The 142554-nt window shown below is 34.7% G+C and overlaps 12 protein-coding genes across 13 annotated transcripts; 6 read left to right on the top strand and 6 right to left on the bottom strand.

Annotated features, from left to right (window-relative positions):
• Window positions 1–5897: 5897 nt before the first annotated feature.
• LOC140751067 (uncharacterized) lies at window positions 5898–9494 on the top strand. Its single transcript, XM_073084898.1, has 3 exons — window positions 5898–5960; window positions 7875–8004; window positions 9208–9494. The coding sequence occupies exons 1-3, from the start codon at window positions 5943–5945 to the stop codon at window positions 9384–9386; spliced, it is 327 nt and encodes a 108-aa protein (XP_072940999.1). The 5' UTR covers window positions 5898–5942; the 3' UTR covers window positions 9387–9494.
• A 16903-nt stretch (window positions 9495–26397) lies between these two features.
• On the top strand, window positions 26398–33658 carry Cpr66D (Cuticular protein 66D). Its single transcript, XM_073084462.1, has 5 exons — window positions 26398–26559; window positions 30418–30543; window positions 30925–31059; window positions 32926–33105; window positions 33370–33658. The coding sequence occupies exons 1-5, from the start codon at window positions 26479–26481 to the stop codon at window positions 33541–33543; spliced, it is 696 nt and encodes a 231-aa protein (XP_072940563.1). The 5' UTR covers window positions 26398–26478; the 3' UTR covers window positions 33544–33658.
• Window positions 33659–34757: 1099 nt separating this feature from the next.
• LOC140751126 (uncharacterized) lies at window positions 34758–54633 on the bottom strand. Its single transcript, XM_073084991.1, has 5 exons — window positions 54411–54633; window positions 48325–48437; window positions 42907–43067; window positions 38068–38254; window positions 34758–36475 (listed from the first exon to the last, which is right to left on the bottom strand). The coding sequence occupies exons 1-5, from the start codon at window positions 54444–54446 to the stop codon at window positions 36322–36324; spliced, it is 651 nt and encodes a 216-aa protein (XP_072941092.1). The 5' UTR covers window positions 54447–54633; the 3' UTR covers window positions 34758–36321.
• Window positions 44887–46828, bottom strand: LOC140750780 (KRAB-A domain-containing protein 2-like). Its single transcript, XM_073084496.1, has one exon. The coding sequence runs from the start codon at window positions 46431–46433 to the stop codon at window positions 45045–45047; it is 1389 nt and encodes a 462-aa protein (XP_072940597.1). The 5' UTR covers window positions 46434–46828; the 3' UTR covers window positions 44887–45044.
• Window positions 54634–54654: 21 nt separating the features above from the next.
• Window positions 54655–66822, top strand: MTF-1 (Metal response element-binding Transcription Factor-1). Of its 2 annotated transcripts, none has more exons than XM_073084988.1 (6): window positions 54655–55064; window positions 57681–57847; window positions 58249–58399; window positions 61390–61521; window positions 61897–62059; window positions 62989–66822. In XM_073084988.1, exons 1-6 carry the CDS (start codon window positions 54805–54807, stop codon window positions 64477–64479), a joined length of 2364 nt encoding a protein of 787 aa, XP_072941089.1. In that variant the 5' UTR covers window positions 54655–54804; the 3' UTR covers window positions 64480–66822. The 2 variants fall into 2 exon arrangements, with proteins under 2 accessions (XP_072941089.1, XP_072941091.1); XM_073084990.1 differs by lacking the exon at window positions 54655–55064 and adding an exon at window positions 55104–55359.
• A 1679-nt stretch (window positions 66823–68501) lies between these two features.
• LOC140751127 (protein anon-73B1) lies at window positions 68502–71158 on the bottom strand. Its single transcript, XM_073084992.1, has 2 exons — window positions 70847–71158; window positions 68502–70369 (listed from the first exon to the last, which is right to left on the bottom strand). The coding sequence occupies exons 1-2, from the start codon at window positions 70991–70993 to the stop codon at window positions 70268–70270; spliced, it is 249 nt and encodes an 82-aa protein (XP_072941093.1). The 5' UTR covers window positions 70994–71158; the 3' UTR covers window positions 68502–70267.
• A 1027-nt stretch (window positions 71159–72185) lies between these two features.
• LOC140750816 (antichymotrypsin-2) lies at window positions 72186–77301 on the top strand. Its single transcript, XM_073084542.1, has 7 exons — window positions 72186–72314; window positions 72802–72945; window positions 73621–73824; window positions 74361–74459; window positions 74922–75053; window positions 75510–75722; window positions 77089–77301. Exons 1-7 carry the CDS (start codon window positions 72186–72188, stop codon window positions 77299–77301), a joined length of 1134 nt encoding a protein of 377 aa, XP_072940643.1.
• A 2249-nt stretch (window positions 77302–79550) lies between these two features.
• LOC140750761 (netrin receptor UNC5C) lies at window positions 79551–91441 on the top strand. Its single transcript, XM_073084471.1, has 13 exons — window positions 79551–79900; window positions 81430–81821; window positions 82116–82326; window positions 82764–82963; window positions 84532–84610; window positions 84947–85138; window positions 85390–85446; window positions 85671–85832; window positions 86113–86244; window positions 86319–86487; window positions 87375–87484; window positions 87916–88173; window positions 89098–91441. Exons 1-13 carry the CDS (start codon window positions 79819–79821, stop codon window positions 90264–90266), a joined length of 3213 nt encoding a protein of 1070 aa, XP_072940572.1. The 5' UTR covers window positions 79551–79818; the 3' UTR covers window positions 90267–91441.
• A 2233-nt stretch (window positions 91442–93674) lies between these two features.
• On the top strand, window positions 93675–96040 carry LOC140750815 (acyl-CoA Delta(11) desaturase-like). The gene is made up of 4 exons (XM_073084541.1): window positions 93675–93855; window positions 93976–94150; window positions 94718–94879; window positions 95311–96040. Exons 1-4 carry the CDS (start codon window positions 93675–93677, stop codon window positions 95744–95746), a joined length of 954 nt encoding a protein of 317 aa, XP_072940642.1. The 3' UTR covers window positions 95747–96040.
• An 8914-nt stretch (window positions 96041–104954) lies between these two features.
• Window positions 104955–107765, bottom strand: LOC140750651 (acyl-CoA Delta(11) desaturase-like). The gene is made up of 4 exons (XM_073084321.1): window positions 107552–107765; window positions 107067–107241; window positions 106292–106453; window positions 104955–105721 (listed from the first exon to the last, which is right to left on the bottom strand). The coding sequence occupies exons 1-4, from the start codon at window positions 107727–107729 to the stop codon at window positions 105286–105288; spliced, it is 951 nt and encodes a 316-aa protein (XP_072940422.1). The 5' UTR covers window positions 107730–107765; the 3' UTR covers window positions 104955–105285.
• Window positions 107766–114324: 6559 nt separating this feature from the next.
• On the bottom strand, window positions 114325–117151 carry LOC140750639 (acyl-CoA Delta(11) desaturase-like). Its single transcript, XM_073084307.1, has 4 exons — window positions 116922–117151; window positions 116437–116611; window positions 115662–115823; window positions 114325–115091 (listed from the first exon to the last, which is right to left on the bottom strand). The coding sequence occupies exons 1-4, from the start codon at window positions 117097–117099 to the stop codon at window positions 114656–114658; spliced, it is 951 nt and encodes a 316-aa protein (XP_072940408.1). The 5' UTR covers window positions 117100–117151; the 3' UTR covers window positions 114325–114655.
• Window positions 117152–123700: 6549 nt separating this feature from the next.
• Window positions 123701–130431, bottom strand: LOC140750980 (acyl-CoA Delta(11) desaturase-like). The gene is made up of 6 exons (XM_073084755.1): window positions 130243–130431; window positions 129821–130088; window positions 126255–126498; window positions 125769–125943; window positions 125040–125201; window positions 123701–124468 (listed from the first exon to the last, which is right to left on the bottom strand). Exons 3-6 carry the CDS (start codon window positions 126430–126432, stop codon window positions 124033–124035), a joined length of 951 nt encoding a protein of 316 aa, XP_072940856.1. The 5' UTR covers window positions 126433–126498; window positions 129821–130088; window positions 130243–130431; the 3' UTR covers window positions 123701–124032.
• Between the last annotated feature and the right edge of the window lie 12123 nt (window positions 130432–142554).

Genomic DNA, 142554 nt, shown 5'->3' with positions numbered 1-142554 from the left:
ACACCGATTGAAAACAAATGGAGCGGTGCGGACTAAACGGTATCGTAGACTAATCACGGATCGGAAGCGGCCCGTGTAATGACAGTTTATGTAATGTGACGTAATAAGACGTATATTTGAATGTCTGGTCTCTGTCTCTTTTAATGTCTCTTTTAATGACAAGGCGCTGTTAGGTTGTTTAAAAGTGGTAGAACTCTTGTTGTTCGACTCCGGCGGTACCACTGCCACACCTATTTCTGCCTATTAACAGTAGTGTTCAACGCTGCTGTCTTGTCGTTTGAGAGGTGTGGTAGGAGAGACATAATTTTTCGAGAATTTTCAGCTTAGTCCTCAGGGGTAGCGGCGTTTGTAATGTCAACCATGGGTATCATCAGGTGGACTGCTTGCTCGTCTGCTACTCTAGTATTATAAAAAAAAGGTAGAAATTGTGGTAAGGCTACCTACACGAGGTGTGCTAACTCCCCTTAGGTGGCAGCAATGCACCTATGGTCAACCGCAAGTAGAAATACTTTTGTACGGTTTTAGACTAATAACATCGCAGAACACAGACATTTGATTAATTATATTTCAGAGCTGGTTATTTCGGCAATGTTAGATGGATTGCCTGCTAGTCTCCTACTTGAATTTCTTCGAAAATCCGCATGTAAGAACTTTAACATAGAGTTTTTTCAACAAGATACAGCTGTATTCTGCTCCAGTGTAAATGTGTTTATTGTTTTCTTTTTGGGAAATATTTCTAACTTATATTGGAAATAGTAAATGAGATCCAGTTTAAATGTCAGTTGCATGTAGCGCCTCTGTTGGATCTTTAGCAAAAGAACATGTTTTTAAAAATGTTAACGGAGCTCGAGATGCCCTTAACAGGATTTCTTTTGAACACTGATGGTAAATGGTCATGTCATCCATAAACATTTGTCGATCACTGTATTGATTCACGTAAATTGATTTAAATTGGAGGTACATTCCAATAAATTATGTGTTAAACAATACGTTCATTTTAATAAATCAATGTACTACCATTGTGATTGACAATGAGAGATAGTACGGTTGAACGCAAACATCCGGAGGTTGAAACGGAAGGTACCTAAGGCTGCTTTCACACAGGCTACGGTATAAATTAAGCCAGAACAGACAATAAACTCTTGTGAAATGTACTCAGTCAGCGTGAAAGTATGTCAGCTGGTACAGTCAGGGCCAAAAGTTTAATTGTTACAAAAAGTTTAAGCACTAAACAGGCTATCAATACGCAAATTGCGTACTAGATTTTGTTTTTAGAATAATAGACGTATTTTAAATTGGTAATGGAATCAGCAGACTTTACAATTTGTAATGAAACAAAAACAGAGATGTCGACATCATCTATTATAATCACGCAGCTCTAAATAAATTCTTTTTTTTTTAATGTTTACTTCAAATATAGGTACATATTACCTGAAACTCCTTGAGAAATGAATGAGAGCGCTCTAAATCATGTAGTATTTTAGTACATCTTATGAAATATTCTAAATAAACTAACGAAGATTGAGAGATATAGATTGTAGATATACATGAAAAAATAGGCATGTCGAATGCCAATAGGTAAACCAAGATGATCTAAGGTATAAGTACCTATCTATATTTTAATGCATGCGCAAGCCACACCTTACCACTATTTTAGTTCCTAAAAATGATATTGTGCAGTACGCACGAAGCTCCCAACAGGTCATGACTCAGCAACCATATAGTGGTCTACATATTACTAACTCTGTACAATATTCCCTTTTGTGCGTAAGTGTACCTTCATTTCCTTAATATCCACGTGGACGATTACAATCACGATACCAATAACAAAAATACGACGCAATTTGTTAGAGAAAGGCAAGTGCGAGCTCGTACTATTGTAATTAAAATGTGTTTTATTTCTGCTCGACTGTACCTCACCCGCCTTTCTTTATAGACTTGGACTGTCTAATATTTTATACTGTATCGAAGTCTAATCTGAAGTTGCCTTGTTTTAGACTTGAACTTTATACTGGCGGTTTTCTAGTTATGTAGAATTTAACTGTAAAGTATTAAAGTTTACTGACAATTACTGGTCTATAGAAGCGAATATTTCCTTCCTCTAAACTTACTTTTCTGTAACTTTTGTTTAACTCTGGTATAAGTATGATCTATTCGACAATTTCGTTTCGACAATTTAAAAGAGCTTTGAACCTTTTGTTTTTACTTTAATCCACCAACCACTTTATGGAGAACTCACAGATTTTCGGGCGAGTTTCCTTCGCAGTTAAGTTAACTTTAATAAATGAATTTAATTCTAATACACTAATTACTTTTAAAACCTGTAAGGAACTGAAACATACGAACAGGCACACATATTTTATTTCCATCCGTCAATCTCAACACAATAATGTCAAATATTTTTTTAATGAAATCAAAATAAAGTAATAAAATTAATACGTTGTTTTATTTGCATATTAATAATAACAAAACTAATATAGTACTAACAATACTTAGCTTATTGCATAATGCATACATTTAAAACATAACGTACACAACTATAAATAGTAGACAGATCACTATTGCAATACAATTAAATACTAAATCAAATTCATTTTGAATTCGGCTAATAAAACAAAGCGTAAGTCATGACCCAGTTGTATTTGAAGCCAGTCACGTTATAGAAATGATATAAGCACTGGCTGATACGAACGAGGTCAATGTCTCTAGGCGTTAAGCTTTTGGCGTTATAAATTCAACGTTATTATAAATCTGACGTTATAAATCCAACGTTATAAATAAATGAATAATGCAGTGGTAGAAAATCGGCGGCTCGATCGGGGGTCTGAGGATCGAATTAGGCTCTGATTTTTCTCTCTGAGACGTCTGATTTTTCAAATTTTGTGCATACTTATTGCAAATTAAATAACACTTGCTTAGAGAATTAAATGAAAACATCGTGAGGAAACCTGGACGCTGTATGCCTGACAGTTTTAAGAAAAATCTCAACGGTGCGTGTGCAAATTTACCAAACAGCACTTGGCCAGCATGGTGCACTATGGCCCAAATATGTTTTATTCAAAGAAGAGACAAGTACTCAGAATATTGTTATGTTAATTTTAGTTGTAATTTTTTGCATAGTTGCTTCTTTATAGGCAAGTTTTAACCTTAAATCTTTACTTTATAACCGTACTACTTAATATTTATGTAATTTGGAAATATAGAAATTTAATTGGACTATCACATATTTTTTCAGTAAGAATCTCTGAAGCTAATGTCATGAAACCTACATGTCCATTTATAAATAACTTAATAAATGGTATAACTTTTTAAAATATATAAATTAAAAATTGCATGCAATATTTGCAATAACGCATTGTGTTCATTTCAGTAGTTCACAAAACGAGTTAAGGTCAATTCCCACTGTAGGCACTAATTTTATCATTGGACATAAGAAACCTGATTGTTTGAATTCGGTAAATGTGAGATATTCTTTTTTTTGTTTACGAGGGGGAAACCTTGAAAAGGTATACGACGCCATAGGGAGCATTTTACCGCAGTAAACTCTTACTCTAGCCCGCAACCCCCTTTTAGTCACCTCTTATGACAGACCTGGATACTATAGACCTATTCTGCTCCCAGGGCTACAGGGACAAATCAAATTTAAGATATACACTGGCATGCCCTTCAACTCTATCGACTTGAGGAATTTAAACATATGAGGTGTCATTGGATTCCTCTAAATTATGTTAGAAACTATGGGCTATATTTTTTTAGCAAGGCTTTTCATCGTTAAAGTAATTGCTAGTTATCAAAATACCAAACTTTTTATGAAACATTCTTCACAAATTATTATTCATTGTTTAAATATTATTCTTATTATATATTTCTTAAGTTCATAAAGTAATAAACGGATTTGGGAGACTACGAGAGTTTACTTCTAACCAGAGAAATGCCTCGGTAAAGATAACAAAAACCGCATGCGCATATTTGCGTGACTGTGCACGGCTATAAATAGTATTTACAACGATGTCTAAACTAATAATCATGTTAAGCAGAAAATTCAACTTTTTAACACTTAAAATATCTTACACTTTAGATCGCAACCAAAGCTTATCTCGATCTTTGAGATTGAACCACATTGAGTACAGACCCTTATTTTGTTTAAACACTGTTACTATCCCAAATATTGAAACTTAAATTACTTATTATGTCGCAACGATACTTTAAAAGCGACGTAAATTAAGTTTTATTATCAAGTGGCAGATAAAATGAGAAATGTGGAAAGATTGAGTAAGAAATTGCACTAATTTCAAGAATATACAATTTAAGTGTGTTACCACTGTAATGCCTTATTCAGGTAAATTATGAAGTAAGATGCTGCGTGTTTTTAAGATAACAAATCTCAAACTAAAAAGGTTATTTTTGAAAGTGTAGTTTCAATCTACATGAAAAATATGTTAATATTTAAAGGTTTGTTGTGTTTATTTCCAAAAAAGTTATAGATCTATGTTCTTTGTCTGCTTGAGTTTAATACCGATTATTATGTACCTACTTTTGTTTTTCTTTTTTGGCGTACTAGCAGACCAGCATAGGCAACTGTAATCACCTCCAAACAACTATAGATTTCTACCCCTGAGGACTAAGCTGGAATGCTTGAAACCATGTCTCCCTTACCACAACCTTCCAATCACACCAGCTCTTAACATTGCTGTTATTGTGCAGTAATAGGTGTGGCGGTGGTGCCGCCGGAGTTGAAAACAGATGGTTCTACCACTTAAACCTTTTCATCTTAACGTCTGCCTTACCACATACTTTAAATTCGACTTGCTCTTAACAATATTATTTATAAATTAAAAATAACCGTATGTACCGTATGACCCCAGCGCAGCCAAAAAAGTAAAATAGTTCTACCACCTTTTATATAATAGGTACAATACTAAACTACTACCTAATATTAAGTACCGTGATCTAGATCGATTGAAAATGTAAACAAACTGAAATACCTTAAGCACAAGAACAGAATAAACAATAAAGTAGGTGGCATTTTAAAGGTCGCGAAGTAAACTTCGTTTTATTTTATTATTATTATGCGATCTTTATTAATCTTACTGAAGGTCTGTTATGTTTTAAATGTTACAAGGTGGCTGAAACAATCTCTAAGTTATCAGATTGATTACTACTACCTAATTTTAGCCCACTATCTAACCTTTCGTAGTAATCAGAGATCTAAGAAGTTGAATTTAGAGCAAAGACATTCCTTTTTAGTAGCGACAGATAGGGCATGAGGTAGAAAAATGTCCCCCACGAGTTATTTTGAAGTTGGTAGGACCCTCTGTGGTTCGCTACACCTATTTCAGCTATTGTACCTAAGGGAAACGTACTTATCCGAAGTACTTCAACTAGATCTTAAAAAGTTGCATACATCTGAGGCCGATCTCAGGTAGAAACCAAATCTTGTCTGGATTGACTACAGTACCTACCCACGGTCGGCAGTATCCATTTACGATCTTGTGGACTTTTGCTTCTATACTACAAAGGTAAAGAGTTTTATTAAAAAAGAAAACCTCGTCTTCTTAAAAATAGTAGTAGTGATAGGCTACGTCACTTCCCCAAATTTACATATATGGCTCCTCATATGTTAAAATCCGTCTAGCCATTAGGGTTGCAGGGCATGCCAAAGAATAAGACATACATTACCCTCCCTAGTCAGGTAAAAAAGACTTTAAACTTTGTGCTTTAGCAAACTTTTTCTAGGACTAAGTACCTACTTGTAAACTTATTTTTTAGTACATCCCGCATATCTAACCCAAACGGAAGAGTCTATTGTGTCGTATCATCTGAACCGAATCTACGCGGCGAAGCGTAAAATCGCCGAGTAGAAAGTGCTTAAAAACGTTTTCTTTGTAGCTTATAAAGCCAGATTGACATCGTGCGGGCTATTGGTGTCGCGAAAAACCGATATGGATTGCCACGCTTTGGTAAGTGTATTTTAAATTAGGTAAATAAATATTAATGTTCTGTCACGGCGGCTTGCGATGCTGTGGTCTAGTGTGTATGTATGCTTATGGTAAAAGTTGACAACTATTAATAAGAGTATAGAATTCGGTACAGCCTAATAAATATTGCCCGTATAAATATTAGTATGTAATACTTACCTACTTACCCCCACTTTGTATATCTCAATTACTCAATAGTCATACTCAAATTGTAATTGTAATTAGTAATTTTGCAAATCGTAGCTATTACTTAAAAGTATTATTTAAATTTAATTATTATGCATTAGGTTATTGGTATAAAATATATTCCATAACATGTCTGAAGATCATACCTAAATGCACATTTAAAAATAAAATTAACATGTCTAAGAGTAATTATCTAAATTATAATCAAGGTTAATATTACGAATAGCGATTCACGCCCGTTATTAATACTCTATCTATCTAAATTTTGCAACCATCGATCGAAATTTGACAATTTCTAGTATGAAAGAATTGTCAAGTATTGATCTTTGGTAAACTAAGCATTTGATACCTACATGGATTATTAACATGGGGCGTATGAAGAAAATGTCAAATTTCGATCTTTGTTACACAAAACAAAGGATTGATTATAAATAAAGGACGTTAGTTCACGAAATGAAATGGAAAAAACCCGGTCAAACCCGTAGCGAAGTCTAAGAAATATTTCCTATCTACCAACCTTTAGGTAGTCGGAATGCAGTTAGCTATCTAGACATTGCTGGAATCTATGTACCTTACCTATCGGGAATTTTACCAACGCATTCACACACGTTTAAAATGATTAAGTGCTACATTTACGAGTAAAGTTGGAAAATGTCATTGAATGTAACTAAATAAAATAAAGCATCTATTGGAAAGGTTCTTAGTTATGTTTTACAAAAAATCAGTTTTTGAAATTATTGCTGTTCTCTATTTAGCTAGAATAAGTCCTTTTCCTCTCTTCATCATAGTTGTGTATATTTTTGATATCTTTAACATTATCGTGAGATTTGTTTTAAATTTTTTAAACCATTAATGAGGCCATTATTAATTTATTTCATTAACATGTAGGACTCAACATGTCTTTTTAATGTAATATGTTCAGCAAAAATTAAGCAAATCAAGCTTTACGTAAATAAAAACAATTAAAATCTTATGGGCAACTAATTGTAATACATCATAATCATACGGTCCATTACTCCTTAGTGCTAAGCATAATAGATCATTGATCTGCAACTCTTATTAAATTATATAACAGATTTACATAACCGAAGTGTATCAAATAGGCACAAGTAACAAACGGTAGTTATAATTTTTCATTCCATTATACAACATCTTGGGCAAGTTAATCAGGTAAACTGGTTTTAATTGATATGTGTTGACATAAATTTATTTTCTCTGTTCAGAACGACTTTTTATGTATGAGTAAGTGACTTATAATACTTTATTGGTCTGTAGTAAAACACAAATATGATTTTAGGGATAGTCTTAGAAACGGCTGGACCGATTTTGATGAGATTCACTCAAAAATAATGAGAATTTACGAAGAGTGATTTTATATGTTGAATTTCAGAGTTTACAGGCTTCTTCGGAATGAAAAATAATTTATTTCTCGATAGAAATTAAATTCTTAACATAATATTGCACGCCAAGGAATAAATGTAGAGTATGAATTTGGAGTTCGCTTTGAAAACACTTAAAGTACCAATTTATATTTATTCCTTAGTTCTTTTGATTCTCCTCTTCTACCTCTATCTCTTTCTTTTCATTATTTTAACTTTTCATAATCATAATTAACAATGTTATTTACACATTTTCTTTCGTTTTCCCTCTCCTACTTTTGACCAATTTAATTATTTTTATAGTCACAACTACATTTTGCTTTCCTTACAGATAATTCTAGCATGCACACTACTGACGGTGTCAGCGTGGTCTGGCCCATTCTACCCAGTGCACAGAGCACGCCACCCGCCACTAAGAGTCACCAGATACGCACCTGACCCTCGTCATCATAGGATACCAAGTAAGTCTTTTTTTCAACAGATATCTTTACTAATATACAATATTTTATGCGTAAAAATATTGTATACTTTACCCCGAAGTAACTAAACAACAGTCAGGTTCTAATTTATCAGAAAAATAATCTTAACCCAACCAAACCTAACCTTCATGTGTCAACAACACATAACTGACCCACTGCTAGGTACGGGTCTCCTCTCAGAATGAAAAGGATCAGGCCATAGTCCACCGCGCTATTACGTATGCGGCCAAGTGCGTATTAGTAGACTTCACATTTCTTTGAGAATTTTTAAGATCTCTAAGGTATGCAGGTTTTCTCGCGATGTTTTCGAGGTGCGTGCCTGAGTATTGCCTGATTTACTAAATGTAATATCGGTAATTTAAACAATCAATAACTCAAATAATAATTCGGATAGCTTAACTTAACCTTAAAATAGTTACATACCAATTTAGTTTTGTTTTTGTGGGTGGTGTATTGTATTCCTTTGTATGTAAATGTGGTAATAAATGTCATTAACATTAGGTAGTTACATAAGGTTAAATTGTCACTGCTTCCCATGGGCATGTGAGAAATTCATAGGAAATAACACTTAAGAGTCGTATCTAAAATGTATCATAAGTATGTGCGTGTATGTTACTAAAGTTTAATTTAGAGCCTTTTATATTGGTTAAAGAATCCACTTTTAAAACCCAGAGTTCGACAACCTACTTACGTCCGGTCTTTCTATCGAAGGGTCCTAGGTTCGGATTCCAGGTACGCAACTCAAATTTTTCACTTGCTCTAACAGCGTAAAAAGAGTTATTAAGCATGTGTGAAGTCTATTAAAACTCTGAGAGAAGACCCGTGTCCACGATTAGGACAGAAACAGGGAGACAGACTTTTCCGAGGCGTTCCAGCTTAGTCCTCTGGGGTAGCGGCGCATCTGTGGCCGACCTCAGGTAGGAATATCTTATCTTATCTGGGGTTGATTACAGATGTCCACGGGCGGCAGTAGCCACTTACCATCAGGTGGACTGCATGCTCGTCTGCTACTCTTACATTATAAAAAATAATAATAATAATAATAAAAAGAAACGGATTGACGAAGAAGAGTCTACAGAATCGAATATCGAACGATTTGGAATCTATCCAAACGTTGTGTGTATGTGGTCCTCATAAATGTAATGAGAATTGAAAGACATTTAAACTAACTCTTACCTTGTCTAGTTCCAGTGAGAGAAGAAGAGCCCAAGTGGCAGCGGCCGAAGCGCGATCACGAGGACTACGATGACCACGCGAAGGACGCGAGTGGAGTCACCGGCCCCGTCCACACATTCGTCAAGACAGACAAGAACGCAAACTACAAGTGGGGAGTCCGACACCACGTCGGCAACAAGTACGCCTAGCGATGTGTTCAAGAACTACTGCTTTGTTATTTATTTAGTTGGTATCCTAGAGTTTATTGTTTTCTTAGTTGGTAATTAGGATTTAAGGGAATAAAAAGTACAAATGTTTGCTGTTTTTTTTATTGAATACTTCAGAAGTCCACGTCACGGGAAGTAAGTTGCTGTGTTATAATTTGAAAGACAGTCCGAGGCAAATTACGAGGTATTGTAACGTAATCATCAGCGGCATCAAGGCATCTGTGGTTCCTCTACTAGTATTCCTAAATTATTAATTGGAGTTGATTATTATAGATGTCCCTGGCCACAGGGACCAGTAACATCAGGAGCACTAGATAGTCGTTTGCTGTTCACTTATGTACTAATTACTTATTTAAAAAAAACCGACTGGTTAAAAGTATAGTCCAGTACTACTAGTACTCCTCGTAGTCAAAAAATATTCTATTGGTGTTCCAAAAATATTTGCTTAAGCACCAATATTATTCATTAATCAATATTATTCATTATTCTGAAGTCACGTAAAATTGTATTAGGTATTATTTTTGGTTGAAAGTAGGTACCTAAGTAAGGAAAAATATAAATAATAATAAGATTCTTTCCTCTTAACCTAGAAAATGTCTGGTAACATTATATAACTAACAGTCGCCAAAATAATGTTCAGAGACGTCAAAATTTAATTTCGCAATATCTTATGTCATTCGTTACTTACGTATATTTTAATAAACTCCGGAAAAGATATATAATTATAGTTAAAATAATCGTTCAACATTTCCGTATTAGTAATTGGATTAAACAGTGCATATCTGATAAAGATTATGTCTTCCGTTTTTCAATATACTGAACGTAATCATTTACAATCTTAATACCCCAGAAACATGTACTAATCCCAATCTCAAGTGATTGTAATGTCGTCATCGTCAATCCATTATTGTCCCACTGCTGGGCACGGGTCTCCTCTCAGACTGAGAGGAGTTAAACCGAAGTCCACTGCCCTGGCCAAGTGCGAATTGGTAGTCTTCATACGCCGTCGAGATCTTATTATTTTAGAACTCTCATGTGTGTTTAGCATGGTGTTTAAGTATTGTTACGATGTTATCCTTCACCGGTTAATCAAATGAAAATTAATTTCTAATACACACAGGTTTTTGAAAATCAGGGAAAACCAAAGGTACCTCCCGAAACAGAGCCGAGAGGCTGAGTTCCTAACCACTAGGCTATTACTGCATTGCAATTATACAAAATGTATTTTAGATCGTTAGAGACTTCCACTGCATACAAATAAACCGTCTACAATCCTTCAAATTTAACACTAATTGGTCGTATATAAAATGTTCACGTAAAGAAAAAATCTCTCTTATTAGCCTATCACGTAACTCGGGGTGAGGTAAGCGGTAAAAATGCAGTAAATATGTAGTTACTTTAGTTGCACAGTTATTATTTGATAGCTTGATAACGTAGCATGTTAGATAATACATAAAATTGCAAGCGAATGAAAAATATTTGCTAAAATAAACGTGAAATGAAAAGGTATTTTATTTTCAACTATGCTTGATGGAAACTTCCTATGGCAAATAAAAGGTAATATAAATGACTTTCACACAATATCTGTACGTGGTAGAGCCCTTGTGTTTCCACAACGGAGGTTCCACCGCCACAAATATTTATGCCTTATAACAGCTGTATTAAGCGCTGCTATATTATGGTTTGAAGGGTATATAGTAAGGAACTTACATGAGGCATTCCAATTTAGTCCTCATGAGTTTGCATCTGTAGCAAATCTTATTTAGGAATCTAATCTTATCTGCGCATGGACGGCAATATATACTATCAGATGAACTGTATGCTCGCTTCCTAAAGATATAATAAAAAAACTTTTCTCGATCAGCGATTTTAATTTCATAAGCCACTAGACATGGTCCATGTATAAAGTCCATACTCCTAACAATATCGTACAAACAACAATACCAAACACACATAAATCTTTCCATCCATATGACAACGCACCTCCCTCTCACTCTTGCGAAATAACGTGTCGGTCGCAGTGACCATATGACATAATTATAACATAATAAACTGGCTCTATTGACTTATCAATGTGAACCAGATGTGACATAACTTAACGCAATAAATTGGCCTAAGAAAGCAATTAAGTGTAACGTGTTAGAAAATATCCGACAGAGTGAAATGTCTCGTCAAGTTGTCATCGAGTTTTCTATCAACATTAACTGGACCTGTGTAGTGGTTCAGCAAATAAATTATCATCTGATTAAACGGTGAAGGAAAACTTCGTGAGGAAACTTGCACGCCTGTGAGTCCGAAACAAGTTCCCAAAGATGTGTGAAGTCTACCAATTCCAATTTGATCAGCGCGGTGGACTATGGCCAAAATCCCGCCCATTCTGCGTAGAGACCCGCGCCCAGCAGTGGTACAGTAATGAGTTGACCAGCAAACTGAGAACTATACATTTTCTTATAGATCTTATTTTAAAAAGTGCTAGAGTCAGTATTACTTGACTGTGAGGTGATCTTTAAGCCCATTTCTAGGATGAAGCAGTTCTACGTTAAGGTGAAAGGATGTGGATGGTGTTTGACATACATATAAGGCGATTATCTTAGTCCTAGGCGTGGCAATGCACTTACCTATAATCGGCTTCAAGTAGAACTTGTTCTGGTGTTGGTCACAGGTGTCCATTGGCTGTAACCACTTATCAGCAGGGGTAAATAACCTTTACTACTCCAATTTAATTAAAAACAACGTATGATACCTATATAGCTAAAACATCAATCGTAGAAAAAAATGTAAAAGTCGTGAGAAAAAATCTTGAAACGATAATAATGTAGGTATTAACCATGTTCATGTTAAATATAACAGCAGCGTTAAGTACTACTATGTTCTTGTTTGAAGAGCATTCCTACTTAGGTTAGCAACAAATCTGTCATTGATCTTAGGTGGAAACCCAATCCTAATTGAAATTTAATCCGCTATCAGATAGATCACAGATGGCCTTGGGCGGCAGTGACTTACTATCAGACTGAGACTATGGACTGCATATCCGTTTGATATTTAGATTTCATAAAATCCTGAGCAATATTATAAATGAGAAAGTAATTTTTTGTTTGTTTGATTGCTTGTTTGCTACGCCTTCATGCCTTAATTACATAACCGCAATTACCTAAGTACAAGTTTGTCAAGGAATTCTGTACACAAGTTGTTAGGGGTTCCGAAAAGCATATATCCCTAAAAGAAGTATCATTCCCGAAAGAGATATAAATCCTCTGACCGCGAGTAAAAACAATTATATTAATTAAATACGTAAACATAATGTAAGTATATCTTATATATAAAATTCTCGTGTCACAATGTTACTTACCGTACTCCAAACTTTATATGCATATTCAGTAGGTCTGATAATCGGCTACCATCTATTTTCATATCCCTAAGTGATAAGGGTTGTTCACCCTTAATATTTTTTTATTTATATGGCAACACAACGTTTGCCGGCCAACTAGTTTTATATAATATGCTTTGTTAATATGTAAATTATATTTTTTGTACATTCCAAAATATAATAAGTATATTTTATTCTCCGTAGTTACTTCTAACAAAAAATGGCGTAACTTTATCAGTGCACGCATTTCACACACGTAGCATACGAGTCGCATGCAGCATGTATACAAGCATGCTTGCATAATGCAATTGACATTCAACCGAATCGTACTGCATGCGAAATGCAGTTACATAAATTACCAAAAGGCAAAGATTTGGGCATAATATCAGGCCAAGGGCGAAACCTTTCTGTGTTTATGCAATCTAAAACAAATTCGAAATTCAAGGTTTAATTTAGAACTTAAAATTTAGACTAAAATTAAAAAAAAGTTTCAGTGAAATGGATATAATGATATACTTATCACTTATCCGTATAGTATATAGCACGCTACTCTACCAGTGGAGCGTAAAGTAGAGAGTAGAGAGAGAAGGTAGAGTATTATGCTTAACGAGCTATTGCCCGCGGCTTCGCTCGCGTTACGAAGTAATATTATTAACTAAGAAGATTTATCCAAACTTTCACCCCCTATTTTATCCCCTTGGGAGTACATAACATCTACTTGCATGCCACATTTCAGCCCGATCCGTCCAGTGGTTTGGGCTGTGCGTTGACAGATCACTATGTCAGTCAGCCACCTTTGAGTTATATATATTTAGATGCATATCTCCATGAAAAAATAAACGAGACATTAATAGAGACCCTTTAATTCAGGGACACATTACAAAGGATATGTCAAAGAAAATTAGGACCCGATTTGAAAAATGAATATGATGAAAAATGACTCTCTAATTATGGTATTGAGGTACATTAACATTACATCTTTAACGTGTCAATATCCAAAATTTAAATTAATGAAGAGAATGTAATCTGGGTCTAGTGACAGTGAAATTGTTATTTGGATTTAGTGACAGTGAAAATGTTAGTGTAGGATATAAAATCATGAAAGTGTATCTAAATTTACAAATATAAAGCAAATAGAAAGTGCTTTGAGATGAAATTCATTTTGCTCAAATGTTATTATCTGTGACAATCTGTGTTTGAGGAACGCGATCAACCTCAGTTACGATTAAGTTTTTTGAATATTAAATAAATTTATGTAAAATAATATGTAGCAAGTATTCAAGCAATGTTTATGGAGCTTACATCGTATTTCATGCAAGCCTTATCCAGGAATCTTGGATTCACTCAGAAAATAGAGACTTGGCTTTTTACAATATTTTACAAATACAAGTAATCTGTTATCTATTCTTCTCAACGATTTTTATTACCCATATGTAGAGATTTTTTCTTACTTATATTTTGCACGACTCATGATGCGAAGCATCAGAGAGTGCTTTACGATCGAAAAAATTTTTTCGCTTCATTTTGGCGGCTATTTTTATTATTATAGCCTTGATAGTTCACGGAATCAAGATATTTTGCATACTATTGTCGAGATAATTTAATGGAGATTAATTCCATACTTTTTAAAAATTGATTTACTGCAATAGAATTGGAAAAAAACACCAAAATAGGTCAAAAAATTTTCCTGTCCGTCATGTGTGAAACCTGAGAACACTGTAACTTGTGAAAAAATCCATCATTTGAGTTAATTTTTTTTTTTTTAATTCTAATCGACGATTGTAGGTCACTGAATGCGAATGATTAATTAATTCAGTGTCGTTTAATTGCAATTAATAAAAAACGAAAACTACAAGACTGTTATATCTATAGATATTATGTACATTTATTCCACCAGGGGCGCTTGTGCAGTACCTTCTTTCTACTACAGCTGTTTTTTCGGCAATTAATTTTGAACGACTTAAGTTTTTTTTTTCTTTTATATTTCATAATTAAATGAGCATTATGAGTCGTGCACTTTTGGATTTTCCAAACTTTATTAATCTTTTTGATGTTAGAAGAAAGTGTTACTATCCTAATGTATCGTATATACCTATTAGTAGTGACTATTTTCATTAACTGAGCGCCCAATCTTGGATTTTAAAGCTGTCCTGCCCTTTTGGCCACTAATAATTGGTAGTTTTAGCGATTACCTAATAGTTAATGACACTCAAAATTGCTGTCAAACTGCACAGCGACAATTCAGCAGCTTTTTAATAATTAGTAGCTTGGCATATCATACCCATACGCATAAGAAATAGACAGTCGACAAATAGGTATTTCGAAAAACATCACATATCAGTGAAACAGGCGACTACTCAGTAGCTTAAGCGGCAAAATAGTTGCCTAACATAATAATCGATATACGACAGTAGCCAATGAGCGGTCAGCAGGCTTGATAATAAAGAACCTAATTGAGATTTTTAACGATTAAGTAAGTGATTTCTGTGTCATACTATCAGTCGAAACCGGCACCTGTTATCGTGTAGAATTTCGTTAGAACCTAACCTATAAGATACTATATTAAAAAGTGACCCAACCTGAATAGGCACATAGTTTGTGAAGAAATGTACCTGATAAATAACTTACTTTCAAATATCCTTACCTAAGTTGTTCACATATAACTTAGGGCGCTACCACATTAATATGACCTTTTTTTTGACTCCGGGATCTCCAAATGAACTCAAGCGGCGTCCTCTTAGCGCGTTGAGCTCCTCCCAAGTGAGCATGATGCTCGCCACACCGTCTGCTGTGCACGACAGTATGCGACCACACATACCGCCGTCCTTCCCGGGATCTCTGGCTGGGCGCAAGCCCGGTAGCCCTCTTTTGGTAGCCTCTTACGACAGGCAGGGGATACCATAGCCCTGTTCTGGTCCCGGATCTACTGGGACAAGACCTGTATGACCTACGATTTTAAAATTGCCATATCTTCGTGCGTCGTATAATCTGGTAACGGTTGATCAACAAGTTGCTCTACATATCTACTGACGGAACATATTTTGGGAACGACACTGATATATTGTGCAATTAAATCGAATAGTTAGTTCGAATTCTAAATATTCAATTCACATATTGTTTGGCGATGTCTGCTCGCATTTAAAATAGTATAGTTTAAAATAGATTGTGTTAGTGTGGAAGCACCCTTATATACCAAATCGGTAAGCTAAAGGCTATGTAAAGTTACGTAAGGTAAACAAAAAATAGAATTTTGTTTCACTAAACCGGTTATACTATTTGCGACAGGTCAAATGTAAAGAAAGGAAATTAGATTTCGTTGAGCATTTTTAATTGAGATAACTTAACTTACGTTCGTTATTTAAGGGAATCCGTGTTTTGTCTTTTTTTTATAATATAGGAGTAGCAGACAAGCATGCAGTCCACCTGATGGTAAGTGGCTACTGCCGCCCGTGGACAACTGTAATCAACCCCAGATAGGATTAGATATTCCTACCTGAGGTCGGCCACAGATGCGCCGCTACCCCTGAGGACTAAGCTGGAACGCCTCGGAAAAGTCTGTCTCCTTTACCACACCCTTCAAAACGGAACACAGCAGCGCCTAACACTACTGTTTTTAGGTAGAAATAGGTGTGGCGGTGGTGCCACCGGAGTCGAACCACAAAGGGTTCTACCACCTTCAAACTTGTCTACCATAGATCGAAGTTTGACAATTTCTACCTGAGTTAAAAGTTATCAAATTTCATTTAGGAAACTTGACTTAAGTTCCTTATTTAGGTAATTCGTGTTTTTTCTACCAAAGATACAAGTTTGACAATTTCTGCCCAACTAAAAATATCAAATTTTAATATTTGTTAGACAAACATTGGATAGATTGATTATTACGAGCGTAAGTCTAAATGAAGTCAAAAACTGTAATTGAGCCTATCTTTGCCCAACAAAAAGGTTTATGTAAAGATACATAAAATAAGTATTACATTTTTAATATATCACTGGTAAAGATGCATACGCAAACTTTGTTATACTAGACATATTCCCTAGACCCTAAACTAATAGTAAAAAGTTTAAATACTTCGTTCAAAAATGTAGTTAGATTTCAAACAGGCTTTCTTCCAAGTAAACCCATGGAACATACATTAAGGATGTAATAAAAACAGTAAGGTGTTCTATATTTCGAAGTTTTCTACTTGTAGGATTCAGAAAATAGGTGTGGGTTGAAAGTTGCATAACAAACAATACACAGACATGATACAATGTGTAGGACAAGACAGCGTGGTTGGCTACATAGTGAATTTATTGCTTCCTGACTGTTATTAAGAAAGCAATATTGTTCTAAGATATACTTACTACTTAGGTGCTAAAGTTAATTAGGTATAGAATAAACGGGTTAAGAGTAGCTGAGATTTTTATCTTTTTTGTGTAGGTATCTCTGGTGGTTCAAAAGGTACTATAGATTTGAAAAACATTTTTTTTTAAATAGAGGAGTAGCAGACTAGCATGCAGTCCACCTGATGGTAAGTGGCTACTGCTGCCCATGGCTATCTGTATTAAGCCTCAGATAAGATTAAATATTCCTACCTGGGGTCGGCCACAGAAGCACCGTTACCCCTTAAGATTTAGCTGGTACGCCTCGGCAAAGTATGTCTCCCTTACCACACCCTTCAAACCAGGACACAAAACACATAAAATGTACGGCGTAAGTTACTGATAAGATGAAGGTCTAGTTTTGCAATTACATCAATTTTAAATTGCATACCAAAAATCGCATATTTTGTATCAGGATCTATTTTATTATGGTTTATAGTTGATGTTGCAACCCAACTATTACTGACATGAACTCCGCAGAAATCGACACGAAATATCGACCTCCAATCGCGAGTCTTTATAGTTCACAATTACTGATTCTGTGCATCATTACAGCTAAAACGAATAGACGTATCGATCTAACGACGATCAAACGAAATGTTCATAAGGTGGTATCAAACTGTGGCGACTTCCCGTACTCAAGAGATGGCGCTACGAGTATTCTGAATCACGTTATCGAAGTTCGAAACATCTTGTACTTATACAAGTTTCGAACTGGGGCTGTCAGAGCACGGCACTTCCCCGGGCTTGATTACCTAGCCCGTAGAGAGATTTCCTTTTGCTTAAAAACTATCGACAGTATGGTTCGATCGGAGAGGTAAAATAGGTAAAAGGGCGAAGATGATAGATGACTGACAATAAGAGGCGTCTACCTTAGTTCCCAAGAGACCGTTAGTCATCTACACCCTGTCTTACAAAAATCACCATACAAATGCAAGTGAATCTCTAGTGGTTTTATATGTATGAAATTTTAAGGAAATAAAAAAATGTATCACGTGATTAGCTGATAAGATCAAATGCCTGCATTTAAATTACAGCAATTTAAAACCGCATACGAAAAAGCGCATATTTCGGCTCAGGTTCTATTCTGTTACCGTCTATAGCTGATGTTGCAACCCAACAATTACGAACATGAACTCCGCTGAATTCAACACGAAATATCGACCTCAAATCGCGAGTCTTTATAGTTCACAATTGCTGATTCTGTGCATAATTACAGCTAATTATTCATCTCCATTGCAAGACATGTTAGTGTTGGTAGATATTTCCAAACTTTACAAGGTCTTACTTATTGTTTAAAGATAGTATGTTAATGAGTTTTATCCTACTCATTTTGTATAAGCAACTAACAATTCAACAATACAATACAAACAATTGTTATAAAACAAAAAGCTGTCTGCTTTAAATATATGGCTATGGTTACTCTCAACTTAGGCATGTCCAACGACACCTCATATGTCATTCGTGAAGCCGGTAAGGCCTTTTTTTTTTCTCGAGGGGGAAACCTTCAAAAGGTACCCGACGACGTGGGAGCGACGCCGGGTTATGTGGGTTTTTTACCGCACTAAAACGCCCCCGGTGGCCGTCCTCAACGCTTGTTGGAGAACTCCGGGATCTCCAACAGAACACAACCGGAGCCTTCCAAGCGCGATGCCCAACGGGCTCTACCCTGGGGGAGCAGTTTTCGCTCCTCCCACACCATGTAGTGTTTACGACGGTATGCGACCACACATACCGCCGTCCTTCCCGGGGTCGCTTGCTGGACGGTTCGAGCTCCCACTCTTGCCGTCCGCAACCCCGGAAGCCCCCTTTTAGTCGCCTCCTACGACAGGCAGGGGATACCGTAGCCCTATTCTAGTTCCGGAACTACAGGGACAGAAGCCGATAAGGCCTGGCGTGCCATGATATGAGACATGTATGTCTTTTTTTTATAATATAGGAGTAGCAGACGAGCATGCTGTCCACCTGATGGTAAGTGGCTACTGCCGCCCATGGACATCTGTAATCAACCCCAGATGGAATTAGACATTTCTACCTGAGATCGGCCACAGATGCGCCGCTACCCCTGAGGACCACAAAGGGTTTCAAACCTTCAAATGTCTGTATTAATCCTCGAAAATATTACTCTCAGCTGGTGAAATATGTTTAAGTTAAAAAGAAAAAAGTAGTGTCTTAAAAATAGATATACGTACTTACAATTGAAAGATAAGAAAGACCCATACTCATACACAAAATTGGAAGAAAAATTTAATTTCATCGTTTTAACTTATGTCTGAATTGCATCGTACTTCACTATATGGCGAACTAGGTATGACGACCACGCTAATGAATACAATATTTATATTAAATAACTAACGCTCATAAAATAACTTGATCCTTACAACGTACAACAAATATTAGGTCATTACGCCCTTTGAGAATTACATTATATCACTAACGAAAGTACAATAAAAATTAAATCTTAATCTCAATTTAATTTAAGGATGATTGAATTAATGCAAAAAACGCATTACATAACAATAACTTTTTCAAACTCTACCACTCTGTATTCTACTTTACAGATTGACATTCAAGAAGAAAAATTAGAATGGTCCAATTGAACACAAATGGTCTTACCTGCCTTCGACAGATATCAATCAACGTAGAATACATAAAAAATTTTTAACAAAAAATACAACCGACTTCTATGTCACTACAAAGTAAAAAATAATTCAAATAAATGTTGGTTTAGTACATATTTCTGAAGTCGGCGCTCATATTAGATACGCTGTTGACATCGTTATCCAACGAAATATATTGATACGCTCATATTAGATACGCTGTTGACATCGTTATCCAACGAAATATATTGAGCGCCGACTTCAGAAATATGTACTAAACCAACATTTATTTGAATTATTTTTTACTTTGTAGTGACATAGAAGTCGGTTGTATTTTTTGTTAAAAAATTTTTTTCACCCTTTTTAGTGATGACATAATAACATTTATATTAATACAATATAAAATTGTATAAACGAGATCACGAATTAAGGTAAGGTCTGAATTTACATTGATTGGAACCGCCCGCTCGCAGGGCGCTGCCGCGCCCTGCTCGCTTAGTTTTATATTGTCTTATATGTTCCAACCTAACCTAACTAAATAGTCAATGATGAACTGGCTTTGCAATTTCATTAGAACCTACAGCAAATATCTTCAAACACAACTCAATTATTCCCATTGGTTGAGGAGTTACATATTTTGTCTCCGAGCCACATTATCAGATCCTCAAATAGTCAATGATAAACTGGCCTCGCAATTTCATTAGAACCTACACCAAATATCTTCAAACACAAGTCAATTATTCCCATCGGTTGAGGAGTTACATATTTTGACTCCGAGCCACATTATCAGACCCTTAAATAGTCAAAGATAAACTGGTTTTTCAATTTCATTAGAACCTACACCAAATATCTTCAAACACAACTCAATTATTCCCATCGGTTGAGGAGTTACATATTTTGTCTCCGAGCCACATTAGCAGACCCTTAAATAGTCAATGATGAACTGGCTTTGTAATTTCATTAGAACCTACACCAAATATCTTCAAACACAACTCAATTATTCCCATCGGTTGAGGAGTTACATATTTTGACTCCGAGCCACATTATCAGACCCTTAAATAGTCAATGATGAACTGGCTTTGTAATTTCATTAGAACGTACATCAAATATCTTCAAACACAACTCCATTATTCCCATCGGTTGAGGAGTTACATATTTTGACTCCGAGCCACATTATCAGACCCTTAAATAGTCAAAGATAAACTGGTTTTTCAATTTCATTAGAACCTACACCAAATATCTTCAAACAAAACTCAATTATACCCATCAGTTGAGGAGTTACATATTTTGCCTCCAGAACCCACTCTGATCCTCATCATATTTAAATGGGACCAACTTGTAGCAATTGTCCACACACGAAATTAAAGGCATTAAAATAGGTTCATAAACGGCGAAGTTATGGCTGTTATATTTACATGGGTGGAGGAGTTCCCCTCTTTTTCTCCAGAACCAATCGATGGATCCTAACCATATTTAAATGGGACCAACTCGCAGCTCGTCTCTACACAATAAAAAAAGAATTATTAAAATCGGTCCACTAACGGCGGAGTAATTGCTGTACATACATAAAAAAAAAAAAAAAAAAAAAAAAAAAAAGATACCGGCCGAATTGATAACCTCCTCCTTTTTGAAGTCGGTTAAAAATATACAGAAACCGCATCAACGAAATGCCTGTAACCATTTTCAGGTCTCTAACTATTTTACAGTTTTCACTAAATTGACAGTGAAGTTAATAAGAATACGTGAAAAATACACAAATAATAATTATTATCGCATGTATACATTATTATAATCATTGGCTATCTAGTTTGATGGGATATAAAATATTTATGACACCACATACACGCACGCGCGCACACACAAATACATACCGCATTTTGAATATTTATGCAATCTCATATTTTTTACCCGACTGCCAAGGAAGGGTTATGTTTTTCGCGCGTATCTTGTATGTTTGTCTTTCTTTATTTGATCCGATCTAACAAACGGCTGGATGAATTTCAACAGTTAAGGTGTCATTATATTTGTCTCAATGACCCGAGTGTCCTTAGATAGGTGTTAGTAAAAAAAAAACAAAATGGCGGATTTTTGGCACGAAATAGTAACACATTTAAAAAAAAAGTTAACCGAACCTATCGAGTAGGGTATCAAATGAAAGGAAATTAAACGGAGATTATAAAAACATATTTGTATATATATAAAACAGCAAGGTGACTGACTGACTGACTAACTAAATGACTTTTTCATTTTTCAGAAATCAACGTACAGCCTAAAACATGGACCTTACACTTCTGAAATTTTGCACATAGGTTCTCTATATAGCGTGAATAAGTACTAAGAAAGGCCTTTTGGAAATTCTACCCTAAAGAGGGTAAAATAGGGGAAAACAGTTTTTTTGAAATTCTTTAATTTTGAATCAACTACTATAAAATTTTGTATTTGGCTTTCTGAATAGGAACAAGGACGTACTTATTTATCGCCCTCCGAAAAATCAACCCCGTAGAAGGTAAAATAAGGGTTTAAAGTTAATTTGAACAATCGTCAATTTTGAAGCAAACACTATGAAATTTTGCATCAAGCTTGTTAGATAAAAATATTCATTATTTTTATATTTATTCTATCATTATTCTACCTCTAACGAGGTAAAATAATGACCGAAACTGTGATTTACTGAAGTTATATATTTTACAGACCGTAAATGGTGGATTTTTTCGCGAAATACGAGTAATAACACGTTTAAAAAAAAAATTAACCAAACTTATCGAGTAGGGTGTCAAAATACAGAAAATTAAGAGGAGATTACAGGAATTAAGAGGAGACACATACATTATATAATATATCTTATATATAAAATTCTCGTGTTAGTTACCGTACTCCTCCGAAACGGCTTCACCGATTTTCACCTAATTTTATATACATATTCAGTAGGTCTAAGAATCGGCCACTATCTATATTTTTTACCCCTAAGTGATAAGGGTTGTTCACCCTTAACATTTTTTTATTTATTTGGCAACACAACGTTTGCCGGGTCAGCTAGTACATATATATTCGTATATACACATCAAAATGACTGTCTGACTAAATGAGTGAGTTGCTGTACCAGAGATCAACGCAAGGGGAAACCGCTGAACTTAAGCGTGCTGGAATTTTACACATTTTTTAGGTTCTTTATATAGCGTAAATGATCACAACGAGGATAACATAGGATAATATTGTTTGAACATCGTTTGTGAAGCAGACACCTACTATGAAACTTTGTATGTGGCTTTCTGGATAAAAATAATGAAAAGCCTATTTCACTGCTTTTGGAAATTCTACTTCAGCCTTTTTGGTGCAGTCGGGTTTTTGATTTTTTAAATTAATTACTTGTTTCAATGTTTGTTTCTAGGCGCTATCTACACATTATCTATATTCTAAGATCAATTGATACAGTTTCTCTTAATAGGTTTTAAATGTCAAGTGGGTATTCACTGATAATCTTATCTTAAGCCTTACGTATCAAATTGACTTTCACGTTGATATTATTTTTAATTCTACTTAATAAACCTCTAAGACTCACTGTCAATTAATGTAGGTACAGCTTATGAAGATGGTTTTAAACACATGAAGTCTGCACAGGAGTTTCTCATTTAACGAAGGTGAGTCCTGAAAATGTTATTTTGAAAATTCACTCCCTAAGGATTTAAATAGGAGACGAATACTGAAATAAGGTAAAAGTGTTTCGATGTTATTACAAAATATGCTTTTTATACTAAAATCCTAAAAGAAACGTTCCTAAATCACCCAGACGAAGCACATAAATCAAACTTCATTATATACTTAAGACATGGCCCGCGATTGAACCCGAGACTTGTTAGTATGGTAGGTAATTGTGATAGATAGTTTTGGAAATTTCAGTACAATGCGCCGATGTACCTACGATAAATATAATAATATTTATTGCTATTTGATAACTGAAGTATTTAAGGTCTTAACTATAGGTAACATACCTATAGTTTTAAATATCATTGGTTTTTTATTCAGTCTCTAACCCCACAACACGTGCTGTTCGCCTGAAATCTATGATGAGACTGAAATAAAATTAAGCCAAAAGAAAACCGCAGTGCGTGTTCGTATGCGTTTTGGCGTTTTCAGCTTTTTTTATTCAGTCTGCGTTTAATCGCAGTGCGGTCTCAGCCTTAATCGGCCAATACACAGTGAAGCAATAATAGTGAATCACCTCACGAAGAGTGGGATTCTACTAGGTTCTACTTGTATAACTAGAATCATAAGAATAAACAACGTTAGTAGTAGCATGCAGTCAAATCCATGTTTGTCCCTTTATTTCGGTGTACCCTGAAAATCAGCGCCTTGGTTACACTACCATGGCATGGGCTGAGGGTGGTCCGCTTTACGGTTTATTATGTCGCAGCGCGGTACCCTCGTTATTTTCTAATATTCTAAGAACTCGTTTTTTTATGTTTATGTTTTGTTTTGATTCTTGTTTTTTTAGTCATGTGTGTGCTGCTATGTATTCCGTGAATAAAAAATTATTATTATTATTATAATTAAATCAAATGCATGCAGGCCATCTGATGGTATGTGGGTAGGTACTGCCGCTCTTAGACATCCGTAATGTACATTCTGATCCGAGGTTGGTTACAGATGTGTTGCTACCTTTATAGACTAAGAGCTTTATCAGACGATCTGCAAGTTTGCAGTCGATATTAACACACGAACTTACGAATTTATTATTTTATTATTACAAAACTAAAAATGACCTCAACATTTCTCATAGTGTTACGAGGAAACAGCCCAGATTTAGTAATTTTAACTTTTGTATATGTTACACTTATAAAATACATCATCCATTTCAAAGTAAATTTATGTATACTTAGCGCGTTCTACACTCACAGCCCCACACTAGGATTCCCTGTATCGTGGGTGTCATGGACACACACAAGAACGAATACACGAACACCCAGACCCAGAACAGCGATATAAATTCATCATTCAGATATCTGTCTTGCCGGGGATCGAACTCGGAACCCTTTGTGCGTCAGACCGGTATGGTGAACGCTCCGCTACACGGGTCGTCAAATCTATCATAGGTATCTAATATAAAATTGGTGTCATCATGTATTTAAATTTGTTGTAGACAACGTTTATGGTACCTTGATTGACTACCGTAGTACAATGTTAGCCAAGAAACAGGCTTAGCGCTTCAGTGTGAGAGAATGCCATGACATTTACCTAGGCAGAGGTACGCAACCTTTGTACAAGGAGAGCCTTTGAGGCATAGGGATATTTTATGCGCCTAATTTTGACAATACGTTTTTACTGCAGTTTACTGGATTATACTCGTAAGTTTGTCACTATCGCTCATCGACCTAGGTCATCACCGCCAGATAGCTTACCTTCTACCTGTGTGAGGGTCGGCCACAGATGTTGCTATCCCTAAGACATAAGCTGTTATATCTCTTATAGTCTTATGCGAGTACCTCCCTTACTCTCCAAACGAAAACAGTGTACACAATTGCTTTTATTTAGCTGAAATGTAGCAATAGCGGATAGCTTAAAACTGACTTACGATAATTGTAGTTTATTTGGTCGTATATAAGATAGTATGTGGTTTCACGCCGTAGCATGTTTTTGGGAGCAGTTGTAAAGTACTAACAATCGTTAAACAATGTAGAAAGCTTTTGGATACAAGTATAAAGATACAGTCAACCAAAGAGTGAAACTCTCTACCAAAGTGCCTATTTCCTTATAATTATAATCCTAAACTGTTCAATGCGAGAAAATATATCATCTATTCAAGCTGTCTAGATCTGATCTAACTTATCACAGACTACGGCTCAACAGAAGCTTTCGAAACCTATCTCCTAACGTGGATAGGGTTAAGTATCGCTGGATTGAAGATCCGCTCATTGACATTAAAGGTCGCTATTAGAAACATATCATTATAGATATACCCTTGGTTGTGGTGGGAAGAGAAAGGACGCCATGGAATTAGTTAGAATTTGAAAATTATATTTTGCAAAAATAGTGGAAAAATTGCTATTTATACTGAGTTTGAAGAACTTGAAGAAACCTACATATGTGTTTGAGTATTCTTCAAAAAAGCTCACAAAAGTTTGTGAGGTTTTCCTATTATTAGGTTAGCTTTGTAACTATGATCTATTTATCTCTTATTGAGAGAAGAGAAAACCCGTTCAAGAAAAATATGATTGGTTTTGCTCAACTAATATCTTCGTTGTACGAGTTCCCCCATTCGACTAACTCCATATGTTATCCTATTTTACGCATATCTTACACAATTTTATGTAAAAATATATAAAAAAAATTAGCATACGTTGTTCACTTATTACTTATAATATACTTAACTTATTTTTACATTAAAACTCCGTATTAATCGACGAAAATTTTCCCAAAAATAACCTACAGAAAAACAAATATTTCTAAATTCTAATTCTAATACTAACTGAAATGTAAACTATGTTATATATTTCTAAATAGAGCTGCAATTTTAATTATTCAAATGTATTTTACACATAGTTAAAATACATTTTTGTGTTGAACGGATACCGAGGATACATTCAAAAGCAATGCTCCAATTTGGCACAGCCACGAGGCACTCCCGCCCTCGGTCGAGAAGGGGTGCCACTATATAAAGTGAGAGTAACACACGCACGCCACGACACGTATACCTCGGCGCGTGTGTTGTGGACTTTTAGTTTATTTTTAATAGTTAAAAGTGTGTGCTATGTTTCGACAGTGTGTCCTTTTGGCGGTGCTCGGGAGTGCGTTGGCGGCGCCTCAACACCAGTACCAAATTCAACAGCAAGTTAGTATTCAGGACATATTTTTGAATTTGTGTTTTAATCACCGTGGGAAACTTTAGGATCTAAGGATCATGACGGCTATAGGACATAAATGAAAGAATCAAAGAAATATCCGTTAACATGATTTATGGTTGGCATGTAAGAAAATTGACCACTTTATGCTTTATGCATTTTAATTGAATGTGCGTTATAGTTTTTAGAAATACTCGTAATTTGGTACTATTAATTTATTTTTATGTAAAATTGATAGTGAAAGGATAAAAAGTGAAAGTTATTATTTTAATTACATCTTAGCATATTCTTTAGTTATTATTATAAGCGAAACCTGTATTCCTAATATTTATGTTAAATTGTTATGTTAAATTAATGTTAATTTGTACAAACAATACATAATATTTAGTTACATGAAACTAATGATTTCGAATTTTACATAAAGAATAATAAAATAATGTCTCTATGATTTTATTATTATAATAATTTAAAAATTGCAATGTTAAAGAAAAATAGAAATAGGCATTTGAAAAAACGTCATAACTGTTATTTTAAAGTCAATCACTGAATAATTTTCGAGACATTCGAGTGGGTAATAAGGAACCCTTTAACCCATTTAATCCTTAGTTTAACTTCCAAGAATACAATTTATACAGTAAAATATTATTTTTACAATTTATTGCTTTTTTATGTCTTGTTATTTGCATTAAAATAATTAGAATATCTTACATCGTGTTGTAAATTAGTTAATAAATATATCAAATAAAATTCTGAAAATAATATGTTAAAACATTATAATAATTCATTGAAAAATATTCCCATTGCCCAAGAAAACGCCTTTTTACAAATTATCGTAACATATAGTATTTATTACCTAGTGCTCTGATTTATAGCAAGATTTTATTTAAATCATCATCAACCCATTACTGTCCCACTGCTGGGCACGGGTCTCCTCTCAGAATGAGAAGGATTAGGCCATAGTCCACCGCGCTGGCCAAGTGCGTATTGGTAGACTTCACATACCTTTAAGATTTTTTATAAATCTCTCAGGTATGCAGGTTTCCTCACGATGTTTTCCTTCACCGTTTAAGCAAGTGATAATTAATTTTCTAATACGCACATAAATTTGAAAATCAGAGGTGCGTGCCTGGGATTTGAACCTCGGACCCCTCGATCGAGAGGCCGCGTTTCTTAACCACTAGGCTATCACTGCTGCTTATTTTATTTAAATAGGTAAGGTTTTTCAACTTAAAAGTTAGTATACCTACTAATTCAATTGCATAAAAGATCTAGCACGCTTGCATGCGCATTGCAACCATGTTTCATGTTACATTTTCATATTGCATATAACCATAGGAGCCAACACGCTCATTATAAAAATAGCAATTAAAACTGTTGAGCTATTAAACTATAGTTTATCTTTCGTAATTATAACGCAACGGTGAACACTGACTTATTGCATGCAAATAATTAACTTGATAATTTAAAAAGTTAGCTTTTACGTAATTAGGTATTAGTTCGACATGTATAGTTTTCTAATTAACTTAGCCGTAATATATCCGCAATTAGTGAAACGAACTTTCATTTACTTTACGTTTTAAATCTTGCAAAAATACTAGTACCTACAAATACACGACCTCTGTGTAGTTCTTTACATTTACATATTTGTAGTCGGATCTCTTTATAATTATAATAATGTGAAAATTGATTTGTTCATATTATTATAGTTCTGTAAATATCAAATCAGTTAAAACTTAATTTAAATAGGAGATACCTCAATTTATAACTGTAATTGTTGTTACAAATGTTTTGTGCGACGAATAGTTAGCCTAATATGGCAAATAGTTTACATCCCATTTTTAAGATGGTGGGACGTGTATTAAGCTTTACATTAACCCCCTTGATATCCCCATGAAAATAAAATTACATCATCTGTCTTTTGCGACCAAATATAATTTTTCAATAAACTAAAAATAAAAAAAGAGATTATGTAATAAATAACGTATCCAACAAATAAGTCAGTTTTCAACGCTGATTAAGGTTTATAATAATGAATTAAATGATTTAATAATAATTTTAATATATGTATAAAGAGATGTATTCATTATAGACATAGTTAAGTTTATTGATTATTTAATCAAAGTTCCGCAAAACATGAACTTGTAAAAACTACTATCCGTTTAACATCTATTGGAAGTAATAGATCATTAAGTCATTTGCTCGGTGCTCGTACAAAAAATGTTTCCTACATCTGTTTGATAGAAATTAATCATTAAACTTACGGAAATAAGTGATTTCCAAGTATTACAACATTTCCGTACAACTTTCTTTTCTCTTCCAATTACTATTTTTTTTAAATTGGAATATCCTCTAGAGATTTTTAAGACTATGATTTATTTACAGTGACGATGTAATATATTTTTAAGAAAAATAAATATTTACGTACATAATAATATACATAGATATAACGCTCTGTACACTCACAAGGATTCTTCCAAATCGTCAAGTCGTAGGTGCTATGGTCATTGGGCATTAACAAATATTAACATGTAAAATCCCATACCGAAATCTAAACAGGTACATACTTTCGATGTATGCGCGTATCGAACGCGGAACTCTCCGCGTATCTGTCTGATATGCAAATCGCGGGTGAAGTCCATCAATTTACAAATATATTTGTCTTTTAGAATACTTCATTCTCAATCAAATTCTTTTTCAATTTGAGATGAGGCTTGATAATTAAAATGATATTTTATTTCTTTTTTCTAATGCATACCGTATGTAATCTACACTAATATTATAAAGAGGAAAACTTTGTTTGTCTGTTTGGTTGTAATGAATAGGTTCAAAAACTACTGGGCCGATTTTAAAAATTCTTTCACCATTCGAAAGCTACGTTATCCACGAGTAACATAGGCTATATTTTATATGAAATATATTTGATAAATAGATTTTGAGGCGGTACAAAGTTTGCCGGGTCAGCTAGTCATATATAAACTGTTAACGAAGCACACAACTTATAAACCGTAAAACATGATCTACTTTATTCGTAACTCAACACATCCGTCCGAAAGCACCAATTATCTCGTTACAGCATTAACCGTGATTCTCGGTTGCAACCGTATTTCGGTTACGGTTACACAACCGTAACAATGCAGCCGGTTACGTTGCGCCCGATTTGCGCCGGTTTATTTGTAATGTACATGCGACGGTTATGCAAATGAATGCCTAGGGATTTCGTGTGACCAACCCGTTATGTTTTCATTGTGGTTTCTTAATTAGTTGATACTTTGCAGACTAGTTTTTAAGGGTAATGACGTAATACAAACGTTGCAATGTTCTGTAAGCTTGAAAGGCGTCTATTTTCTGCGAGCTTTCCTACACATTTTACGGTTAGACTTTGTAGACACTACCGCCAGATGATCAGACTTATTTCTGTTATAGTTCTGGTTTGATGGGTGTGATAAGGGTGAGACACTTACAGCAGGCGTTTTGATTAGTCCTTAGAGTAGCAAGGCATTTATTTGTAGTCAACCTATTGAACGACTCTATCTATCAAGGGTTGATTGCAGTATTGATTCGTCCTGTATTATAAAAAATATCAGTCGCCTTTGACTGTCAAGAGATGAACTTATATACAATTTTTATGTTTTCTATATTACATTCCTAATATCATAGTGGTAAGCGGAGTAGGCGGGTTAATTACATTATTAATAGCACCATTGACTAATTAAAATCAATGAGCAACTCAAGATTATAATTTAAAAAAAGTGATTTTTAAATAGAAGGCGTTTTAAAAACAAACTAAACAAAACTATTTTCTTCAGTCAATACCTAGAATTTTAGACTAAAAGTTACGTATCTATCAGCAGGATGAGGGTATACCACCACACCTACTCAGGCAGTACATCGGCGGACAGCAAGCGGGGCCATCGCAAGCCCAAACCCAGGTCATCTCCCGCCCTACCCACGTAGCTCCTGCGCCAGCGCGCCTCGTAAGTTGTTTTAATATGATATAGACGTAGGAATTGATATATGGGCTACAGTTTCTTATTACCATCAACTTGATGGAAAGAGATCTCTATACTTGTTTATCAGCCTACTTTTAAGAAATGTGCTCATAACATCATACCATTGTATAAGTAATAATGTGTAAATCTGACGACAGGTGAACTTTCTGCTAACGATCTGTTTAAGGTATTATGAGTATTGTGATACATTTTTTGCATATAGGATTTAGAGTTTTCCTAGGAATTAAATATGAATGCATCAGAAAACCCAGTGAATTGTTGAACTTGGTTTGCTTTCATACGCTTACTCTACATGTTATGCAACTCATACAACTATTACTTGTAACCAAACCATTATAATTACAGCCATACAACGTTCAAAATGAGGAGCAGTACCAGCCCAGACAGCAATACCAAGGCCAGCAACAGCCTCAATACAGGCCAGCGCCACAAGCCTACCAGCCACAGAGGCAAGAGCAGCGCGAGCCTGAAGAATATGACGTAAGTTTTATTAACTTTGAATCAGTAGAATTTTGTTGAATTACAATGGTAGAATTCTTTGTGGTACGACTCCGAAGGTATCTTTTCACACCTATATCTGCCGTGGTACGGTAGGCGATAGCAACAATATGGTCAATCTCAGATAGGAATACAATCTTATTTGGGGTTGTTTACAGGTGACCATGGTCGGCAACATGGACTGCATGGTCATTTACTACTTCAATATTATGAAAAAAGAATCATTAGATACTGGTTAGCGCTTAACCACAAGCATGATGGAATATGTTCTTGTGGTCAGATTTTGTTTGCAAAGCTTTTGTACTTTTCTAGAATATCTACAGTCTACACCACAATAAAACGAGGCCAAGATTGTAAAACGATAAAAACCAATTAAACAAAATCACTTCAATTAATAATACGTGGAGCATATCGAAAATTGCGACATACTTCACGTTTTAGCCTTAAATATCTTTCGTACAAGTAACACTAGTATCGAATTGCAGTCAATTCAGCGATACTAATATAGTATCAGATTACCACGGGATCACTTACCCGGGGCGACTTTCACTCAGAAACCTGCTTGTTCATAACTAGAGTACATAGTCGTGTATAGAGGGCAATAAACCGCTTTACATATTGTATAAGTGGGAATTGAAATGCTTATCGGTTTAATAGTTATAAGGTACGGAGAATGGCGAGGCTTTTACTTAATCTAAAGAGCATTTATGCAGCTTCGTCGTCTACTATTACTGTCCCACTGCTTTGCATGGGTCTCCTCTCAGAGTGAGATGGGTTTGCTTATAGTCCACCATGTTGGCCAAATACGGATTGGTAGACTTCACACTTTACTTACCCTTTACAACTTTTAAGAACTCTCAGGCGTGTAGGTTTCCTTGTGATGTTTTCTTTCACGTTGAAGCAAGATAATTATTATATTGTAGGTGGTGGTGCTCTCGTAGTAATAGCACAAACAATTGTATTATATTTAGAAAGTAACTAATAACTTTACTTTAGTAGAAAATATATCCTTTTTTATGCAAATTTGAATGGGTTGGAATCACAAAAAAAAAAGTATAAATAAAAGTAAAAAGTTTTCTAATCGAAACCACTGCACACATTCAACTTTCTATTATAGAGTCTATTTATTTACTTAGTCTAAGTCGTTTCCAAGGATATATAATAACAGAAGGACAAACTAAACTCACTATCGTACTACCAATATTAGTCAGACTTTCTAAAACGGAGCTTTGAACAAGATTTATCTGCAACGGCACTCAACTACAACTGTACGCCATTTTTGTTTATTTTAGAATGGAAATCATGCTTTTCATGCTATAGTGAGGTCGTAACATATGTTATTTTGTAAGTGTGTCATATTATGATAGATCGACAATCTACGTTGCGAAAGTAGCCTTATTTACAAAGGAGGCATGTACCAACAAAGGGAGAGCTTTTGTTCACGTTTACTTTATCCGTCCTTGTACTAAACAAACTATGTAGAGATCATTTGTGAATATTTGTAGGTAATTTGCGACTATTGGATGTAATATAATGTAAACACCGCAACCAATGTTAATTTAACGATATATATAAGAGAGAAGTGGAACAAAATACCCTATTTATTTTTGATTGAGAACATTTTATTCTAAATAACATTATGCTGCAATCTCAAGCTCTGTTGATTTCTTAAATAGCGCTATAATAGAATTATTAATAAATAAAGAAATCCCAAGTCCATTATCATAATCTTAACCACAATACTAAAATGTTAATAAAACCATCGGGTCATTTATCGGCAAGGGCAGAACAACAGTAGTGCCAACAAACTTAGCCAGTACAAGTATTATAAACTTCATTTTCTTCCAGCATAATCCCTCCTACCAATTCGGTTTCGACGTGAACGATGACCAGTACACCAACTACCAGAACCGCAAGGAACAGAGAGACGGTGACGTCATCAAGGGCTCGTACTCCGTGGTCGACAGCGACGGCTTCATCAGGACCGTGACCTACACCGCTGACCCTAAGGAAGGCTTCAAGGCTGAGGTAAGATTTGAGACATGAAACTGATAAATGTTTTTTTTTTTATTTTTCTTATCTATATTTACTATAAACATGTGAAATTCTGGTCACATTCTGCTAATCATATTTAGATATGATTAGAATCATCGAGGCCTTTTGGTTACATTAGGCCTTATTAAGGCCATGCTTAATTGGCTCATGTCTATAAGTATCAAATCTTACTCATCACTTAAACAAAGTCACGACTAAGAGATAAAGGGATTTTAATTCCAAACTTTTTGTCCACAGGTATCACGACAACCCACCGACATTGTTGTGAAGATCCCCACGCCGAAGCCACAGTTGCAACAGCAGATCGCCCAGCCCCAGCCCCAGCCCCACCCTCAACAGATCCCCTACGCCCACGCCCACGCCCAGCAGCGACCTCAACCCCAACCCCAACAATACTACCGCTATGAATAATCTATTTATAGTCATGTAGACGTATGATAGTATAACGGTTTTTATATTATTGAGCATCCTACCCATTTTACAGTTCATTTCTATATCTCCACTGTTTTCTCACCAGGTCTATTATTTAGGTATATGAATTGCACGACTCATGATGCGAAGCATCAGAGAGTGCTTTACGATCGAAAAAATTTTTTCGCTTCATTTTGGCGGCTATTTTTTATTTTTTCTGGGAATCTATACTTTCATCTGTAGTCATTTGGTACGAGTAATTCTAGATTTTATTGTTCTTCCATGGTGTTTGCGGTAAGTAGATGTCTCCTGCGCACATAAAACAACAATATGCGTGCTCTCTAGAGTATTATGGATGACAAAATTGTACATGTCAATCCTAGGTGCATGGCGGTGCGACTACCAAATTCAGGAAATACACGCAATTCCACGGACGCACGCCCTGTGGTATACACATTACACGTAGTGTGTCCGGCTAAAGTCGAGCCCAACAGTTCCGGCAGAACCTTATTTTTTCTGTTCGATGGGCAGAACGCACGGAGTATGTGTAAATTATTATTTTACAAGCTACAACAAAATATGATGCAGTAAATTCATATCCTATCAAGTACTTAATATGTAATAGTAAATGCTACAATACTTACATACAATGTTATCATGGGAAATAGTAGCTATTGTGGACTTAGACTTACTTGTTCTGGTATCCATGGTAATCTTCTATTGTTCTTCATTCAAATTCCTTTCTTCTTAAAAATCAATAATATACAAACCGTTATTAGGTATGTATAAGAGCGTATTGTTATTTTTTATAATAAATTGTTCCTTAGAGTAGGAAATGAAACTTTAGTATGCTAAAAGACTTTCCTATTTAAAATCCCGCTGATATGTATGGATTATTTGTAAGTGAATTGTTGTAGATAATAAAATTTTAAAGTGATTTGTGTTTTTTATTTATTTTTTACATACTATTGATCGATGGGAAATGAAATATAATTTAATTCAGCATAAAATATAACGATATTTTTAAAAGTGGAGCGCGATTGACCTAAAAGTTTTATAATTTATAAATACTATAATTTTATTATACGCAAATATACCTTATATCTAAGTTTAAAAATAACTTGTTATTTTATTAAAAGGTACGGTCAATTTAAATAGTCTCAACCTACATTGTAATTACAAAAATATTAGTATGGTAAAATAAAAATAGTAAATAAAAAAATAAAATAAATTAATTCTTTATTCTTTGTTACATTCGTTGTTCAAATTAATAAATTAATTAACGTAAATTTTCTATAATATAATTAAGCTGTAACACAACAGCGGAAAAAATAAATATCTATAATAAATTAACAATAATAATAGAATCAGTCTATATAAAAATTAAATGCACTTTAGTCACCGCAAAATGGCCGATAAATTACTAAATTGCCAATTATTTGTCATTTTTCGGCAATTTTACAGATTTACATAAAACCCCTAGTCAACAAATTGGAATATAGCTTATAATTGAGCATTTTTAAAACTTTCTAAAATTTTCAAAACCAATTTTTAAAACCAAAAACTTATCAAAAATATATATTTTTTAGTTTATATCCTAACTTCCTCCATTCAAAATCCTGGATAGAGTCTTAACCACGACAAGTAATGACATTTATCTCGAAATCTAGACTTATTGAGAAATATGCTAGAGTTGGCAATCATCTATTCCAAATTGACTCAACAAACTACCTACTTACAAAACGTATTAAGTACCTATTATAAAATACACTCTGGTTGATACTAACTACAAATGAAGAAGTGATTTAATTTTCAATAGTATGTATGTAGGACAGAAGTAATACTTCTTTTTAATAAAATTATTCATTCAAATTAAGAAAACCACCCACTAAATAAATAAAATGTGGGCATTGTTCCACTAAGCAGTTTATTTTTTAAAGCTAATTCTTTTTTTAGGCATTCAAATCTGACGTAATTTATTTAATCCGCCTAAGAAGTATAAATTCGAAAATAGCAAAAGAGTTTTTTCACAAATACAATATATATGTATTTATTTGTTCTTAGTATGAACAAGAGTGTCTTATGACTCACACCTCAATCCAAAATCAAAAACCAAAATCGCTCCTCTATTCATTTTTGTACACATAGATGACCGATTTTGATAATTAAAACTTATAAATGCTGTATAAGAAGATTATATGAAGTGTATACTGCTTTGTCAGTCACCAACAACCCAATAAATACTTAACTAGAATAAAATATTATCCCGCGTCAAAACCTCCACAAACGTTTGTAGAGGCTTGGACACTTTATCTAAAGCTATGCCACAAACGCTTGCAAATATTCACAAACCAAGTAAAACGCTCTATCCACACGCTTGCATTTGTAACAGTTTGCGAATCGTGTGGACGCGGCATTAAAAAGATTCAACAAAAATATTGTGCGTTCGGATTTAGATATGTCTAGTAATAAAATGTATCTTTGACTTGTGTATGCAGTATACATTTCATATACAAAAATAGTTCTGATAGGGTCATTTCCAATACGCAAACGATTGTAAAGTGAAATCAAAAAATAATCTGCACAGACTATCATTCACAGAGAACCTGAACTGAGAAGTACATTAAAATGTAGAAAACAGTACTTTTAAATTGAATCCAGAAATAATATAGAGAAAATATCATGTAAAGAAGAATGTAAAGAAGAATGTTCTGATGTTAAGTAAAGGTTTAAATAACTCAGACCCTATCAGACATACTAACACCATACTTAACCTTCCTACGTGGGTGGGTCTGGCCGGCACACACACCCAGACTCCACCAGCACGTAGTCCTGCCCGGTGAGCGTGACTGGTCCCAGGGGTAACACCAGGAAGAGATACGGTACGTAGGTTTGCGTACACGAACCACGGACCACTGAGCATTCGCTCGACCTGGGGATAACGGTAAATATTAGGACATTATCGGGCCCGTATAGCCATTTTTAGATATTATGTAAGAAAATTACGGTGTGTGTTACGTCTTAATAAATTTGCGACCAAAAGGACTACATGGGTTGCTAAAGCTCCTCATGCTAATTCAAATCTCATATATCAAAATTGATTCATATTGAACCCTTTTTGGACGTAAGCAATCTACCACCGTTTACGAAGGTACGAGTATTTCGCTATGGAGAAGACGCGAAAGGAACTCCATATGTGTACAAATTTTAATCATTTAAAATAAATACAATTAATTTACATAGTGGTATATGAATATGGGCTACGTACAAATTTTAATTTTAATTTAAACCAAAATATTAAATAATATTAATGGAGGCATTGTTTTTCCTCTGGCTGCTGTATGACATATTATTATGCAGATACCTGCATTTAAATATTAAATAAGCCATTTTCCTCTTCCAAACTACTCGACCTACGATAAAAAATATAAAATATGGTTATTGCCTTATAGGTTACAAGACTTATAAGAAATCTATAGTATTAACGTAACTAGATAAATTTCCCGATGTTCTTCATATGTTTTGAGAAAAAATAAATATTAATACTACTCGTTAGATTTAGACAAGGCTAGGCATTTGGGACTTTTTTACTTATCGCCATAAAACCGTCTATAGTCCAACACACCGTCAAGTAGCGAATCGGGCAGTGAAACCACAATGACATGATTGTATTCATAACGTATTCAAGATCGATCTAGTTTTAGATCTAATGATTTCAGTATCACACGACTTTCGCCAACTAGCAATCGATACAAAAAATGTACTACCGGTTGTAGGAGATACTGTAAACACTTATAGAGCGACAATATGAGTATGGGAACTTAGTGACGCGCGGGGATCTAAACTTAGCTAAGAATATTTCATACAAAGTAGATTCTACTTTATTTTTACTCATATACAAGAAGAATAAGACATTTATCACAATTTACGAGATAAGCATTTTGATAATAATAATCGACATAAAATATTCAATCATTTTGAAAATCAAATCAAAATCCTAAAAATATAAATTTTATTGTGTATGCAATAATAATGAATGACTCTTCATTATTCCTTGACTTGGCATTCCTTCCATTGGTAGATAGGCGACCTTTGGAAACATTCCAATTTACAAAATTATGGTACAATAGTTTGACAACAGCCGGCCATCATTATTTAGCCATGTTAAAGATCTGTGGGTGGCTGGAAATGTGCTAGTAATTGGCAAAAAATACGTGTGTGCGGTTTCACGATAAAGTTTTATATTTCTGTATAGTGAAGTATACTTATTTCATTATTGTCACCTATCTTCTCAAAATCGATATGATAAAATATAGGAAGATAAATATGATAGAATATAGCGTTGGTCCGAAGCACAAAGTAGGATTGTTTCATTATGTTATCTCTTGTCTACTACATTTTCATTCAGTCGTGTCAATATTCGCGGTAAAATAGCAGATAACTTTCAGAAGACTCTGAAATACTGGAGCTTCGACAACTCATTACAATAATCCTTCAATAAAATTCATTCAGAAGGATACTCACTCGCAAACTTCAAACACGACCTGCTGGAGTAAGTCGGGGAACTTCTGCACGATGGTGACTGGCTGTCCCGAGGTTAACGAGACGCCATACATCGGCGCGGTGGTGTTGTACCGCGTGCGACATAACCTGCTGCCACCACAGGTGTTCGTGTTTGGAGGAGTCATCCCTGGCAGGGTTGAGGCACGGCCTGGAATAGATAACGTAAACTAAAGTAACAAAAAAACATAATTTTAGTTCCGCCAGATCAGTGATTGTCTGATTTCCGTCAAAATCAGTCGTGTTGCTCGTGTGCTCTAAATAAGAGCAGAAAGTGCATACGAATCATAACATTGTCGTCGCGCCGCCGGCCGCGCCGCGTTCGTTGCGATGACCCAGTTAAAGTGCAAGGTGTTATAACCGATTGTTTTATAATATTAAGGTGCAGCTACACTTGTCGTAAGTATGGCAAAGCAATCCCCTTTGAAAATAAAAACAGATACTGAACATATGCTCTATGAAGCATACAAAAAAGAAAAAGCTGAGAGAGAAAATCTCGAAAGCATTATTACCAACTTTAAGAGCCAAATAGCTCAACTGCAGCTAGAGATCACAGAGTTGAAAGCCCAGAAGAATACAGAGGGGAATGAGAACATTCCCAATAAGCAGCCAACTCGTCCGGTGGCATACTCTACCGACGAGGAGGAACTTGCTAAAGAAACGGAGTGGATAAGGCAGAAAAGCCGAAAGAAACGGAAATTAACGACATCACCCACTTCCGTCGAACAAGATGCCTGCGAAAAAATGGCACCAGAAAAAATTAAAAAGATTCCTCAGCCACCACCCATTATAGTGGATGGTATAATAAACTATCAAAATTTTTATGATTTTCTTACTCAACATGTTATTGGGAATACCTTCAGTGTTAAAATGATGAGTAAGGATAAAGTCAAAATTAACACCGTTAACGAAGACAGCTACAGAACACTCACAAAAAGTCTGTCTGAGAAACAATTAATATGGCACTCCTATGAAAATAAACGTGAGAGGCCAATACGGGTTGTTGCAAAAAAATTACACCATACATGTGATCCGAGAAGAATCGTGGAAGATTTACAAGAAAAAGGGTTTAAAATTCTGGAAGCTATAAACAAGCTAAGATGGAAGAATAAAGAGCCACTTGACATGTTTATGCTTACGTCATAAACCAGCAGACGCTAAAGCTAAATGCATTCACTGTGGCGAAGCTCATCCCGCGAACTATAGAGGATGCATCGTGGCAAAAGAGATGCAAAAAATTAAAAACAAAAATCATAAGAAGCCAAGAAAAAGTGAAAACCTGCAGACAATTCCAGAACAGCGGTATTTAAAAACTATTGACAAAAATGTCACTTTTGATATAAAAAATCAGGAACCAAACAGAAAAGTCACAATGAAATCTTATGCTCAAGTAGCAGCATCCAACAAAAAGTTACAACAACAGTCAAATCCGATTACAAACAAAGAAACTGAAGATAAATTAACTCAAATTCTAAAGTTCATGACAACATTCAATGAACGGCTTAATAAAATAGAGAAAGATATTATCACACGTACTAATATATTATAATGGGTCGTATACTAAAAATTATGACATGGAACGCAAACGGGCTACAACAACATCAGTACGAACTTCAAGTAGTCCTAGATACAAAAAATATAGATATCTGCTTGATTTCAGAAACACACTTCACCTCACAGACACACATAAAATTTAAAGGGTATGCTCTATACCACGCGATCCATCCAGATAATTGCGCTAGAGGTGGAAGTGCTGTTATCGTTAAAGAAAGTTTGTGTCACTACGAACAATTTAAGCACCAAGAACATGATATTCAATCTGTGGCTATTGGTGTCGAAACTAAAGACTACCGTATAACTATTGCAGCAATCTATTGCCCACCTAGATATTCCATAAAGAAAGAACAATATGTAAGATTTTTAAATAATTTAACCGAAAAATTCATCTTAGGTGGTGATTTTAATGCCAAAAATACCTACTGGGGCTCGAGATTAACAACTCCCAAAGGCAAAGAACTATTCAATGCCTTAAAAGAGGCTCATTGTGAAGTTATATCAACAGGACAACCCACATATTGGCCCACTGATCCTAACAAAGTTCCTGATCTAATAGATTTTTTTATATACAAAAATATATCAGCAGGTATCATGAGCATTGAGGGCTCGTACGATATGAATTCGGATCATTCATCAATTATTCTGACACTAAATCAAAGCTTTGTGCATAAAAATAGTCAGATAGGCCTAGTAACTAAGCAAACTGATTGGGAAAGTTTCAAGATAGATCTTTCTCGTAATATAAATTTGGATGTTCCCCTTAAAACCCCGGAACAAATAGATAAAGAAGTCGATGGATTCGTCAAAATTATCCAAAATACAGCCTGGGAAAATACACCACAAACTAGGTTGAGAATTACTCGTCCTACATATCCAAGAGAAATTATATATCTTATAAGCGAAAAGCGGAGACAAAGGATCAGATGGCACCAAACTAGGTCTCCTGAAGATAAGAAACATCTGAACAACCTAACAAAAACACTTAGGAGAAAAATTAAACAATTCAATAACGATACCCTGAAAACCTATTTAAAAGGTCTAACAAATGATCGCAGCACAAACTACTCATTGTGGAAAGCAACCAAAGGATTAAAACGTCCAATCAAGCAGATTCCCCCGATTAAAGATAAGGATGGAAAATGGGTAATTGATGATACGCAAAAAGCTTCACAGTTTGCCTTTCACCTAGAAAAAATCATCCAACACAATGATGGAGACTATAGTGATCACAATAGACTTTGTATAGAGCAGACAGAGCAAGACATTAAACTTGTGACGCCAAAAGAAGTACTAACAGAGATACAGCGCAGCATTAATCCAAAAAAAGCTCCCGGATTTGACTTGATCACAGGGGAAGTTATGAAGAACCTTCCGAGGAAAGCTATAGTAAAATTAACTACCATAATTAATGCTTCATTTAGAATTCAATATGTTCCAGACTTATGGAAAGTTGCTGAAGTAATCATGATACCAAAACCGGGGAAACCGCCACATGACGTTGCATCATACAGACCTATCTCCCTATTACCTATAATGTCGAAGGTCTTTGAAAAGCTATTGTTAAAGCGACTCAAGCCCATATTAGAACATAAAAAAATAATACCAGACCATCAGTTTGGTTTTAGAGAAAAACACTCCACAATTGATCAGATTCATAGAATTACCAATACAATAGAGAAATCATTAGAAGAGAAGAAAGTCTGCTCCGCAGTATTCTTAGATGTAGCGCAAGCCTTCGATAAAGTCTGGCATGAAGGTTTGATATTAAAGTTAAGAGAAATGCTACCAAAACAATTCTCAGAAATTTTAATATCCTATATTTCAAATAGAGCTTTCCGAGTGAGACAAGGAGAAGCATACTCCGATCTCAAGCAAATAAAAGCTGGAGTACCACAAGGCAGTGTATTGGGGCCGGTCCTGTACCTCTTATACACCTGTGACATTCCAGAAACAGAAAACAACATCTTTGCAACTTTTGCGGATGATACTGCAATCTTAGCTGTTGGGAATGATCACGCTGAAGCAGCGGAGAAATGCCAATTAGCTATCAACAGAGTAGTTGACTGGACGAAAAAGTGGCGAATGAAGCTCAATGAAAGCAAATCAGTGCACGTCGACTTTACAAATATGCATAATAACTATCAACCTATATATATAAATACTACACCCATACCATACGCAAATACAGCCAAATATCTTGGCATGACTCTTGATGCGAAGCTGCGCTGGAAAGCTCACGTCAAGAAAAAACGAGATGAGCTAGAGCTGAAATATAGAGCTATGCATTGGCTGCTTGGGAAACATTCCTCGCTGTCTACATACAATAAGTTATTATTATACAAACAAGTCCTAATGCCAGTATGGACATATGGTATTCAACTCTGGGGCTGTACCAAAAAAAGTAATGCAGAAATTATTCAAAGATTTCAAAATAAAGTACTTAGGGGTATTGCAAATGCACCTTGGTATGTAAGAAATGAAGATCTACATCGGGACCTTAAAGTAGACCTTGTCAAAAAAGTAATTAGTACGTATGCCGAAGGTCATCAAAAAAGACTTCATCATCACGTTAATATCGAGGCTATCCAGCTCCTCGATACAACGGACCTAGTGAGAAGACTTAAACGGACTAAACCCTTTGAGCTTGTGACATGACACAGTGTAGTGTTAGTGAAATAGTGATAAGTGAACATTATACAACACAAGAACAATGTGTCTACTCCCTTATGTGTTAAAACAAAGAAGTGCAGTGTCAGAGGACGCCACCTTCATTATATGATTATTTAGCAGTTTAAGTTAGCGTAGAATTACTCATTAGTCATAAATTTGGCTAGATCGTAATTAATATAAAGTACCTATTAGTCACTTGGTACTTTATACAAACAAAAAAAAAAAAAAAAAAAGTTCCGCCAGATATTAAGTCAATCCGTCATGAACACCTGTAATTAACCTAAAGTAAGATAAGACTGCTTGTGGCCAGCAACGTGTTGGTACTGCCGAGAGTTAAGTTTTAAAATGTCAGGTAAGGACAGAAACAGAGTGCATTACACTTATGGGTCTAGTTCATAAATGTGATCCTACATCCAAGGATGAAGTTACCACCATACCATATTTGTTCTTTACTACATATTTCAAATCAGAACACACTTGCTGAGACGCGAAACTTAATGGTAAAGATACTCTACATTCTTCAAACTACCCAAGTGACCGTAATATCCCTCTTAGAATTTATCTAAAATATCTTACCGCTCCTATTCCCGCTTTGCGGTCGTATCTCCCCCTCTGAGTAGCCATCATGCGCGTTCAAAAGGGCCAGCCTCATAAGAGTAGGGTCCACGGTCCGGACCCCACGGCCCTGCCGCGTCTGGCCCCATGGTCCGGACTTGAGAACTCGGTTTACTAAATGTCTGGAATACAAAAAATATATATTAAGCATTGACCAATAATTTCGTTTACGAGCACATTATGCACATCGATACATAAAAACGACAGGCGTAGTAAAAAATACCTTTAAAAAAGGATTTAGATAAGTATCTCAACTTTTTCTATAAAAGCAGGTTAATCAAGAATGGATTATTTTTTAGAAGAGTCAGCGATTATCCTGTGATGTTCAAGTTAAATGTACAAAATTATAAAAGATCGAATATTACGGTATCTTTCACTTAACATTTCGAAATTTATATTTAATTAAGGCGTTTTTCTACTCGTTTTAACTGTCGTTTTGTCACGTCAATGTTCATTTTTAATATTAAACTATAGTAGGTATACTATACCAGCTATAGTAGAAAAGAAAATTTTAGATAAACGAGCCGTGATTTGCGTTACCAAAAGTAGGATTGGCGGGTAATGTTTTAGACTTCTATTTTATGAGAAAAATGATCCTGTCGTAGGAAAACGACCATCCAAATGCAATTGCACTTTAGACAAACGTAAACATTAACGTTATACGATTAGTGACGTTACAACGTGGGAAGCAAAGAAAATGGGGGAAGAGTCCGAGTGTGGTTCCCGTCTACGATTTGATTCGTAAATTCGCGTACCTTTACATGCATAGCCCTTCTGTAGTAATAAATATCATTGTTGTAGTAATCAAAATGTAAATTTGTGGTTGCTATTTGGGGGTTTTCTATAATTAGTTCCCATTTGTTATATGAAAATGTGTATAATATAGCTACAATGACAATTTAACTTAAGTAAAACTACTTCTATAAAATGAATACACACCTCTTTTGTCATATTTTCTTTTTTACGTATCATATTATTTTATTATAAATATTACATGCACTCATATAAATCCCTACTAATATTTTTGAGAGACATCTATCGTTTATTACTGAGAACCATTTCCCCTGTCATTGCGGAAATGTTTTTTGCACGCTTATAATTGCCGCTAGATGGCGTCAAAGTAAATTGCCTCCCGTTCCGCCGCACGACGCCAGCAGACGACGTAATGACGATAATTTTGAAATTACATCGTGAGTCTCGAGAAAATTACCCGAGGCAATGCAGGGTTCACGGTTTGATGGGAAATTTCCCACGCCGAGGTGAGGATGAGACCTTAAATTAAAGTAACGGGACTTAAACAATACACTCATTTCGAGTAAATATTGTTTTTACATTTGTTTTTTGGTTTATTTTAGACAAAGATGTAGAAAACAATGATTCGACAAAAGTACGTGCTTATAGTTATTTATTGTAAAAGAAAGCCCATTCAATACGTACGGATACACAAATAACATTAAATCAATAAATACCTTAGTTTACGTTGAAAATACACTGAGTTCTCAAGCAGGAACAATTGATTAAAACCATACACATTGATATTAACTATAGTATAAGACAGGTAAACTACATAAACTATTTCTCTCAAGAAGTTACAATACAATGAACCACGTGGTAACTTTCATGACCGCGGATTAGCTGTTGATACTTCTGATTCAAATAACTTAGTAGACTTAAATAATTTAAGCAGAAGAATTATTATTCTCCTTGAATGATTCTTACAACATTATGACTAGTATAGTATTACAACTATCGTATCTAAGCTTAATCATCTATCTACCTTTAATCGACATTCAGGATAGGACATTTTTTTATTCTACAAAGGAGTCGGTTACACGTCATAAGTATAATTGATTATTGAATATTGATTATTTATTATAAAATGTTATTTATGTTACCTAGATCGTACACAAAACAATCCCACACAAAGATTTCGCACATTCTTAAACTTAGAAAAAAATGGTATGTAGGTATATATGTTGGATACATTCCTTCTTATATATTTCTGGGAAATCTTCCCACGAATTAAAGAGCCCTGGAGTAAACTTTACCAAGTAGTTCACATGCAGATTGGTGAATCAATAGGTAATATATTATTAAAACTAGTCATCGCTCATGGTTATAGTAGAGTATGTATCAAAAACGTTGAAGAACATGTCATTACTCTCTTGTGATGAGTCTACTACTTCAAAGTTTTCCATAAAACTGTCATCATCATCATCATTGTCATCATCTACATAATCCTCGTCACTTTTATCCGATTCGGGTTGTTGCGGGATCATTATTTGCTGGTCATTATCCAGACTACCAAAAGGGTGAGGTGGAAACAAAGCCTCCTCCAATTGTGGTGGTTCTTGCACGCTCTGCTTTTGTGCTATTTTCTTTCGTTTCAAAAATGTCATCAATTCCTCTTCGATTGTTATACCTTTGTAATCATCCTTTGACATTATCGTTGTTAAACCTTTTCTTGGATTGGTTCCAAACAGGGCTTCGCTGGGCGTTCTACATAAGGATTTCTGAAAAGTTGTATTTAAGACATACTGCACGTATTTTACTCCTTGTTGCCATTTCATCTTCGGATTCCGTGAATACCATTCATTTAATCGCAGCAAAATATCTTCATTCGTCGCTCCTGTGAATTCTAAATTTGTATCAACGTCTCCAGCTATTATTTTCATATCTGGAAAAGCTGTCTCAATATGTTTACAAATTTTTACCGTGACTGTTATCCCATTTTTGGACTGTAAGATGTTTGGGGCACCAAACACGAGAAATATTTCTAACAATGCATCAACAGTTGAATTAGCACTTACTTTCCTTAATGGTTTTAAGTGTATGAATTTTGTAGCAAGATCTCTGTAGACCATCATATGTTTGTATTCTGTATTCGCTGAAGTTGTTACATCCAGAAGATCAATTTGCCCGCGAGAATAAATAAGTGTCAAATGTTGGTCATCACTAATTAATCCAACCTGCGATACGCGAGGTTCATCTTCATTATTGAAGTCAGGTGATTCAGTATCTTTGACCGGGACATTATTATTTGAATTTAATTGTTTTCGCCTAATCTCCCTTACCTTACATACCTTGCAAAGCGATATGTACGTTATAATAATTTGTGTAGTAATATTAATGTATTTGGATCTAATAGCGTTCATCATCCTCGTTCTACCGCCGTGACCCAGCTTACGATGGTATTTTTGTACAATATCGTACATTTCATCCAGATACACATACATCTGCCCAGGTTTTCCAGAACGACACAATCTATCTCCTCCAGCCGTTCGAATTAAATCAAATCTTTTAAGACGACGATAATCCTCTGATGTCTTTTTGTTCAGATATTTCGCTCTTTTAACCTCTTGTATTATTAAAGCATATTTTGCTTTTGATAACAAAAAGTTATTTTTTTGTTTCTCCTCTACCAATTTGTTAATTTCGCGGTAAAATTCATCCCTGTCTACATCGACGTCGTCCTCGTTTTTGGACATTTTGAGACGAACACTAATTGAACGGATGTTCAAATAACACACTTTATATTAAGTTTACACGCGTAATTCACGAATATGACATATTTGTAACAGTTAACGGTAGATTTACAGTAATTTCTATAACGCAAGCTCAATGAAAACATGCAACATGCTGAATTTGATGACAAACAACGCAAATACACCCATGTTAGCTGAAATTCACCGGAGAAGCACGAGAATAGCCGATCGTGTCCGATCTTCATGCCGGAGATACACGAGCAATCACCGGGACTCGTTTCGTCGCGTTTCTAATAGATATCTGTCAATGGTTATTAAGTACCTATATACTTAATATTCGTACTTTATTGATCGAACCAGTCGTCAGCTGCTGTAAGGTCAATGAACGATAGCGGCGTAACATAATGCGAGACCATTTCATAATAATGAATGCAACTAAATGCAATAACCTTTTCGCCATAAATATTTAAATATGTAAATATTGTTAGAACCAAAATTGGTGTCCGAGATTTTATACATGTAGATTTTAGAGGAGGATATGTTTCACGTCTACCTTAAGCGCTACATGTACCTACCATTGATATAGGTATCCTATGGTAGGTACATGTAGCCTATAATGTCAATAGTTTTTTAGTGAAATGGTTACATCCTGCGTCAATGGATGGCCGGACGTACAGGACGAAATTATAAAGACGTTACCTTAATTTAAATTTAAACAGTTTTTATTTAATTTAATCGTAGTAAATAAGCTATCGTAGTAAATAAAAATTGAAGCTCGTAAATCATAAAAAATTCCACCTCTCCACTTCCACTCATGTCCATGTAGACAATGCTTAATAATCCGGTCCAATACGACTTATTGACACGTAGGAATAGTATGAAATGCATCAAAGCTGGCCGCCTATTTGCTACTATCGCTTCATCGATAGTTGCGTAGAATACCATTTTAACTCTTAAGGTACCGCGCAGTCTCTTCATTTTTCGAATTTGAGCAATGGATGAACGATATATATTTATTTTTTTCAAAATATATTCTAAGTAGCAGTTTACGGTTAGTTTAGTAGTAGGTATATGCTGCTATACTTGATAATCGCGTTAGCCCCTACTAAATCACTCAAGCTACTATTTTCTCAAGTGATAGTAGCCAATAGACAGTAAGCCTAAGTCAGAAATATGACATGTAATGGCGTCACCTCAGGCTAAGGTCAAAGTGTTCTACCATTGCTCTAAGTTCATCTTGAAGGTGATAGAACCCTTTGTGATTTTTACCGGCGGCACCAGCGCCACACCTATTTCTGCCTCATAATAGCAGTGTTAAACGCTACTGTGTTCTGGTTTGCAGGTGTGGTAAGGGAGAATACTTTTCCGAGGCATTCTAGGTTAGTCCTCAGGAGTAGCGGCGCATCAGTGGCCGACCTCAAGTAGGAATATCTAATCCTAACTGGAGTTGATTATAGATGTCCATGGGCGGCAGTAGCCACATATCGTTGGGTGGATTGCATGCTCGTTGGCTACTCCTATATTATATATAAATATTATATATAATAAAAAAACGCAGTGATAGCCTAGTGGTTAAGAAATGCGGCCTCTCGATCGAGGGGTCCGAGGTTCAATACCAGGCACGCACCTCTGATTTTCAAATTTATGTGCGTATTAGAAATTAATGATCACTTGCTTAAACGGTGAAGGAAAACATCGTGAGGAAACCTGCATACCTGAGAGATTTATAAAAAAAAATCTCAAAGGTATGTGAAGTCTACCAATACGCACATGGCCAGCGCGGTAGACTATGGCCTAATCCTTCTCATTCTGAGAGGAGACCCGTGCCCAGCAGTGGGACAGTAATGGGTTGATGATGATGATGATGATGATTATATATAAATAAATATCTTACCTAGGATAAGGAGAGCCGTCAGGTCCTGGGCAGTCACTCCCTTGCATGGCATCTCCCCAGGCGTATTTCAATCGCGGCCCGCATTCTGATACAACGCAGCCCGCGAGGAAAGCCTGGAAATTTAATAAACCAGATTTAAATTTTCGTATCATTCCAGAAATTGAGGGCGAGGAATTAATTATTAGGGAGATAACACATGAGCCATAATTAGCAATACACGGGCGCCGAGACACGCATAGCGAGCATCGGCAGAGGTCGCCAGTATGGGCTGTGGCTCGTATAACGTATGAGATATTACGAGTAATATGATATGCAAATCATAAAATATTAATACCTGATTCTAATATTAAAACGTTATTTTAATAGTGAACACACATATTATTCTAAAGTAATTTTGCTATATGATCATGTAGGGAAACTGACATTTGTAATCAGTTTATCACTGTCAATTTTACGCTATTATACGAGTAAATCGATTACAACTAAGAAATAAAAAAAATAGGAAGACAAGAAAGATTCAATTCAAGCAGTGGTTATTAGTTTTAAAATAACGATAAAGTCATAATGTCTGCAACTAAATATATTATTATAATTATGTATTTACAAACCGTTTATAGTTTGGTTTATAGTTAATATTAGAATTATGTAACTCATTTCACTAACAAAATATAAACGAAAAAAATACTAAAGATATGCCTGAGGCCTAAATTGCTCTACAAAAACGTTTTACAGACCGGAGTCTACAAAATAACCTGATATACCATATTAAGACCAACAGGAAAAGATACTTGCGCCGTTATAAATATAAACAAGTTCAACCGTTCAGATAGATAGATTTTACAAAACTGAGAAACTATGATCGTGTTTTCTTGAAAAATAATTTAAAACATTCGACTATATAGGCAGATAGCATCATAGTAATAATTCATTCTCTTTGGCCGAATCTCATTTTATGCAGTAGTAAGAACTGTTTTACTACCGTAGTGAGACGTATGATTAACATGAGGCTTATATCATTTCAAAGAGTTCGGACCTGTAGGTCCGAAACCTGGCTTAGAAATAACTACAAGTAGGCCATGACTTTTCCCAACATTTGGCTTCAGATAAAATAAACAAAGGCTTTAAGAGCAGTAAACTCACAAATTATGATGGAAGTCTTGTTCATAATCAAAATAATTTGTCGGTTGCCGCACGTTCACCGCGCGTGAGCCGTCGGGAACGGAATGTGTGCCGTGGCCCGATAACACACTTCTTGGTAGCCGTCCTTTCTCAAATAAAGCCCAGCCCGAGTTGAACCTTACGATCCTCTGTGGCAATCAATGTCTATTTATCACCGGTAAAAAGCTGCGTCAATTAATAGTTTTGATTTTTTCAATATATATTATCTTCTTACGTAACAGGATAGTGATATTAGTAGATATTGAAATACATATACGTAGCTTTTCTGTCACGAAAAATGTATTTAGATCCCGGCAAAAAAGGCCTCTTAAAATCCGAATTATCCTATTTTTCAAACTGTATTTAACAAAATTTTATTGAAATCGATTGAGCCATTTTTATCAATTAAAATCATAATCACCTTAGATAGTATCAATTTAAATAGAGTTAGTAATAATTAGTTTTGAATAGTTGCACAGAGTCTTATTTTATCATTGTCTACATAAGTAGCTGCCCACCTCCAAAAAAACAAAATAAGGCGAGTCACTGAAAATGTGATATGAAGCCTAACTTTCTACGCTAAAAGTCGATGACCTTTATCATTTCATTCGCAAGTTATATGCGTGCGTAACTTAATTAATTTATAACGGTGAGGAAAAACGTCACCAAATAAGCGTCAGAGTTCTTTATAAAATTATCACAGGTATGTAAAATTTATAACATAACCGGTATATGGCTAGACCGGTAGACTTGTATACTTAACCCTTCGCAGTTTGACGACCCATGCCGACTCTTAACTCTTCCTATTCCTGCAACTTGCGTGACTGAGCGGTCCATACCGGCCGTACTTGCCAAGGGTTCTATATTTGTTCCCCAGTCAGTCAAACACCTAAAGCTCAAAATTTAGATTTATGTTCTGGGTCTAGATGTTTTGTCCTCTTATTTTATATACCCATGGTATCCTTGACAGTGTACACACAATGCACCATCATGAATGGGATAATTATGAGAGACTTACAAGGAATCCTATTAAGAGGCTATGAGTGTAGAAAGCGTCTTCTAAGTATAGACCTGTGCGAAATAATTATTCAGTATCAAGGTATTCATGATCAATGGCGAACATTAAGCGCTTTGCATCAAATAAATTGCAAATAAACATGCACGATGCAGTCCATCTGATATTAAATGAGCATTAACAGTCATAAACCGCTTCTACCGTATGATTTACATCTAAGAATCTTATTGGAACTTGATGTAATGAACGTACACTTTTTATAATATAGAAGTAGAAAATGTGGATGTAGTACACCTGATGGCATCTATAATCAAACCTAGATAAGACCGGAGTAATATCAACCTTCAGTCACATATGGGCAGTCCATATTGTCATCAACAACATCTTTATTTTATGCTGGGCAAAGGTCTCCTCTCAGGATGAGAATGATTAGGCCATAGTCCACCGTGCTGACCAACTGCGAATTAGTAGACTTTATACCTTTTCAGAAAGCTTTTTGTTTTTTTTTAAGATCTCTCAGATATACAGGTTTTGTCGCGATGTCTTCCTTTACCGTTAAAGTGATAATTAATTTATATTACGCATACAACTGTTCAGAGGCCGCGTTTCTACCACTAGGCTATTACTGCTCATGACTAAATTGGAATACCTCGTTGCCATACCCTACAAATTAGTACACGGCAGTAGTGAAAATTGTTGTTAAAGGCATAGAGTTAAAGCGTAGAAATAAGTGTAATGTTGGTCAGTTCCTTCGGAATCACGGACTTCTATCAACCTTTTCTAAAAGGATTTTTTATGGATTATTTTAATTCCATTTAATTTTAACGTTACTAAATAAGCGTTCTACTTATAGAGGAAAATGTACTACAACGTTACATTATCTGTGGTAGGCACGTACATATCCGTGAGCACTTACTATCTCTATGCGGTAAAGATGTGGCTTGTTGTGGTTGTAAATGTAATGGCGGTAAAACGGCCGAAGCAAATCGTCGGAAAAAATCAATGAAACGCAATGATCATTCTTATCGTACAGCCATGATCGAAGCAGATATTTTTTATTCAATTTCATTGATAAAACATCGGTGCTTAAATAAGAAGATCGTGGCTATTAGATAGGCAGCTACGAATAAGGAATGAAAACAAATGATATCTATTTACGACATATTTACGATAACTTTAGAAGTAAGTTAATAAAAAGTTTTACGATGAATAGTTCTGTAGAACTTTCACCTTAATTGCCGCGTAGGTACGCTATAAAAATAACATTAACCAATACATTTGATATGAAGCTATAATTAACCTGCCTAATTTTAATAAGGAAATGTAAACTAAAATACCAACATGTTTAATTACAGATAATAAATATTAAAAATAAATTATACCGATATTATATCGATAATTTCCGTTATCGTATGGACAATGTCCGTACCGGAAATGGTAAGAGTACTGGCGTAGTGATGTGCAGCGAATCGTAAAGACCCTCAAGAAGAAAGTGCCAGTGTCAGATTTCTAGGCCAAGTGTATATAACATGTCATTGAACTGTTGTTAGAAACTTATACGGGTGTCAAGTGTATATTACATATTTTATACTTGTTGTAGATACAATGACATCGTAATTATCTTCTGTTTTTTTAGAAATCGCTCTTTAAATTTTACAATTTTGCAGATATTCAAGAACATTTAATGAGATGTCTGTTTGTATACCTACGTTAATTGTATTGTATTCAATTTAAATTCAATTGATATTTAAATTCAATTAAATTTTTGACTCTTTCTCAATACCTGTATAATTTTGTTTATGTTATTTTGAACAAGCGGCTTGTTTGATTGACTAAAAAGATAACTTTAATTTAAGAGTAACTTGTATACCTAAAAAAAGGTTTTTTATGATAAATGTTCATTGATGCCACTAATTAGTTATTGATCTATCAGTTATATAAGCACAACTTTCTCGTAGTAATACTCATGATTGATGCAACATACTCACTTGGGATAGCGTTGCCATTATGCCGCCTGGTCTCCACGGGACAGATTAATAGTATTATTGCAAAAGTGAAAATTGCATAAAGAAAAAGCAGCGAAAGTGCCCGGCGGTCTCTTAGGTCCATTGTATGGACATCACGTCGCGGGTTACATTTCAATCCTCGAATTCCGAGTAACGTTGACCGCGTTCAACAACCGAGATAGCGTTCGCGGTCGCGGTCAAATAGTACTAATGTGGCTTGTATTTTGTGTAGCAAAGGATTGAGAATTACGCGGACCGAGCCAATAATACTTGTTAATGCTAATGTAGCATCGACTTCTTATGCAGGAATCAACAGTGAAAGCCAGAATTACTCAATATGACAAGATTCACTGTCGATACAGGGCTTCTTAATCGACAATATGCTGTTTGCATTGTACTTTGCTTTCTAAGTAAACGACTGCTAGATTAGCCATCTCACGTATTGTTGAATCTCACCGGTGCAAACAGTAGCCAAGTTGCTTTTAGGTTAACCATTTTCTTTGCAAATATTTACAGAATAGGAAGATAAATAAAGCGAATGCCTTACTTACGTTTACAAGTTTACATTCAGCTGTCATGCTCTAATACTCAGGTTTTTTTAGTATTTTTGTTGTATAGGATAAGATAACGGGCGTACAGACTAGTGCAGACATACTATGATCACTGCAATATTTTGATAGGCATGAAAAACATCCTAGTGTAAGAAGGAAGAGGTCGAAAGTTGGTTATAAGTTGTCATTATAACCAGTGCCTGAAGAGTAAAATGGTCGTAAATAGAAATTACTTTGAATTGATGTGAACATGTTAGATAATATATTAGAGTCAACTATAATTATATCGGTACCCTCCTCTTTAATGTTTTGTGCACTTCTCGTTAACGTGAACACAACATTACAGCATTAAATAGAGTCATAATCGATAAACATCATGTAAATGGAACATGAATACATACATACACAAGAACACGATCTCGGTCAGCCACCTTCAACTAATGACACGTTAATGCGCTTAGACACCGATCGTGCGGGTAACAGTAAACTGCTGATGATAACTTCACCCACAGTTTCATACCTTTTTTACCTATCAGGAACGGTTCGCTCCGAATGCATAGGCAATGAGTCAGTCGACCGTACAAGTTAGCCACCAGCGACTAAGATGCTCGTTCAAAATTTACTTAAAAGTATTTCCGTGTAGTAACTGTAAAGTAATTTTACGCCTTTCGGAGGTCTTTGTCCTGCTAATATAACATACGAGATATCTTCTAATTTCTACTCTAAGATATGTTTGTCGCTCTAATTTGTTTGCATCACGTCATAAAATAAGCAGTTTAGACAAAATTACTATCTCCCCTAAATATCCAGATAGGTGTAAATGTAGAGAATTAAAATCTGTATTCAAACAAGTTCACTATATGAATAACTAAACTGGGTCTTTATTTAAGTGTACTTAAAAAAAACAAATGCCAGAAAAGGATATTACTAATACTATTCGTTAATACGGGTAAGTGACTAACTATCTGCTAAAAATATCAAACATACGCAAAATAAAAAACGTGACCTATTTACAGATCCAAAAACCGGTTAAGAAAATTATTAGTGAATTTCTACTCAAAAGTCAAAACTCAAAACCCTCTAACTAGTGATGTAGAGTCGATATTTTTTAACATTTTTAATTAATCGTAAAATTCGATACTTGAATTGTGATGTAAAACTAATATTTAGTTTTCTTTTTATTCCATTACTTTGAATTTTACAAAAATTATAACTATTATGATTAATGTTAAGTGCACATACCTTTAAATACAAAATTATATTACACATCTATAAATTGTAACAAATGAAGTTTTATGATAAAATTACAACTTTGAAAACTTTTAAAGTAAAAGTTTAATATTTATCAGAACTTACCACATAAATATACAAAGATATACTTCTTAAACACATTTTATAAAATTAACAGTTATAATTACACAGCAAATATTACTAATTAATTGACGCGACACACTTTTATTTGCGAAATTTTGTCCGAATGTGAAGATGACACATTCGCGTTAGTGGAAGGGCGTGCGATCGGCGCACTGCCCGCGCAGACAACAAGTGGTTTTCATTATAACGGGAGTTCGGCCGGGAGTCCTCCGCACCTTGCCGCCTACTTTGCTTCCATTCAAACCAAAGCGCTCTCTCCTCAATAGTTTTCGAATTCAACGCCATCTAACGAACCAAAACGTAAACATTTTGAACTCGATATCGATGCTTCCTTCATGATAATCGATGACAGTGACAGAACTCGCTCGCATATCACATGGCGAAAGGCGAAACAAACATGGCCGCATGGAACATTGACAGCGGCTCTACTATCAAATCAGGGAATAATATTGAAAGTTTTCGTGCCAATAATTGCAATAAAGACGATAGAGACAAAAATTGCGCGATTGATAAGAGTAACGTGAATTTCGACGCGGAAAGTAACGCCACAAAGTTCGCCGACAAGGAAGTGATTTCGAAAAATAAAGCAGTAGATAAACCCGAAGATTCTATTACAGATGATCCCACTGGATTGTTGTAAGTTTTGTTATAAACATTATGTACCCGTTAGTTTGAAGCGCTTGCCAGCAATACATTTGTTTCGGAAATAGCCGCGAATTCCCTACCACTACTGTTCTGCCATTATTCAGTCAGCTGTTTGTCAATATGATTTTTTTTCTCGCTTGCACGTATGAAAATCAAAACAAGTGGTCTTTTTCACTCTGTTTCATTTTTGGGCATTCTATTTTGGTACATTACCATCTCGATGCGGTGTGAATATCGTAATTTTGAGTTCTTTAATGTATTGAGTACGTTTTGTAATGATTGGAAGGTAACTGATACCTTATTTAAAGTGTAGAAGCCACTAACACACTCTGTACCACTCTGTTTAACTCTGCAATAGATTTATACATCACACTTAGTCTCCTTCAGCTTATATTTGATGCTTTAATAACAATATCAAATAACTGTAGTACCGCATAGATGTATGCTTTTGCAAACTGAGCCCTAGTGTAGTGTTTACAAGAGCTATAGCAACAATCTGCCATATTGACTTTACATACACTATGTGTTTATTGTTATTAGATTTTTTGTTGTGATTATTACATTGATAAAATGTCTTGAAGAATGAATTTGCAAAAAGTTGTAGGCAAAATGTGTGTATGGAGATAAAATCTATGATTTGCATAATTATAAATCTTAATTTAGTAATAGTGGAATGAGAACAAAACCAGATATGGAGCTGGAAAGTACAGTTAGTTGTGTTCTCATTTTAAACAAAGTTAACTGTTTTCAAACCAATATATGGTCATATTTTCTTTTAATATGTGTGTGTTACTGTCGCTATTTAATAAATTTGACAAGTAATATTAATTTGTCTACTTATTGAAAACAGTAAATTGTATTGAATTTTTATTTCATATGTAATTACGAATACATAAAATAGTTGCCATAATGATGACGCTTTGCTCTACGGGTTCATCGTTTACAAGAATTTGATTAGTACAATATTTTTTATTTGGAGATTGGAGTAGCAAATGGGCTTGCAATCCTGATGTTAAGTGGTCATTGCTATCCATGACTATAATGAAGTCGGTCACAGATCCATTGAACAAAAAGAACAAACATGGTTGATGGGTATTAGTGATGTGCCAGATCGTTTCTAATGTATATACAAGGATATGGATACCTGGTGACAATATCTGCGGTCACCGACACAGATGTCCAGAGCATCACTAAGACAGTATATTGTCAGTCAGAACTATTAGTAAATATGTAGGTATTATTTTTCCATATATTTTATATTTTTTACATGTGTAAATGCAATAATGCTCATGCATTTAGTTTTTTATTGTCTGCATACTAGCATGATTATGTACTTGAGTCAATCAGCTCGTTGACATTTAGCATTTAAACTCTATATTAGGTATGATCAACCGACTAATGTTATGTTTACAAGAAGCAGTGCTATATCATAAAAAAGTCACTGGATTTAAAAATAAAGTTAAAAGAGCATTGATTCGAAGGTGGTAGAACCCTTTGTGGTTCGACTCCGGCGGCACCACCGCCACACCTATTTCTACCTAATAACAGCAGTGTTAAGCGCTGCTGTGTTCCGGATTGAAGGGTGTGGTAAGGGAGACAGACTTTTCCGAGGCGTTCCAGCTTAGTCCTCAGGGGTAGCGGCGCATCTGTGGCCGACCTCAGGTAGGAATATCTAATCCTATCTGGGGTTGATTACAGATGTCCATGGGCGGCAGTAGCCACTTACCATCAGGTGGACTGCATGCTCGTCTGCTACTCTTATATTATAAAAAAAAAAAAAAAAAAAAAAAGAATCAAATATGTAGAAAAATATTTCATATTTTAACTAAGCATTGTAAGCATTACCCTGATATATAATTTCTGTATAGAAAGAAAGAAAGAAAGAAAATAGTTTATTCGGCAAAAAATATACAATGAACACAAATAGAAAATTGCATACAAAAAATATTATAATTATTTTCTAACCGAAAAGGTCTCCACTCAGCTTAAGGTTTCAGATAAGCTTAGTCACCTGAAACGCTGGTATTCTGTGGAGCCTGTAAAACACTGTGTGCGCGCGAGTGATACGTGTATGCATATGCGTATGTGTGTGTATGTGTGTGTGTGTGTGTTTGTGTGTGTGTGTGTGAGTGTGTGAGTCTGAACATATGTGTGGCAGAATGAGTGTGAATATGAATGAGACAGTCGAAGGCAAGGCAAGTATATTATTGAATATAATTTAAGGTATAATAGGTATAGGTAAATTTCGCTATATTTAAAAAAGGGATCATTTTATATTGTATACAATAACTTATAAACTGATGAAATTATCATGAAATCAAAAACTTACAGTTTAATTCCAATGGCAATATTACCCCAACTTACCCTAAGGAACTTAATCCTCATGTAATTTTTTAAATTAAATTGCAGTAGCAAAGATAATAGTAAGACGTCAAAATAAATAGGATTAAAGACTAAGGATTGACGACTTAGATCACTCTGAATGTGTCATGTACACATCTCTCTCAACCTTCAAACCACATGTAGCGTTACAATGCATTATCTTCAAGAAAAATCTACCAACATCAGATAGTATTCGATTTTTAAATTACTTTTCTTATGTTCCAGCCGCAATGACCCAGAGGCGCAAGCGAACATGCCCTTATCAGAGTCGAACATGGACAAGAACAGACGAAGGGTGGACGATAGCGCGAGATACAAGTGTGAGTACGATGGGTGCGAGCGCACATATAGCACCGTCGGAAACCTCCGGACCCACATGAAGACACATAAAGGTTAATAACTTGAAGTTTGCAATTATGGTGAGATTATAAGTGGAATGCGTGTAAATTATTTTTTATAAACAAAATAAAATGATAGTGTATTTATTTATGTACCTATTTAAAATTTATATCAGTAGGCAATGCTTACTTCGACGTGTCCATAGCCCAAAGGTTTGCGTAGATTGGTGGTTTAGTTTTTCTTTAATAATTTGCAGATTATAAATTGCAAACTACAGAGGCAAAGAAATACTTTTAATATGGGTATTTATAATAGATATATAAGCATAGACAATATTTATATCTATCCTGAAATACTTAATATCAGACAAATACCTTTTGTTAATTGTTATAGAATAATATAGATGTGTTAAAAGTATCATAAAGATATATAACGAATTTCTTATTGTTTCCAGGTGAATACAGGTTTATATGTCCAATACCGTCATGTGGAAAGGCATTCCTCACATCTTACAGTCTGAAGATCCACGTCAGAGCTCATACAAAAGTGAAACCCTTTGCATGCCACATAGGAACATGTTCTAAAGCTTTCAATACTTTGTACAGGTTAGTGGGTTATTTGGGACTTTCTATACTATAGAAGTAGCAAACGAGCATGCAGTCCAGCTGATGGTAAATGGTCAAAGCCACTCATGGACATTTGTAATGAAATTTACATAAGATTCGAATTTTACCCTAGGTCGGCTACTAATGCGTTGTTCGATGCTCGTGAATTTATTAGAATATCCTTTGTCACATCTTTAATGCCAGACCACAGCTACTTGCTTGTAGTGCGTAACAATGATACGTAATAAATTATTCTAGCACCTTTAAAACCTTTAGTTTTAATATCATATTAATATATAATTATTCGAAGGAAATTTAATTTGCTTCTGATGGCCACATGGTTTTTACGTACGCCTACTTTTTAATTAAAATACTATTAAATAATTATTGAGATGAATACGATTACGCCACGTTAACTATCAAAATGTGCCTATGTGTGTCCACATTATTTGATATTATCGTTATATTTACTTCCTGGATGATGCAATATAAATAAAATATGTAAGGTATATCTCTAAAGACATCTGTTCTTATCGCATAGAAACGTTATTCGCGTATAGAGTATGTATTAGAATATATGCGATTTTGGATTTAATTACCGATGCTGGATTAATAAAAAATAAATAAACGCGTATTATTACGTACAATAAGAGTACTCCCGAGTATTCCCGAATATCCCGAGTTTTCTTTCTTTCCAGATTTCAGATACTGTTTAGAATTAATTCACTTTAAATGTTTATATATTTTTTTGTTAAAAGTCAGCTTTTGCATGTTTCTTTCCGCAAAACTCAATATATACGCCATGGATGTACCCTACTTGAAAATGTTATGTCCCATATTTCTTTAAGAGTATTTCTATGTTTATCTGAAAGTTTTTATTTATATTTATCTAGCCTAGATAACATAAACGTATATCATTGAAGATATTGTTGATCGAAGTTGTAGATACACTATCATGTAGGATAGTTTTAGCGTAAATAAGTTTGGATTAACAATGAAACCGAATGGAGCACTCTCGAAATATCTTATCACTTACGCCAACGTAACTAACTAAATTAATAACAAGTGTAGGTTCTGTAAACCAAGTCCCTGTAGTACCAGGATCAGGATCGGGCTACAATATCCCCTGTATGTCGTAGGAGGCGACTAGTGCGGTAAAAATCCCACATAACTCCGTGTGGCTCCCACGATACTGGGTACCTTTTGAAGGTTTCCCCCTCGTTAACGAAAAAATGAAAAATAGGTTCAGTTAACCTAAACCGAAGACATACCATCGTACAATTTATGATCAGGAATGCTATTTTGTTAAATCTTTATATAATTTTTAATGCCAAATCTGTAATGAAATAGCTAAATTGTATTATTTCAAAGCCCATATTTGCGGTAGAGTCGCACTTTCAATGACAAGAAGAGATGATTTAAAATAATGACTTAGAAGGAAATTAAAATATAAAATTGTTCTATCGGAATTTCAGTCTAAGACCTCTGTTGTACGTGAATGTCCAGACATCATAATTATGTACCTATATCCTACCCACATATGTTTAAAATTCTATAAAGATTTATCATTCCAAACGTCGTGTTTCGGTCATTATTTCATTCATTCCTGTCATAATTGCATTCGTCTCAGAGAAATCGAGATTATAATGTATCGAGATTCGAATTCTTGTTGGTATTTTACGGAATAGCACAACAGATTACCATAAATAGTAGGCGATGGTCGGGACACGCGAAACGGGATTGATTGGTCGCGCATTTCAAGTTTTAATAGCTTGCATAATTCGCATTTCTCATTCGTTTCACAATGTCCAACAGCATAAAGTATGTAGTTTGGAAGGAAACAAGTATAGTTTTTTCTTTAAAATATAATAAAATTGTTTTAACTTAAAATGTTAATACGTAATCTCTCAATAATATATTCAGTATGTAGGCATATAGAGAAATAATATTGTCTTTCCAGGTAAGTATATTCCAGATAACTTATATCTGGAAAGGCAACTAAAATTTTATGAGCGTGGTTTGAATTCACCACACTACTCCGATGCGGTTATGTGGAAGAAGATACGAGGTATTGTACGACTCGTGTCGGATGGTTTCAAAGCAACCGCAACCGTTATCAGCGACCGATTGCGATTACCGCCGCCTGTCGTCGGCGACCGACGATCGTATTCTGTGGTCACTGTGGTGACCATCGCTAGTGGCACGTCTCCAGCGATCGTCGACGACGATCACCTGTCACCCGTTTTTAGTTCAATTAGTGTTGAGCTGTCTCTCATATAAATCTGGACCATGCCCGACGTTGCGTAACTTTCAAAACCGCTGTGTTTTTCAAAGAAACACGATTATTTATTTATACTATGTGTGGGTTTCGGCAGATAACTCCACTTTTATTTTTCTTATTCTGATACGAACAGAAGAATCGATAGGCAAACTATTTTATGAATACTATAGTTTTATGCCAAGATCATTTTGTCCTTATCTTTAATCACATAGTCTACATAATAATCACAGATTTGCTTTAATATTTAAAAATCTATTTTTGTAATCTTGTTGTGACGTTGAAGTAATGTTGTGCAACATGATGTATTTTCCTTGAGTGTTTTCGTGGGAAGATAAATATGTTTTGCGAACAATAATCTGTCTGAGCAACTAATTTGATTTATATGTCACTACACTTGAATGCGAGCCAAAATGTGGCGTTTATTTTGTTACTAGTTTGTTTTATATATTATGTAACATGGGTATTAATGCGTCTGTGGTCACTATATTACTCTGATGCTGAGGTTTCCGGGTTAAATCCCTGGCTAGATAAACCGTTAGCGATTCTATTTTTAACCGACTGTTAAGGAAAGGTTATGTTTTTCGCGCGTATGTTGTGTGTTTGTAATTTTTTTTATACCCTCGGATGCTCCAAACGGCTTTTCGAATTTCGGAAATACGGAATTACGGAATTTCGAAAGTTAAGGTGTAAACTCAATTATTTTTTGCAGGTTAAGAGCACACCTAAGACTACATAGTGGGGACACATTCAATTGCCAATCGGACGGCTGCACTAAGTTTTTTACAACGTTAAGCGATCTGAAGAAGCATATACGAACACACACACAGGAGAGACCTTACAAGTGAGTGTATAATTATGAAACATATTGAATCTCATTCTTATGCTGGCAGAAACTTTGCGGTTCCATACCTGAAGCACCACCCCCACACTAATTTTTATTTGATATCAGCATTGTTACTTCTAAAGCCCGTTCCACATTCTCGCAAAAATCTCGCGAGACCGCAAGAAAAACCCGATTCGTATGGGCTCCACATTCTCGTTTCTAATGCTTTTCTCGCGTTCTCGCGAATGTGGAACGGGCTTTACGCCTTTTTAAGTTCGCTTCGGGCACGTGTCGCAAAAGGCGGCCGCGCGCATATGCCACTTAGTTTCCAGCTGGCATCGACAGCGCGCGCATTACTCACAACTACAATAGGCAACAAAACTTTGTTCCCAGATGCAGGGCGGAGGGGTGCGGCAAGTCGTTCACGGCGTCTCACCACCTGAAGGCGCACGCGCGCACGCACTCCGGCTCGCGGCCGCACGCGTGCGCCGCGCTCGGCTGCGGCCGCGTGTTCTCCACCGCGACCAGTCTGCGCGCGCACGCCAGGAGGCACCAGGTGAGTGTCCGCGCGGGGCGGGGGCGGGGCGGGCCCGGCGCCGCGCTCGGCTGCGGCCGCGTGTTCTCCACCGCGACCAGCCTGCGCGCGCACGCCAGGAGGCACCAGGTGAGTGTCCGCGCGGGGCGGGGGCGGGGCGGGCCCGGCGCCGCGCTCGGCTGCGGCCGCGTGTTCTCCACCGCGACCAGTCTGCGCGCGCACGCCAGGAGGCACCAGGTGAGTGTCCGCGCGGGGCGGGGGCGGGGCGGGCCCGGCGCCGCGCTCGGCTGCGGCCGCGTGTTCTCCACCGCGACCAGCCTGCGCGCGCACGCCAGGAGGCACCAGGTGAGTGTCCGCGCGGGGCGGGGGCGGGGCGGGCCCGGCGCCGCGCTCGGCTGCGGCCGCGTGTTCTCCACCGCGACCAGCCTGCGCGCGCACGCCAGGAGGCACCAGGTGAGTGTCCGCGCGGGGCGGGGGCGGGGCGGGCCCGGCGCCGCGCTCGGCTGCGGCCGCGTGTTCTCCACCGCGACCAGCCTGCGCGCGCACGCCAGGAGGCACCAGGTGAGTGTCCGTGCGGGGCGGGGCGAGGCGGGCCCGGCGCCGCGCCAATTTACAGCGTCTCTAATTTCCTCAAAGTCATCACCAAATTTCCAACCAATGTTTCCAACGAGTCTTACATCACCAGGTGCTGGGAAGCGGGGAAGGTGTTAGAAAACTGCGGCATCACAGTGTCGCCAAATTCGACCTGATATCTAACTCTAATGTAGAATTCCTCTGTGTTTGAATCTAGTCATCACCGCTAGTCATACCTATTTCTATCTAGAAGAATATTATGTTACTCAACAGCTGTTCTACTATGCGTGCGTGGTAATTTATGAGTGTAATATAATTATAATGACTAATTACTAACTACTACATTTAATCTAAATTTGTTTATGTTTTGCTTTCAGATCGAAGCAGAAGCGCCAACGGTAGAAGTAATCGAAAACGACCCACCGAAACCAGTAAACGACGTCATGAATTGGGATAGTCTTCTAGAATCATTCGGTAAAATTACAACGGAATCAAATTCTACGGACGGAAGCTTAGAGGATATTACTAGTGTAGATCCTCTCGCTGGTAACAACGTAGATATAACAGAATTGCTTTTCGATAACGCCACTAACGCTACTAAGTTTGATGATACAAATAATTTAGCAGTAGATTACGATTTGTCCAGCCTAGACGTAACCTTATCGCCCTTCGGAATTGTTAAAGATAATAAGAAAGATGTAGACGAAACGTCGTGGGTAGATGTTAATGATTTGCAACCATTAGCCCTCTCTCCGACCACTGCGAACAACCTTAAAATGGAGGTTAAGTCTGAAGCAATGCAGCTAGCTCTCGCAAACGAAATAGAAGTACAGTCACCTTGGATCGATGTTACGGCCTTAGCCGCATCTATTCAAGAAACCCCAGTAAGCATTAAGGAGAAGACACCAGAAAGTATTTTCACGATGGCGACGTTCGTTCCAACACATATGCAAAGTTACATCGACTTGAATCCTGAAGTTGCGACAACCACGAATCTGATGACCGAGACATCATTCGATTTAAACACACCAACCATTCTCGATGTGGGCGATAAAGTTTTCAACGATAGCGAATTGGTAACTAATCTTGAATCTACTAAAATCGATACAGATATCGATAGGTTTTTGAAAGACGCGGAAGAATCGAATGACGATAGATCGTTGAACACACCTCCGCCGTCACGAGTGCAACAAAACATTGAAATTAATCCAGCCAACTCTGTTCTATTCAACACTGATTTCGCTTTAGAGGATACGCTATTGTTTGATAATGAACCGTCGTCAGATATGTATGTAGTGAGAACGGAGAATATATTCGGAAAGAAACCGATTCGAAATCCATTGGAACAGCTCGCGGCCGATGCTGGCATATGTTCTTGTGTGGAATGTAACTGTGCACCGAGTGATGGGGAATGCCAGAACTGTAAAGAGAATGATAAGCAAGTTAGTGACACGAAACCGTCCTGTGGGGACGACACGTGCTCCTGTGTCGATTGTAAGTGTGACCACGCAGAGATGAAATGCGCTGTTGGATGTGGGAAGGCAACGGATACGAATCATAACACGTTCTTGCATTACCATCGACGGCACAAGAATTCCAATTTGGAAGAACTTGGAGTCTATACACACGAGTGCGATGATATGACACCAACCGGAATTTTAAACAGTATAAAATGTTCTTGTGGCGTTGGCAGCGGTAACGATTGTTGTGCAACTGACAAGCCTTGTACGAAATCACAACATGCACATAGCAAAAAATCATGTTGTGTGACGATATGTTTTAAAAAGTTAGACGCATTTAAGCAGTTTCTTTCCGACAACGACTTGCTGATGGCTCTAAAGGCGCATAACTTCAACCTAACCATCTAACGACAGGCGCTTTAGGACATTTGCATTTAATTGTATAGCATTCGGTTCCTTGCGTTACATTTTCTTTGCTGCTACTAGCTCCTGTAGGCCCTTGTTTGTTTGCACTGAGGAAGTTATCCAACAGGCTCCTAATATAAGATAAATTCAGTATTACATAAATCAAGAAAATCTTATATAGATGTAAGAATGTAGGTTACTGTTGCATACCAAAGTGAGGTTACACGTGTATCCATATGTTAGGAGTCTTTGTGGATACTTCATCGTTGGTTTGTAGTCATATAGTTAAGAAAATAATAAGTCATAAACAAAATCAGACTTAAAGTTTATGATTCACTTAAAATATCTGTTGGTTGAGCTTTTTAAGTGATTCTAAAATTTGTAATGCACAAATATACCAGTCCAAGTAATATTAAAACAGGGCGGACCTCATTAAGATTTAACTGTAACAACACCCTATTGTTCTGCCAACGATTAGGCTTTGTTCTTTTTTTGAGATTAGTGTCAGGTGGACAAATAAATAGGTAACAGTTAACCTATTATTTTCTTAATTTGTAAGAAAAGCAATTTTATTATTGAATGTTGTGTGTTTTTGTTTGTATTGTTGTGATATCAATAGTTTTAGTGTAAATGCTTGGGATATAACAATATGGTTCTATTTCGAATGGAATTCTATAAACATATGGTCCATAGTATGGATTGATTTAAAGATATTTATAAAAGTAATGATATTAACTATTGGTGCTAAACTAAGACTGTTATTTCCATTTTATGGAGAAAAAAATCTAAATCAGTGACGTAGCGTAGGCTCTAGCTGTTCGGGGCGGAATTTTGCCGCCCTTTATAAGAATTGGCCGGCAAAATAAATATAAACATACTAAGCAGCAGTATCTGAAATAAGTCGGTGATATCATGGAATTTCCCATAAATGTGGCACTCTCGGGAACGCAAGATGAATCTGAAAGGTTTTTAAGTATGGAATACAAAGTATATAATACTAATATGCTGCAGTTTCTTATATTTTGCCGCCATATACATGCCGCCCCCTAAACGCTACGCCTCTGATCTAAATGTGCAATAATTTTGTTCTATATTAAAATATGTCTTATTATACAGCTTAAATATGCATTTCAAAGCACAAACAAATAACGATTATACATAATTCAAATATTTATATAAATGATTATATTACAATGTTTTTTAAGAAATTTTGATACGAATGTTAAATATCGATATTATTATAATAGTACAAAGTACTTAAATAAAACCAAATATACTTGCCATGATGATTTTCAAAAAGGGTTGATTAGGAGTAGTTAATATAATTATTATTATGCCCTAATTTTAATAACTTACTGTCAATATGAGGCGACCATTAGATGCTTAGTTAAATTCAGTTGTAGTTTATATTTTTATTTATTAAGTCAGAATTTATATTGAATTGTTCATTTATTTAATGAATGTGCATAAGCATATTTACAAAAGTATGTACCTAATGTTCGTGTTTTTCAGTAACTCTTATGGTATGTGGTTTATCGTTCTGTGGCTATTTGTAACACAGAACATGGTTCCAACGTAATGAACCCATTATTGTTCCAATGCTGGGCCACAGGTCTCCTCTCAGAATGAGAAGGATTAGGCCATAGTCCACCGCGCTGGCCAAGTGCATATTGGTAGACTTCACATACCTATGAGTTTTTTTTTTTTATATAAATCCCTCAGGTATAAAGGTTTCCTCACGATGTTTTCCTTCACCGATTTAAGCCCGTGATAATTAATTTCTAATACGCACATAACTTTGAAAAATCAGAGGTGCGTGCCTGAGATTTATACCTCGGACCCCTCATTAGAGAGGCCCAGTTTCTTAACCATTAGGCTATCACTGCTTGGGAGTGACATTTTATGTATAATCGACTTCATATGGAACCATTTACATAAAAGGTCACTCCTGACGCCTGAAATAATCGCCTCATATACAAGTCAGACAATGATTGTGTAATGATAATTGCGTTTCCGAATTGAAATCGATATGTATAGGATACACTGAAACAACATAACCCAAGCATCAAAATGTAAATTAGATTGTCGTTAATTATTTTACACTTGCTGAAGTAAAACTGACAACAAAGTAAGCATCGAATGGACGCACCACGACGGTTAAAATAACAATAAGTAGATTAAGAGTAAAATAACAACAAACAGAATTAAACCTCGTTTGAACATTCTGGCTCAACAAACAACGATGTAATAAATAACGTTATTTAATCAAAGAAGTACTTAATTATCATTTCATAAGTACTTACTCAAATCATCCTCAGTACTAATATGTTCGAAATATAAGATTTCTCAATATTTTATGTACAAAAAGCAATATAACTATTTATCGAATAATTGTAAAGAAGTAATTCTTATGTAATTTATGTATTTATATGTTATTGGTTTTTCAGAAACGGCTTTTAATTGTATGAATGTAATGTTTTATTTTAATAATGTTTGACTTTAAAAGTTTATCGAAGTACCAAGTATCGAAGGCTGCAAAGTTTGCAATAATCTAAAGTAGGATCAGGCACTATTAGTGTCCAGTGGCGTAGCTACCTAGGGGCTAGGCGGGGCAATGCCCCGGGGCCCTCAAACTCAGGGGGCCCTCGAACCCTTACCAGAAATCTCGATCGAACGGAACTTTTGGAAATTTCTCCCATTTTCAAAATAAATATGAAATATTGCAACCCCACTTTAAACATGACAACTCAGTTGAAAGTAATTTAAAAGTTATGCCTAGGGAATTCCCCTAAATTATTTCTGTACTAGTACTTAGTTTTACCTCAACTAACTCCAGCATGAACTGTTCACCAATCATGCAAGGAAATAATGAGCAAATATGGAGTGCTAGAATGCGACCTAACGGAAGTATTCCGCCGTGGGGCCCCGGCGTTGTAAAATAGGGCCTCCCCCTCTCTTTCCGTGGGTGCCGTAAGAACCGGCTAAGGGATACGGTACAGATATACAGAACACCTATGCACAAATGTGAATAGTTCGCAGACATATGTTTTTTTGTGTTTATTTGTTAGTATATTGCGGTTTGGTAGAGATATACGAGTATATATATAAATCAATAAATGTATTGATCGGCATGTTAATGCGCAATCGTATCAAATCGGGGTGCGCCGACACATGGACCCTTAATTTATTTAAGTAAGTAATGTTATGTGACAAATTAAAGGAAAAGGAAAATTTTGAAGAAAATATGTATTTTTTCATACATTTGCATACTAATCCTTAAGGATTATACATAAATACATATGTCATAACATGGAAGAATTTGTTGGTTAATCAACTAATTCTTCGATGTTATGACATATATGTTTGTAACTTGCGAAAATGTAACGGACACATTAGCGTGATAGGATCGTATCCAATCGTGGTCCTATGACGCTTTGATCTGCCTATTTTAAGAACAAATGTCCCTACAGTGAAACATTTTTGATTTATATGGATACATTATACTTTTGCGGAAACTAAAGCTAGGAAAATTGTAAATAAAATAGTTATTTAGTCAGTTAGGCCCGACCTTTATATGATAATTCCTTGACGATCCTATTTCGTTTTATTAGCCAAACCTACATCCAGTATTAATTGTAATTTATGTTGTTACTGTTTAATATTTTTATTACCTGCCCTGCACTGCACAAAAAAGGGCTTAAATAGCTTAGCATTTATAAAGTATTTGTATATTTCATATTTTTGTTTGATAAAACCTAATCAGTTTCCATAGCAGTGGGGCCCCATTTTTTTATTTGCCCCAGGGCCCTTGGTTACCTAGCTACGCCACTGTTAGTGTCGTTGTAATAATTTAATACAGTGTAATGTTGCCGTATAATTAATGCAAATATAAAACTGATACGTGATTGCAAATATACGTTTTATAAATGTGGCATAGAAAATCAGTTGATTTTTTGTAAGATTTAAGAAATACTATTTTCTTGATTGACAATGAAACAGTTTGTATTTCAATTAAATAATGCAACTTATACTGGTTATATATACTTATTCTTTTTTCAATTGAGTTGCCTTTAGTTTTCTCAATGATTACTTTATTATAATTACATTCTATGAAGTGCCCATACAAACCAAAGTCGCAAAGAATACTAAAATGTATACACATAATAAATTATATATTTGTTAAAAGTATATAAAGAACTCTTTGAACTATTTACAGTATGATATAAAAACACTGTGCCTTATTTGTTATATAATGTAAGAGTACTTATTTTTGGCTTAAAACATGCAAAATGTTAAATAATTTTATATGAGATTTTATTAGATATAAAAGTAATAATTCGAAAGCTGTTAAGTTTCTAGTCCACGTAACAAATAAACGCTTTTTTAATTATCTGCATTTTATTATATATATAAACTTTTTTTTGGTATATACCTACTTGTATTTAATTGGCTACAAAATAAATATAGGTGTGTGGTATAACTGGATGCATGCTTTATATCTCCCTAGGAGAAGCAATATAAATAATAGTACAATAAGGTTGCATATAATTTTATTGATGAGTATATTATCAAAACACCTAAGTGTACATAATTACACTAAAAAACTGACTTCACTATGTACTTACAATTAAACTTTTAAAAATTGCATATATATAAAAAATCCTACATCATAAAATCTATTGAGATTGATTGATCAATACTTAAAATAATAATAATCATTATACAAAGCTTTGGGAATACTTACAACATAAAATAATATTATCAAAAACATACAATTAATTGTTTGATCATCAACCAAATGTTTTTCAATTTGATTTAAAAATATAACAAGATTGTTATAAAAAAGGAATCTAAAAAATTGAGACTGCCTAAACGTAAAAAAAAATTAAAATACAGAGTATGACCTATAATGAATCCGTCCATCCAATTTTTGCATACTAGACACTAAAATTTGTCATTTTAAGTAGGGAGAAATTGTCAAACATTGATCTTATTAAATAAATTTATTACTAATAATAGGCGTAAATAAATAGATATAGTTAAATTTATAAATGCATTTCAGTAATCATTTCCCTACCACTTGCTCTTAAACAGACATTTTTATTCATTATTATCAAATGATGTTATAAATATTAAGAAAACTATTTATTATAACACTTTTTAGTAAAACCAGAGTGTTATCAAGTTTTTGTTCATATTCAGCTACACATATTAATTAAGAAACTGTATAGTACACTATACTAAATGCATGTGATAGTTGGGCACAAGTCCTATCAATAATGAGTAAATAATACTATTTCAAAACACTGAGTATTCAAATACTTAGGCCTCTATCAGACCTGTAAAAATCATAACAAAGATTATATTTTTGCTTCCATTTATAGTGGGAAGGGTGGCTCAAGGTGGGTTCTATATATCTACGTTGATTTGCCAAATTCTGTGTGGATTTTTTTCACACTAAAATTAATCTTTGTCTTTGTGTTATTAAGTTCCTTTTTGTATTATTTGCACTGAAAACATGCTTAACTTATACCAAATCAATTAGGATTTTTAATTATTTACTTTTATTGATTCAATAAATCTTTGTAATGTTTACCAAATCCTTTAAAACAAGTGTAACTTGTCAAGTGCACCATTACTATTTTACATCCACTGTTCTGATGTAACATAATATCAGAATCTAAGAATAAAAATATAGATTCAGCATTTAATACGGTGGCATCCTTAGAATAGCTGGGATTCGTCATTCACCAAAATAAATGAATGTTTACTTCCGATGTTTGCGTCTAAGCTAACGTCTCTTTTTCTTGTCATGTCTCCTAGCTCGGGATGTAGTGGCTCGGTGCCCGGGAGACGACTGCTCGGAGCTGCATTCATCACTATCGGTGGATGCCTGGAATTATTGTGTTTAATATTATCTTATGCTTATGGCATTCCAACAGATGGTCTAGAGGGCACAAGATGCTGAATTACCAGTACTGGTATCACTGCCTGAGTTGAAATTATACAGTAAATATTAATTTGTAAATTCAGATATTCAAATTATTCTTCCATGTCTTCATAAAGCTTAATATATTTTTTTGACTATTAACTATATTTTATAAGGGTGAATATTTAAAATACAATAAACAACAGCTGAATAAGATTATTTATGTCATGGACACATCTTCAAGTACACTATCACAATATTAAAATTAAATATTTAGACTTTAGACAGAAAGGTCACCTTTCTGTTAGGTACTGTTGTTATAATGTTAATAATATTCGACTATCATCAATAGATTAGTACTAATCTATGCTATCATCAGAGGGCCAATTTATAATGTATACATTGATCTTATATAGTTTGATGGTAACAGAGATTACATACCTTCTCATAAGGATGCGATTCAGTCAGTTCATCGTTAAGGGTAATGCAGGCGAATAGGCATACCATTTGGAATACAGCGCTGATGTACAACCCGTACCGAATAAAAGTGCTCATTACGTCTTCGGCGAAAATTTCATTCGGAATCATGTTAATAATTGTTTAGGTTTTTTAGTGAATTTAACGTTGTCACAGGTTTTTGTTTGAATTTAAGTCAAAAGTAATTAGATTTTTATTGATCTTTATTTCATTTTGCCATCTACAGCTTAAAGTTTTTGTTTTAGAAAACGATCGATATTCTATCTTTACCGGGATGACAGTCAGACAGTGACTTTGAAGTTTGACTTAAGTTTATTGGTGTTTACATCATTACAGCTAAAAATGTTTATTTAATATTGGTATAAAGCAAAATATAAAGATATTATCAAGAAAAAATCTAAAGATGATGTCAATAAAATATTAAAAAGAAAACAGAAGCATTTAAAATCATCTTTATCAAATATGTGGTGTATATTTTTGTATCATCGTAGCATTTATGGTACTAAAACGCAGTGCGGCACTGTTTAAATATTTGGACGAATGATATAATAATCATACCCATAAATTAGATGTCATAAAAAAGAAAAAATCTTTTGGCGGGAAATATGTATCAAGTTAATTCATGTTGGTAATTGGTATTATAAATCACATCACACTAACCGATAAAATACTAGATACTTATACTAAGGATTGTAGCCAAAAAGTCATGTAAGGATTAGTTACAATATAAAATGTATATTCGGTACAAAAAGTGAAATATATTACGTAGTGTTATTCAATTCTTTTCAATGGAATGGAGAATCCATTCAATTCAATATTCTCTACACTAAAATTTATTCTAGTGTAGAGAATATCACACTGCTTGGTAACTACCGACTACAAACTAGGCATGTTTCATAATCCGCTGATAGCGTGGGTATCGTGTTAAACCGTAAAATGAGAAAACGCGGCTGATGATTATTTGAAAATTAAACTAGTACATTAATTGACCTATGTGCGCGTTTGTGACAGAAAGACCTGTTACTTAACAGAATTACCGACAGCAAACAATGAATTTAATATGTACTTGTAAGTATCTGCTATAATAATACTAAGATGGGACATAGGTACAGTCCGCGTAAAACTGCTAAACCGCTCTGAATATAGAAATAAATCGCGTCGCCATAACAAATTATATGACTACATCTGCTCGCAACAACTTCAGAGCGGACTAGCAGTTTGGCGATAACTATACCAAACATAAATATTTTTTAAATAAATAAAAATCTATAAATACTTATTAATTTTAGTTGCAATTATATATATGTTTGCTGTGACGGCCGCAAGAAGACAAAATGAATATGAGTCTTATGAAGATTTGGACGCTGACTACACATTGCTTTCAAATGACTTCATTGCATTAAATGGAGCACTTAGGCGGTCTTTTGCACTGGTTTGTTGATAAATAGTCTCAGGATCACATACTTACCTATATTTTACTGCATTATAAGGAAGGCCTTGAAGGTTCGAGATATGTAGGATTGGGTAAGACTAAATTCAAATGGAATGTAAGAAAGTGGTTTTCAGGTCACTTATGTATTGGGCTCTTGTAACATTCGATTCTTGGAGATGGTATTATTTGATAAAACTCCGAAAACTATATTTTATTGCTGTAATTTTTACTGCTAATGACTTCAAATGAAGCACAATTGATACGACGTACTAAATTTATTGACTTTACGACTCGCAAGCTACAAAAATCACTATACCTACCTGTCTTGTAAGAACTTTTCACTATTCATTTCTATCACCGATATCTAAATTTTATCTATGGAAATCAAGTCGTAGAAGATTCTTAAGAGGGCTGTGAATGTAAACGCTTTACTACGTAAAAGTTATGTATCTACGACAATTCATTAAAAATGACAATTATTTCCTAGACAGCAGCTATCGATAGCCACGAGAAGAACATGATCTGTTCTCCTCTCTCGGCTTTGTTGCCTCTGGGTAAATTGGCACTGGGAGCTAAGGGCGAAACGTTAGATGAACTGTTGCTAACCATCGGTGTTAATAAAAAGTGGAAGGTAATATTGACGTATTATAAACGCTTTCTACAAACGCTTTCTACACTCACAGCCCCACACTAGGAATCCCTGTGTCGTGGGTGCCATGGACACACACATAGACAAATACACAAACACCCAGACCCAGAAACAGAAATCTAAATTCATCATTTAGATATCTGTCTGGCCGGGGATCGAACCCAGGACCCTTTGCGCGTCAGACCGGTATGGTGGCCGCTCCGCCACGCGAGTCGTCAATTAGTTCTTAGTTATTTAGTTTTCTATCGTAAATTATTTACCTTGCGGCGACCTCCCGCTACTCTTCAAGAGATGGCGCCACGAGTATTCTGAATCACGATATTGAAGTATTTTAATACTTTCGCTATTTGTAAATAGACTTCGCCATTTCCAAACAAAACTGTCATTACCGCGAGTTAAAATAAGAACACTTTGCTATCTTTTAGTATTCTCCTTCCAAAGATAATACCGTAATGTAGTACTATTTACAACGACGGAAACTTCAGACTTCTTAGGTATTATTGAAAGTAGCTTCGTTTTAAAACCACCTGTTAATAACATGATACACACATAATTGATGTTTGCAACTCCAGAAACACTGCCGTTTCTTACATTCTTAGGATATTCACCAGGTTTCAGTCAATTAAAGAAATAAATTAATAATTATTTATTTTGTAGTTGAAATCCCACTTCAAGCCGCTTATTAGAGATCTCATGTATTTGCCTGGTGTTAAGTTAGACATTGCAAGCAGAATTTATATATCAATTTACGCGCTACTCCAATCAAAGTTTGAAAGTCGCGCCAAAAGTATATTTAATTCTAGCGTTGAAAAAGCTGATTTTGGAAATCCAGCCGTAGCAGCACACGATATTAATACATGGGTAAGAAATTAAATGATTTAATTCTTTTTGTTTTAGGGAAAATGTAGAGTAAGGATGTAAACATTTTTTTTAGGTGGTAGAACTCTTTCTGGTTCGACTGCGGCAGCTCTACCGCCGCGCCTATTTCTGCCTTAACAGCAGTGTTAAGCGCTGTTGTGTTCTGATTTGTAGGGTGTGGTAAGGGAGACATACTTTTCCGAGGCGTCCAGCTTAATCCTCAGGGAAAACGGCGCATCTGTGGCCTCAGGTAGGAATCTAATTTAGGATTATAAAAATAATTTATTCGAATTTATTTGTAATCACAATTTCTAAATTTGCATGCCTTGACAGGTGGAACTTGGCGAACTTATATACCTTTACTGTTATTTTATGTCTTACCCATGTTCTTGCAAATAAATATATTTGAATTTGAATTTGAATTTGATTTTTTCTAATCTTATCTGGGTTTGTCACTTATCGTCTGTCGGACTGCATGCTCGTCTGCTATTCCTATACCATAGAAAAATGTAAGTTAAGAATTTTATAATTCCATTCAGGTTGCAAAGAATACTAATGGGATGATCAAGGAATTGATTTCTGCATCAGATATTACCCCGGATACATCTTTGTTGATGGTTAATGCCATTTATTTTTCGGTATGTAAATTATCCAATACCTACTCGTGATTTAGTAAATTAGTATATACCTATTATCTTGTCGAGCATAGGTTTGTTTCGGGACCAATCGACATAATATTGATCAGTTGGTTATTTAGCATGATAATGTAAGAAAATTGCATTTTCACAAAAATGAGGCATCAGTTTCGATTTTATGAGAAAAACTATGCGATGGTGTAATATCTACTACATATTGTTATTGTTGTTTTATTGTATGAACTCGATCGATACTAGTCTAAGAATATAGATTTTTCAGTCTAAAATACTATACACTGCGCTGATGTAGTTTTATCAAAATTAGTCCTGAACTCCTTTTGCTATTTTTTATACTTTCTGTCTTGAATAAATCACTCAATAGATAATCTAAAATATTATTATTATGTCTTGCATTTAATAAGTTACATGGATTTCCTCTTTAGTATTTTTCTATATCTCGTCTAGGGTAAATGGAAACTTCCATTTGAGAGAGTTCAGGATGGAACTTTCCACTCGCCTTCCGGGGATAAAACAGTGCCCATGATGGTCAGTTACTCATGGTACAATTATGTCAGAAGTAAAATTTTAGGAGCTCAAGTAAGTGTTATTTTTTTTATTGTATATGAGTAATAAATGGCAAAGTTCCACATATACGAAGTGGTCTTATGGGGTTCCACCAAGGTCTAATAAAATAGCTTAGAAAGATTCGAAGCTAGAGATGATAGCCATGCCTTCCACACTTTAGAGAAATGTATTTTTAATGCTAGATTACAGAAAAAAAGTCTAGCTAATAGAAATTTAATATTGATTTATATTACTAAATACGACGGGACTAAGTTATAAGTATAAGTACGTATTTAAGTTTGTATGAAGTTATTTACTTTGAGCTCTTTGTATGACGTTGTAAACATTTTCGATCATTCAATCCTTCCTTTAAGGACAGGAAAGAATCTAAATTATGAATCTAAATAAAAAAAATAAAAAAAAGCTATGATATTGTATAGAAAACGAATCCTAGTTAAATCTAATAACGATAATATGTGTAACAAACAGATAATAGAGATACCATACGATGGAGAAAAAGCTTCTTTCCTCATAGTCCTACCGTATAAGAAGAACGGTCTCTCAAGTCTACTAACACAGTTGAAGATAGCACCAGAGCTTTTGGACTTAGAAATGGGTAGAATGGCGAGGCTCAAGGTCGTGTTGTCGATGCCCAAGTTCAAAATGGAGTCGCAGTTAGATTTACGGAAACTATTCATAAAGGTACTTAATATGATTTACCTTTAACTTTGATTTACACACTATACATAAAACAAATAACTAATTTAAGTAGATAGGGTATTTGACTATTTATAAAGTTACTTAATATGATTTACCTTTAACTTTGATTTACACACTATACATAAAACAAATAACTAATTTAAGTAGATAGGGTATTTGACTATTTATAAAGGTACTTAATATGATTTACCTTTAACTTTGATTTACACACTATACATAAAACAAATAACTAATTTAAGTAGATAGGGTATTTGACTATTTATAAAGTTACTTAATATGATTTACCTTTAACTTTGATTTACACACTATACATAAAACAAATAACTAATTTAAGTAGATAGGGTATTTGACTATTTATAAAGGTACTTAATATGATTTACCTTTAACTTTGATTTACACACTATACATAAAACAAATAACTAATTTAAGTAGATAGGGTATTTGACTATTTATAAAGTTACTTAATATGATTTACCTTTAACTTTGATTTACACACTATACATAAAACAAATAACTAATTTAAGTAGATAGGGTATTTGACTATTTATAAAGGTACTTAATATGATTTACCTTTAACTTTGATTTACACACTATACATAAAACAAATAATTAATTTAAGTAGATAGGGTATTTGACTATAGTGAAAATATCAATCAAATTGTTATTTGAATGTTTGTCCTTTGAAGAATGCGTATCGCTATCATAGCTGTATGTAGTTAACTTCGTTAAATATATCGTGACGTCACTTGCAATAATAGCAAGCATGTCACATGTTAGTACGACTGTTTCCGCGAAACGTTCCGTTTAACGTAGTAGTTTTTTTTTGCTAATAACTATTCCTTATTTCGAAACAAGGAACCCTATTATATTATCGAAAAATAATACTCCTAATCGTAAATGCGGTAAATTGATGTGCTTTAAAATTCTACGAGTAGGTAATTATTTTGTAGTGACATTTTACTGTTTAATGAAATGTGGTAATATAAAGAATGTTCATTGATCAGTCGATATTCCAGCCTATCTTCATCGGTAAAAATCTGAAATGTAATAATCCATTTTTCATCCTTTACGCCAGAACTTGGCAACTCAATATCAACTCAATATTCGCAATATTGAGTGTACTATGTAGATTTCAAATAAAGATTACAGTATCGGTTTTTACTCAGAAGATTCCTTCCAATTTGAAATATGTTAGAAGACAGTCCTAAGATATTATCTTCTTTCTTCTTTTTATCATCTTTAATTTTTCACCCATTATCATTTCTTAGGCTTTAAGTTCTCCAATTTGAAATAATAGCAACAGTTTTATTAATAGTAATTTCTACAATAAAATATGAGGTATTTTCAGTTAGGTCTTACCGGTATTTTCAAGCCACGTAACTCAGATATGCAAGATATAGTACAGGACAGAACTGTGTTCGTATCTAATGCGATACAGAAAGCTGTGATTGAAGTAACGGAAAATGGTACTGAAGCAGCGGCGGTCAGTAGTAAGTTGAACTATGCAAGATTTCCACGATATTGCTTTAGCGATTCCAAGCTTTTATTTAAGCCTTGTTAATTAGTATGTGAGAGTCTAATCTTGCAACTGAATTTGAAACCAGTGAGTCCTAACCGAATGAGTTGAAATTGGCATACACGTGAGAATTTGATAACAAGTTTAGTGGTGGCGTCCTAAGTCCTATATATTATCAGATGAAAAGGTTTTATATGAATCATACGAAATACAAATGACATTACTAAAAGCTTGCTTTTCACTTTTTAAATTTAAATCTATTATTATTATGTGAGGAATGTTACATAATACGATTTTAAAATGTCAGTGCCAGTAGACCAATCAAGACTGTTTTAAACTCCAAGATATTGTTTGAATTAACTGTTTTAATGGATTTTATCAATTTCTCTTGGGTTTTATTAATCTCTATCAATTATTCATTAAAAGTTTTTTTGAGTACATTATTTTTATTTGTATATATTTTTACATATTTATTTTAATTAAGTGTTTTAAATATTTTAAATTCTTGTGCTGCCAATAGAATAAGAGTTTCGTACAGCTATTTTTTTAGAATTTTTAACCATCAAATTAATGGTTTTAAGCAATGATCATAATTCAAATATATATATTTTAGATTTTTGGATTTTATATTTTGCAATAAGATTAAATTACCCTTCAGAAAATATGAAAAACAAATAATCATTTTTTATATTTTCAGTGAACCAATTTATAGGAATATCCTTGGACGTACATCGAGAATTAGTTAATTGTGACCACCCATTTTTGTTTTTTCTGAAAATGAATAAAGAACAGTTATTTGGAGGGATTTTGTACAACCCTTGACAAATTTAAATAGTGGTACGTTTTTAATTACTTAACAATAGTCCCAGTATTTTAAAGCTAAATTTTAACTTGAGTATCGAAGATTAAAATTGTTGTATGTAGATTTAGTCTGAATATTTTGCGATATTTCTTTTTAAGAACTCTATATATTAGTTTCATCTACTATTGTATATTACAATCAGTATAAAATGAAGTTTCTTTAACTAACATATATATTTCTTAGTAAAAGTAGGATGTCCAAATTCTTAACAAATAAATGTACGAGACTCTTATTCTACCATGTAATTTTGCAAAGTAATTACGTTGTTATTATCATCATCGTATTAAATATTGCATTGGGAGTAATCTCTCTTTTAGTCGTTTAAAATGAAATAATTTCCGTCATACATAAAATGCCGTCATATAAATTATCATGCTGACCTAACGCAGATTGGTAGATTCCTCTTATACCTTTTAGAACGGATTAGATAATTTTATTCGATCACTTCGATCGATTTCGGTGATTCAGAAAATATCTTTTTTATCATTTTTCATTGTGTAATGTAGTTACTATACCTACATTCGTTAATCTTTTTAATTTTTTCAGCTACAATATCAAAGTTGTCGTTATTGGTTCCTGTTATATTTGAAGCAAATCATCCTTTTATATTTTTCATTATTGCAAAAAGACAACAATTATTCACTGGAACCTTTGTGAATCCCGACGAGTAATTTTATTCAGTTTTATAAACGGCGAAATAAATGATTGAATATGTGTAAATCTTTTGATTTTACGGTCTTGTAGTTTTCCCCTCTCTAGACAAAATTACGTAGTATTCTATCGGTATCCTTACAATCCCTAACCTACATTGGTTGAGCTGTGTTCTAATCTACAATTGGATTCTTAAAGTTTCGCCAATAACGACATAAATTATTGTAACCAATAAAGCACTAAGCGACCTCAGGTGTAACTGGAAGTAAGATGGGTGACCGCAAGTGGCTAAACATGCAGATGCTTAGGAGAGAACGTGAAGTAATTGACAATGTCCTTTGTGAAAATATAGTCAAATATTGTTCAAAGTGGACGTCTTGTAAAAACCGAATTGGTTGATCATTCAGGATTTTTCCATCTCATACTTTACTTAATACATGGACCTATCCTGTTTTGAGAAGATAATCGTACCACGCAGTTGTATGTAGAAATCATCAAATATTTGGTTATTTAAACCTGAGTTACTTATGATATTTTTTGAACATTGAGCAGATATGCTGGACTTGTACATGTGTAATTGTAATTGTCTATTTATTATGTAGTCTACGAGCTAAATAACGCAAATAGTGGTAGATTCATTCATCGCTTAAGTTTAACTGTTCTCGGTAGAACACATTCCTAACATCAGACTGTTATTTGAAACTAAGGGGTTGGAGCATGCGCACAAAAGTTTCTTTCAACCGGGACTTTGTTCATTCATCCCTTATATCCCAGTTGATAACCAACCGTGGTGCGAGAAACACCTATCAACCGTTGAGCAAAAATACGAAAACTTTTACGTATAACGATATTTTTTCGGTGAAGTGAAATTAATACGCAATATTTTAAATTAGGAATGATTTATTGTGGATAAGATTTGAATAAAGTTTAAAGTGTTGGAATAGTTATAAGAATAAATAAAATGTAGTAATTGAGCGCAGTTATGGAAGAAAATGGTGTCGTTAAAAAGTATACCGATTTGTTAATTGCTCTGGGACAATATAAGTGTAATGGATGTATTTTTTTGGACTTGCGCCTTCATAATTCAAATTCAATTGGCATTATGTGTGAAAACGGAGGACGGGATAAAAAGTAAGTGCAATCGTTTATAAAATTTACTTCTTGGTTATACTTATATAGCTTTTTTTAACTATATATAAGTTACACACCTATTATAAAATCATATTTTATTAGTTATTTTGTATTTAAAATGACACAGCTAAAAGTTGTAATATGTTTGTGTTGTTGTTAGATTACTTCATATCTATTTTTATGAATACATCGTACAGATATTGTGTAAATAATAATTATATGTTATTTCTTTACATAAATAATTCTTCCAAGTTTTAAATTTGTCAAATAAATTTTAAGTAAGAACCAATGGCAAAGTCACATATTTTTATGGAAATCCTAATGATTAATTGGTTTTTTAAAAGATTAAATATTGGTTGCGTATTAAATTATTTTTTTCCACAGAAAATTGAACATATTTTAATATATTGGAGCCACAATAACACATTAGTTTTGCGTGTAATGCAATCTTATTCAAGTACGGTGGTATACCTAACTTTTAGTTTTTGTCAGACTAATTCTGAACTGATTCTACTATTACTATGTATAAATAGTAATTATTGTTCATAGTTTAACATACTTTATATTTAATGACGAATTTTAATAACGCTTTTATGTGAGACTTAAATGTTAATAAAAGGTTTTTTAGCAAGGTAGCAAGTATATTACTTTAAAAAAAATATATTACTTTTAGTAATTGTATTATTACTTGAACAGATCATCGTAGGAACAAACAAAATATTTCAATTTTATTTATTTGTCTGAGAGTTAACATTTACACTGCGATAAGAAAGGCTATCCTTTAGCGAAGATACCGTATGTGCTGCATCACGATGATAATAACTTTTTCCTAATGTACGTAATATAAATGTAATAGTGAGAGATGAGATAACAGGCTTCTTTAATAAAATTGATTTTAGCTCTAAATATACACAAGTACTATACAATAACTATGAGTTCAAAGTTAAGTATAATTATTTATGATTATGTTTCGGTAATATACTCGTAGTTATGTTTCCATATTTTCATATTTTGACATGGATGGGTGGTGCTACGACATTTTCGAATGGTAGGGTTTAATTTTTTCTATACACCCGATCCACATATTACTTATCTCTTGGATAGTAAAGCATTTTAAAAAGAAACTTTATTTTGTATTTTTATCAACGTAGAAGTACCACACCTATAATATACACGGGAGCGTAATAAATGTTCCATTAAAGTACTTACAAACACAATTATGAGGTTTGGGTGTCATTATTAAAGAAATAAATATAGGCAGTTAATATTTAGGATTATCTACTCATCTTGAGTTAGTAAAGATATACGTTTGACTATTCGCAAGCGAAGGGAGTCAAGTTTATTACTACTACTCTTACATTAGACATTTTAGATATCTTGCTGGTTTTATTACGAATTTAGTTCTCGACTAGTTTTTTTTATTACCTAAATAATTTTACTATTGATAAAAAACTGCCTTAAAGTTTTAATTATAACGATGTTGATAAACGGATTTTTAAAGTAAAAATTAAATGAATCATAATTTGTAGATGCTCTTCGCACAGATGACAGTTCAGTCAAGGAAGACATCAAAGAAGATAAACCATTGGAATTCCTCGTAGCACATCCCAAAAATGAACTGAAAGATTATTTCCTACCCCCAGTTTTTGTAAACGAAGAGATTGACGAAGAAGAGGGTGAAGATGATGAAAATTCTTATTTAGATTACGATTATGAAAACAAAGAAACAAATTATAAAGATTCACCTGATTCTCAACAAGTAGCAAAAAACACAGATGAGGAAGTTCTACCCATAGACGATAAAATCCCTTTGCACACTACCAAAGACAATTTGCCTATATTTTTACTGGAACCGGAAAACACTTATGTAGTTAAAAATAAACCAGCTACATTAAAATGCCGAGCTGCGAATGCTTTAGAAGTAAGTAAACAAACATTTTGTCGTTAATGGAACAAATATTTATTTTAAATACAAACCGTTTTACCCAAAAAATATTTTGTTTTAATATTTCAAAACAAATCACTAATTGATTGGTTTAAGTATTTTGTATTTATTGAAATTAATATTATTGGATATAATTTGTCCCTCAACTTTATTCCTACGAATAAAGTCAGTTAAGACTATCTAAAATAAAGGGAATTCCAAACTTCAAGTCAAAATATGAGGTAAAATTTTTAAGGAGGAATTAATATAGAGACCAACTTATTTCTTTAGGTATTTTTCAAATGCAACGGAATTAAAACACAAGCTCTGAACTTCGAATTCGTGGACCCACAAACTGGGGTCCGGATTATTGAGGGGGAGTACAAGGTGACTAGGGAGCAGGTGGAGGAATATTTCGGGAGCGAAAAGTATCAATGTTCATGCTACGCTTGGACCAGCCGTGGGCAGATTAGGAGTCAACCGGCTACTATCGAACTTGCTTGTAAGTAGTTGTTACTTCTTTAGATAATCTTCCTCCAGTACTAAAGAAACCGTTATCACATAGATTAAAATGAAATGAAGTGACCTAATAGTTTACTTCTTTTATTTGTTAAATTTCCCCGAGCATGAAACTAACAATTTTTACATAGATTTAAATGTGTAAGTATGGTCCAAGTATAGATTAAGTGACCAAATAGTTTCTTAGTAGATAATTATTTTTCATGAGGACAGGTTTGTGAACTTACCGTAATGTGTAGTTATTTATCCCCTTTAAGCCAGTTACTTGGTCTAGCCAGGCCATAATTCTGTATCTGTAAAAATGATTCAAAAATCATCATCATTATTTTCTTTTACTACGACCTTAATCCCAAGGTCAAATTATCATTTTTATCCATTAATCCCCAAGTTAAAATTTATCCGTAACATTATTATTCGTAGATATCAAAAAGCATTTCTCAGTGGCACCACAGTCACAGCTCGCAAAGCAGTACACAGCAGTAACGTTTCGTTGCGAGCCGCCACCCGCAGCGCCCTTCGCACAGTTGTACTGGCTGAAGAATGGAGCCCCGGTTGTCGTTGATGACAATGTGCAGATATCTAAGGAAGGGGACTTGCTTATTAAACAGGCTTCCTTATTGGTAAGTTGGTGGAATATTTTGATTTAAATGTGTTCGATAAACCTTTTGAGTATTGAGAAATGTGTACTTTGTGTAACCAACTTAATGAATCCACTGCTGGAAACTCTAGTTTACTCTAGAAAAGGAAGATCTTCTACAGGCCATTTCCATAGTATAGGTATACACCTATTATAAAGATTCACCTGATCTTCATCTACTACGGGAGTATATACATATTCCCGTAGTAGATGAGTAACTACGCGAGATGACGTTTTTATACAACTTCTGGATTTAATCATGTCGCTTACAAATTTTTTGAATATATCACTCTGTGTAAGCAAGCTATTGTTCGATATAGGTTTTTCTAGAAACTAAAGTTCTTCCGCAGTCGATTGACTATGTTGCTCAACGTAGTAGATAGTCTTTGCAATAAGACGCTTTTATCCGTCTCTGGATTTAATTATTCACAGCAAGAACACACAGTTTGGTCGTAGGAAGGGTTTGGAAAGGACATCACAGAGCTATCCAATTTTGTTTATCATTTATATTTTTTGTACATGTAATAATTTGCACATATTTTCATGTGAATTGAACCGAACTAAATCTCGATCTGTCTCGTGTTGAATATATTCTCGTCTAGACCTAAATCATTTTTCACGCCATACCATCTGCGTCCCAGAGAATTCGGGACGTAAATTTGTTGAAATTGGGAAATTGTTGTACTATACGTTGTTCAAAACTTTTTTGTGATTTATTTTCTTAAAGGTACTTTTGTTCCTACCCAAATGGATCAAAAATAATCTAAATTTTTTTGTAAGTAACACCTATGTGATTTTTGGTTTGTACTTAAAATATGAGTTTCACCTGGCAGACTTATGTTTGACTAGTTTTTGCCCGCGGCTTCGCCCGCTTTTAAAAGAAAATAATATAACATACTAACATACATAAAACTGAAAATTCGTACCTTCAACTTTGCTAAAGATCATCACTTGATCAAATGCATAGTTAACGATTCAATCCTTACTAATATCGATTAAAATAATCGATGTTTTGGGTCCAAAAGATCGATTCTCCGATTTATCGATCTTAGATCGCCATCCCTAGTTCCCGTAGGATTTCCGGGATAAAAACTATCCTATGTCCTTTCTCGGGTCTCAGACTATCTTTGTACAAAATTTCATCAAAATCGGTTCAGTGGTTTGGGCGTGAAGAAGAGACAACCAGACAGACAGACATACAGATAGACAGACAGAGGTACTTTCGGATTTATAATATTAAGTAAGGATAAGGAATATTAGTAAGGAAGTAAGGATATGGATCTTTCAACTTCGTGAACTATGTTTTTTGTATGTTACGTGTAGTTAATGTATAAGATATAAGTCAACATTTTCTTAATATCATAGATATCCACTGGTAACAAAATATCTTCATTTTCGTATATGAGATTTTTTCTTATAGGAAATATTCAATACTAAGAATATTTTCCTTTTTCTAAACGTCTGTACGAATACGTATATCTGTGAATGTATTCCATACAAATGACACGTATGGAAATATCTTTTAGAGTCTAGACCTAAATCAATTTGCAGGACATGGCGAACTACACCTGCGTCGCGGAGAATTTGGCTGGCAAGAGGATGTCTGAGCCTGCCCTGCTCACAGTTTTCGGTGTGTGAGGGTTTCCTTTTATTCAAGTATCGAATATTTGTGATATTTAAAGGAATCTTCAAGACTGTTTAGATTGCAAATGCAAATGTTATCAATTTGCTATAGTAATTGTTTATACCTTTTCACCAACTTTACCAACGCGCATCCCTGTACATATTCTATAATCTTGTTCGCGATAAATCCTGTACCATTGGGTGTAAAATGCTATTAAAATCGATTCCGCTCTTATCAAACTACCACCTACATATATTATGTGTATATGTTTTGCTAGATATTTGAATGATCGTGTGTCCATTTTTAAATCATTTACATCTAAATCCCCACCGGTGCCCTTAGTCAATGGCGGCTGGACAGCATGGTCTACTTGGACGGACTGTTTCTGTTCCGGCCAAGTCCGAGAACACCGTGAGGGGAGGCCGGGAAGACGGCGAGTTAGAACTTGCACCGCACCACGACCTTTGAATGGAGGACAGCCCTGTGTGGGACACAGCGTCCAGAAAACGAAGGAGTGCTTGGACTGTGATTTGGGTAAGGTTTTAAAAGTGATAATATAATTGGGCCTTTTCTTTTATGAGTAAAACATTGTAGGAGAGTAAATAATCGCTATTCCGTGATAGATGATTAAGTTTTGTTATTAATTGATGCATTGCAAATATATATCGGTTTGACTTAATATTTATGAATTAATTTTATTTAAAAAATGTTTTTAACAGTTATACATTGTTATATGAATTATTCTTACCATTAACAATTTGTTGCTACAAATTATATTGTTTCAGATGTCTACGTCGATAGTATAGATGAATTAGCAGATGAGTCTTCAGACATACTTTTGGGTAGGTAACAAACAAATACCATTCATAAACTTTAATAAATTAGGGATGATATTAAAGGTGAGGGTGATTGGCGAAAATTTTCTAATTCACATCAGAATCTTTTTCTCTATAACAATTGTGATTTAAATGTGTGAAACCGTTTCTAACTCAAACTAAGAATTTGAAAGTCTTTTGGTCATATTAAGATTTTAAAATCAAGTGTTACTATAACCAAGTATATCCAGGTCGATGGTCCCAATGGTCTGAGTGGTCGAGATGTGATTCCGACTGTCTTCAAACCAGACGACGGAGATGTGTCACAAGTACAGCATGTTTGGGGAAAGACTACCAAGTTGCTCAATGTCCGCTGTGTGTTAGGACTTCTAAGTCCGATATTATGCATGATGGTTGGTAAAGCAATTATAATCTAGTTTTGCTCAATTCGTTTACTGCTTCATCGATATTTTTGTAGATATTACTTAGGTACTAGGTTTATGTTTTAGATAACAGTAAAGTAGTAAAAACAAAGTTGTGCTTAAAAGTATGTTTTTCTATTTTTACCTATATTTGAAATACGTCTTTATTTATATACTTTTTTATTTTTATTTTGTTATTACTAACATGCTCTATTTTACAAATAATAGTTGAGTTATGATTTTCTTACTAAATCGCTATAATATCTTTCAGGATCATCATATTGGCCTTTATTAATAGCGTTGTCAATTGCATTTTTGATATTTATTGTTGTTGTTATATTGGGTATTAAGTATATGAAATTTAAAATGGCCGAAAATTCCCCATACGTGAAGCCACCACCAGGTAACTAGATTGTTATTTTTTGTAGAATTTAAATATACTTAATATTGATTTAAACCATGTAAATTTTGGCGTAGGTACTAATTATTTCGGAAATGTGATAAAAAGAACTCTAACGAACCAACCAGACTTAACAATACATGAGGAATTCCAAACTATGGATTCGAGGAGAACACACAGACAAGCAAGTGTGCCTAGCAATAATCGCCATGAACACCTATATGAAGTGCCACAATTAGCTAACAGGTAAGTAAAGAATCTAATAGTTATAAGTCATAACCAAGTGGCTTGAAATTCTATCTTAGGGTCTGAGAATTTAATCCCAGATTTGCCAGCCCAACCCTTGATGACGAAGTTATCTGTGTATTAGAAATTAATTACCCTTGCTTATTCAAATTTAATTCAAATTAAAAACAATAGCTTTATTTTAAAAATAGTCTGTCTCTCAATTCGTAACCCATTATCGCTGATACAAATATTTTACATCGAAAACCATTTAGTGAATTAAAATTCATATGCGCGATCATGTTTCATGTTGATATTCATTCAAACCGATCGTTTAAACGATAGCGGGAACTAACCAATGTTTCGATATTACTCGTTTCAGTTCATTCGTTATGAATACTGATTACAATCATACGGTTAACATATTACAGATAGTCAATTTAACGCTATATTTTCTAGCGACGGGAATTAATCTAGTAATTGAATATTTAATCTGTCGAGATCACATTAATTTATATTGCTGTTTCCACAAAATATTGTTTGGTTTCATTTGGAAATGGATGGATGAAATTACTGGTATGTTTTAATTGGAATCAAATTTATGATCTCATATCTTGATCACCTTTTGGACTGGTTTTATTAATTAACTTTGACCAAAACACTATATCATTGCAAAGTTTTACAAATTTGCTTTAACAATAAAATTAGAAGATAATAAAATAAAACGAGGAGTTTACGAATTTACACTTGGTTAGACTATTTCTTAAATTATTTTCAATCTAAGAGATATATACCTAGAAAAAAAACAATAATTTCTTGGTGTTGAGAGAAGATTAGCAGCCTACTCCGAGCAGTGGCACGCCAACAATTTGATGATGTCACATTTTGAACGATACATTTCCTTCCAGCTACATCGCTCCCATAGATCACGAGGTAAGAACCGAGCGCACAGAACGGAATTACGCTTGCAAGGATAACGCGGAGTCAGATCGGTCTGACTCCAGCTGCTTTTTGACCTGTGAGTCCCTAACGTCATCTAACAAAAAACCATGTCACAGAAACAAAAGTTTAAACAAATGAATCTTAGTAACGCACTAAATACACACAATAGTGAACGTTAATTACATAGTAAAGTTAATTTTAAATAAAAATCTTAAAAGTATTGAGCATTTCGGCAACACATTTGTTTATTAAAAAGAAAGAAACTTATGTTATGGTGGATGAAGTTAGTTGCTAAAAACAGTTGGACAAAACAATTTTATTTTTTAATCAATTTTATAAGTCTCTGTCGAAATCGTAAATATCTTTCCAAATTATTTGGAAACTCATGTTAAATCATTTAATCTTAAAACTTTGTTTCTTTGACAATTGGATCACTTCAACTATGCTTCTTACAAAGCTTAAACTTTGCAATCACTTAACGAAATGTTGATAGTAGCGTTCTTGCAGCGGGGTCGTCCTACGGCAATGAAAGTGTAGAGATGTCGCCATCGCTGAAAAACAACGCTTCAGTAGATTTGAAATTTCTAAATTCACAATACTTGGAGACTGCTACTTCGAAGATAGTTGGCAGTGACGGTGATTGGTTAAATCTGGAGAAATGCGGAGTAAGATTGTATGTGCCTGAAGGAGTGGTTGATAAAGGGGAAGAACTATTCTCGGTTGAGGTCACAGATGAGGAATGGAATCGTCCGTTATTGCAAGAAGGTAATGCTTACAATATTTTCGTCTCCGAGCTACGATAACTAAAATACAATTTGAATACCAAAAGACATTATTGACCTACCTGACAAATGGTTTAAACCGATTATAAAACTAAATTGTGCGCAAAAAGGCTTATTACAAGGTAAATAACTGTTTAAATAATATGCATTGTGTGATATAACTCTAACATAAATTATTAATTCTAAAGAAGTATCCACTATGTAAACTCTTTAATACCTATTAAATTAAAACAAATATGACGCATTTTGAGCTGCTTCTTCTCACTGAAAGACTTTCCAACGTGATCGAGATTGCTAATTTAAAAAGTTTATTTATGAATATTTTTTTAATAAATGAGATTTACATTTGAAATAAGTGTCGACGTTACAATAAAAGAAGGTAGACTGCCTCACGAAAATTATTACAAAGCAAAGTTTGCCGATTTGCGCAGAGCAAACAAATTTTGCATATTTTGCATGCAATGAATATAAATATGCAACCTTGTGGCCTTGAGTAGCATAATTAAGTGGCACACGTCATTTGATATTTAAAACAAAATGCGTCACTACCGAATATATTTTCTAGACAATCTTTTAGTTTCTAGCTTCACCTATTTATTATCTTTCTTAAAAAAATTTAAACTGACGCAATTTTTCATAATAAAGGTTAATTACCAATTATTGCATGATGAGCAAGGATGGACTTCTAATGTTTTGTGGTCAAATTAATTTCATAACACAAGAAATAATAATCATTTTTTGTAATTAAGTAAATATATCTCTAATTTAGTTCTAATGTTTTCCAATTAGCCTGAACCAATTTCTAGAGTCAATTCCATTTAAACTTAAGTGCCCACGTCAGCTGTTCGCTTCCCACGAATGTTTGTAAAACGGTATTGGAATAGTGGTCTGTATTTATCTTTCGCAGGTGAGACTCAACTAAGCCCGGTCGTAAGGTGTGGTCCGAAAAACTTTCATTTCCGCAAGGGAGTAGTCCTTAGCTTCCCACATTGTGCATCACTGAAAAGCAGCAGTTGGCAGCTATCGATCCATCAGAAGCCCGAAGAGATTAACTCGAGGGAGTGGAGGAAAGTTTTGACGCTAGGCCAAGAAACGCCAGGCACTCCGATATTCGCGCAGGTCGATCCAGTTAAAGTTTACCTCGTGTGTGAATTCTTGAGCGATTTTGTTTTAATCGGCAGAAGTTTTAATGGCCTCGACGCTAAATCACTGAAGCTCGCGTTGTTTCTCACTAAACGCCTGGACGACGGCTACTACAGCTTGAACGTTCACGTTTTCAACGATACTCCTTATTCTTTCTACGATTGCTTGGAGAGTGAAAAACGCTCAGGAGGATATTTGTTGTGCGATCCAAAGACTGTTTGCTTTCAGGAGAGCTGCTCGGATTTGTGTTTCAATATTAGGGATGTTGGAACCGGGTGGAAAATTCATTCGGGTGGTAAATATCAAGAGTTACCTTACACGCAAATTTGGAGTATGACTACCAAGTCGTCTCACTGCGGTTTCGTGTTGCAGCAAGTCGATGCAATTAACTGTCTAGAATTGAATTTATCGGTGTATCAAAAACAAAAGCAAACCAACTCCGTGACTTTTAACCTTAAAACTAACGATTTTAATTCGAATTTCAACTGCAATAAACGATTCAGCTACTCGGGCGTCGAAATGGGTTACGGTTTTAATATCCTGGAGAATCCATTCAATTACTCGTCGCTGTCTAAAAAAGAGGGCCGCTATGATTTCGTTTATAGGAACGGAATGGTTCGGAGTAACTTCAACTTGGACAATAATTACTATAGAATTAACGCGTTAACTAAATCGGATAGGATAATACTCTGTAAGCTATTGGACAGTCAGACGTCCAAAGGCAACGATTGGAGGCTCCTCGCGGACAAATTAAAGATAACGTCTTATTACTATTACTTCTCCAATACTTGTTCTCCGACCGAGAATATTTTGAATCTGTGGATCTGTAGGAACAACGACTCTAATATGTTGGTGAGTTTGTCTCGAATTTTCAGGGAAATGTCTAGAATCGACTGCGCGACTGTTGTGGAGAGGCGATGCTTTCCTAATTAGACTGAATTCGTTCTGAGACGTTCTTTTGATTGTAATAGTATGTAGTGTTTTGGTTTATTCTGCCTATGCAAGCCTGGTGTGCAATTTAGTTTTACAGTGATACGATATAAATGATGATGACTTATACCAAATCTATTTTGTTTATACAAAAAATATTTTGAAAAACATCCTTGTTTGGATTCTTTTAATTGTGACGTCTCACTTTCATCAACTTTTACTGTATTATAATTTGTTCTTGAATTAAACTAGTTGGAGACATAACTATTATTACAAGATTTTTTATTGAACCAAAGCGTGTTAATCTGATAAGAACGAAGTTCCTTATGCTCTCATCCACACTGACATGTAGGTATTGTGTGCTAAACTAAAATAAAAATATAATAAAGAAATAAATGTAATTTTGTTTATTAATCACAAACTAATTATTAAAGAAATATTGATTATAACAACAAATAAAATAAATATTATTAAATTTAAAAAATAACCCTTCCTTGGCAGTCGGGTAAAACGACTTACCACTTCTTAAAAACTTAAAAATTTAATCTGTGCAATTTCGATGCGGAAGGCAATTATTTCGTACTAGCCTGAAATTACGAATAAATGATTTTTTTCACATATTTTAGAATATCAAATACCTACCGACCGCATGCAGCTTACATTTGAACTGTTAAACGTAGGCCATCTGAAGGAGCCTTAATACGTAATTAGGAACCTCGTTCTAATGTACATTTTGTGTAATTAATTCGGAAACTTTAAATCATTTCATTTGTAAATTAATTGTATTAAAGCGTCATTGAGTTTTTCATTACATAGTTTTATTTGAAAGTAAAATTTTTGTAACTATTTACAGACTGGTTTTAACGTTTAATTTAAACATAATAAGCCTTTAAGTATATTAGCAATTGCACATTGCATTTTTATTCAAAATATATTTTGTATTCTATTTTAACGTAATGTAGGTAATGTAAATATGAGTTTGGTTTTAAAATTAAACCAGTCTGTATAGAGCTTTATTATAAAACCTAATAATAGAAGTGCTTAAAAATTGAACGAAATTTGTTTCAAAAACATAAGTTATATAATTATAGTTACGAACCAAATAGATACTGTATGTAATGTTTGATTAAGGAATATAAAAATGATTTTAGTAGTGATTTTAAAATTTTGAAATAAATATTTTAAAAAGGGTTGTTTTATTTCTATTACTTTCTTATCCCTATATATCATGCCCATAGTAGCCAATTGACATGTTACATTTGATAGAGGATGAATTTTATTTTCTGGGATTCAAAGGAGACATTAGTGTAAAATTAATTAGTGTAAAATGAGGACATTTAATTAAGTAGAAAAAATACCTTTAACAGAATAAATATTTCCGGTATTGTTATTAAATTAATTATTTTTGGTTTTTGGTCAAAAAGTTATAGAAGCAAAGTTGTAGATAATTCAGTTTGAGACCATAATTGTTCTTACAAATTTTCTATGCGACGAATAGTTTGTCTGTACCCTACACCATGAGTTTTCAAAACATCCCACAATTTTACGTTACGTTTACTCAATCCATTATTCTGTTCCGTTTGCATCAGTAGACTTTGTAAACGTAACAATAAGTAAGAGCTCAAGTGACGATGAACGTTTTGTCTACCTTACATGTTCGCAAAAAAGAGAGACAAAACATAAAGCGCCATTTTATACATTTAATGTTACGTTAATGACACTATAGTTCTAATACAATCGAAATTATATAGGCAAATACGTAAACAAATACCAAAAAAGTCATATTTGTTAAAACGTAAAAACTCATGGTAAGGGTACTGTTAGAGCGTGAAAACGATTTGCCCTTTTCAAGATGGCAGTCGATGGTCAACAGTTGCGACCCCACAAACTTGGATTTAACTTCACACGACTTCAAATTAACCCGCCCTTTACATCTAAACAATAAAATTGCATCCTGTGACTATTGCTTACTAATTCTAATCGATGGCAATGTAGACAATTAAATTATTCTACAATTCAATTCGTTCTAATATATAAGTTGAAATTTTAAATGAAACAAAGTCATTTCATTTCCTACTTTCCAATGTGATATGCTCATATCATGTTTTGAATTAGATATAAAAAGGAAATATTTTTGCTTATTAATTTTATTTACAGTGACTTAAAGACATAAATTATGCGATAAAGACGAAAAACCATCAAATTGCTTTTTCATCCATACTTCCCTTTCTTCGCTATATCGTTATCAACATTAAATTGGTGAGTAGATTTTTATCAAATAAATTTATGTAAATTAAAAAGTGATAGAGTTAGTGTAGTTCGCCCAGGGAGATATGCTCACCACAATTATTACCATGGGTGCAACCCCCTTCGCATTTTCATAAAAAAGTGTAGAATTATAAACCCTGTGTTTTTGGTGATTGGCGTCGGAGCCTTTAATGGGTAAATAACTGTAGTTTTTTGACAAATCATTAGTTATTTTTTTATTATTCTCCAACCATTATTTAATGGAAGTAATTTAAATTCATGTGTTATAGTCTATCGAAGTGGGAATGTGTGTTTTAATTAAATTTATTTGATAGTTAAATAATAACACGACGTTAAGTTTACGTATTTCAATAAGTGAATGAAAAGAATTGAAAAAATAAAATAAAATGCAAATCGGATATCTTCCAACTTAAATTATAAATTTGAAGAAAAACGAAAAATAATTGATAATTTGTCGATACGCTCAGTATTCCTGAAATACTATTTTATATAATAAAAGATTCAATTACAACTCCATTATTTATTTTCTCTCACAATTCATTCCATGACATCTAGGATCCAGCCTAGAATGCATAGATCATCCATTATCAGCAGACTCTCGGAAAAAGAAAAAAATACATATATTAGCGGATTTTGTAGTAAATGATAATTTCAAGAAAACAAGAACGAAAACCTCAACTGCCAAATAATTAAATAATTAAAATTAACAAGTACAAAACTCAAAAACAAGGTGGGCATATTATTTCTATAAAAGGCGTACGTACCTTCCACTTCTGAAATATAAGCTCATTATTCCTGAAATACTATTTTATATAATAAAAGATTCAATTACAACTCCATTATTTATTTTCTCTCACAATTCATTCCATGCCATCTTATTCTCACAAAAAACATAATATCCTTCTTTTTATATAGTTTCCCGCTACATTGCTGCAATTAAATACCAGCAATTAAATAGACTCCTATTAACATAAATTAACTAAAAAGTATTGTTATGAAAATATATTCTTACACTATACACAATAACCAGTCACTGTATAATAGCTATTTAATCAGTTTGACTGTAACATATACATGTATTTACAGCTATTTTGCTGGATCTCAAGGATTTAAAAATATGGTGTTCCAGATTTGTAATTAATAATGGAGCCCCAAAGTTCAAGTGAAACTGAAAAATTGATAGATCTAGTAGCACCACAGGCTGCACCGAGAAAATACGAACTTGTGTATCCAACCATTTTCGTATTTTCATATCTCCATGCCGCGTCACTGTACGGGTTGTATCTTTGTTTCACTAGTGCGATGTGGTCCACGATATTCTTTAGTAAGTTTGTTTATATTATGATTAATGTAATATCACACTGGTATGGCCTAATAATTAGGCGTACGAGTTATAGGTGGAATGCTACTTTTTAATGCTAAATGGAACTAATTCTTTTTGCAGATTGGTTTCTATATGTGTTAGGAATTACAGGAGTAACTGCAGGTGCGCATCGCCTCTGGACGCACCGAGCATATAAAGCGAAGCTGCCACTGCAGATTATTCTAATGCTCATGAACTCGATTGCCTTCCAGTACTCCGCTATCAACTGGATTAGGGATCATAGGATGCACCATAGGTTTGTTGGTATTTCGATTATACGTTTATCAAATAATGCTGTGGTTGATTTATTTTGTGACACAATTGGACTTTTATAAAGTGTTTTATTAAACTGATTTTACAAACGAATGTACTATCCACTTGTTAGCTTATTGGCCGTGAGGGTTTTTTTTACCTTTAAAAGCTACCCGATGCCGTGGAAGCGACACCGGGTTATGTAAGATTTTTACCGCACTAAAACCTCCCCTGTGGCCGTCCTCGGCGAACACAACTGGAGTCCTCCAAACACGCTCCTCCCAGGTCAGGATAGGGGCTATTCTGACCTGGGAGGAGCAATTAACGCTCTTCTCGCACATCTGGTGCATACAACGGTATGCGACCACACATACCGCCGTTCTTCCCGGGGTTGCTTGCGGGATGGTTCGAGGCTCATAGACACCTAACCACAGATTAATTTATCATACCAACCAGAACACAGCAGGCAAAACCATTGCTGCTAGAAGATAGAACTATGCGTGACGTTAGTGCTGTCGCAGAGGAATTACGAGTGCGAAGGGTTTTAACCTCAAATCCTTTTGTTGACCAGGTTTAGCGATACGGATGCAGATCCTCATAATGCAAGCCGAGGCTTTTTCTTTTCACATATAGGCTGGCTTATGGTAAGGAAACACCCTGAACTACGCAAGCGGAGCAAATTAATTGACATGAGTGATATCTATGCGAACCCCGTACTCGTGTTTCAGCAAAAGTAAGTTTCTCTCCGAAAAAGATTAGTAAATTACTTCACATTAACAAAAAACAATGTCAACTGGCATTTCCAGTCTACATACACCCTGTCACCAAAACGCAATAACTACATCGTCCTACGGTAGTACCTCCCCGATCAATGCACACTGGTTTTACAACTTTTTATTATAAAAGTTAAATATATCAAAAAAGTTTTAATAATTTTCAACTCAACTCAACAATTCAATCAAATTGAAAAAAAAATGGTTAATAAATAATACCGTTGAACTCATAGACTTAGAATTTCTTCGCTATGACATCCTATATCTATGGTTGAACTATAGTAAAATAAAAAAAAGAATGGTAGATTTACATACGTGCTGAGTTTGTTAATGAAATTCTCATTAATTTAATTTATTAATCTCTAAATCTGTTGTTTCTTTTTCCTTCCAGATATGCTGTACCATTTATGGGCAGTATGTGTTTTTTGCTGCCGACTCTCATGCCCATATACTTTTGGGGTGAGAGCCTCAACATTGCATGGCACGTCGCCGTGTTACGTTACATAATAAACGTCCATGCTTCTGTTTCAGTTAACAGTTTCGCACATCTCTTCGGAGCTAAACCTTACGATGTAAACATCAATCCTGTCCAAAGTCCTATTGTATCTATTGCGACTTTAGGCGAGGGTTTCCACAACTATCATCACGTTTATCCTTGGGACTATAGAACAGCGGAATTGGGGAATAATTGGCTTAATTTTAGCACAAAGTTCATCGACTTCTTCGCGTTGATTGGATGGGCTTATGATCTGAAGACAGTGCCAAGTGATGTTGTGAAAGCACGTGCCGCGCGTTGTGGTGACGGTACCAATAAATGGGGCTGGTAGGATCCTACGTGGTTCGTGCATCGTCATAACTCCTTATACAATTTAGCCGAAGAGATTAAATATGGGTACTTATACAGGAGCTATAGGGCGGACATTCTCAAGATTTTAAAACAAAAAATTACATCGATACCATCTCCAATTGATTGACTTTTGACATATATTTCAAAACAACATATATTTTGAAGGTGGTAGAACCCTTTGTGGTTCGACTCCGGCGGCACCACCGCCACACCTATTTCTACCTAATAACAGCAGTGTTAGGCGCTGCCGTGTTCCGGTTTAAAGGGCGTGGTAAGGGAGACAAACTTTTCTGAGGCGTTCCAGCTTAGTCCTCATGTGTAACGGGGCATCTGTGGCCGACCTCAGGTAGGAATATCTAATCTTATCTGGGGTTGATTACAAATTTCCATGGGCGGCAGTAGCCACTTACCATCAGGTGGACTGCATGCTCGTCTGCTACTCCTATATTATAAAAAAAACCAACTTATTACCTATTGGTAACACGTGAATGTCACTTTACCTTCCAATGTCCTGTACATTACAATAGTCCGCGCCAAACTGCTAGTCCGCTCTAAAGTTGTTGCGAGCAGGTGTAGTCATACAATTTGCTAAGGCGACGCGACTCGTTGCTATATTCAGAACGGACTAGCAGTTTCGCGAGGACTATACTATATATGTATGTATTTGAATATCTTTATATTTAGCTCTTTGTGTTTTAAATTGAAAAATGTAGAAAATAAATGTGTTCTAAACTTCTAAGAGATGATGCACTTGGGACTGGGTATCTTATCTGTAACTGACTTCTACAACAGCTCTAATACTTTGTGTAAGGGTACAATAATTTGTGGTGGATAACTGACGCAGGTTTACTATTTTTAATGTGTCAGAAAGAGTTATGTTATGTCATATTAATATACATTGTGTGCAATTTTTTAAAAAATATTAAAGGCTTGTCTATACACGTAACAATGTTTTTTTTGGCGATTAAATAAATTCTATGCATCTAATTTCCTGACTTTCCTGTAACCTCGTCACAGAAAGAAAAACATCACTTGATTTAGAAAAAAAATGCAAAAATGTTCAATAGGTCGTAAAAGCGTATGTCACCTTATTCCAGCATCACAAATCAGGGTTAGCAGAAAGGGCAACAAACAAAGCTATCAATTCCGGGTAAGGGTTTCATCAACGTGTTTATGACTCATTACTACAATATTACCCGGAATTGGAATTAATAAAAGAACGGAAAATAACACCCTTGCAACACTTATGTAGGGTACAGTGCTTGCGTATGTATAAAATAAAGTGTAATCCGTAAATTAAAGCAAGACGTTTTGGGGTGCAAAATATCACATGCGACGAAATAATTTAATGAAGTAATTTCTGGTATGAAAATAAATTACACACTATTTTTGTATAGCACTTAAATAGATAAAGAATTTCAGAATTTCAATTTTGATGAAAACCAATATCGTTACCATCAATCGTAGATTTACAAATGAGAGGCATGATTGTCAAACAGATACAAAAGTAAAAATGATAACTGCAATTACTTTATTACTTTTCGTTAAGAGTTTTGGGTCTCATGACTTTTCATTCGCTTATTTCGTATGATAATTTCAAAAGGAAATTGGTAATCGTAACATCAGTATAAAAGAGAAAAGAGTAAAAGTAGCTGCAACTATAAGCTAAAGGTTATTTGAAAAGACAAGCTGGAGGGCTCGCGAGGCAAGCACTCTCCAATTAGAGCCGCTCCGCCCGAGTGTTGTCGAATGTCGCTGCTCGAGTGAGATCAAGTCGGGTATCGTGCTACTACTAAGCAGTGACGTAATACTAGTGTTGGGGACGATGATAGAAAATAGAAAATTTAATTGTCAAATGAGGGTATTAACTAAAAAGGGGCGTATAAAAAGGCACATTATATCACTTACTGAGAGATTCTATTTGAGTGTTGTAAAGAACGTTACTCTGCCACTTTTGTTATATAATTTGTGTTTATTGTACCTAATTGTTATTTTGTTAACTTAATGAAGTGAAGTAAAATGTTCTCGGTTTCTAAAAGTTGTTTTTAAATAATGTCCTGACGAGTTTTCCCAAAAATAGTATTAATTTGACGGTATTACAGAACATTCGTAGAGCAATTGATCCAATTTACAACTTTTATTATTCCAGCGCAAGATACAACTATAACGTCAAGAGCGTCTTTTCCTTTTTTTATGCTAATGCATACAATCGTGTAAAGCATACAGACAGTGACTATATAAATTGGCACTTATTTTTATAAAAATACACAAAATAACACTGTAATTAAATAATTTGAATATATTTCTAACATATTACTAGAAAAAGAGTTTATGATCATATTGCTTTGTTTTCGCTTATGTATGACCGAGTGTTGTCGAGTGTCGCAGCTCGAGTGAGATCAAGTCGGGTATCGTGCTACTACTGAACAGTGACGTAATACTAGTATTAATTTGACGGTATTATAGAACATTTCTAGAGCAATAAAAATTATTTTCAACTGAAAGTGGTAGAAACCTTTGTGGTTCGACTCCGGCGGCACCACCGCCACACCTATTCATACCTAATAACAGCAGTGTTAAACAGTTGTTCTGGTTTGAAGGGTGTGGTGAAAGTGAAATACTTTACCGACGAATTCCAGCTTAGTCCTCAGAGGTAGCTTCGCATCTGTGGTCGATCTCGGGTGGAATTCTAATCTTGTCTGGGATTGATTACTGATTTCAACAGTCGGCAGTAGCAACTTACCATCAGGTGGTGTTTACTCGTCTGCTACTCCAATATTATAAAAAAATATGACCATTATCATTTTCTCTGACACAATACTGGAAACTAGTACGGCAAGTGACCAGCGGCCGCCATTACACGGTCGTCGCGACGACGATCGCGTCGTAACAAAGAAAAAGGTGATAGTATCGTGTGGTTTGACTCCGTAGGCACTACCACCACACCACTATCTGCCCATTACAGCACAGTAGTGTTAAACGCTGATACGTTCCCGTTTGTATGCTGTGTTAAGGGAGACATTTTATTTGGCGTTGAACACAGATGTCCATGTGTGGCAGTAGCCACTTATCAAGAGGTGGGCTGAATGCTCGTTTGCAACTTTAGTATCTATACTAATATTATAAAGAGGAAAACTTTGTTTGTTTGATTGTAATGAATAGGCTCAAAAACTACTGGACCGATTTTAAAAATTCTTTCACCATTTGAAAGCTACATTATCCACGAGTAACATAGACTATATCTTATATGAAATATATTTGATAAATAGATTTTGAGGCGGTACAAAGTTTGCTGGGTCAGCTAGTTATATAATATAGTGTGTAATATATCAGCTAGTTATATAAATATACACAATCATACGTACCTGTACTAGGTAAAATTATCATGTATTTTCATTCCTATCGTAGGAGCGTACATTAAAATAATATCATAACGCTTTTTGATCATATGGGTTCATGTAGTTAGAGCCTACGATAATCAGGGCAGTCAATTATTCGCCCAGTAAGTCGGCACGGAGACTCCTCATTATACAGATCATTGCTCTACCTACGGCATCTTTGATCTCGCATTCTTCGACAGGAAATCCTGTGAGACGAGCGGGGAAATTGTTTTCGAGTTTTCCGAACTGCTACCCAACTCTCAATTAAACGGTATTAAGTAATGGCTGAGTCTTTTCCGATTGTTAGGAACTTTTAGTATTTTCCGAAAAGAAAATTAATGTAGATTTGTGATAAAATTAAGAGTTTTTGAAAAGATTATTTGCTTTAAACCGAGATTTGGTGTACGCCTCGGTGTCCTATAATGTTTATTTTTCTGAAATTAAAGTAACAAACATGCAGCCTATAAGCATTCTATAAGTCTTGTAAGTGGACATCTGTAAATAATTAACCACAAACTTTTGTTGTTCACCCCACAAAAGTTGCGTTGAAGACTAAGGGAGGCATGTACGTGTTGCTCCTTTAACACACCCAAAACGCAACCATTTGACTTCCTTATAATAAACACAAATACAAGGTGAATTTTTCAAACGGGCTTTCAGGGCCAAATCCCAAACTATGAGGATTAGCAAAAAATGCTGAAAGGAGTTACGAGGCCGATTTTGATAAAAACTAAAACTGCATCATTACTTTTTTAAAATATCTTTAACGAGTTCATTTTGAAAAAAATACATCCTCTATCCTTAGTCCACTATCTGATGAAACTAAAGAAAATTATGAAACTATGAACTATTTATCAAAACATCTTTTTACATTTTTTTACTTTATACATACCTCCTCCAATTTTAAGTAAGTACACAACAGAACAATCATTTGCAATTCTTTTGTATTTTGGAAGCAGTTATAAGAATAGTGCCTTTTAAGAAATGCATTAGATACGAGTACGCCGATTCATCTATACATTAGTTGGGGTAAACACCAAACGTGCCAGCAAATAGGTCGTAAACGTTAATATCGCAGTTATTTAATTCTGTTACTAGCGACGGGTTTTCGTTTGGAGCGCTCGGAACACCCTCATCTTTATTAAGGGATTTCTTTAATAGAAAGCAAGGAAACCCGTGAAATTGTTGGACTTGGTTCAAGTCATACGACAAGAGAGGTTATTTATTACTTTACTTACTTGGTTACGGTATTTATATATTTACAATTTAGCAATTTCTTCATTTTACTCATAGATTAGTAAAGATACTTCGCCGCCTTGAAATTGAATGAAGCCACAAGCGGCTTATTATAGTAAGTTTTTTTTTTTTAATTCTTGACAAATAAAACATTTTTAGAGAAAATTTACGAATAAATAACTAATACTGCGTAATTTACGTAATAAATAAATAATTATAATTAAAATTTCAAATAATTTAGGAACACTTTAGCACGGAGACGTGGCAAAACTTTTTTACGCAACTATTTCAATTCTCAAAACTGGGTACATTTTCTTGTTAGGAGTGAGTAATCTTTACTAATCTATGATTATACTACCAACGCTGTGTGCTGGATTAAAATATGTAAAAGGTCCTTATGAATACGAGGTGTGCTTTTTTGTCCTCAGCATTTAACTACTGCTTCAATATTAGTGTTAAGTGAAATTAACACCTTATCAAGCTTTTAACGTTTACAATGTATATATATATAACTTCAGCAGCCACGTAACGACGGATGAACTTTATGGCGTTTGTTCCATACAAACAAAAAAAGATACAATTAATAATTACATGTGCTTAATTGTGGGCATTAGGATATTTTAAGATTTATTTTACTAAAGACAAGTATAACTTAAAGTGTAAATTATATAAAATTCATAATTATACATTTATATAAATAACTTGCTCGTCGCTTATAACTTGAAACGTACTTCAATACAGAGTAATGCCGGCACATGGTCTCAATTATTAAACAATGCAATCGCCGTGGCCGGCTCAACCCTAACGTAAATACTTGATACCTAGTATTTGGGTCAGGGTACGTGGGAATATAGGCCTCGTGGCCTACTGCCCAAATTATGCAGTGACGACATTTCATTTGATTCCCTACCTGTGATCGGAATTTTGATCGATTTTATAGCAAGGTTTCTGTCCCTGAGGTATTTTATGTTTTGAAACCCGATTAATTTTAAATGTGTTGGTTTATATACGAGGAAGTTAACGAATGGGTTCTCATCAGTAAATTGTATTTTCTGTTGCACGTTTGGTGTTTACTCCAACGAATGTATTAAGGAATCGGTGTACTCGTATCTACTGCATTGCTTATAACTGCTCCTAAAATACAAAAGTGTGTGTTCTTACTTAAAACTGGAGTAGGAATGTATTAAGACAGATGTTTTAATAAGTACTTCATAGGATTATTTCATAAATTTCTTAATAGGGATAAGAAAACCAAATGAGTGCGTTTGGGTGTAGTAAAGCAGCGACAATTACATAGGTCCCTTACGTCGTTTGTCCACCGCCACCGTCACCGAGCCGGTACCGATAATTCATGAAGGCACCGAAGTAGCGTAAAACGTTAAACAAAGTAAATACATTTACTATAGTAGTGACTAGTGTTTAAAATGATTAACGACTTATAAATCCATAATCTCTTAAAAGTTACTTAAACAAAAGCTACGGTACATACAATTGGAACCTTTTCAAACGAGTCTCCGTTGTGTATTTGCAAGAGTTTTGGCCATTTTCGACGTTTCGTTAAACCTGAGTTCGAATCCTGCACAATATTAAAAAAAAAAAACTTTTTTATTTTCTTTTTTTCTTGTGAGTCTGGATATCACTATATTGAGGAAAGGAAGCGAAGGAGAAAAATAAAAATAAATACCAAAAATTCGGAAAAAAATTGTTGCACGCAACTTGCTTGTAGCAAACATTTTCACAATTTATATGTTAATCTGAGCGCGGACAACTATAAGAAACAGGAAAACTGGAATTGCCCCGATTGTTCAATACAGTTGCTTTCAGTCCAGCCGAGAGGGTAACATTGACTCAACGTCTGTGAAAATGTCATCAGCAACAGAAGAAGTCGCCGACAGCGAATTTACAAATGTTACAATTAGACGCCCAATAACATCCAACTTCAATTGTGAGACGTCAAGTCAAAATTTCGTGTTACGCTCAGTAATCTATTGTGCGGGATGAACTTGGAACGATTATTAGGGATACCTTTGATGGGGTGTTTGCAAAAATCAGAACACAGATGCAAAGATTTCAAGAGTCGATTACTTACATTACTGCGCAATTTGATAAGGCTGTATCAGAAATAAACCTCTGCACAGAAGCTGTAAAACAATTGCAAACTGAGAACACCTCTTTAAAATAAGCGACTTGGAATCAAGACTGTCGCAAGTAGAGCAAGATGCCCGTCAAAGCAATATTGAAATTCACTTCCTTTTCCAATTGTGTTTCCATTACTCAGCTATGCAAAATCGTATCCTTTCCCTTGTCTGAAAACGGCATACTGTCCTGCGATAGAGTAAACTAAACTCGTCGTTTAAAAAGCCTAGAACTGTCGTATATAAACTCACAAAAAGACTCAAGAGTTTTGACTGTGTTTTAGACTCAACCTATTGGCGGCTGATTTAACATTTAACAAAACAAAACCTAAACAGAAGCTTAGCACTAAGTATCTTGGTTATGGCGATATGGAATCCCCAGTATATGTTTGCGAACATTTGACGCCACAGAATAAGTTTCTGAATGCTGCTATGCGGATTCGAGCAAAGGTAAAGCAAATGTAAGATATTTTTTTTTTGTAAGGACGTTAGCGCGTCTGATTTTGATTTAACATATCTGTAATGTTATGCAAACCTGTAATTTAAGTGGATATATTTTAAAACTATTCTGATTGTCATATTAATATAAGATTCATTTTATGCACTTAGTTGGTACGCCTTATTAAATAAATCAAAGTGTTTTGGTAGTGTGAAAATACACAGGATTCTACCACCTTTTGTTTTTTTACGACGCAATCTTTGTTTTTCCATGTAATGGCAGCAGCTGGTCTTCGTAACAGACCTGTTTAGGTACAAGTCTGTGACGTATTAGATAAATGTCAATAGTGATAGTTGAAACCAAGTTTTTGATCATTTATAACTTGTCAATTTGTTTGTTGTGCTATTTTTATAATAAGTAATAAATGCCCGATATACACGATTGTATGCATTAACATTAAAAAAAAAGAAAAAGAACGCTCTTGACGTTAGAATTCTATTTTGCGCGAGAATAAAAGAAGTTGTAAGGGGACGTTCAAGTATTACGTAACGCAATTTTTGAAGATTTTTGACCCCCCCTCCCCCCCTTGTAACGCACCGTAACGTTTTTCTATACCCCCCCCTCTAAACGTTACGTAACACTCAAGTGTCAATTTTTACCCTAAACTCGCTAAAAAGTTATGTTATAGTTTTTATCCTTGGGCGTGTTCAGCCGAACTAGGTCTCCTGAGTATTCTAAGTTAGTTTAAGTATAGTCAAAGCATATATACTACTATACTACTTAGTCTAACTCAGAATACTCAGGACTTAGTTCGGCTGAACCCACTCATTCAAGGGATTCCCCATAAAACGTAAATGAAAAGGGTTGCCAATTTAGGAGTTTTAATTCTCTATTTTTTTTTTTAATGTTTCGTAACGTGTATTAAGAAAGACCCCCTCCCGCCCCTGTAACGCATCGTAACGTTTTACAAGAAAAAATTGCGTTACGTAATACTTGAACGCCCCCTAAACTGGATCAAGGAAAAGTTTTATTTTATTAAATCGAAGTAATAAAGTTATTGCAATTATATTTTTTTACTTTTGTATTTGCAGTTATGATTTCTTTTATTTTGAAATACGACTCGTGTCCAATAGTAACAAAGTAACGATTGATGGTAACGATATTTGTTTTCGTCGAGATTAAAATTCTGAAATTCTTTGTGTAAATGTTATATAAAAATAATTACATACTTGACTCCTATCAATTATTTCATTCCACTGTGATATTTTGTACCCCAAAAAATCTTACTTTAATTTTTGGACTAAATTTTATACATTCTCAAGCACTGGGTACAGTGGATACATAAGTATTGCAAGGGTGTTATTTTCCGTTCCTTTATTAATTCCAATTCCGGGTAATATTGTAGTAATGAGTCATAAACACGTTGATGAAACCCTTACCCGGAATTGATAGCTTTGTTTGTTGCCCTTTCTGCTAACCCTGATTTGTGATGCTGGAATAAGATGACGTACACTTTTACGACCTATTGAACATTTTTGCATTTTTTCTCAGTCAAGGGATGTTTTTTTCTGTGATGAAATTACAGGAGAGTCAGAAAATAAGATACATATAATGTATTTAATCGACAAAAAAGACATTGCTACGTGTAAATATATATTTTTTAAATTACACACAATATATGTTAATGTGATCCAACATAGCTTTTTACACATAAAAACCACCACAAATTATTCCCTTATACAAAGTATTAAAGCCCTTGTAGATGTCAGTTACGGATAAGTTACCCAGTATCAAATGCATCATCATTTAGATCATATCTATTTTCCACATATTTCAATTTAAAACACAAAGAGAATTTAAATATAAAGACACAAAGAGAATTTAAATATAAAGAAATTCCACTACATATATTGCAGCAATACACAGGATATGACAGGAAAAGTATCATTCACGGTTCACCGGTATGGTCCGAGCCAAACTGCTAGTCCGCTCCAAATATGAAAACGAGTCGCGTCGCAATAGCAAATTGCAGATATTAGCGGGATGAAGACGTTAAGTTACGGAGTATATGCTTAACCTGCGCGCAACAACTTCATAGCGGACTAGCAGTTTAGCGCTGACTATAACACGTTGTTTTGAAACACATTGTGTCAAACGTCAATCAATCCGAGATGGTATCAATATGATGTGTTGTTTTCAAATTTTGAGCTTATCCGCTTTATAACTCTGTAAGTACCCACCCATATAAGTATCCATATTTAACCTCTTCGGCTAAACTATATAAAGCAGACAGAGTTATGACGATGCCTTCACCGAACCAAGTAGGATCCTACCAGCCCCATTCATTGGTGCCGTCACCACAACGCGCGGCGCGTGCTTTCACAACATCACTTGGCACTGTCTTCAGATCATAAGCCCATCCAATCAACGCGAAGAAGTCGATGAACTTTGTGCTAAAATTAAGCCAATTATTCCCCAATTCCGCTGTTCTATAGTCCCAAGGATAAACGTGATGATAGTTGTGGAAACCCTTGCCTAAAGACGCAATAGATACAATAGGATTTTGGACAGGATTGATGTTTACATCGTAAGGTTTAGCTCCGAAGAGATGTGCGAAACTGTTAACTGAAAGAGAAGCATGGAGGTTTATTATGTAACGTAACACGGCGACGTGCAACGCAATGTTGAGGCTCTCACCCCAATAATATACGGGTATGAGAGTCGGCAGCAAAAAGCACATACTGCCCATAAATGGTACAGCATACCTGGAAGGAAAAAGAAAAACAGATTTAGGGAATAAACAATTAAATTTATGCGAACTCGTGAATAGACAAAACACGTTTGTAAATCATTTTTTTTATTTTGTTAAAATAGTTTAACGGTATTAAAACGGTATTCAAATTGATTTTATTGTTGAGACTTATAAAAACTTACCCTTTTTGTTATATTTATAATATACTTTAATTTAAAAGTTGTAGAACCAATGTGCATTGAGGAGACTACCGACAGTCTTCGACCTCAGCAGAACGTATCTACGATCGACTTCAAGTAAAATTCCATGTTTTATATGCAGTTGGACACAGATGTCCACTGATGAAATTAACTACTTACCATCAGGTGCATTGCATGCTTGTTTGCTGCATCAAATGTACAAAAAAGTAATGTCATCTGAAAATACTTACCATCAATATTATAAAACCATTACTTTTCTCTAACGTAGTATCATGCAGATATGGATTGGTAACCAAATATACTCAAACATGTTTGATTCAATCGTCACTATATTTTTAATTAACATTAAGTAATTTACTAATATTTTTCAGAGAGTAACTTACTTTTGCTGAAACACGAGTACGGGGTTCGCATAGATATCACTCATATCAATTAATTTGCTCCGCTTGCGTAGTTCAGGGTGTTTCTTTACCATAAGCCAGCCTATATGTGAAAAGAAAAAGCCTCGGCTTGCATTATGAGGATCTGCATCCGTATCGCTAAACCTGGTCAACAAAAGGATTTGAGATTAAAAACCCTTCGCACTCGTAATTCCTCTGCGACAGCACCGAAATCACGCTTAGTTCTATCTTCTACCAGCAATGGTTTTGCCTGCTGTGTTCTGGTTGGTATAATAAGGTAATCTGTAAATGACGCAAAGTTGAACGACAGTCCTAGGAATATGATGCGTAGCATGTTCGTATCCTAGGGTATCCTAGGGTCGGATACGTGTATATGAGCCTAGAATCGTCCAGCGAGTAACCCCGGGAAGGACAGCGGTATGTGTGGTCATATACCGCTGTATACACTAGATGTGTGGGAGAAGCGGAAATTGCTCCCCCCAGGTCAGGGCCTCATAGGGGTCGCTCCCACGGTTTCGGATAACTTTTAAAGTTAAAAAACCCCTCATGAACAAAAAAATTTTTGTTCATGAGGGGTTTTTTTACTTTAAAAGTTATCCGTTATATTAATTATATTAGTTATTTACTAATATTTGAATAGTACATTCGCTTCCATATTTCAGTTGAATAAAAAATACGATTTAAAAGTCATATTTTGTCACAAAATAAATCAATCGCAACATTATATAATAAACATATAATGTAAATACCAACAAACCTATGGTGCATCCTATGATCCCTAATCCAGTTGATAGCGGAGTACTGGAAGGCAATCGAGTTCATGAGCATTAGAATAATCTGCAGTGGCAGCTTCGCTTTATATGCTCGGTGCGTCCAGAGGCGATGCGCACCTGCAGTTATTCCTGTCATGCCTAACATAAATAGAAACCAATCTGCAAAAAGAATTAGTCCCATTTAGCATTAAAAAGTAGCATTCCACCTCGTACACCTAATTATTAGGCTGGCTGCATAACAGTGTAATATTACATCTGTACTAATAAAGGAAAACTTTGTTTGTTTGTTTGATTGTAATGAATAGGCTCAAAAACTACTGGACCGATTTTAAAAATTCTTTCACCATGCGAAAGCTACATTATCCACGAGTAACATAGGCTATATTTTATATGAAATATATTTGATAAATAGATTAGAGGCAGTACAAAGTTTGCCGGCTCAGCTAGTTAACTATATAAACAAACTTACTAAAGAATATCGTTGACCACATCGCACTAGTGAAACAAAGATACAACCCGTAAAGCGACGCGGCATGGATGTATAAAAATGTGAAAACGGATGGATAAACAATTTCGTATTTTCTTGCAGCTTGTGGATCTACTTGGTCCATCAATGTTTCAGTTTCAGTTGTACTTTGGGGCTCCATTTTTTAATAACCAATCTGGAACACTATATTTTTAAAGCCTCGAGATTTTGACGCCAAGTGAAAGAGCTGTAAAGATACATGAAACGGGAAATATTATAACATTAACCTTTCTAAGAGATTGATCAGTTATAAAAAAATGTAGTTTTAATATTTATTTATTATTTTAAAGAAATATCAAATATACCGATATTTGGACATTAGTGTTATTTATGGTAATGGCCTTTAATGGTGTGTAGTACGGGTAATCCTTTCGACAAACTATTAATTATTTCTCGTTTTTTCAACTTTATAATTTAACTTAGATGGTATCCGATTTGCATTTCCCCTATTGCCGGAATAGGAGAAAATTTTCGAAGGTTATATTCAAAGTACCATAATTTTTAACCTACCTTACTTAGAGCTACAGTTTCGGTGCTTAATCTTAACGCATATTCTGTGATATTTACACAATGACCTTGACTTTAAAGAAAATGTATGTATTTTTTCAATTATTTTTATGCACTTATTGAAATATTTTGGTTATAAATTTAACGTCGTGTTATTGTTTAGCTGTCAAACAAACTAAATTAAAACTCATACTCCCGCTTCGAGAGATGATAACACAGAAATTAAAATGACTTCCACTTAAAAATGGTTGAAGAAATATAAAAAAAATAACTAATGATTTGTCGACAAAATTCACAGTTTTTACCCTCCAACATTAAAAGCTCCAAGCAATTACCAAATACACAGGGTATATCAATCTACACTTTTTTATGAAAATAAAGGAGCGTTGGAGGATGTACTCATGGTAATCGATGTCGCGGGGATATCTCCCTGTTCCCTTCACTAGCTCTAACACTGTTTAATTTACATATATTTTATTTGACAAAAATCTACTCACCAATTTTATTTTGATAACGATAAGAAAGTAATTCGATGGATTTTCGTCTTTATCGCCTAATTTATATCTTTAAAACCACATAAGCAAAAAAATATTTCCTATTTTATACCTAATTCAAAACACAATATGAATTCAAACACATTTTACATTGGATAGTAGGAAATGAAATGACTTTATTTCATTTAAAATGTCAACTTATATACTCGTAATAGAACGAATTGAATTTTAGAATAATTTAACTGTCTTCATCGTCACCGTTTAGAATTAGTAATAGTCAGAGTACGCAATTTTATTTCTTAGACGTAAAGGTTGGGTTAGTTTCGTTAAATCTAATTTTGGGGGGTCGCAAGTTCGCAACTATTGTCCCTCGGTCGCCAACTTGAAAAGGGGCTCGAATCGTTTTCTTGCGCTATCAGACAAACTATTCGTCGCACAGAAAATTTGTAAGAACAATTATGGTCCCAAACTGCTACTTATCAATTTAAGCAGGAAGTTGTAGACAATTTTCTACCTAGCAAATTATCTACGTTTGCTTTGCTTTTGCTTCTATAACTTTTTGTCCAAAAATAATGAACTGAAGAACAATAATGTAAATAAATTTTCTGTTATAATTGCTTCTAGTCAATTAAATGAGGATTTAGCTTTACACTAATCCATCCTTTGAACCCCAATAAATAAAATTCATCCTCTGACAATCGTAAATGTAACATGTCAATGGACTAATATGGACAAGATGTATAGGAAAAAAAACAACCCTTTTTAAAATATTTATTTCAAAAATTTAAACTGACTACTAAAATCGTTTTATATTCCTTAATCAAACATTACATACAGTATCTATTTGGTTCGTAACTAAAATTATAAGACTTATGTTTTTGAAACAAATTTCGTTCAATAGGGAATATGCATGTAATTAAGATTTTCTTATTATTTTTTTCTTCGGTTCTTGATGGTCCTGAAATGAAATCTAAACAATTATTGTTTATTTATTTCGTATTAAATTGATAAAAACTTTAATCGAAAATCGTAAATTATGCGAGCGACATTCAAATTTCTAAAACATTGCCATAAGTCGAATCGAAACATGACATCACACAGTGTGTTACGATGTTTATCAGGGTCGACATTCATACAGTTTGAGAGAAAAAATGTTTTTATTTAGATTCTTGAGTGTTTTTTATTACCTAGTCCGATTTTTCTATATACTTAGTATTTTTAGGAAAAATCAAGAACAATGATTGAAAGTAGTTTTGTCAAAGCAATTAATTGTTTGAAATGAAAATTATTGTTTGTCACAGTAAATGCAAATGTTAATGCGATTTTGTAGATACTTTATCTGTTTCCTATAATCTTACACCACTTTTTCCGTATATTTGCAACTTTTGAAACAGAAAAAAAAACACTATATAGTATATATAGTAGTGTTTTTGCACAATTACTCTAGGAAATATCTATAAAGTGGTTATTTAGCCTTTCCTATTATGTAAATAGCAATTCAACCTGAAAACTTTAAGTAACTAGCAAAAAGCGCAGCTTTATAAGGGCTCGCGTATCGTGAATGGTATATTCAGTTTAAGCTCCTATATCAAAGATGATGTGGTCACTTATTAATTAACAATAAATTATTAAATCTACCTTTCGTCAGAAGACCTATGAAGAGCAAAGCTACCTTTGATCCAGAACCAGAACCACTTTAAATGCTTGTGGTGGATAACTTATATTAGATCCATTTTTTGGGATTGTAATTTTTTTTTTGCGATTTATCCTTGGTATCTTTTTACTCTTGAATTTAAACTCCGCCATACTTATAAAATTATTGCGTCTGATTTGCAAAAAATATTTTTTAAGTATATATAGGTATAAGCTATTGTGGATGTCTGAAACGCAGTACATTATAATCTAATCTGGGGTCTTGACCTTTTGGTGTCTACGGATTCCTCTCGTTCAGACCATTCCAACGATACCTCATTTGTTTCTTTCCGAATAATAGTTTGTTAAATAATTCAATTCCTAGTTTTCGCATTTTTCACTTTCAGTTTTTCACCTATTTCTTCATGTCGATTTGGGTCATTTATCAGTGAATGTTGAATTCACCACGACTTCTTTAATTTACTAAAGCCCCGAGGGATACATTCCGTAAAGCTGCGAATGAGCTACTAATTAATTCTATTAAATAACATTTTTATCAATTGTTAAATTAACTATTAAATTTATGAATTAAATTAATGAATTATGTGTGTGGCCTGCTCAATTAGTTTTGTATTTTCTTTTATATTTCTACCTAACATAACCAATTCTATACAAAACAGGAACGAATTTCCGTAAAACACAATGTGATAGTCGCTAAATTGTAAATTTGTCACTGGGCTTTTTGTCACAAACAAAGTATTTTTTGACAATGGAAATGAAATTTGCGGATGGATTCTAAACGGGTAGTATTTAAACGAGTGACTGCAAATAAAAGTTTTGAATGACAAATATAATGAATTTTGGTTATAGTATTACTAAGGGAGCAACTGGCTGCGAGTGACGAGAAATCAACAGAACTGATTTGAGCGATCTAATATTTTTCTAAGTGTAAACATTACGTCCTGCGTTTTATTCAATATTTAGCAAATGTTTTTTTTTAATACTGAGCAGCATTTTATTTTAAATGAAGTATTTCGAATACAAAAATCACTTTGAAAAATACTATAATAAGTAGAATATTGTGTGCTCATGTCATTGATCATGAATAAAGGTAAGGTCTGAATTCATACAGATTGGGCCCACCCGCTCGCTGGGCGCTGTCGCGCCCTGCTCGCTTCGTTTTATATTGTCTTATATGTTCCAACCTAACCTAACCAATTCAATTACAAAAATCTAATCTATCTTAATACTAAAGTTGCCTCTCTATATTTCCAGTCGCTCACTTAGTAATGTAGTCGCGCAAGTTATTAAAACAGTATGTCATTATCAGTCGCTAAGTTTCTTTTTTATTTGATCGTTTTATAATTTCCCACTGTAAACAAAAACTTAGATTAATCGGATATGTGGAGTTTTTGAAACTGCACTGCGTCAAAACATTTATAATATCCAACGAATATTATAAAGGCGAAAGTTTGTGAGTATGGATGGATGTTTGTGCCTTATATTTGTGGGCGCGCCGGTAGGTAGATCTACAATGGTATTTCGATTCAACTAATTTAACCAATATTTATAAAAATATAGTTAAAATAATTAAATGAATAAGCGTTAATGCCACCATAGTAACAATAACACCCAAGCAAAACACCAAACAGTTCAGAGCACCACCGTGCCGTGCCCACTATTGGACAACTTCTGATCTGTTGACAGTTGCGCGCCCCTTTTTTATACCATGATACAGGTAGCCAATTGTTAATACGGAGCGGTAGTTCGAAATTAATATCATGTGATTTTAAAAACGGAATATTTATATATGAAATGAAGCATTCTCCCACATATTAATCTGATTTGAATGAAACTTTACAGTATTACAGTCTATAAGTACACCAGTATAACCTGGAGAATACAATTCATAAAGATATGGCTATACTATACTTAGTTGTCAGAGCTATATTGATGTACCTACCATACGATGATACGTAAATTTTATATGAATGGATTAATAGTAATTAATTAGATACATTTTCGGTACGCATATTGTAAATACATTAACTTTTTCTTTGACACTAAATAAATCGGACGGATAGTTTAAATTAAGGTGGTAGAACCCTATGTGGTTCGACTCCGGCGGCACCACCGCCACACCTGGTTCTGCCTCATAACAGCAGCGCTGTGTTCTGGTTCGAAAAGTGTGGTAAGGGATACATGGTTTTTCGAGGCGTTCCAGCTTAGTCCAGTTTAGTCCAGGGGTAACGGCGCATCTGTGGCCGACCTCAGGTAGGAATATGTAATCCTCTCTGGGTTTGATTGCAGATGTCCATGGACGGCTGCAGCCACTTACTACAGGTGGACTGCATGCTCGTCTGCTACTCATATATTATTAAAAAAAACTTATATGAGACGTTCCAGGTTAGTCCTCAGGAGAGCGGCGCTTCTGTGGCCGACCTCTGTTAATTACAGATGTCCATGGGCGGCAGTAGCCACTTACCATCATATGGACTGTATGCTCGTCGGCTACTCCTATATTATAAAACCAAGAAAAACTTGAAACAAAACGCTTTTAAAATACACCGGTGAAACCTCGGTGAAACGCTGCCACGTTAGCATTTTCATATTTTTGATTGACATAATTATGTCATAATTCATATTCAACATGACATTTTCTTTTTATTCTGCCATTATTTAAAAAAAAAAATCCAAGTCATACAGCCATCAATGTTACACTAAATTTAAATTTGATAAAAAAGTGTTTTTTTTTGTGTACAAAACCTTATTTCAATCGTGTTGGTCCAATCTAGACATGACCTTAAGTAACTATGTTAAGTTTCAAATTTATAAGCCCTGTAGTTTTTTCAAAAAAGGGATGGAAAGCTTGCAAGATTTTCGAATTATAGAGGACTCGCTTCGCTCGCCCTAATTAATATACTCGTAGAGCGCCTCGGAATATGTCTTTCTTAATACAGCCTTCAAACCGGAACATAGCAACGTTTTACATTGCTGTGCTGTTACCGGGCAGATAAGTGGAGTCGCGTTCAACACCTATCTTAGTCAGTCACGTTTTTGTTAGTGTCCGTAAAGAATAATCAACCCAGCTGTTTTAAAATTCTATTTCTTGCAAGTAATTTTTGAAATGTTATAACAAAGCTGGCAAAATTAAGCAAAAATGTGTGATAATACTCTCCAACGTTCGGATTACGAGGGTAGTGACTAGTGTTTAAAATGATTAACGACTGATAAATCCTGATTAATAACAATATTTGTTTTCGTCGAGATTGAAATTCGGAAATTCTTTGTGTAAATGTTATATAAAAATAATTACATACTTGACTCCTATCAATTATTTCATTCCACTGTGATATTTTGTACCCCAAAAAATCTTACTTTAATTTTTGGACTAAATTTTCTACATTCTCAAGCACTGGGTACAGTGGATACATAAGTATTGCAAGGATGTTATTTTCCGTTCCTTTATTAATTCCAATTCCGAGTAATATTGTAGTAATGAGTCATAAACACGTTGATGAAACCCTTACCCGGAATTGATAGCTTTGTTTGTTGCCCTTTCTGTTAACCCTGATTTGTGATGCTGGAATAAGATGACATACACTTTTACGACCTATTGAACATTTTTGCATTTTTTCTCAGTCAAGGGATGTTCTTTTTCTGTGATGAAATTACAGGACAGTCAGAAAATAAGATACATATAATGCATTTAATCGACAAAAAAGACATTGCTACGTGTAAATATATTTGTTTTAAATTGCACACAATATATGTTAATGTGATCCAACATAGCTTTTTACACATAAAAACCACCACAAATTATTCCCTTATACAAGTTACGGATAAGTTACCAAGTACGGATAAGTTACCAAGTATCAAATGCATCATCATTTAGATCATATCTATTTTCCACATATTTCAATTTAAAACACAAAGAGAATTTAAATATAAAGACACAAAGAGAATTTAAATATAAAGAAATTCCACTACATATATTGCAGCAATACACAGGATATGACAGGAAAAGTATCATTCACGGTTTACCGGTATGGTCCGAGCCAAACTGCTAGTCCGCTCCAAATATGAAAACGAGTCGCGTCGCAATAGCAAATTGCAGATATTAGCGGGATGAAGACGTTAAGTTACGGAGTATATGCTTAACCTGCGCGCAACAACTTCATAGCGGACTAGCAGTTTAGCGCTGACTATAACACGTTGTTTTGAAACACATTGTGTCAAACGTCAATCAATCCGAGATGGTATCAATATGATGTGTTGTTTTCAAATTTTGAGCTTATCCGCTTTATAACTCTGTAAGTACCCACCCATATAAGTATCCATATTTAACCTCTTCGGCTAAACTATATAAAGCAGACAGAGTTATGACGATGCCTTCACCGAACCAAGTAGGATCCTACCAGCCCCATTCATTGGTGCCGTCACCACAACGCGCGGCGCGTGCTTTCACAACATCACTTGGCACTGTCTTCAGATCATAAGCCCATCCAATCAACGCGAAGAAGTCGATGAACTTTGTGCTAAAATTAAGCCAATTATTCCCCAATTCCGCTGTTCTATAGTCCCAAGGATAAACGTGATGATAGTTGTGGAAACCCTCGCCTAAAGACGCAATAGATACAATAGGATTTTGGACAGGATTGATGTTTACATCGTAAGGTTTAGCTCCGAAGAGATGTGCGAAACTGTTAACTGAAAGAGAAGCATGGAGGTTTATTATGTAACGTAACACGGCGACGTGCAACGCAATGTTGAGGCTCTCACCCCAATAATATACGGGTATGAGAGTCGGCAGCAAAAAGCACATACTGCCCATAAATGGTACAGCATACCTGGAAGGAAAAAGAAAAACAGATTTAGGGAATAAACAATTAAATTTATGCGAACTCGTGAATAGACAAAACACGTTTGTAAATCATTTTTTTTATTTTGTTAAAATAGTTTAACGGTATTAAAACGGTATTCAAATTGATTTTATTGTTGAGACTTATAAAAACTTACCCTTTTTGTTATATTTATAATATACTTTAATTTAAAAGTTGTAGAACCAATGTGCATTGAGGAGACTACCGACAGTCTTCGACCTCAGCAGAACGTATCTACGATCGACTTCAAGTAAAATTCCATGTTTTATATGCAGTTGGACACAGATGTCCACTGATGAAATTAACTACTTACCATCAGGTGCATTGCATGCTTGTTTGCTGCATCAAATGTACAAAAAAGTAATGTCATCTGAAAATACTTACCATCAATATTATAAAACCATTACTTTTCTCTAACGTAGTATCATGCAGATATGGATTGGTAACCAAATATACTCAAACATGTTTGATTCAATCGTCACTATATTTTTAATTAACATTAAGTAATTTACTAATATTTTTCAGAGAGTAACTTACTTTTGCTGAAACACGAGTACGGGGTTCGCATAGATATCACTCATATCAATTAATTTGCTCCGCTTGCGTAGTTCAGGGTGTTTCTTTACCATAAGCCAGCCTATATGTGAAAAGAAAAAGCCTCGGCTTGCATTATGAGGATCTGCATCCGTATCGCTAAACCTGGTCAACAAAAGGATTTGAGATTAAAAACCCTTCGCACTCGTAATTCCTCTGCGACAGCACCGAAATCACGCTTAGTTCTATCTTCTACCAGCAATGGTTTTGCCTGCTGTGTTCTGGTTGGTATAATAAGGTAATCTGTAAATGACGCAAAGTTGAACGACAGTCCTAGGAATATGATGCGTAGCATGTTCGTATCCTAGGGTATCCTAGGGTCGGATACGTGTATATGAGCCTAGAATCGTCCAGCGAGTAACCCCGGGAAGGACAGCGGTATGTGTGGTCATATACCGCTGTATACACTAGATGTGTGGGAGAAGCGGAAATTGCTCCCCCCAGGTCAGGGCCTCATAGGGGTCGCTCCCACGGTTTCGGATAACTTTTAAAGTTAAAAAACCCCTCATGAACAAAAAAATTTTTGTTCATGAGGGGTTTTTTTACTTTAAAAGTTATCCGTTATATTAATTATATTAGTTATTTACTAATATTTGAATAGTACATTCGCTTCCATATTTCAGTTGAATAAAAAATACGATTTAAAAGTCATATTTTGTCACAAAATAAATCAATCGCAACATTATATAATAAACATATAATGTAAATACCAACAAACCTATGGTGCATCCTATGATCCCTAATCCAGTTGATAGCGGAGTACTGGAAGGCAATCGAGTTCATGAGCATTAGAATAATCTGCAGTGGCAGCTTCGCTTTATATGCTCGGTGCGTCCAGAGGCGATGCGCACCTGCAGTTATTCCTGTCATGCCTAACATAAATAGAAACCAATCTGCAAAAAGAATTAGTCCCATTTAGCATTAAAAAGTAGCATTCCACCTCGTACACCTAATTATTAGGCTGGCTGCATAACAGTGTAATATTACATCTGTACTAATAAAGGAAAACTTTGTTTGTTTGTTTGATTGTAATGAATAGGCTCAAAAACTACTGGACCGATTTTAAAAATTCTTTCACCATGCGAAAGCTACATTATCCACGAGTAACATAGGCTATATTTTATATGAAATATATTTGATAAATAGATTAGAGGCAGTACAAAGTTTGCCGGCTCAGCTAGTTAACTATATAAACAAACTTACTAAAGAATATCGTTGACCACATCGCACTAGTGAAACAAAGATACAACCCGTAAAGCGACGCGGCATGGATGTATAAAAATGTGAAAACGGATGGATAAACAATTTCGTATTTTCTTGCAGCTTGTGGATCTACTTGGTCCATCAATGTTTCAGTTTCAGTTGTACTTTGGGGCTCCATTTTTTAATAACCAATCTGGAACACTATATTTTTAAAGCCTCGAGATTTTGACGCCAAGTGAAAGAGCTGTAAAGATACATGAAACGGGAAATATTATAACATTAACCTTTCTAAGAGATTGATCAGTTATAAAAAAATGTAGTTTTAATATTTATTTATTATTTTAAAGAAATATCAAATATACCGATATTTGGACATTAGTGTTATTTATGGTAATGGCCTTTAATGGTGTGTAGTACGGGTAATCCTTTCGACAAACTATTAATTATTTCTCGTTTTTTCAACTTTATAATTTAACTTAGATGGTATCCGATTTGCATTTCCCCTATTGCCGGAATAGGAGAAAATTTTCGAAGGTTATATTCAAAGTACCATAATTTTTAACCTACCTTACTTAGAGCTACAGTTTCGGTGCTTAATCTTAACGCATATTCTGTGATATTTACACAATGACCTTGACTTTAAAGAAAATGTATGTATTTTTTCAATTATTTTTATGCACTTATTGAAATATTTTGGTTATAAATTTAACGTCGTGTTATTGTTTAGCTGTCAAACAAACTAAATTAAAACTCATACTCCCGCTTCGAGAGATGATAACACAGAAATTAAAATGACTTCCACTTAAAAATGGTTGAAGAAATATAAAAAAAATAACTAATGATTTGTCGACAAAATTCACAGTTTTTACCCTCCAACATTAAAAGCTCCAAGCAATTACCAAATACACAGGGTATATCAATCTACACTTTTTTATGAAAATAAAGGAGCGTTGGAGGATGTACTCATGGTAATCGATGTCGCGGGGATATCTCCCTGTTCCCTTCACTAGCTCTAACACTGTTTAATTTACATATATTTTATTTGACAAAAATCTACTCACCAATTTTATTTTGATAACGATAAGAAAGTAATTCGATGGATTTTCGTCTTTATCGCCTAATTTATATCTTTAAAACCACATAAGCAAAAAAATATTTCCTATTTTATACCTAATTCAAAACACAATATGAATTCAAACACATTTTACATTGGATAGTAGGAAATGAAATGACTTTATTTCATTTAAAATGTCAACTTATATACTCGTAATAGAACGAATTGAATTTTAGAATAATTTAACTGTCTTCATCGTCACCGTTTAGAATTAGTAATAGTCAGAGTACGCAATTTTATTTCTTAGACGTAAAGGTTGGGTTAGTTTCGTTAAATCTAATTTTGGGGGGTCGCAAGTTCGCAACTATTGTCCCTCGGTCGCCAACTTGAAAAGGGGCTCGAATCGTTTTCTTGCGCTATCAGACAAACTATTCGTCGCACAGAAAATTTGTAAGAACAATTATGGTCCCAAACTGCTACTTATCAATTTAAGCAGGAAGTTGTAGACAATTTTCTACCTAGCAAATTATCTACGTTTGCTTTGCTTTTGCTTCTATAACTTTTTGTCCAAAAATAATGAACTGAAGAACAATAATGTAAATAAATTTTCTGTTATAATTGCTTCTAGTCAATTAAATGAGGATTTAGCTTTACACTAATCCATCCTTTGAACCCCAATAAATAAAATTCATCCTCTGACAATCGTAAATGTAACATGTCAATGGACTAATATGGACAAGATGTATAGGAAAAAAAACAGCCCTTTTTAAAATATTTATTTCAAAAATTTAAACTGACTACTAAAATCGTTTTATATTCCTTAATCAAACATTACATACAGTATCTATTTGGTTCGTAACTAAAATTATAAGACTTATGTTTTTGAAACAAATTTCGTTCAATAGGGAATATGCATGTAATTAAGATTTTCTTATTATTTTTTTCTTCGGTTCTTGATGGTCCTGAAATGAAATCTAAACAATTATTGTTTATTTATTTCGTATTAAATTGATAAAAACTTTAATCGAAAATCGTAAATTATGCGAGCGACATTCAAATTTCTAAAACATTGCCATAAGTCGAATCGAAACATGACATCACACAGTGTGTTACGATGTTTATCAGGGTCGACATTCATACAGTTTGAGAGAAAAAATGTTTTTATTTAGATTCTTGAGTGTTTTTTATTACCTAGTCCGATTTTTCTATATACTTAGTATTTTTAGGAAAAATCAAGAACAATGATTGAAAGTAGTTTTGTCAAAGCAATTAATTGTTTGAAATGAAAATTATTGTTTGTCACAGTAAATGCAAATGTTAATGCGATTTTGTAGATACTTTATCTGTTTCCTATAATCTTACACCACTTTTTCCGTATATTTGCAACTTTTGAAACAGAAAAAAAAACACTATATAGTATATATAGTAGTGTTTTTGCACAATTACTCTAGGAAATATCTATAAAGTGGTTATTTAGCCTTTCCTATTATGTAAATAGCAATTCAACCTGAAAACTTTAAGTAACTAGCAAAAAGCGCAGCTTTATAAGGGCTCGCGTATCGTGAATGGTATATTCAGTTTAAGCTCCTATATCAAAGATGATGTGGTCACTTATTAATTAACAATAAATTATTAAATCTACCTTTCGTCAGAAGACCTATGAAGAGCAAAGCTACCTTTGATCCAGAACCAGAACCACTTTAAATGCTTGTGGTGGATAACTTATATTAGATCCATTTTTTGGGATTGTAATTTTTTTTTTGCGATTTATCCTTGGTATCTTTTTACTCTTGAATTTAAACTCCGCCATACTTATAAAATTATTGCGTCTGATTTGCAAAAAATATTTTTTAAGTATATATAGGTATAAGCTATTGTGGATGTCTGAAACGCAGTACATTATAATCTAATCTGGGGTCTTGACCTTTTGGTGTCTACGGATTCCTCTCGTTCAGACCATTCCAACGATACCTCATTTGTTTCTTTCCGAATAATAGTTTGTTAAATAATTCAATTCCTAGTTTTCGCATTTTTCACTTTCAGTTTTTCACCTATTTCTTCATGTCGATTTGGGTCATTTATCAGTGAATGTTGAATTCACCACGACTTCTTTAATTTACTAAAGCCCCGAGGGATACATTCCGTAAAGCTGCGAATGAGCTACTAATTAATTCTATTAAATAACATTTTTATCAATTGTTAAATTAACTATTAAATTTATGAATTAAATTAATGAATTATGTGTGTGGCCTGCTCAATTAGTTTTGTATTTTCTTTTATATTTCTACCTAACATAACCAATTCTATACAAAACAGGAACGAATTTCCGTAAAACACAATGTGATAGTCGCTAAATTGTAAATTTGTCACTGGGCTTTTTGTCACAAACAAAGTATTTTTTGACAATGGAAATGAAATTTGCGGATGGATTCTAAACGGGTAGTATTTAAACGAGTGACTGCAAATAAAAGTTTTGAATGACAAATATAATGAATTTTGGTTATAGTATTACTAAGGGAGCAACTGGCTGCGAGTGACGAGAAATCAACAGAACTGATTTGAGCGATCTAATATTTTTCTAAGTGTAAACATTACGTCCTGCGTTTTATTCAATATTTAGCAAATGTTTTTTTTTAATACTGAGCAGCATTTTATTTTAAATGAAGTATTTCGAATACAAAAATCACTTTGAAAAATACTATAATAAGTAGAATATTGTGTGCTCATGTCATTGATCATGAATAAAGGTAAGGTCTGAATTCATACAGATTGGGCCCACCCGCTCGCTGGGCGCTGTCGCGCCCTGCTCGCTTCGTTTTATATTGTCTTATATGTTCCAACCTAACCTAACCAATTCAATTACAAAAATCTAATCTATCTTAATACTAAAGTTGCCTCTCTATATTTCCAGTCGCTCACTTAGTAATGTAGTCGCGCAAGTTATTAAAACAGTATGTCATTATCAGTCGCTAAGTTTCTTTTTTATTTGATCGTTTTATAATTTCCCACTGTAAACAAAAACTTAGATTAATCGGATATGTGGAGTTTTTGAAACTGCACTGCGTCAAAACATTTATAATATCCAACGAATATTATAAAGGCGAAAGTTTGTGAGTATGGATGGATGTTTGTGCCTTATATTTGTGGGCGCGCCGGTAGGTAGATCTACAATGGTATTTCGATTCAACTAATTTAACCAATATTTATAAAAATATAGTTAAAATAATTAAATGAATAAGCGTTAATGCCACCATAGTAACAATAACACCCAAGCAAAACACCAAACAGTTCAGAGCACCACCGTGCCGTGCCCACTATTGGACAACTTCTGATCTGTTGACAGTTGCGCGCCCCTTTTTTATACCATGATACAGGTAGCCAATTGTTAATACGGAGCGGTAGTTCGAAATTAATATCATGTGATTTTAAAAACGGAATATTTATATATGAAATGAAGCATTCTCCCACATATTAATCTGATTTGAATGAAACTTTACAGTATTACAGTCTATAAGTACACCAGTATAACCTGGAGAATACAATTCATAAAGATATGGCTATACTATACTTAGTTGTCAGAGCTATATTGATGTACCTACCATACGATGATACGTAAATTTTATATGAATGGATTAATAGTAATTAATTAGATACATTTTCGGTACGCATATTGTAAATACATTAACTTTTTCTTTGACACTAAATAAATCGGACGGATAGTTTAAATTAAGGTGGTAGAACCCTATGTGGTTCGACTCCGGCGGCACCACCGCCACACCTGGTTCTGCCTCATAACAGCAGCGCTGTGTTCTGGTTCGAAAAGTGTGGTAAGGGATACATGGTTTTTCGAGGCGTTCCAGCTTAGTCCAGTTTAGTCCAGGGGTAACGGCGCATCTGTGGCCGACCTCAGGTAGGAATATGTAATCCTCTCTGGGTTTGATTGCAGATGTCCATGGACGGCTGCAGCCACTTACTACAGGTGGACTGCATGCTCGTCTGCTACTCATATATTATTAAAAAAAACTTATATGAGACGTTCCAGTTTAGTCCTCAGGAGAGCGGCGCTTCTGTGGCCGACCTCTGTTAATTACAGATGTCCATGGGCGGCAGTAGCCACTTACCATCATATGGACTGTATGCTCGTCGGCTACTCCTATATTATAAAACCAAGAAAAACTTGAAACAAAACGCTTTTAAAATACACCGGTGAAACCTCGGTGAAACGCTGCCACGTTAGCATTTTCATATTTTTGATTGACATAATTATGTCATAATTCATATTCAACATGACATTTTCTTTTTATTCTGCCATTATTTAAAAAAAAAAATCCAAGTCATACAGCCATCAATGTTACACTAAATTTAAATTTGATAAAAAAGTGTTTTTTTTTGTGTACAAAACCTTATTTCAATCGTGTTGGTCCAATCTAGACATGACCTTAAGTAACTATGTTAAGTTTCAAATTTATAAGCCCTGTAGTTTTTTCAAAAAAGGGATGGAAAGCTTGCAAGATTTTCGAATTATAGAGGACTCGCTTCGCTCGCCCTAATTAATATACTCGTAGAGCGCCTCGGAATATGTCTTTCTTAATACAGCCTTCAAACCGGAACATAGCAACGTTTTACATTGCTGTGCTGTTACCGGGCAGATAAGTGGAGTCGCGTTCAACACCTATCTTAGTCAGTCACGTTTTTGTTAGTGTCCGTAAAGAATAATCAACCCAGCTGTTTTAAAATTCTATTTCTTGCAAGTAATTTTTGAAATGTTATAACAAAGCTGGCAAAATTAAGCAAAAATGTGTGATAATACTCTCCAACGTTCGGATTACGAGGGTAGTGACTAGTGTTTAAAATGATTAACGACTGATAAATCCTGATTAATAACAATATTTGTTTTCGTCGAGATTGAAATTCGGAAATTCTTTGTGTAAATGTTATATAAAAATAATTACATACTTGACTCCTATCAATTATTTCATTCCACTGTGATATTTTGTACCCCAAAAAATCTTACTTTAATTTTTGGACTAAATTTTCTACATTCTCAAGCACTGGGTACAGTGGATACATAAGTATTGCAAGGATGTTATTTTCCGTTCCTTTATTAATTCCAATTCCGAGTAATATTGTAGTAATGAGTCATAAACACGTTGATGAAACCCTTACCCGGAATTGATAGCTTTGTTTGTTGCCCTTTCTGTTAACCCTGATTTGTGATGCTGGAATAAGATGACATACACTTTTACGACCTATTGAACATTTTTGCATTTTTTCTCAGTCAAGGGATGTTCTTTTTCTGTGATGAAATTACAGGACAGTCAGAAAATAAGATACATATAATGCATTTAATCGACAAAAAAGACATTGCTACGTGTAAATATATTTGTTTTAAATTGCACACAATATATGTTAATGTGATCCAACATAGCTTTTTACACATAAAAACCACCACAAATTATTCCCTTATACAAAGTATTAAAGCCCTTGTAGATGTCAGTTACGGATAAGTTACCAAGTATCAAATGCATCATCATTTAGATCATATCTATTTTCCACATATTTCAATTTAAAACACAAAGAGAATTTAAATATAAAGACACAAAGAGAATTTAAATATAAAGAAATTCCACTACATATATTGCAGCAATACACAGGATATGACAGGAAAAGTATCATTCACGGTTTACCGGTATGGTCCGAGCCAAACTGCTAGTCCGCTCCAAATATGAAAACGAGTCGCGTCGCAATAGCAAATTGCAGATATTAGCGGGATGAAGACGTTAAGTTACGGAGTATATGCTTAACCTGCGCGCAACAACTTCAGAGCGGACTAGCAGTTTAGCGCTGACTATAACACGTTGTTTTGAAACACATTGTGTCAAACGTCAATCAATCCGAGATGGTATCAATATGATGTGTTGTTTTCAAATTTTGAGCTTATCCGCTTTATAACTCTGTAAGTACCCACCCATATAAGTATCCATATTTAACCTCTTCGGCCAAACTATATAAAGCAGACGGAGTTATGACGATGCCTTCACCGAACCACGTAGGATCCTACCAGCCCCATTCATTGGTGCCGTCACCACAACGCGCGGCGCGTGCTTTCACAACATCACTTGGCACTGTCTTCAGATCATAAGCCCATCCAATCAACGCGAAGAAGTCGATGAACTTTGTGCTAAAATTAAGCCAATTATTCCCCAATTCCGCTGTTCTATAGTCCCAAGGATAAACGTGATGATAGTTGTGGAAACCCTCGCCTAAAGACGCAATAGATACAATAGGATTTTGGACAGGATTGATGTTTACATCGTAAGGTTTAGCTCCGAAGAGATGTGCGAAACTGTTAACTGAAAGAGAAGCATGGACGTTTATTGTGTAACGTAACACGGCGACGTGCAACGCAATGTTGAGGCTCTCACCCCAATAATATACGGGTATGAGAGTCGGCAGCAAAAAGCACATACTGCCCATAAATGGTACAGCATACCTGGAAGGAAAAAGAAAAACAGATTTAGGGAATAAACAATTAAATTTATGCGAACTCGTGAATAGACAAAACACGTTTGTAAATATTTTTTTTTATTTTGTTAAAATAGTTTAACGGTATTAAAACGGTATTCAAATTGATTTTATTGTTGAGACTTATAAAAACTTACCCTTTTTGTTATATTTATAATATACTTTAATAATTAAAAGTTGTAGAACCAATGTGCATTGAGGAGACTATCGACAGTCTTCGACCTCAGCAGAACTTATCTACGATCGACTTCAAGTAAAATCCCATGTTTTATATGCTGTTGGACACAGATGTCCACTGATGAAATTAACTACTTACCATCAGGTGCATTGCATGCTTGTTTGCTGCATCAAATGTACAAAAAAGTAATGTCATCTGAAAATACTTACCATCAATATTATAAAACCATTACTTTTCTCTAACGTAGTATCATGCAGATATGGGTTGGTAACCAAATATACTTAAACATGTTTGATTAAATCGTCACTATATTTTTTTTAACATTAAGTAATTTACTAATATTTTTCAGAGAGTAACTTACTTTTGCTGAAACACGAGTACGGGGTTCGCATAGATATCACTCATATCAATTAATTTGCTCCGCTTGCGTAGTTCAGGGTGTTTCCTTACCATAAGCCAGCCTATATGTGAAAAGAAAAAGCCTCGGCTTGCATTATGAGGATCTGCATCCGTATCGCTAAACCTGGTCAACAAAAGGATTTGAGGTTAAAAACCCTTCGCACTCGTAATTCCTCTGCGACAGCACCGAAATCACGCTTAGTTCTATCTTCTACCAGCAATGGTTTTGCCTGCTGTGTTCTGGTTGGTATAATAAGGTAATCTGTAACTGACGCAAAGTTGAACGACAGTCCTAGGAATATGATGCGTAGCATGTTCGTATCCTAGGGTATCCTAGGGTCGGATACGTGTATATGAGCCTAGAATCGTCCAGCGAGTAACCCCGGGAAGGACAGCGGTATGTGTGGTCATATACCGCTGTATACACTAGATGTGCAGGAGGAGCGGAAATTGCTCCCCCCAGGTCAGGGCCTCATAGGGGTCGCTCCCACGGTTTCGGATAACTTTTAAAGTTAAAAAACCCCTCATGAACAAAAAAAATTGTCTATGAGCCTATTTACTAATATTTGGATAGTACATTCGCTTCCATATTTCAGTTGAATAAAAAATACTATTTAAAAGTCATATTTTGTCACAAAATAAATCAATTGCAACATTATATAATAAACATATAATGTAAATACCAACAAACCTATGGTGCATCCTATGATCCCTAATCCAGTTGATAGCGGAGTACTGGAAGGCAATCGAGTTCATGAGCATTAGAATAATCTGCAGTGGCAGCTTCGCTTTATATGCTCGGTGCGTCCAGAGGCGATGCGCACCTGCAGTTATTCCTGTCATGCCTAACATAAATAGAAACCAATCTGCAAAAAGAATTAGTCCCATTTAGCATTAAAAAGTAGCATTCCACCTCGTACACCTAATTATTAGGCTGGCTGCATAACAGTGTAATATTACATCTGTACTAATAAAGGAAAACTTTGTTTGTTTGTTTGATTGTAATGAATAGGCTCAAAAACTACTGGACCGATTTTAAAAATTCTTTCACCATGCGAAAGCTACATTATCTACGAGTAACATAGGCTATATTTTATATGAAATATATTTGATAAATAGATTTTGAAGCAGTACAAAGTTTGCCGGCTCAGCTAGTTAACTATATAAACAAACTTACTAAAGAATATCGTTGACCACATCGCACTAGTGAAACAAAAATACAACCCGTAAAGCGACGCGGCATGGATGTATAAAATTGTGAAAACGGATGGATAAACAATTTCGTATTTTCTTGAAGCTTGTGGATCTACTGGGTCCATCAATGTTTCAGTTTCAGTTGTACTTTGGGGCTCCATTTTTTAATAACCAATCTGGAACACTATATTTTTAAAGCCTCGAGATTTTGACGCCAAGTGAAAGAGCTGTAAAGATACATGAAACGGGAAATATTATAACTATAACCTTTCTAAGAGATTGATCAGTTATAAAAAATTGTAGTTTTCAAATTTATTTATTATTTTAAAGAAATATCAAATATACCGATATTTGGACATTAGTGTTAATTATGGTAATGGCCTTTAATGGTGTGTAGTACGGGTAATCCTTTCGACAAATTATTAATTATTTCTCGTTTTTCTTCAACTTTATAATATAACTTAGATGGTATCCGATTTGCATTTCCCCTATTGCCGGAATAGGAGAAAATTTTCGAAGGTTATATTCAAAGTACCATAATTTTTAATCTACCTTACTTAGAGCTACAGTTTCGGTGCTTAATCTTTAACGCATATTCTGTGATATTTACACAATGACCTTGACTTTAAAGAAAATGTATGTATTTTTTCAATTATTTTTATGCACTTATTGAAATATTTTGGTTATAAATTTAACGTCGTGTTATTGTTTAGCTGTCAAATAAACTAAATTAAAACTCATACTCCCGCTTCGAGAGATGATAACACAGAAATTAAAATGACTTCCACTTAAAAATGGTTGGAGAAATATAAAAAAAATAACTAATGATTTGTCGACAAAATTCACAGTTTTTACCCTCCAACATTAAAAGCTCCAAGCAATTACCAAATACACAGGGTATATCAATCTACACTTTTTTATGAAAATAAAGGAGCGTTGGAGGATGTACTCATGGTAATCGATGTCGCGGGGATATCTCCCTGTTCCCTTTACTAGCTCTAACACTGTTTAATTTACATATATTTAATTTGACAAAAATCTACTCACCAATTTTATTTTGATAACGATAAGAAAGTAATTCGATGGATTTTCGTCTTTATCGCCTAATTTATATCTTTAAAACCACATAAGCAAAAAAATATTTCCTATTTTATACCTAATTCAAAACACAATATGAGCATTTTACATTGGATAGTAGGAAATGAAATGACTTTATTTCATTTAAAATGTCAACTTATATACTCGTAATAGAACGAATTGAATTTTAGAATAATTTAACTGCCTTCATCGTCACCGTTTAGAATTAGTAATAGTCAGAATACGTAATTTTATTTCTTAGACGTAAAGGTCGGGTTAGTTAAATCTAATTTTGGGGGTCGCAAGTTCGCAACTATTGTCCCTCGGTCGCCAACATGAAAAGGGGCGCGAATCGTTTTCATGCGCTATCAGACAAACTATTCGTCGCACAGAATATTTGTAAGAACAATTATGGTTTCAAACTGCTACTTATCAATTTAAGCAGCAAGTTGTAGAAAATTTGCTACCTAGCAAATTATCTACGTTTGCTTTGCTTTTGCTTCTATAACTTTTTGTCCAAAAATAATGAACTGAAGAACAATAATGTAAATAAATTTTCTGTTATAATTGCTTCTAGTCAATTAAATGAGGATTTAGCTTTACACTAATCCATCCTTTGAACACCAATAAATAAAATTCATCCTCTGACAATCGTAAATGTAACATGTCAATGGACTAATATGGACAAGATGTATAGGAAAAAAAAACAACCCTTTTTAAAATATTTATTTCAAAAATTTAAACTGACTACTAAAATCGTTTTATATTCCTTAATCAAACATTACATACAGTATCTATTTGGTTCGTACTAAAATTATAAGAATTATGTTTTTGAAACAAATTTCGTTCAATAGGGAATATGCATGTAATTAAGATTTTCTTATTATTTTTTTCTTTGGTACTTGATGGTCCTGAAATGACATCTAAACAATTATTGTTTATTTATTTCGTATTAAATTGATAAAAACTTTAATCGAAAATCGTAAATTATGCGAGCGACATTCAAATTTCCAAAACATTGCCATTGGTCGAATCGAAACATGACGTCACACAGTGTGTTACGATGTTTATCGGGATCGACATTCATACAGTTTGAGAGAAAAAATGTTTTTATTTAGATTCTTGAGTGTTTTTTATTACCTAGTCCGATTTTTCTATATACTTAGTATTTTTAGGAATAATCAAGAACAATGATTGAAAGTAGTTTTGTCAAAGCAATTAATTGTTTGAAATGAAAATTATTGTTTGTCACAGTAAATGCAAATGTTAATGCGATTTTGTAGATACTTTATCTGTTTCCTATAATCTTACACCACTTTTTCCATATTTTTGCAACTTTTGAAACAGAAAAAAACACTATATAGTATATATAGTAGTGTTTTTGCACAATTACTCTAGGAAATATCTATAAAGTGGTTATTTAGCCTTTCCTATTATGTAAATAGCAATTCAACCTGAAAACTTTAAGTAATAACTTTATGTGCATATAGTTATCAACACAAAACACGCTCCGTGACGTCATTCAAAGAGCGAATAAAATTGATTATATTTTTTACTATGTTAAAACGAAGTGATAAGCACTTCTTTTATTAATTAAGTTTAATAATAAAGCTCAATACAAACTGGTTTAATTTTGAAGCCTAACTCATACTTACATAACCTAAATTACGTTAATACAATACAAAATATATTTTGAAAAAAAAAGATCAATGTTCAATTGCTAATAAAAATAAATCAATTTGTTTAAATTCAACGTAAAACCAGTCTTTCATGCGTTGGGAAAATTTTACTTTTAAATTAAAATAATGAATAAATCAATGACACAAATTCAATTAATTTGCAAACGAAATTATATATATCAATGTATATAGTTGTATAATTCATTTCACTATCGAATAAGTTTTTGTTACCAACATACTTGATTTCTTTCCAAATTACTGGCGGGTAAGAGTCAAAGTAATTTACTTTATATTTTATTTTTTGAAGCTATTTGTTTATTTATTTACAGAGATATATTTATATATATGTACAGGGTGTCCCGTAAGTACCACGACAAACTTGGGGAAACCATAGGTCAGGATCTGACCTCTCAGACCCTGAACTATGTTGTCAGTCGGTTTGTCAGAGAAATAAAAATTACCTTAGTAAAAGTGTCACCGTTTTTGCACTATCGATTGTTTTATATTTTTTTAAAAATTCAGGCCTCTTCATCTTCTTTCGTTTCGTTAACTGCGTGTACAAATTTGACGATGCAGTGTTTATTTTTTCTGTTAAATTATGAGATAGTGGGCCTACCATATTGAAGATATTAAGGAACCATGAAAAAAATAGGGCTATTTTTAGGTTTTAAATTATTTATAATTTTTTCTTCAACTTTGACCATTCGGTGAAAAAAAAAATGTACAGAACTATAAGTGCACATTGCCCAGAAATATGTCTTCAATAGAGATTTCAAAAAGGTGCCACACTTACTATTTAAAGTTGAAGAAATAAAGTTAAGGCTGTTTTTGCATGAAAGGGTCTGACCACACAGGGTGGTGGCCGTCGGGGTCATCCGTGGATACCGTGGATACCATCTCCTTTGAGGCAGCGTGCTTAATGGCTGGGTGTCCTCCCTGGGATCTGGAGGCGGAGGTCTGTGCTGCATTGTATCGCTGGCGCGCAGACCTCCGGTTCCGGGATGAACACCTCACGCCACAAGAGGAAGCAGAGCGGAAATTCCATGCTCTACAGTCCATGACTGCAAAATAGAAGAAGAGGCTGAACCCACGGCTGGCCTCAGGACTGTGGAGCCTGTCCGTCCGGTGCTAGAAGACTGATTGGACAGACGACATGGATCGCTGACCTTCCGGCTGGTGCAGGTGCTCTAGGGTTAATAGTGTTTCGGGAAGTACCTGTGCCGCATAGCCAGAAGGCAGCCAACCACCCCGTGCCACCATTGTAGTTGCGACGAGGACACGGCGCAGCATACTCTGGAGGAGAGTCCAGCATGGGATAGTCAGCGCTGTATAATCGTCACTACAGTGGGGCCTGACCTTTCGGTTCTGAATTTTTTCGGACCACACCTCACGACCGGGCTTAGTTGTGTCACCTGTGAAAGATAAATACAGACCACTATTGCATTACCGTTTTACAAACATTCATGGGAAGCGAACAGCTGATGTGGGCACTTAAGTTTAAATGGAATTGACTCTAAAAATTGGTTCAAGCTAATTGGAAAACATTAGGACAAAATTAGAGATATATTTACTTAACTACAAAAAATGATTATTATTTCTTGAGTTATGAAACGTATTTAACCACAAAACAGAAGTCCATTCTTGCTTTATGCAGTAATAGGTAATTATTATGTAATATATATCAGTGTTTCAATTTTTACAGTAAGGTGATAAATTAGGAGTAAAAATTTTTTTTTTTTTTTTTAAATTGCCAACTAAATGAATAAATAAATAAATCAGCAATCTCGATCGCTTCGGAAGGCGAAATGCGTCATATTTGTGTGTAATGAATAGTTATCAAAGAGATTACATAGTAATATTAATTAGTTTGAATTTGGTAGAATTAATTATTTATGTTAGAGCTATGTCACACAATGCGTATGTATTTAAACAATTATCTACATTGACAAGCCCTTTCACGCGCAATTTACTTTTATAATCGGTTTAACCTTTTGTCTTGTAGGTCCATCATGTATTTTGGTATTCATATTGTATATTAGTTATCGAAGCTCGAAGACGAAAATATTGTATGCATTACCTTCTTGCAATAACGGACGATTCCATTCCTCATCTGTGACCTCAACCGAGAATAGTTCTTCTCCCTTATCAACCACTCCTTCAGGCACATACAATCTTAGTCCGAATTTCTCCAGATTCAGCCAATCACCGCCACTGCCAACATTTTTGAAGTAGCAGTCCTCAAGTATTGGGAATTTAGAAATTTCGAATCTATCGAAGCGTTGTTTTTCAGCGATGGCGACATCTCTACACTTTCATTGCCGTAGGACGACCCCGCTGCAAGAACGCTACTATCAACATTTCGGTAAGTGTTTGCAAAGTTTAAGCTTTGTAACAAGCATAGTTGAAGTGATCTAATCGTCAAAGATAAAAAAGTTTTTTATTATTTAATGAGTGAAGATATTTAGCATGAACTTCCAAATCATTTGGAAAGATATTCACGATTTCGACAGATACGTACAAAATTGAGTATAAATTTAAATTGTTTTGTCCAACTATTTTAAGCGACTAACTACTTTATCCAATAACTTATTAGGGCGAGCGAAGCGAGTCCTCTATAATTCAAAAATCTTGCAAGCTTTCCATCCCTTTTTTGAAAAAACTACAGGGCTTATAAATTTGAAACTTAACATAGTTACTTAAGGTCATGTCTAGATTGGACCAACACGATTGAAATAAGGTTATGTACACAAAAAAAAACACTTTTTTATCAAATTTAAATTTATTGTAACATTGATGGCTGTATGACTTGGATTATTTTTGTTTAAATAATGGCAGAATAAAAAAAACGTCATGATGAATGCAGACATTTATGACATAATGATGTCAATCAAAAATATGAAAATGCTAACGTGGCAGCGTTTCACCGAGGTTTCACCGGTGTATTTTAAAAGCGTTTTGTTTCAAGTTTTTCTTTGTTTTATAATATAGGAGTAGCCGACGAGCATACAGTCCATATGATGGTAAGTGGCTACTGCCGCCCATGGACATCTGTAATTAACAGAGCACGGCCACAGAAGCGCCGCTCCCTGAGGACTAAACTGGAACGTCTCAGATAAGTTTTTTTTTAATAACATATGAGTAGCAGACGAGCATGCAGTCCACCTGTAGTAAGTGGCTACAGCCGTCCATGGACATCTGCAATCAAACCCAGATAGGATTACATATTCCTACCTGAGGTCGGCCACAGATGCGCCGTTACACCTGGACTAAACTGGATTAAGCTGGAACGCCTCGAAAAACCATGTTTCCCTTACCACACTTTTCGAACCAGAACACAGCGATGCTGTTATGAGGCAGAACTAGGTGTGGCGGTGGTGCCGCCGGAGTCGAACCACATAGGGTTCTACCACCTTAATTTAAACTATCCGTCCGATTTATTTAGTGTCAAAGAAAAAGTTAATCTATTTACAATATGCGTACCGAAAATGTATCTAATTAATTACTATTAATCCATTCATATAAAATTTACGTATCATCGTATGGTAGGTACATCAATATAGCTCTGACAACTAAGTATAGTATAGCCATATCTTTATGAATTGTATTCTCCAGGTTATACTGGTGTACTTATAGACTGTAATACTGTAAAGTTTCATTCAAATCAGATTAATATAAGGCACAAACATCCATCCATACTCACAAACTTTCGCCTTTATAATATTCGTTGGATATTATAAATGTTTTGACGCAGTGCAGTTTCAAAAACTCCACATATCCGATTAATCTAAGTTTTTGTTTACAGTGGGAAATTATAAAACGATCAAATAAAAAAAAAACTTAGCGACTGATAATGACATACTGTTTTAATAACTTGCGCGACTACATTACTAAGTGAGCGACTACATTACTAAGTGAGCGACTGGAAATATAGAGAGGCAACTTTAGTATTAAGATAGATTAGGTTTTTGTAATTTAATTGGTTAGGTTAGGTTGGAACATATAAGACAATATAAAACGAAGCGAGCAGGGCGCGACAGCGCCCAGCGAGCGGGTGGGCCCAATCTGTATGAATTCAGACCTTACCTTTATTCATGATCAATGACATGAGCACACAATATTCTACTTATTATAGTATTTTTCAAAGTGATTTTTGTATTCGAAACACTTCATTTAAAATAAAATGCTGCTCAGTATTAAAAAAAAACATTTGCTAAATATTGAATAAAACGCAGGACGTAATGTTTACACTTAGAAAAATATTAGGTCGCTCAAATTAATGTTTGTAAGTTGCTGTTCTGTTGATTTTTCGTCACTCGCAGCCAGTTGCTCCCTTAGTAATACTATAACAAAAATTCATTATTTTTGTCATTCAAAACTTTTATTTGCAGTCACTCGTTTAAATACTACCCGTTTAGAATCCATCCGCAAATTTCATTTCCATCGTCAAAAAATACTTTGTTTGTGACAAAAAGCCCAGTGACAAATTTACAATTTAGCGACTATCACATTGTGTTTTACGGAAATTCGTTCCTGTATTGTATAGAATTGGTTATGTTAGGTAGAAACATAAAAGAAAATACAAAACTAATTGAGCAGGCCACACACATAATTCATTAATTTAATTCATAAATTTAATAGTTAATTTAACAATTGATAAAAATGATATTTAATAGAATTAATTAGTAGCTCATTCGCAGCTTTACGGAATGTATCCCTCGGAGCTTTAGTAAATTAAAGAAGTCGTGGTGAATTCAACATTTACTGATAAATGACCCAAATCGACATGAAGAGAATAATAAAGGTCATTCACCATCTTGTTGATTGGTAACAGACCCCAGATTAGCTTATAATGTACTGCGTTTCAGACATCCACTATAGCTTATACCTATATATATTTAAAAATTTTTTTTTGCAAATCAGACGCAATAATTTTATAAGTATGGTGGAGTTTAAATTCAAGAGTAAAAAGATACCAAGGATAAATCGCAAAATTATTACAATCCCAAAAAATGGATCTAATATAAGTTATCCACCATCATCATCATCATCATCATCATCAACCCATTACTGTCCCACTGCTGGGCACGGGTCTCCTCTCAGAATGAGAAGGATTAGGCCATAGTCCACCGCGCTGGCCAAGTGCGTATTGGTAGACTTCACATACCTTTAAGATTTTTTATAAATCTCTCAGGTATGCAGGTTTCCTCACGATGTTTTCCTTCACCGTTTAAGCAAGTGATAATTAATTTCTAATACGCACATAAATTTGAAAATCAGAGGTGCGTGCCTGGGATTTGAACCTCGGACCCCTCGATCGAGAGGCCGCGTTTCTTAACCACTAGGCTATCACTGCTATCTACTAGGCTATCACTGCTATCTACTAGGCTATCACTGCTATCTTCCACCAAGTTATCCACCACAAGCATTTAAAGTGGTTCTGGTCCTGGATCAAAGGTAGCTTTACTCTTCATAGGTCTTCTGACGAAAGGTAGATTTAATAATTTATTGTTAATTAATAAGTGACCACATCATCTTTGATATAGGATCTTAAACTGAATATACCATTCACGATACGCGAGCCCTTATAAAGCTGCGTTTTTATGCTAGTTAAATAAATTCTATGACTCATGGTTTTTGTTAGATGACGTGAGGGACTCACAGGTCAAAAAGCTGCTGGAGTCAGACCGATCTGACTCCACGTTATCCTTGCAAGCGTAATTCCGTTCTGTGCGCTCGGTTCTTACCTCGTGGTCTATGGGAGCGAAGTAGCTGGAAGGAAATGTAACGTTCAATATGTGACATCATCAAATTGTTGGCGTCCCACTGCTGCGAGTGGGCTGCTAATCTTCTCTCAACACCCAAGGATATTAATATTTTTTTCTAGGCATACATCTATTTCTAGGCATACATATTGCTTCGTACGTACCTAAGGTACGTACGAAGCAATATGATTGCCTTTAAATTTTCGTGCTTTTAACACACTCATTTTAAATTTCAGAGCGCTATGACATGGGGCTCTTCTAAAAAGGTGCAAAAAGAGCTCTCTGGTGTTGCAAATGTTCATAGGCGACGTTGACTACTTTCCATCAGGTAGCACGTCTGCTTTATTGCCTAACAATAAAGCCTGCCTATCAAATATATAAATAAAAAAAATAAAAAACTTCTAATCTAGAAAGTTACTTTGTTTTTCAATTATTAAACCTTAATTCAGATTCAGTGCAGGCATTTTTTCTTGCTTTGTTTTTTAGGGGGAAGTAATGGTTGTATTGAAATTAGCCGTCAGTTTTCATCGAATTAAATGTAACACACATTAAGAATACGTCGTTAATTCCCAGAAATCGGATACTACACAATTTTATAACAAAACCCGTACCGGGTTTTACACCATTATCTTTCATCCAGCCCCTCCACTTACTAAGATTTGTTAAAGTTCTAAAACAAACGACTGCCGATATCCGAGCGAGCGCCACAAAAGATAACAAATCGTGCTTTTAACACACTCATTCCTGGAAGGAGTGCTTTTGTGTGGGACGCGCTGATTTATATCACTCATCAGATCGGTGATGTGTGAGTGATGCGAGGTGACGGGGGTTAGCACAGGTGTACACTGGAAGCTATGGAAAAAGATAAAATCATACTATATTTGTGCCTTTCAACAGTGCTGCTAAGTTGTGGTTTCAAGAGTATGGTCAGGAAAAGATGCACGAGGACGTCAATTAATTTTCAGGCATTGCAATGCATCTATGACCTAAAGCAAAATTCCAATCCTATTGGAAATTGATAAGAGGTTTTCGTAGGCAACGATGACCACTGATCGTGAGTTGAATGTCATACTCATTTACTAATATCATTTACTAATATAATAGGTATGATGAAGAAACTTTTTATACTTTAAAAAGTTATTGAAGATTTTCGGTGTAGCTACAAAAATTTAGCGATTAATTATATTTATGTGTTAATGTTGTCTATTCATCATACTAAAAGTCTTTTAAAATTAATACTTGAAACAAACTGCTTTTAACTTTATGCATTGTTGATTCTTTAAATGTATGTTAATTTTACAATATTTCTTGCAATTATAGACAAGTTAATCGTACATATTCATTTAAAAATATCATTATATAATTTTAATTTCAGAATAATAATAAAAATAAATGTTTACTTTACTTACTATATTTTTTGCTTTTAGTGGTTCATGGTCCTTAGATATGAATGATGTACGAAGTTCTTTCGAGCGGAACTTAGTTGACACCTTTTACTCCGTTGTTTTGTCACCCCAAATATGTTTCCTTCCTTCCTGTTAGCAAAATTTCACACAAAAGATAATAGAAGTTATGTAACTAATTAATGTGTTACAATATATATATATATATATATTGGTATTATATTAATGTTTGCTAAAGAGTTTACCGAGCTATGAATTTCGCATTATGTTTAGAATAACGTTAAAATTTTGAGAATGAATTTAATACAATAATTATTTTTTTAGTGATTTTTTATCATTTATCAGTGCGATAGAAGTTTTAAGATTTTAATATTCCATTCTATAAACAAGAAATCATTTAATTTTCTATTGTTGTTTCAGTATTCCATTATTAGGTAGTAGGTTATTAGGTACATGCAACTATTATTAAAGTACATATTAATTACAAAAAAAACTTATTTTCATGACGACAATTACATATAAATTACTTTCTCGGCTTAGGATAGACTGAATCGTATTCACAGTTTGGACATTGCTATAAAGTTTGTTTTAGATTATTTTTTACGTAAATAAACAATCAATTGCATTAGTATAGATGAGTAAAAGATTGAGTTCAAAACAGCCTGTTGGTCTAACATTCATAGTCTAGACATTTTGCAAGTTATCGTTGGCAATTCTACAACAATACATTGGGCCGATCCTTATGCAAATTCAACCCTTAACTTCGTGCACTCACTTCGGTTTAATCGCTCGAATTTCCACAAACTTCGCCGTAACTTCGAAAATCGAAGGGTGAATAAATTTAAAAAGCTCTTAACAGCATACTTAGTGGGTGCCGAAAAGTTTATGTTTACTGTAAAAGAGTGTTTTGCCTCCTAATCTGACTGAGTGCTTTCTTCAATATAGACGCGTTTACGTCTTAGTGACCTAAAGTACGTTTCGGGAAAGCCTTCCTGTATTATTTATGTAAGGATTAAGTATTTAAAGCAGCTTTAACTTAGTAAGATGATTTTATTTTAAAAACCTTTCTTAAGCTATACGAGTATAACATGCCCTGATAAAGTGAAAATATCTTTGGAGAAACTTACTTCACACAGTTTAAAACCGATTGTGGTGAAGTTAAGAAAAGTTAATAGTGGGAAATGTCTTTGTGGTTCAACTGCGGTGACACAAATGTCAAATAGCGATAGTTTTTGCGTTTTAGTATTCGATTTAGATAACGATAGTAGTATAGATTTATTTGAAAGTGAGTATTTGAATCTAGTGGGAATAGAGAGACGCTATATATAGTATTAATTGGGTTACATATATCTATCTCTTATTAAGAAAATTGCCAAGTCTTTTTTAAAATCCCCACATATATAGACCAAAAACTCGAACCTAGATGCGACGCCAACTTACTAATTATAAATAAATAAACATTATTTTTGTAAATGATGGTATTTTAAATCTCGCAATATTAGTGAACGTAGTAGTGATCGAAACCAAAATGACTACGATATTTGCAACTGGGTCGAAATACAAAAAAGTTAAAACCGCTTATCTTGCCTATACTGTGGCGAATATCCATTAAATAATGAAATGTATATGTAAATTCCGCGATAATATTAGTCTAAAATCCTTTAAATAAAAAGTGACAGATGTGTATCATAATAATTTGGCGCGATTCTTGGCTCAGCGGCTCAACACAGCAATGCACTTCAAGTTCCCCCATCTCTGATTGGCGGGAGCGTTAAATCCCTAGCAAGGGATGCAGAAACGTTTGTTTTATACACTTTCACTCTCTTTAAAGTATTTACTTGTTTTTTAGAAGGAACTTTACATACATTTCGATGAAAAGCATTTTCATCATTTTCTAAGAAATCAGCTACTCGCAAAAAAAGATTTTTGTTTTATTATGCCCGAATCGTAAATCCTGAAGATTAAGATAAATATTAAGATCCTCATTGGTGTATCCTGATGTGCTCAAGGTATATTTAAATTGTGGAGAATCACAATGAAGTTGCAGTCAACAGCGTAAAGTAGAATATTTCCACAGCGGGTAAGGATAGGGAAACGCAAGGAACAATAACTATTGTTTTAAGTGTGGTAAAACCTACTTTTTTAAGCGTGCATAAATGTGCATTTTATTGTTGAAAAAACACCAGTAGCTTATCACCAGTATGCTAGCCTTAATCTTAAAAATTATAAGAAGTGTGACAAAAGTGCAAATTTCTTTTTTACACTTTTTATGTTTCACTGCACTTTACAATCAATAGCACGGATTTGTTTTTAATTTCTATACGCACTTACACTTGAGCGATTTTATCACACGCTCCATAGTTTAGGGTAAGTATAGTTTAAGGGACTAGTATACGATATGGGGAATACAATACGAACAAATGCATAGGGTTCAATGCACAATGCACTTAGGGCTCAAACTCAAAAACGGCGTTTGAAAGTGCTTCAAGACAAAGTACAACCCTTTTTACTATTGTGATAGGAAGTCACTTTCGTGTTTCACCCTTCGAAAGTAATAATAGTAATGTCATGCACCACACACAATACAGGTCACGTGACGCGGTGTTGAAATGACTGACGGATTTTTTTATATTTATGTATGTTCGATTTAAACTGTTTGTAAAAACTATTCCACAGAATTTTAAAACTCAGATGTCACAAAATAATATAACATATATCACAAAAAGCTTAAAGTCATATTGACCCCTGATTATAATTAACTCTTGTTATTTTGAGGTTGATTAACCTTTTTTCAAATTTCTCCACATTTATTTTTGGTTTCTGATTTGGCAAGGATTACATACCGTCTAATTAACTGCGTAATATAAATCATTACGTAACTCTATCGTTAAAAGCTACAAAAAGTTATAAAGGTGTGCATAATATAGCTCACTTTATTTATTCGACTCTGATAGATTCTCTGCAAAGTGTAAAGTGTCAGTGAGCAATCAGCCCGAACGCGGAAGTGAGCACATGTCAAGTGCGGAACACTTCTCTACTTCGTCCCTTTGTCTCTGTTGCCAATACAAGGACTATTTTGTAGCTGGGGCAAGATGTTTGTAGGTATTTTTAAAAATGTAATCTTATATATAAAATTCTCGTGTCACAATGTTAGTTATCGTACTCTTCCGAAACGGTTGTACCGATTTTCACCAAATTTTATATGCATATTCAGTAAGTCTGAGAATCGGCTACTATCTACTTTTCATACGCCTAAGTGATAAAGGTTGTTCACCCTTAACATTTTTTTATTTATATGGCAACACAACGTTTGCCCGGTCAGCTAGTAAATATATATTTTAGGATGTCTGGATGTACTCTTAATAATACGAATACAATAATAATCAGTGGATATACTCGTATTTGATTCATACGTTAGATTAAACGTCGTATACTCGTAGTCTTATCCTGTAGCATTACCATGAGTTGGCATAGAAACGCCACTATAGAAATGGTAAATAGAAAACTATTGTCATTTTGCTAGTGAATAACATAACTACTATCGTTACGGTATTTCTTGACAACGTCTGTCAAATGAATGACTCATGGGACCGAATTTGTATGGCAATAGATCATAATGACATTCGCTAGCGATTTGATTTCGATAGGTTTTTTACGTATCGAGTTACGTCACTACGGATTTTAGTTCTACGAGTAACCACCAGAGGCGCTGTACAATTTTTCATACATTTATTTTACGCAGTCGCTAGCGAGTAATACTTTTGTGAACTCATGGTAGTCCTACTGATGATGCTTTGTTTTGGAGCGAAACACGTTTGTGGTGGTATTGGTGGTATATATGTTTATTTTTTGCATCTGCGCGCATTCTATGTGTGAGGGAGGGTGGTACATACTGCATGGTTTCAAATAACTACCATCATACATATTGGTAACGGATTGATGCGAAGTAGTTTTAATTCTAATTTAGTATCATTTAGGACTTCTATTCTTGTCTTCCAATCTTAGAAGCCCACACTTAGCTGGAATAAACAAAAATAATTTCCCCAAATAATAAGATTGGTTAGTATGATAAAACAATAACTTCGTAGAAAAAGATTACTGACTATTTCGTATTTTATTCGATTGTGTACTCCTGCTGTACTATATATAATTAATTATCTACATCGAAAGTTTCTGCATCGTATCGGTCGTTGAATAGCCACCAGTACAATTTATTTTCATGAGCGTTACCGTACTTAAGTGGGTATGTAAGCCGTTATCGTTATGGATCCCGATATTATGCCTTGTTGTAAACGCCATCTAAAACCATCAGGCAGGTCAAAATTTCGGGTTCGTCGTGAAGCATACTAAACTTGCATTGGTGGTATTTTCTCACTGGGATAGATGAAAATGTAGTGAGGTACCCCGAAAGAATCCATAAACATTACATGCGGCCACTTAAGATATCGTGCGCTGCATAATGGTTGGCTTCCTTCAGTAAGAAATAAATATATATACTCACTTAATAATCTATTCCCACTTAAACTATTCAAGTTTAGTATATACAAAATATAGTAACTTCACAAAGCTTATCACACAAAATACAATTTCGGTTAAACCATACATATATATTTGTTTTACCCCATTTCTACTTGATTGCTTTTACACAATACTATTAGTATTTTAGAATAATAACCACCATGTGTACCTTTAACACATCAATTACTTATCTAACAGAGTTTTCTCTTACTTACGAGCTGTCTGCGATACGACTACAAACGGACTAAAAGAGCCGACGTTATCACAGCCTAGATGTCATATTAGATGCATACTACCCGCAAAATAAGTGTATTTTATTATCAAACTACTTAATTTAATATTAATTTTTCAATAATCACTGTTAAGACGACATGCGTAAGAAATAAATAGTACGCTATGCTTTTAATGCGCATTCGTAATTATTACATGATATAACGCAAGGCAAAGTATCTTGAAGAAACCTACGCGTCTGAGAGCTCTTTAAAAAGTTTTTTTTATAATATAGGAGTAGCAGACAAGCATGCAGTCCACCTGATGGTAAGTGACTACTGCCGCCCATGGACATCTGTAATCAACCCCAGATAGGGTTATATACTTATATATGACGACCTGAGGTCGGCGACAGATGCGCCGATACCCCTGAGGACTAAGCTGGAACGCCTCGGAAAAGTATGTCTCCCTTACCACACTCTTCAAAACGGAACACAGCAGCGCCTAACATTGCTGTTATCAGGCAGAAATAGGTGTGATGGTGGTGCCGCCGAAGTCGAACAACAACGGGTTCTGCCACCTTCAAATCAGGATCTCCAAAAAATATGAATTCTATTAATTCGCGTTTGGGTGAAACAGTGGAAATGTTTCCAGACGAATAATGGTCTAAACCCCTCTCACCTATGGGTTTACAAGTATCTTTTAATACATTTTAATATAGGTATATAGTTGGAAATGTCAACGGCGTTCAAAATGCAGGACTTCCTTCAAGTTAGCCGTCTGTATTTACCGCAGGGAACTCCCTTGGCGCAGAAACGAACTTCGATAGGGATGCCTCCCTATCGTAAGACTGACACAATAGAAGTACATAATATTGAATATTCACCCTTATATAACATCCATACCATCTTGGACGATGGTGCTGCGACCTTACTGACCGGCGACCTCAATGCCAAACATAAGGCTTGGGGATCCAGAATCGCCAACCAGGTGGGACGCAAGCTGTACGAAGACTCTGAGGCGAATGGCTACGAGGTGATTGGGCCAGAATCACCTACGCACATTCCCTCGGACGAGTCCCATCGTCCCGATGTCCTGGACATAGTGCTCCATAGGGGTCTCCGTTGTCCCGTCCATGTGGAGGTGCTGTATGATCTGGACACTCAGCACCTCCCCATACTCATCACGCTTGGCCTAGGGGCCGACTCAGTGGCTTTTCAGCGCCAGACTCGAAGGGTGGACTGGGGAGCTTTTCAAGCCACCATGGGTGGCGTTAAACTCACCCATTCGCTGCACACGCCGGAGGGGGTGGAAGCGGCGGCCAGCGCCTTCTCGGCTTCAGTCCGGGAGGCGCTGGACGCAGCGACCACCCTCACACCGAAGACCTACAGACGCGCGCGGCTCCCAGCCCACCTGGAGAGGAAACTAGCGTACAAACGCTTATTACGCCGATTATGGGCGCGCACCCGCTGCCCCCGGGTCAAGCGTGACCTCAATGCCGTGGCGGAGGAGTTGGCTGCTGGGATGGCGGAGTACCGTGGGACCACCTGGGAGGCGAGAGTCGACCAGGCTGGAGAAAACGAGACTTCACTCTTTCATCTCAGCAGGCAGCTCACCCGAGCCAAAACACCCGT

The sequence above is a fragment of the Epargyreus clarus genome, unplaced genomic scaffold (genome assembly GCF_041222505.1).
Source record: "Epargyreus clarus isolate Ecla_fem2 unplaced genomic scaffold, WU_Ecla_fem_2.2 ptg000021l, whole genome shotgun sequence".
NCBI lineage: Eukaryota > Metazoa > Arthropoda > Insecta > Lepidoptera > Hesperiidae > Epargyreus > Epargyreus clarus.
This window is presented reverse-complemented; position numbering and strand designations above follow the sequence as displayed.

What these genes read in the sequence shown, in the direction of transcription:
- LOC140751067 (XM_073084898.1), top strand. An exon ending in TCGTCATCATAGGATACCAA is followed by an intron (nt 8,005 to 9,207) that starts GTAAGTCTTTTT and finishes TACCTTGTCTAG; the next exon opens with TTCCAGTGAGAGAAGAAGAG.
- Cpr66D (XM_073084462.1), top strand. Translation starts at nt 26,479, where the DNA reads ATGTTTCGACAGTGTGTCCTTTTGGCGGTGCTCGGGAGTGCGTTGGCG. An exon ending in CTCCTGCGCCAGCGCGCCTC is followed by an intron (nt 30,544 to 30,924) that starts GTAAGTTGTTTT and finishes TTATAATTACAG; the next exon opens with CCATACAACGTTCAAAATGA. An exon ending in AGGAAGGCTTCAAGGCTGAG is followed by an intron (nt 33,106 to 33,369) that starts GTAAGATTTGAG and finishes TTTTGTCCACAG; the next exon opens with GTATCACGACAACCCACCGA.
- LOC140750780 (XM_073084496.1), bottom strand. Translation starts at nt 46,433, where the DNA reads ATGTCCAAAAACGAGGACGACGTCGATGTAGACAGGGATGAATTTTAC.
- LOC140751126 (XM_073084991.1), bottom strand. Translation starts at nt 54,446, where the DNA reads ATGTGTTTAAGAAGTATATCTTTGTATATTTATGTG. An exon ending in GCAAAGCGGGAATAGGAGCG is followed by an intron (nt 38,255 to 42,906) that starts GTAAGATATTTT and finishes TATCTATTCCAG; the next exon opens with GCCGTGCCTCAACCCTGCCA. An exon ending in GTCGTGTTTGAAGTTTGCGA is followed by an intron (nt 36,476 to 38,067) that starts GTGAGTATCCTT and finishes CGTTATCCCCAG; the next exon opens with GTCGAGCGAATGCTCAGTGG.
- MTF-1 (XM_073084988.1), top strand. Translation starts at nt 54,805, where the DNA reads ATGGCGAAAGGCGAAACAAACATGGCCGCATGGAACATTGACAGCGGC. An exon ending in ACACAGGAGAGACCTTACAA is followed by an intron (nt 61,522 to 61,896) that starts GTGAGTGTATAA and finishes CTTTGTTCCCAG; the next exon opens with ATGCAGGGCGGAGGGGTGCG. An exon ending in CGCACGCCAGGAGGCACCAG is followed by an intron (nt 62,060 to 62,988) that starts GTGAGTGTCCGC and finishes TTTTGCTTTCAG; the next exon opens with ATCGAAGCAGAAGCGCCAAC.
- LOC140751127 (XM_073084992.1), bottom strand. Translation starts at nt 70,993, where the DNA reads ATGATTCCGAATGAAATTTTCGCCGAAGACGTAATGAGCACTTTTATT. An exon ending in AATCGCATCCTTATGAGAAG is followed by an intron (nt 70,370 to 70,846) that starts GTATGTAATCTC and finishes CAATAATTCCAG; the next exon opens with GCATCCACCGATAGTGATGA.
- LOC140750816 (XM_073084542.1), top strand. Translation starts at nt 72,186, where the DNA reads ATGTTTGCTGTGACGGCCGCAAGAAGACAAAATGAATATGAGTCTTAT. An exon ending in CACACGATATTAATACATGG is followed by an intron (nt 73,825 to 74,360) that starts GTAAGAAATTAA and finishes AATTCCATTCAG; the next exon opens with GTTGCAAAGAATACTAATGG. An exon ending in GTAAAATTTTAGGAGCTCAA is followed by an intron (nt 75,054 to 75,509) that starts GTAAGTGTTATT and finishes TGTAACAAACAG; the next exon opens with ATAATAGAGATACCATACGA.
- LOC140750761 (XM_073084471.1), top strand. Translation starts at nt 79,819, where the DNA reads ATGGATGTATTTTTTTGGACTTGCGCCTTCATAATTCAAATTCAATTG. An exon ending in TTAAACAGGCTTCCTTATTG is followed by an intron (nt 82,964 to 84,531) that starts GTAAGTTGGTGG and finishes ATCAATTTGCAG; the next exon opens with GACATGGCGAACTACACCTG. An exon ending in GTGCTTGGACTGTGATTTGG is followed by an intron (nt 85,139 to 85,389) that starts GTAAGGTTTTAA and finishes ATATTGTTTCAG; the next exon opens with ATGTCTACGTCGATAGTATA.
- LOC140750815 (XM_073084541.1), top strand. Translation starts at nt 93,675, where the DNA reads ATGGAGCCCCAAAGTTCAAGTGAAACTGAAAAATTGATAGATCTAGTA. An exon ending in GATCATAGGATGCACCATAG is followed by an intron (nt 94,151 to 94,717) that starts GTTTGTTGGTAT and finishes TTTGTTGACCAG; the next exon opens with GTTTAGCGATACGGATGCAG. An exon ending in GTACTCGTGTTTCAGCAAAA is followed by an intron (nt 94,880 to 95,310) that starts GTAAGTTTCTCT and finishes TTTTCCTTCCAG; the next exon opens with ATATGCTGTACCATTTATGG.
- LOC140750651 (XM_073084321.1), bottom strand. Translation starts at nt 107,729, where the DNA reads ATGGAGCCCCAAAGTACAACTGAAACTGAAACATTGATGGACCAAGTA. An exon ending in GATCATAGGATGCACCATAG is followed by an intron (nt 106,454 to 107,066) that starts GTTTGTTGGTAT and finishes TTTGTTGACCAG; the next exon opens with GTTTAGCGATACGGATGCAG. An exon ending in GTACTCGTGTTTCAGCAAAA is followed by an intron (nt 105,722 to 106,291) that starts GTAAGTTACTCT and finishes TTTTCCTTCCAG; the next exon opens with GTATGCTGTACCATTTATGG.
- LOC140750639 (XM_073084307.1), bottom strand. Translation starts at nt 117,099, where the DNA reads ATGGAGCCCCAAAGTACAACTGAAACTGAAACATTGATGGACCAAGTA. An exon ending in GATCATAGGATGCACCATAG is followed by an intron (nt 115,824 to 116,436) that starts GTTTGTTGGTAT and finishes TTTGTTGACCAG; the next exon opens with GTTTAGCGATACGGATGCAG. An exon ending in GTACTCGTGTTTCAGCAAAA is followed by an intron (nt 115,092 to 115,661) that starts GTAAGTTACTCT and finishes TTTTCCTTCCAG; the next exon opens with GTATGCTGTACCATTTATGG.
- LOC140750980 (XM_073084755.1), bottom strand. Translation starts at nt 126,432, where the DNA reads ATGGAGCCCCAAAGTACAACTGAAACTGAAACATTGATGGACCCAGTA. An exon ending in GTGGTCAACGATATTCTTTA is followed by an intron (nt 125,944 to 126,254) that starts GTAAGTTTGTTT and finishes TTCTTTTTGCAG; the next exon opens with ATTGGTTTCTATTTATGTTA. An exon ending in GTACTCGTGTTTCAGCAAAA is followed by an intron (nt 124,469 to 125,039) that starts GTAAGTTACTCT and finishes TTTTCCTTCCAG; the next exon opens with GTATGCTGTACCATTTATGG.